This window comes from Rhododendron vialii, chromosome 9a, assembly GCF_030253575.1.
Source record: "Rhododendron vialii isolate Sample 1 chromosome 9a, ASM3025357v1".
Lineage (NCBI taxonomy): Eukaryota > Viridiplantae > Streptophyta > Magnoliopsida > Ericales > Ericaceae > Rhododendron > Rhododendron vialii.
The window spans coordinates 2,521,606-2,665,784 of record NC_080565.1 but is presented as its reverse complement, the minus strand read 5'-3'; the positions used below and the strand labels follow the sequence as shown (position 1 = coordinate 2,665,784).

The window sequence follows — 144,179 nt, the reverse complement described above, 5'->3', positions numbered from 1 at the left end:
ATGGGAAATGCGGGGCAAGCAGTGACAAGATGCCCCGGACACTCACATAACGCACACACCTCTTCGACTTTCACCTCATTCACCTGATGGACTTGCTTAAGCTTCAAGTCCTCTAATTGTTTAGCCATCTTGTCCAGCTGAGACTGGACATTGTGCTCTCGCACACTAGAAGGAAAAATGCCAGACCCACTGGGTCCCTGTGCAGCCATGGCCCTATCACCGAGGTCGGAAGGTTCCCAACTTCGGTGCTTCTCGGCCAACTCTTCGAGAAAGTCCCACGCATCGTCCGGGGACTTATCTAGAAAATCCTCCTCTTTACAGAGGTACTCCATTTGTTGGACCGTAGCAACATTCAAGCCCAAATAGAAAAATGACACCAACTGGTGTTTCATGAAACCATGATGTGGTAAGGACAACAACAAGTCCTTGAACCGCTCCCAGCACCTTAAAAACGACTCGCCCTCTTTCTGCTTATACGATTGGATTTGGCGAGTCAGGTACTTCGATTTACTTTCCGAGAAATATTTCTTGTAGAATAAATCTCGGACAGCAGCCCACGTCGTGAGAGATTGTGGCTTCTGCATCCGCAGCCACTTATCTGCATTGTCCCTGAGCGAGGCTGGGAAAAGCTTAAGGCAAGCATTCTCCCACTGAGTAGTGGTGGCCAGGGTGCGCACCAAGCCCTCGAAATGACGGACGTGCTCATACGGATCCTCATTCTCCTTCCCATGAAACAAGGGAAGGGCATTATGTGTACCAGGTTTAATGGTGAAAGCATTACGTGCTTCCACCGTCTCGGTTGGTAAAACTATTGGACTGAGAGGAGTGGTCCTCTCAGGATGCATGTGTGCACGCATCGACATCGGTGGCTCTGCTATTGGTGGCTCAATTATTAAATCAACAAAAAGAGCACCGATATCAAAAGAATCACCACTAAAAGACTCTCCCTCCACGATTACTTTCGGCTCTCTCTCAATGGCTACGAGACGCCTGGTATTGTCTCGGTAGTACTTAGGCTTTAGTGGTGATTGCTTTCCTACAATGGAGGATTGCGCACCTCTACCTATGATGGCTCAAACAAAATTAAAAAGAAAAAATAAAAATAAAAAATAAAACTAACTACCCGAATTCTTTAACACACGTTACCGTCCCCGGCAACGGCGCCAAAAATGCTTGACCGATTTCCTAGTCCTAAATTAATGGGTTGCCCCAAGCGTAGGGCGGAGATCGACGCAGCATAATATCCGGTAAGTCCGGAGTCGAATCCACAGAGACGGTGATGTGTGCTGACTAAAAATTCGGGTTGTAGAATTAAAATTAGCTCTTAGGTAGCTACCCCTTGTTGTTTTGTTTGAGATTAACTAAAACTTAAGAAAAATAACTTTTCTTTTCAAATAATTAAAAAGAGGTACAGTCGTAGGGTTCATAGCACTCGTAACCAGTCCAGATCAACCTGCTCAATTTGGTATTCTTAAAAATGTTCAATTTTGGATTGAAAAGATACCCCGCAAGATGCGAAACCTTAGGGTCGCCGTATACCCATGCGCAGCGGAGAATGGGTTTTGGACCCCCATTCCCCCGTTCACAAGGGCTCCGACAATGCCCAGATTCGTCCGCGGGAAGTATTTTTCCAATCTTAAATCATTTTTACATTGTTTGATAAAAAGAGCAGTACCCGAACTGATCACGGCGTGCTAATCACCCCGCGACCCTACCTATATCACTACTCACTAATCATTATGTGATAAACAAAAGAAACCCTAAATTGAAACATGATTCTATTACGCAAGATGAAAAATAAACAAAAAAATAACAATTAATTAAATACCAATGAATAACTTTAATAAAGAACAGAAATCAATACGAGTTACCGGTGTGCGGAGATCTAAACAAAACTTAAAAGAGAAAAACAAAGCTTCGAAGAAATCAATACTGTAAAATAAAGGTCGGAGTGTGTACTGAAAATACAGTGGGAGAAATTGCAGCCCTGTTCTTTCTTTAACCCTCGATCGCTGCTTGTGTTTTTCTCTGACAACCCTCCGTTTTCTCTTCTCGCAGCTCTCTGTCCTCCCTTTTATATTTTTTTCCGCTGACAGCCGCCCCCTTTTTTTTCAAAAGCTGCTGCCGACCGTTTTTTTTCAAAAACTGCTGCCGAGTAGTTTTTTCCAAAAGCTAAAGCTGCTTTTGACTTTTTTTTTTCAAAAGCTGCTTCCCACGTAGACGGTAGGGTAAAAAAAAGTTGTTTTTTTTACAGGCATTGAAGGGAAGAATCACATAGAGGCCCTTGGGTTTCATCTACTTCGCGCTTTGACCCAAAACTTTTGCTACCTTCCGTTTTTACCCAAAATCTTGAAAATCGAGCTCGAGCAACCTTTATACATAACAACAAATAATAACAATCAGTTAACAAAAATAAAAGACTAATAAATATAGATTGGAGGGCGAAAATATACATATTTTAGCACTTATCAGTCACCAGGTAGGAATCCTCGACAACCTTTAGTCGACAAATTTTTTTTCGTCACCTATATTATTTGTGACGAAAAACATACAATTTGCGACGATTTTCATTCGTCACCCAATGCAATTTTTCTTGTAGTGTCATTTATTTTCGATGGTGCTGATAATTTTTCTAGCCAGAGCTATCAACAAGCGGAAAGGGATAGTTACCGAAAATGATTGATTTGTGGACAGAACGAGAAATCTTCAGTGGGATTGTCATCAAGATTCGACGCACGGTTGTAGTTGATTTCGTTCTTTTATTAGTTGTGAGGAATAAAATTTTCTTTGCTGATCAAGAAAATATTTGACACACTGGCAACACTGCATTAATTGGAGCCGGCGCGGAAGTACCAAGTACGCCTGAATTTACAATATGCTATTAATATCTTATGTAGTTTTCATGCATATTGACATAGTAAGTACGATAGTATATTTTTTGTAATTTTATTAAATTTACCGTCACATTCAAACATCACACGCACCGGAGTGCGTAATCGATCCGATCACTCTGTCAAACGCTAGTTAAATTAGTAAGACTATCAAGATATTTTACGTTAGTAGTTTCATTTTAAAATTGAAAAAGAAATATATAGATAATGTGTTTGAGTTGCGTAAACAATAATAGCAAAATACTTTCATATACTTATTGTTGTACTGGACCAGAATAATAGTTAAGATCTTTTTAAAGGTGAAATATGTCTCTGACAAACTTTCTTCGAACCAAAATCCTGACTTCGCCCATAATTGAACGCTTAATTACCATGAAATTCTTAACAAGGACTATCAACGAGGAACCACTGAAGTACCACGAAATGATTAATTATATCAATGAGGAGCCACCGAAGGATGACTGGCGACAGTTGGCCGTATTAAATATTTAAATTTGGAGAATAAGTTCTGTCCGGATCAACCGGACAAGACTGTCCGGACAGCTCCCATGTGGACCCTCTTTGGGCATTTTTTTTTTGAAAAATTCAAACTGTGCATCTTGTAACGCATGCAAAATAATGTATCTACGCAAAAAATCAATTTGTCCGGACATCGATAGGTATGTAAAAAGTTTAGTTTTTATACGGAAAAATAGACTACCGTGAACAGTTTTACTTTAAAAACAGTTGACAAATCATGGTCGTCCATTTTTCCATATATAAACTCAATTTTTGACATACCTATTGATGTCCTAAAAAGCTGATTTTTTGTGAAATACATTATTTTGCCGGCCCTACAAGATGCATAGTTCGAATTTTCTAAAAAAAAACGCGCAGAGGGCTCACATGGGCTGTCCGGACAGCCTGTTGTCGAGTTGATCCGGAAAAAATTTTTCTCTTAAATTTGACTGGTTACCTTATTATTTGTTTCGGTCCCGCAAATAAGTGCCCATGGGACAATACTTTAGGTGCAATAAATATACCTAAAACTTTGAATTGTGTTTATGGATACTCACAATTTTACCACTATTTTCTAAACTATCCATAAATATTTGTAATGCTTTTTTTAATGACAAAACACTACCCTCATTTCCTTTTAAAAATTAGGTAGGTGTAAGGTTTATATTGCAAATATTTAATGACAACACTACCCTCATTTCCTTTAAAAAATTAGGTAGGTGAAAGGTTTTCATTGCAAATAAAAAGATTACGTACAAGGACGAGGGGTTTTTTTAATGACAACACTACCCTCATTTCCTTTTATAAATTAGGTTGGTGAAAGGTTTTCATTGCAAATAAAAAGATTGTGTACAAGGAAGAGGGGTTTTAATGACAACACTACCCTCATTTCCTTTTAAAAATTAGGTAGGGGAAAGGTTTTCATTGCAAATAAAAAGATTACGAACAAGGAAGAGGGGTCTTTTTAATGACAACACTACCCTCATTTCCTTTTAAAAATTAGGTAGGCGAAAGGTTTTCATTGCAAATAAAAAGATTATGTACAAGGAAGACGGTTTTTTTTTTTTTTGGGTGGCTACGAGGAGATGGATTTCTTTTTCCAGTCGGCTACAAAAAGATTACGTGCAAATAAAAATATTATGTCGGTCATAGATGCATGTGTTCTACTGTTGTTCCCGTAACTAATTAATTTATTCCTTAATATTATTTAGACAATATAAATTTTAAAAAAATTATAAAAATAAAAACAAGCTAGATTTAATTAGAGAATGGGATGGGTACTACTCGTTATATTGTTTTTTGAAATCAGATGCTTGCGTAACTCAACTAATTCCAAAGTCCTGAAGTTAATGACTAGACAATCTCTCCAGTGGAACCGAGGTTCAGAGTTTTTGGCCTCTGGCCAAATCACTTATTTGTTTTCTTATACGTACCCACTTGGTCAAATCTCTTGGGGTTGGTTCTACCCATTGTTCTCCTCCTCAACCTTACTAACAAAGAATTTTATAACCTGTAAAAATCAGTTCATTACAAATAATTACCCACCAATACATTCAATTGTAATTTACATACCCATAAAAATTTTAGTCATAAATTATTTTAACATAACCGTATAAAGCAAACATAAAACATGGAGTAGTTAATAGTTATGAATTTTTTTATAACCAAACTACATAAGTAATACAGAGATAGTAAACTTTGATACAGGGGTAGATTTAACCCTATTTGATACTACTACGAGTCTACGATCATTAATGACAGTAGGGATGGCAATTCCGGCTGCCCCGACCCAACCCGCCCCGTTCCCCGCCTCAAATGGGTAGGGATTCGGGGATTATTTGGGGATCGGGTAGGGTATGGGGATAATTTTTAAAAAAAAGTGGGAAACGGGTAGGGGGTGGATATGAGGTAGTACCCGCCCCGCCCCGCCCCGCCCCGCGCCGATCCCCGGCCCACTAGCCTACTATATATAATACATAATTATATATATATACATAAGTTAGGGACTTAGGGTTCTTGATCCCCGCCCCAGCCCCACTAGCCTACTATATATATAGATAAGTTAGGGTTTTCCCATTTTCCAGTCGCCACTCTAGAGACTTACGTCTCCAATCCCCAACCCCACTAGCCTACTCGTCTTGTTTGTTTGAAACTGTTTTTATTTCAATTTGGTTTGTAATGCACTATGGCAGCAACTATGTGACTGTTTTAATTTAAATTTGGTTTATAATGGCACTACGGCTGCAGATGTGACTGTTTTCATTTTGATTTGGTTTGTAATGGCACTATGGCAGCAACTGTGGCTATTTTCCTTGGCATTTGGTTTGTAAAGGCAGCGTAGATTATTTTTTTATTTATTTTTATTTTTGAATTTAGTTTCTTGGTTGGTATTTTATGGCAGGTGACTTTTTTTTTTTTAAAGTTTTGAGATCTTTGGATCCCCGATTCCTCATGGGGATCCCCGTTCCCCGTTTGGGGTAGGGATGGAGGGTAAAAATAAATCCCCGGTGGGGATTGGGGCGGGAATGGGGAGGGATTTGAGTTCGGGGATCGGGGACGGGGATAGTGGTATCCACCCCCGACCCTCCCCATTGCCATCCCTAAATGACAGTAATCAGAGAACTCTTAATTTATCATTGTACGTCATTAATTATTCTTTCCAGTTAGAATGGTGCATACAACCTTTGACCTCATTTAATATACTTAAAATTGTGCCCCAGGGGCACCGGTTAGAATTGGTCTATTTGTTCTTCGCATTTATTAGTTTTTCGCCAATCTTTTACGAAAAACCAAAAAAGTGAGTCCACTATGGGTCAATCTATGTGAAAAACCACACAGATTTAGAATATTTTTAAATATAAAAAGTGAGTCCACTATGGGTCACATACAAACAATTCAAGCCATTAATTAAGTGTAAAATATTTTTTCAAGTGCGCTTGCGAAAAATCAGCCCAATCCGATACCTATAGGTGCTCGATCCAATCATTTAACTTTTCATTCAGATTTTAGGAGAAGCAAAAGTTAGATGATTGGATCGAACACCTATAGATATTGGATTGAGCTGATTTTTTGCGGAGGCTCTTTAAAAAATATTTTACATTTAATGAATGGTTCAAATCATTTGTGTGAGACCCGTAGTTGGCCCCATATCATGACCTGTGTGATAAAAGTCTCGAATGCAAGGTGTAGTAAATTTTACATGCACGCTACCTTTATGAATGGCTTAATTAGTATGACTTGTGAAATCCAAATTTACTAATAACACCAACAAACTATGCTTGCATTAAAAAAAAAAAAATTCAAATCTCTCAACTGGGATTTATTACATTAAAGCTTTATGTTCCCTCTGTTAGAGGGAAAGAAAAGTCGAGGAAAACACAATCAAAGTATGATTCTTTTGACTTTCTTCTATATATACAAGTCCTATATTAAGCCAGGGAAAGAACGAAAAAAACCCCTATCATTGGGTAAAATAAATTGTTTGAATACTTTTAGTTGTTTTGTACAACGCAATTTCACGGTTATTAATCATTGGCTAATTAAAATGACAAAAGAAAGGGAGACAAATCATTGTCGATACAACTGTTAATTGATACTAAGCGTTTTTGATCGATCCCTTCATGTAATGTCAAATTGGATTCATCACGGTTTATTTTACAATACGAATCTTTCGTTTTGTTTAGTCTCCATATCTTTCAATATATATTTAAAATATTTAGTTCATGAAATATCTCATCCGTTGGAAAGGCGTGACTCGTTAATAGCTTGGAGGCTTGGAGCGGATCTTTATCTCCGGCGGAAATTCTAATCGCAAAGAAGATCTCCCGCAACTCTGGGAGATATCCACTCTCACGCCAACTTGCGTCTAAGGCCTAATCCCATTCCACTAACAACTTCTGCTTCTTTTTTTACTTTTTTGGTTTTGTCCTTATTTGAATTTTCTTTATGTTTGTTAGTTTTTTTTTCACTTTTTCCCAGGCTTGTTCCCCGGGCTCTAGGGACGGTGGTGGTAGCGGCCCGTCTCACTTCAGGTTGCTGCGGGTGGTGGTGGGTAGGGTCGAGGTTTAGACTTGCCTATGTTGTCTATGGGCTGGTCTCCGACTAGGCTTATGTTATCTATGGACTATGCCTTTTCATTTTTGGGTTAGGGTTTAGGTGTATTTGGGCTTAATTGTTATATCTGGGTTTTGGGTTTTTCGTGGGCTCTATTATTTTTTTTGGTACCCATTTAGACCCTTTTGGTGTTCTCGGCTTGGTCCACTAGGTGCTCTTTTGATTTCTTGCTAACTTGAGATTTGCATTGTAATTTTTTTCTAATCGATAAAATTTGTGCTTCGCTATTCAAGAAAAAGGACAAAATCATAACTTTTAGAAAAAGTTAAGTGGAAAACCATTGTTTCCTCAGTTTATAAATTAACTTCTGAAATCTTGTTACATAATTTCTATCTTAATGTTGCCTCAAGTATTCATTGAACTTACCATCTAGGATCTCGAATCATTGTTCCTGCAAATAACATTTTGGATTACTCCATATACTTACAAAACGTTTTATTGATTTGAATTGTTCATTTTTGTAAAGATTTGAGTTGGGACCATTTACACATACACACCAAAAAAAAAAATCAAGTTGATTTGATAGTTGAAATTCTAGTCATTCTTTATGTCCAAGACATGAAATTTGTCCAAATTGTTACACATGTCAGATGAAACTAATTTTTTTTACACTAGTGATATACACAATGCTATGCAAAATGGAAGGCTCGATTAATATAAATAAGACTGTTTTTTTTTTTTTTTTTTGCATAGGCAAAATTAATTTCATTAATCCCAAAAAATGCAAAATGAAATTAGCCTATAGTACAGTAGAAAAAGAAATGCATTGAGCAATTTTTGCTTGCGAGATGCTAGCCTACTATTTCGCCCTTCGATTTTAATAAAAATCCTGCCAGCGAGACGCAAACAAGACTCAAAGTCCAAAAACTACACCTAATATTTGAACCGAACCCCAACTCACCCCTACCCAAATCAAATTTAACCCACATGCAACCAAATTGCGCCAAGCCCATAACTATCAAAGCCCCTAATAAATCAGCCCAATTGATAAGTCCCACGGGCCGCACTAACCAGTGGAACGGTTCTTTGCCATTTGATGTAATAATGAAGTGCTTTTGTGCATAATTGTTTCCATATCTTTGCACCAAAAAAGGAAAAAAATAGTAATTAACTAGATCATTAATTTTGGTGCAAAAAAAAAAAAAGAATAAATATGCACGAAAGCACTTTGCTTTCAGAGGACACTTTTTGGAGTGAAAAAGGGTTTATTTATTTTTATTAATTTCGTATGTGTTTGACCTTATTTATGTGAGTAATAAGGATTTTATTTGCCACATCAGACCTGTATTTGAGCCTAATAATATGATATTTTTAACTCTTGAAGAAGCTCGATCTCAACTAAAGCCTAGGCTAGTTCAACTAGCTCGACCTCTGCTGCCAAATTTCATTGGGCTCGAGTTCGGTAAAAACATAACAAACAAATTGAAACATTCTAAAATTTGACTTGGCTCAAATCAACCTGTTGTAGTAATTCTCTTCAAAGAGTATCTATAGTATTATTCTCATCTTGGAATTATAATTATCAATAACTTCAACCATGGTTAACTTCGATTTCTATCTTTTATAAGCAAATCATCTCACCATTTTATAAGGTGAAATTATACAATAGTCCGGGAGTATCAATACATGGTACTCCGAGTCCAAACCATTATAAATTATCCAATCTTGTGGGTTCTACCACTAAGTGTATGAACTCCACATGAACATATGGTTGTAAAATGGTTTGAAGTACCACGTGGCGGTACTTCCGAACTATTAAATAATTAAAGTTTGGTTTTAGGTGACATGTCAGTTGGATACTTAGCTGGCTGTATAATTCCATTGATCTACGCGAAAGCTCCATGTAGAAATATTAAAACTCTTGATAGAATAGCATCAAAGTTGATCCGTCTTCTTCTCCTCCTGGAAACGTAATCGATAAAGGACTTCGAATCATGTATAACTTTGATTTTCAAACTTTTTTTTTTCCCTCAGCAAACAAAATTTTATTAAACTCTGAAAATGGAACAGATTAAAGGTAGTAAAGGCAAACAATAGCTACTCGAGATCCACAAAAAGACGTTGGCTAGATACCTAACTATGATTTTCAATCTTGAAGGTGGTTGTCTCACCATTTTATATTATTTGGATTTTAGCTAGTGATCGTGTCGATTCCGTATAAAAAAATTAATCTACAATTGGCGAGAATTAATCTACAAGTAGTTTTTGCTTAGAAAGATGAAAATCTCTCTTTGAACGGCACATATTGTCTGTCTGTTAGTGACAATCTGGCAGTCGAAAATGTCCTCCGACAGTAAAATCAGTTTCCTCTATAGGCAAACTATAGAATACAGATGTTAGTCCAAGTACTCTCAAAGTACGAATGAAATAATAGATTTCTTACCATACTCTCACTACGTGATTTTTCGATGCCTATGTTGTGTGTGTTCTTCAGCTATTTTTAGGCGCGAATTAGTATGCCGACCAACTCAGGGTTACCATCCTTTTGACCATCGTTAGGTGACAAAGATTATATATATATGAATTGAGACATTCCTGAATTGTTTAAGTCTCGGCACATTAAGAAGTTTGTTTGAGTTTGATTCGTTAAGCTAATTAACCGAAATTGAGCTTCACTTGTAGGTCGTTTAATAAATATTGCTAAAAATTTAATAAACGAACCTGAATATTCTGAAGATCGGTTCGACTCTGCTCGTTTGGAACCCTATATATTAGGTGCCATAATTATTACAATCTTTCACACGAGCTATACACGTACGCACGATCCTGACATGTTCCCATTTCATCTCGGGCACTTTTGTCAAGACTTAAAAAACTCTTCATATAATACTCCAGCAGAAAAGGTTGTTACATCTTTTTCTCCTCCTGGGAACCCTAATCAATGACTCCAACCGTCATTAAGTTTGATTATTGATTTCAATCTTCTAAGAGGTCTAGTCATTTTATATTATTTGGTTTGAGAAATACTTATTTCTGGCTGTGTTCTAAACAAGGTGTTTAGTAAACATCAGTCAATCTCAATCGTCTATTCGCACAATCAATGGCTGAGATTCGTTTTCAATTATAACTGGTCAAAATTAACTCTTCTCCGGAAAAGTTTCATTAAAATTCGGACCGTCCAGAACACTTTTGAATGGTCACGATTGAGTGCTGTATGTAAACAAGTTGTTTACAGCACAACTGGAAACAAGTTTTTCTCAGTTGGTTTTAGGTGACATGTACTGCATTATATCAATAATTATGCATGCTAGGAACATAACGCTCCATCGCAACATCAACCACAACTGCCTACGTGATACTGCATAATTAGTGGTTGCAAAGTAGTTTCAAAGTGGTTGTTCTCCAATTACCAATCGTGCATTGTCACATAGGCGATTTGGTCGATGTTGTGGTGTTATTGTATATCAGTACTGCAATAGCTTTATGTACTATACTATATACTGTAGAAATTGGCTTCACATCATCCGTTGGAACCTTACGTACGTGATGTCGTTTCTTTTTTAAGTTGTGATTCAAAAAAATATATGTCACGGCCGGTAACCCCGCTCCCTTCGTCCCTGCCTATAAATCCAGGAGTACTTTTCCCTGCTTTCTTTCCATAAATATTGTCATCTGTCCTCTTCATTTCCGTTCTTGTGAGCGCTCCACTGGCAAAAGGTTCCACCATACTTCAACAGGCTACTTTGGCTAGCTTGTAAGATTCAAAAATCTTCACCTTTTCCTTATGTACATTAATTTCAGATATATATATGTTTGTAGGATCGGTCTGAATCTTACTAGAGAAATTAATATATCTTAAAGAATAGACGTGTTGGAGAGGTTAGGAATAATCAATGAAAAGGAGATGAGATAAGTGATCTAGCTAGAAAGGGTAAAGAAGAGAGCAAGGGTGAACAGAAGGGAATAAGACAGTGGGGTCCTTTAGTCCGAAATCTTTAGGAGGAAAGAAAATAGAGCACTGAATGAGGGATAGAATTTCGTAATGAATTCAGAGGCTCCTCCTTCATGTATATAAAGTAGTCCTTCTGCTTTGTTTCGACACACCGAAATTGAAAACTCCCATCTTTTCCTTCCAATACTTCTTTTGCTCTAGAGAGAGTACACACACAGTTCGTTCGACTGGCAGTCCAGGCAGTTCTTCTGCAATTGAGCGTGACCTAGTATCCGTAAGAGACGAACGCTGACATAACCTCCAACACCTCCGGTGAGACGGTGAATTTGTCTGAAGTGCACCATGTGAAATAATACTTTTAGAAACACGGGCCTCTGTTTGAATATCTATTTCATATACAGTATATGTATGTGAGACAATTCCGGGAATTCTTAAAAAAACCTCTAAAAAAACCCCCCAACGGTCCCGATCGAATTTTGATGACCGAACTTCTCAATGTAATCAGAACGTGATTTTGAAGGTACCCGCGAGAAATCAACAAAAAAAATGACCGGGAAGGCTTTCATCCGAACAGTTTTTTGTTGAACTTTATTGAACGGTTCAATAAAAAATTGCTCAAATCAAGCCCTTCCTGGTTATTTTTTTTTTCCAATTTCTCACGGGCACCATTAAAATCACGTTTTGAATATATTGAGCTAGCGGTTCGAATCATCAAAATTTGATCGGAAACTATGAGATTAAGATTTTGAGGGGGGGGGGTTGTTTAGGTGTTCCCGGAACTGCCCCCGGTATGTTTAACTCAATTCATATTCTGTAATTTCTACTCATGTACGTTGTTAATTTCCAGAAATTCACACATTCCTTTATTGTTTTTTCACACTGTTTTTCCTACAGAACTTCAGTGGATTATAACCACAGAAACCTTTCCAAACTAGCTACATGATCTCCTTCCCATGGTTTAATGTTCTTAAACCATCTACTCAGCCAAGTTGCTATAAACATGCCCCAAATTATTACCTCGCATCCTTTTGAATCTCGTTTTTTCAATAACCATTTGTCATTTCTCATAGCTCAACAAAGTTTTTGTGCGTCTTTTAATCTTTTTCTCCTGTCCTATTTGTAGAGCTTAAATAGTATGCCTACGTCCAACAATTTATTTAACATGTGTATTTATATATTTCTTTTAATGAATATTGAACAGGGAAAAGAAATTTACGACAAGCATTTGTGGCATTTTGAATGGGAAAAGAATTTGAACTAAAGCTTCTCTGCTGCATTTGTTCGGGGTGTGAGAGAAAATTGAAGAAACAACTGCTGAAAATACAAGGCGTGGATTCAATTGACATAGACGGAGGAGGAAAGAAGGCAAAGATTTCAGGAGATGTGGTCCCACAAATAGTCATTGACGAGCTTCTAAAGCGTTGGAAAAGGGCTGAGCTTTTGTGATCGAGACAGGAGAACGCTCTGTTGGTCTAAATAGCAACCCAAGAGGGGGGTGAATTGGGTATCTCAAATATAACGCGGAATTTTTAAAAAACTAATTGCAATCTATTCAACTACAATTTCAATTTCAATGACATACTATTCTACTCATGCAATATTGATATGCAAGACGGAAAGTAAAGAGAGTAGGGAAGAGAGAATCGAACGCAAGGATTTATAGTGGTTCGGTCCGCAACTTCACGGCCTAATCCACTCCCCAAGTGTTCAACTAGGGATTTGCTGTACTATCTCCAATAGTTACAATCCTTCTAGCTTCGCGGGTGCTAGACAACCTTTACAACGAGCAATCTATTCCGAATCGCTCCAACTAATTTTGACTCCGGTGCTAGTCACACCTAACCCAATTAGTTTTGACTCTGGTGCTAGTAACACCTAACTCCAAGTGCTAGTAACACCTAACTCCAAGTGATTTTCTCTCCAAAACCACTCACAAAAAGTAATCACTCACGAGAGTATGAATAAAGGTGTATAATCCCTTTTACAATAAAGATCAAAATAAGAGCTCTCTCATACAAATGTAAAATTATCAAGTTGAAGAATAGAGTATGAAGAGATTGATGTATTCTTTGAAATATTTCTCCGAAGCTGTGTTGTAAAGCCCCGATTTTCCAAGGAATTTCGGAAGTATTAACCCAAAAATACACTAAATTTTACAAACTATTAGGCCCCTGTTTATCCTTATACAAAAATTACAATTTCAAAATAATACAAAAATCTATGTACATTTGTTTAATAAAAGCAACTCCAGAGCGACTCTAGTTTTGACACGAATTCCAAGCAACGTTGGCCCAGACTCCGTTTCAGGGGTCCCACCTGTATCAACTGCTCCACTGTGGAATCCTGCACACTCTGGCAAATTGAACGCCGAAGCAAACGATTTGCCAGGATACAAACGTATCCTGAGTGATAATTCACTAAGTAGAAATCCTAAAACCCAATACCACAATATGCAGATCAACAATATAATAATTCATAATACATCGAAGGTACAAAATAATAACACATCGTCTTTTTCTTTACTATCCATCATCTTACATGTAATCTAAGGATTCTCTCCGCGAGATCCTTTCCTCCCACATCCACTAACTACAATCGTCTCATGGGTCCACCCTTCCTCTTGCTTGTCCTGCGCCAGGATCCTAGGTGAGCGCATCTAAGTTATGTACCGAGTATGTTCTCACTTAAGACCATAACAGGAGGATTGAGTCATCCCATGACGTATCGTACATTAGGGTCGGACATCCACTACCCCACGCTAACTATAACCGTCTCATAGAACCCATTCTCTTCCTCAAAGAGAAACTTTCCATGACGTATCATACATTAACGTCTCACTAACTATAACCGTCTCATGGGACCCATTCTCTTCTTCGAAGAGAAACTTCCCATGACGTATCATACATTAGCGTCTCACTAACTATAACCGTCTCATGGGACCCATTCTCTTCCTCGAAGAGAAACTTCCCATGACGTATCATACGTTAGTGTCACAACACCGGGCCCCTCAGGTAACCCATTTCAACACAGGGCCCCATAGGTTACCCTTGCCATCACCATGGCTCAAATCACAATCCACACAATCACACTTCCAACACTTTATCAATTTCCATTTATTTAACATCGTCTACATGAGTCACTACTCGTAACCACCCAGGGAACCTATTTGTCCAATCTACAGCCATAACAAAATATCACACGGTTCAACATTTCAACTAAAAGTACTAACAACACATAACCATGCGATAAAATTAATCATGTCATAGAATTAATCATGCGAGTAACAAAATAATATTCAGTCAAACAATTAATTACTACACTTAAAATTAAATCTGTTTCTCTCGTTTAGAAATTTTATAAAACATTTTTACTATTTATACATTTTCTTTAACTCTCATATTATTCATAGATTTTACAAACTAACTTTTATTGAAAAATACTTATTGCTAAATTTAATATTTACTAACTATATTAAATATTAATATGAGATTTTTATAACAACAAAATTATGCGAGGCTATTTTAGTCAATATTTATTAGAATTAAAGATTAACTAATATGTAATTTAAAATATTTCTTGTTTACAATCTAAATAAATTTTTACTAGTAAAATACTCTTGTGAATATTTCATAAACATTTATCTACCCCAATAATTTATTAAACACGTAAACATCCACTCAAATACAAATCAATAATGCATTATCAATAATAATTTCACAATCAAACACTTGTTAAACGATCATAAATTTTCACAGGGTATAACACTAATCATTCTAGCACAACCGGACTGAATTTTAATATAAACAGGACTAAAAATAAATTAACAATTTAACAGCAGATCATCATCTTCAATAAACTTTAAATCTAAGTAACTCCATTAAAATGCAGATTAATGTTTTGAATTTCTAGAAAACTACCTCAAACGCGATTCTAAGTTCGGATAAGTGTTGTACGGAGTCCGTAGATCGCCATGGTGGTTTTGAAATATCGAGGCAGCGTCCGGCGGCACTCCGACAGGGCTCGCATCGGCGGTGTACTCACGAAACTCACGGCGTGCACACACCTACGGCCACAACTCTCTCTCTCTCTATTCTAGACTCAACAATAGAATTGGGAGTGAAATAATATACTGGTGTTCAATTTTCGGATTGTGTGGGTATGTATAATGAGAGAGAATAAGATAGTAAGAAGGTGAGAGGATAAGTGTAGAAGTGGTGGAATGAGGAAGGAAAGGGATACTGATAATGATAAAAGGATAGGAGACAAGTGCCACATTTAGGGGGGGGGGGTTTTCAATTCTAATGTATGTGGACACATGTATGTACATGATGAGAATGTATCTGGACGCTTTTATGTATAGGATGAGAAAAAGAAGTGGAAAGTTAGTTTGAATAGAGTTTTACTTAGGGTTTAGATAGGAAAGATAAGAGATGAATATGAATCACTGATTCCCTGTATATCTAAATTTTAAATACACATCTTATACAATAATGCAAATAATATCAATTGTACACATAATAATATATTTTAATTATTCAATCTAATTAATTATTGAATTAGGAATTTAACAATATAAATTTGTATTAAAAAAAAATTGGGTCAAAAATCCGGGTCGTTACAATCTATTCTCCTTAAAATAATTTCGTCCTCGAAATTGTGTGTTTAGGAATTTCAAACTAAAAAAATAATTTTTTTTTTATAACTCATTTACGTCGATAAAAGATATTTTCAAATTTTTTTTTAAAGTTTTTGAAAAAAAAAATCCATTTTAAGAATCCCTGAAAGATATATTTAGATTCCAAAAAGATATTTGTTCAAAAAGATTCAGGATGATGAGTAACTCTATGTTAAATAAAAAAATTTAATGAAAATTAATTTTGATAACAACCATAAAATTATAGTTTCCAAATTATTATTTTTTTTAATCTTAAAACCATTGGAGTCAAACGACAACATTACACTCAACAAAAAATAAAAAAATAAAAAAATAAGAAAAATAACGTATCACATAAAAGTCAAGCAAGTAAGACTTATGTTTTCTCACAGTACGCTCTCAAAGTCTAAGTTGGATGACAAACAAATAGTATTTATAGATTAGACTTAAAATACATAAGTAACAATTACGATTAACAACTCGAGTCTACGCTCTCAGAAGTGTGATCTACCCAATCTACCCAAGGCCGAGAGTTGAACCTATGTTCTGATACCATTCTGTAAAGCCCCGATTTTCCAAGGAATTTCGGAAGTATTAACCCAAAAATACACTAAATTTTACAAACTATTAGGCCCCTGTTTATCCTTATACAAAAATTACAATTTCAAAATAATACAAAAATTTATGTACATTTATTTAATAAAAGCAACTCCAGAGCGACTCTAGTTTTGACACGAATTCCAAGCAACGTTGGCCCAGACTCCGTTCCAGAGGTCCCACCTGTATCAACTGCTCCACTGTGGAATCCTGCACACTCTGTCAAATTGAACGCCGAAGCAAACGATTTGCCAGGATACAAACGTATCCTGAGTGATAATTCACTAAGTAGAAATCCTAAAATCCAATACCACAATATGCAGATCAACAATATAATAATTCATAATACACCGAAGGTACAAAATAATAACACATCGTCTTTTTCTTTACTATCCATCATCTTACATGTAATCTAAGGATTCTCTCCGCGAGATCCTTTCCTCTCACATCCACTAACTACAATCGTCTCATGGGTCCACCCTTCCTCTTGCTTGTCCTGCGCCAGGATCCTAGGTGAGCGCATCTAAGTTATGTACCGAGTATGTTCTCACTTAAGACCATAACAGGAGGATTGAGTCATCCCATGACGTATCGTACATTAGGGTCGGACATCCACTACCCCACGCTAACTATAACCGTCTCATGGGACCCATTCTCTTCCTCAAAGAGAAACTTTCCATGACGTATCATACATTAACGTCTCACTAACTATAACCGTCTCATGGGACCCATTCTCTTCTTCGAAGAGAAACTTCCCATGACGTATCATACATTAGCGTCTCACTAACTATAACCGTCTCATGGGATCCATTCTCTTCCTCGAAGAGAAACTTCCCATGACGTATCATACGTTAGTGTCACAACACCGGGCCCCTCAGGTAACCCATTTCAACACAGGGCCCCATAGGTTACCCTTGCCATCACCATGGCTCAAATCACAATCCACACAATCACACTTCCAACACTTTATCAATTTCCATTTACTTAGCATCGTCTACATGAGTCACTACTCGTAACCACCCAGAGAATCTATTTGTCCAATCTACAACCATAACAAAATATCACACGGTTCAACATTTCAACTAAAAGTACTAACAACACATAACCATGCGATAAAATTAATCATGTCATAGAATTAATCATGCGAGTAACAAAATAATATTCAGTAAACCATTAATTACTACACTTAAAATTAAGTCTGTTTCTCTCATTTAAAAATTTTATAAAACATTTTTACTATTTATACATTTTCTTTAACTTTCATATTATTCATAGATTTTACAAACTAATTTTTATTGAAAAATACTTATTGCTAAATTTAATATTTACTAACTATATTAAATATTAATATGAGATTTTTATAACAACAAAATTATGCGAGGCTATTTTAGTCAATATTTATTAGAGTTAAAGATTAACTAATATGTAATTTAAAATATTTCTTGTTTACAATCTGAATAAATTTTTACTAGTAAAATACTCTTGTGAATATTTCATAAACATTTATCTACCCCAATAATTTATTAAACACGTAAACATCCACTCAAATACAAATCAATAATGCATTATCAATAATAATTTCACAATCAAACATTTGTTAAACGATCATAAATTTTCACAGGGTATAACACTAATCATTCTAGCACAACCGGACTGAATTTTAATATAAACAGGACTAAAAATAAATTAACAATTTAACAGCAGATCATCATCTTCAATAAACTTTAAATCTAAGTAACTCCATTAAAATGCAGATTAAGGTTTTGAGTTTCTGAAAAACTACCTCAAACGCGATTCTAAGTTCGGATAAGTGTTGTACGGAGTCCGTAGATCGCCATGGTGGTTTTGAAATATCGAGGCAGCGTCCGGCGGCACTCCGACAGGGCTCGCAGCGGCGGTGTACTCACGAAACTCACGGTGTGCACACACCTACGGCCACAACTCTCTTTCTCTCTATTCTAGACTCAACAATAGAATTGGGAGTGAAATAATATACTGGTGTTCAATTTTCGGATTGTGTGGGTATGTATAATGAGAGAGAATAAGATAGTAAGAAGGTGAGAGGATAAGTGTAGAAGTGGTGGAATGAGGAAGGAGAGAGATACTGATAATGATAAAAGGATAGGAGACAAGTGCCACATTTGAGGGGGTTTTCAATTCTAATGTATGTGAACACATGTATGTACATGATGAGAATGTATCTGGACGCTTTTATGTATAGGATGAGAAAAAGAAGTGGAAAGTTAGTTTGAATAGAGTTCTACTTAGGGTTTAGATAGGAAAGATAAGAGATGAATATGAATCACTGATTCCCTGTATATCTAAAGTTTAAATACACATCTTATACAATAATGCAAATAATATCAATTGTACACATAATAATATATTTTAATTATTCAATCTAATTAATTATTGAATTAGAAATTTAACAATATAAATTTGTATTAAAAAAAAATTGGGTTAAAAATCCGGGTCGTTACATGTGTTGTGTAATCCTTACTTCCCTTTATATACTCCAAGAATGCAACCAGCACATCAATTGCTTCCATCCAAATTCCACTAGCCGTTAGGACAATTTTCTAGTCAATAAAAGTGTAGCCAGTCAATTCCTTATTTCCATATCTTTTCTGCAGTAGCCGTTAGAGAGAATTAAGCTCCTAAGTAATCTTCAATCTTTCTCATTGATTTGCATTTTGCTTTCCATAAAATCCCTTGTAGCCAATTTAAAAATAGGAGAAGATTTGTCCTTAATCTTCTTCCTTTCAATTTATCTTGACCATTGAAAATAGTGATTTAGTGTAGCAATCTTCCCATGTGCACTTCAACCAAATCCTACAAAATAAACATTAAGGTATTCAAAATATCACAATATTAATTATATTTTTTTTCCATAAAAAAATATATTTTGTTATCATCAAAATCAATAAGGTATTGCATAGAAACCTTTGGGCTAACACGCTCGCCGATTAGGGCTGCTAAACGAACCAACCTATTTGAGTTTGAACTCGTTTTCGTTTGTTAAAAGTTTGTTTAAGATTGATTTGTTACATAATCAAACCAAGCTTGAAAACATTTATTTGAAGCTCGTTAAGATTTCAAGTTAAGCTTGAACACGCTACTACTAGGCTAGCTCGTTTGGCTTATACTATGTATAAAATTTTAAACTACTTGAGATCGACTCATGTTTGACTTAATTAAAGCTTGTTTGAGATCGACTCGTCTCATAAATAAACTAAGCTTGAACATATTTTGGAAACTCGTTAAGTTATCAAACCAAACTTGATCAGCTACTTGTTTGGCTCATTTATCACTCCTACGCCCGATAGTGCTGGCTTGCAACCCGATACGTTCTTTATGAATGATTTTCTTGTTCTTATTCAAATTTTTTCGCATTGGTTTGTTTTTTGTCGTTTTTTTTTTGTGAATTATTGTTTCGTCATGATGAGAGAAATCTAAAAGTAAAAATTTAACATCGAAACCGATTTTTTTTAATAAAGATGAAAATAAGCTGCTTATTCGCTTATTTTGTTTTTATTCAAAAAAAATTTGGGTTTCAATTGTAATTTTTACTTTTTAGATTCCTCTCGTCATGATGAAGTAATAATAATCCACAAAAAATTTAAGAAAAACTAAAAATTTGAATAGGGATAAAAAATAATCCAAATTGATTATTTAACCAAAAAAAGCCCATAGTGCTCTAGGAGGAAATTTGTTGGCTTGCAAGCCTTGCATAGTGTTGTTTTAATGTCGGATTTTTAATTGGGCTGCTTAGAGGCCAGTCAGCATTAATTCCTCCTAAATTCCGCGGAAAAAAGCCTGCAATATATAAAACACTGTATCATTATTCCAAGCATACCCGGGTTTTTTTTTTTTTTTTGTGCTCGATCAGTTCTTGTTACTCCTATTGTAGCTCTAGCTACTGGTGGAATGATTAATTGACTATGCATGCGTTCCGCTAAACCTTCTTAAAAAATAAGTAGTTACTTGCAACTTTTGAACTCAAGTTAATGGAATGCTACTACCATAACGTATGTTGATTGAAGGGCTTGATGGATGCTGCTGCATGCATTCCTGTTTCTGACCAAAATCCTACTGCTGTTGTTTGGGGATTGTTACATGACTGTTTTACTCTGAGGGATATGTTGTTGAGGTTTTTAGGTGTTAGAGTTTAGTAAGGTTTGGTTGATGTAAAACTATTGATCTCTGTTTACTTTTTTTCTTTTTTTTTTTTTGAACGGCAAAGAAATTTTATTAATTTTTGAATAAGCATTACAAAGACTAAAGGGAGCAAGAAAATAAACGGCATCAAGGGAGCAAGAAAATAAACGGCATCACAACCCGTAGTGAACATCCCAACGAGGTTGGCACATATCCATTAGGACAATCATATGCCAATCCAAGACACAAGAGGCGTGAGAAAAAGAGTTGGTCAGAAACCAACCCGAAAAAGAAATGAAGTAGCACAACTAAAAACATAAATGAGTCTAAAACCCCTAACAGTATCCAATAGAAGAGAAATCCAAAATCAGCAGACGAATTCACAGAATACCTACACCAGCAGACAACACCATATGACCAAATGAGATTCCACACCCCTCAACGCCCAATAACCAAATGAATAGCCCTACCCCCACTCACCACATCGGAACTGATATCACCCCACCTGGCCTCTTGCCAATATTGTTCGTCGGGTTCTGGGTGGGCATATGACTGACTGTCAGGGAGTGTGAGTGCCAACTTAGTTAGAATGTACGCTCTTTGTTGAGATGCCATCATTCTTTGTGGGGTATCCTTTGAATCTTTGTAAATGTTTCCATAGATTACTAAAATCCTCTTCTTCGCTTTTAAAAAAAGAGAGGAAAATTTCCAACCCCTGGAAGGAGGTCTCTGGGTTCAGCCCCAATTTCTGCACTGTTTGCCATGAATGGAATTTGCGCATAAGTTGGGTTAGGCCGAAGGGCGGAAACTCGAATGACCAGAAAGTGCATTCAATTACGATTTACGGGGTGGGCAAGCATAAATTTATGAATGCAAACGACCAACGACTATACGCTTGTAACGCGTGCACTCTAAATGTCGAACGTGGTTTATGATGACTCGATTCACCTTGCAGCTGCAAGAAAAAGTGCCAAATAGACCAAAATTTCAACCTAAATTCAGATATACACTAAAATTCAACTGAGAGAAAATAACCATACTAGTAGTCACAAAAAATAGTACTAGTAATACCATGCATTAACCTCTCTGCTCATGAGAATAGTGTACAACTACGGGTGTCGATCCGCAAAGACTATAAGGCTAGGTTACGCTACTTTCAATCCAATAATGTAATTCAAAGGAACTCGAGTTTGGTTTAAGAGCACCAGTATCAACTAAAATAATTCTGTGAAACATGAGAGAGCAATCATGGATTTTGAATCCACCTCTCGCATAACCAAAGTTTGTATAGTTTCAGTTCACTATTCAGATCAAAATGACTGTTGCTAGGGTGCACCATTCCTATCAATAATCGCCAAGAAACTATATAATTGGCACAGATTATCACAAAACTCGAATCATCTTACTTGAATGGCCGGTGTCAATGCACGATTTGTCTAAATAGCACAATTCGTCTTCTCCGCATAACCGATCTCAATCACCCTAATTGCAAACACAAGAAAACCTTTTTATTACCTTTATTTAAACTTTAGAATACAAACACAAAATAGATAGAAAATGTTGAAATCGATTTCCCAGACTGCAACAGTGTTCTTGTCCCATAATCCAATCCGAATAAGAAAAGTACAACTATTTAAGCAAAGTTATTTGAGAGTGATCAGCTTCAATCTTCACCCTAGAAGGGGTGTATAGCAGCACGTGGAGGGGATCTGCAAGCTCTCGCTGATGGCAGACATGGAGATCTCTTCTTGTTGCTCTTGCCTCTCTCTAACCTTCTCACAGAAGTTCATCGGAGCGTCAAAAAATAAATTATAGTTGTGTGCTTGGAATACGAATTGGTAGGACACTAGTGCCTGGAATACGAATTCAGCGGAGCGTCAAAAAATAAATTATAGTTGTGTGCTTGTCCAGAACAGTTTCTACTTGCCCTTTTGCTCCAGATTTTAAGATTAAGAAGAATGAGTTTCCACATAGTAAGTGAAACTGATTACAAATGTTTGGTAAATAGAGAATTGAAATCGTAAATATTATTGCTGCACCTAACTCATTGCCTAACTCTTCCATTTCACCCTTGCTTCTTCGAGAAGATTGAAGATATCCTAGAGCCATCCAAAGTTGAATTAACTCATCCTTTACAATGACTTTTTCCTTTGGAAAAATAGAACAGTCATATGCAAAGGATTGTTTCAAAGATGGAGATGGTTAATGGTCAAAGCTAAGCCTCAATACTGGTAAGATTCCATTTTCATTTTCCAGTAAACCCCATGTTTCACTCTTCTCAATAGACTCCCATTCTCATTCATCCTGCTTCAAGTACAGTAAACCTCCTAATGCATTTATTGCTAATGGCACGCCCTTACACCTTGTTACCATTCTTCTACCAATATCCACTAAAGTTTGAGTTTCTCTTGGTCCTTCATTGGCAAAGGCTCTATTCCAAAATATTGTCCAACAATAATCCTCTGATAGTGTTGTCAACTTATGGGTGCAAGACTGGGATGTTCGCATTGCTAATAAGACTTCCACACTATGGGTAGTAACTAAAATTTTGCTTTCGTTAGAGCCACCTATGCCAATCAAAGACTTTTTAAGGTCTACCCATAACTCTGGATTCTTATTCCAAACGTCATCAAACACAAGCAAGTATTTTTTCCATTCAATTTTTCACTAAGTTTTCTCACTAGTCCTTCCACATTTTGTGTATCAGATTTATCTCCAGTAAGAGATTCCACCATCTCATCTCATTCAATAATTTCTACCTTGAAATTATCAAATCCACATCCTATCCTAACCAAACTTCTTCAAAACCTCTGCTTCATTGTATACTACCTGAGCAAGAGTTGTCTTGCCTACCCTAGGCATTCCTACAATGGCAATGACTCGCAAATTGCCTTCTACGTCTGAGCCAAGTAACATATCTACCACTACCTTAACATCATCATCCCTCCCCACAACTTTTGCATTACCCATAAAAGGTAGAGTCCTCCTAAATTCCCTAGGTTCAACAATAACGTCATTGATTTGCTTAGCTGGTTTAAGACCAACATCATTTGCTGCTTTACAAATTGCATGTGTCTAGCAATTTATTGATGTTACTGACCTTATAATCCATCTTGAAATGAAACGCCAATGGATTAGAGGGGGACAAAAAATTGCACACCTTGTTCCTCATCCGGTTTTGTACCTCAATCTTTCTTCGAAGATCTTCATAGGACAATTCATCCAGCACGTTCTCAACATCGCCGGTTGCAGCTTTGAGATCCTTAAGCCACACCACCATAGTTTGAGATGTTATTCTCTGGTTCTCAGCATCATGTAACAAAGCCTAAATATATTTTAACCTTTTGAGGAGGTTTTTGAGGTCTTCTTTGAAACCACATGCCAGGTTAACCTGATTGTTAGTCTGATTGGTTGCTAGGGAAAGCAACCCATTCAGGATTCCCTCGGCTGCAGCGATGAGCAAAGCCTCAGCCATGGTTTTCTTATGGAAACAAAAATGGAGACTTGAGAAGAAAATGGTTGGTGAGCAATGAGCCAGAGAATACAAGAGAAGGGGTGTTGTGATTACTTCAGAACAAAGACGATTGTGATATATATAGTAGAGAAGGATTTGGAGTCTAGCTTAGGTTTATGTTGGATGCCTTGCTCATTGTCTACTTTTTACCTTTATTCGTTTGTGGGAACATTGGGTCACACTCGAAAAAGGTTGAACAGATATATATGCCATATTTCGGCACAAAGATCCCAAACATCTCTGCACACGCATGGAATGCCTCTCTGGAGGGAATTGGGGTTGCCTGTTGAGGAACAGCACGCACCCCAAATTCCTTTGGACATACCATCTTCCATCGATGGGATTTTATGCACACCAACTGTTTGAATAAACTCGTTCCCAACTATTTTAAGTATTACTCTTATTCTTTCTTCTGATTGATGAATTAAGGTCCTAAATGTAATGAACAGTTCATATATTTACATCGTAGGTCATATCAATTGAAGGCTTACATTTGGTCTACTTTAATCCGTTATCAATCTACACTATATGCAAATACAAATGTAGTTTGCCTCTCATCCCTCCAAATCCACACCCTTTTTTTTTTTTTCTAGATTTTTTAGCAAAGAAAAATAAAAACCAATAACCCCTATGCCTCTGTGCCGAGAGGTTTTCGGCCGTTGGATTTTGTGTGTGTGTGTTTTTGTTAAGGCCCGAGATCTAACTGCAGAGAGGCATAGGGTTTTCCGGCACAGAGGATCTGGTTCCCCAATATCTAATTCGCCTCTTCTTTCCCACGTTGCCTACTATAACCGCCCACAACTCTTCCGCGTTTTATGGAAATGAAAAATCCTACTCCTAAATAACCGAACCACTAGTACAGCAATAAACTGCTTTTAATTTGGAAACACAAACTAAAATGCGCCGGCCGCTATTTTCTTTCGTTTCAGTTTCCAAACGTTCATCAAACTAACACAAGATTTCTGCTATTGAGATTTTCACGTGCTTTAAAATTTGCGGCGGTTATTGAGGCCCTAGTTATTTTCATCTGCCGGAACCATGGTGGGCCATCAACACCCCGGTTTCAGATCAATTTCAAAGTAATTTCCCTCTTCACTTTCACTATTTGACTCCGTTTTCTAGATTTTGATTTTCAGGATGTATTGTTGTTCTGTTTTTTTTTTCCTAATTGCTATGGCATTGCAATTAGAGGACAGGCATATGAAGTTCGTAGTACTGTTGTAGATGATAATGAGCATAGGATAGCTGAAATGAACACAGGATGGCATTGCTCTTTCCATGTTTAGTGAAGTTGAAGCAGCGCATAGGATAGCCGTAAATGAGCATAGGCCTATCTTGATTGACGTCACTGATTCAGTTTTGATCATTACCGGTCGCCTACATGATAAAGAGCCGAAATATTGATATTCTGGCTCTCCAGACTACAGTCGTTAGTCATTTATCTATGTTACTTTATATTATTTTGTCCTTTATTTGTGTCTATAGGGTGATCGAGCTCGTTGCTCAGACTATTGGATAAAAAGAAGATTTAATGGAAGACTGGGGCTGAAGTGTAAAGAGCTTTGAAGAAGAATTGTTGATTAGTAATTATGAAGTCCCATGTCTCTAATGTAATTAATGCTTTAATTAAACCCTATATAATGAGAAGTTAACCTACTGACTTCGGGAGTCAGCCTTGGAGGAGGAACAGAGCAGTTCGACTGGAACATAATACTGTATAAGTTGGTTGCGGTTTTCGACAATCTTTTTCTAGGGCGTAGATGAACCCCGCATTCTGAGTAACAATGTTTATATTTTGATTTAGTGTTTTATTATTCGAATCATGGTTGTATGACATAATGATTTATTTGCGATATTAATATTTCCAATCACATCTTGTGTATGAATTTCTAGATTGCACGTTCATACAACGATTCATAATTGTTTTGTGATATTGAGTAAGATGGGTTATACTCTGTAAGACGTGCCATGCTATTAGACGATCCGTGCCATAGAGATGGATCGTACTAGTAAGACGGTTTGTGCTAGGCGGCGATACTCCATGCTATTCAGTTATTCATAGAAATCTTTTGGCGATACCGTGAGGGCCTGCGAACCCTAACGTTATCTGGATTGATTCGAATAATAGACATTTATCATCGCATAAATATTGTTATAACTGGTCGAGTGGATTCCAAACCCTAGATCTTTTTTCTCATAAACTCTCTTTACTTTTTAATCGCTTTACATTAATTTAATCTGCGTAATTTTAAGAAATCAAACCATCAAATCCTTTTCTGAATTAATTTTGAAATCGATTGAAATAACTGCAACTCAACCTTCATAATCCCTGAGGACAATACTCGGAATACTTGCCGCTGTTTTTTTGGTAGTAGTAATTATTCTGTTTTATTAATTATTTTTTATACGAAAACGAAGCGATGACTACATAAGTTTTCAAGTTTAAAGCTCAGAAAAAAAGAGAGAGAATGTTTTGTTTAGACTTTTTCAAGTTAGCTTTATGACACTTGCGAAGTTGTGATTCCTTTCTCAATGGATAGGCTTAGAGCAGGACATCACTCCACTAAGGATTGATTCCACCAAATATCGTCCAGGTGAAGAGAAGAGATCGACTGTTGGTTATGAGGCCAAGTCCAAGCATGGAACCACTATTAGGAAGCCGGTAACACTCCTCAACTTTAAACAAACTCAATGGATTACTGGTTTCAAAGTCCAAAATAGAATGTCATATGAAGGCTATAGTTGTGAACATAACTTTGAATTCGTGTGCGTATCCATATTCACAAGTTAAAGAAATTTCACATTGGATGAACAATTCCTTACACGAAGTGCTGCCTACATTGCATTGCAACGGGTTAGCAAAAAAAAAAAAAAAAAGAGTTTGAAGAAAATAAAGTCTTGCTCATCTTCTATCCCTGCACGGCGATAAATTTTTAACACTTACTCCCTCCGTCCCCTTATTATAGTCCAGTATTTCATTTTGGGCTGTCCCTTAATAAGTGTCCATTTGGTAAAGTTAGTGGGTAAAAGTTGATATATTGTCTATTTTGTCCCTAAAAGTAGATTCTATTTTGAAAAGTTAGTAAGTAAAAAGTGTAATGATGATTGGTAAGTAGGGAAAGTAGAGGAAAAAGTTGATGTGAAAGGTATAATGATGATGTTTTTTTAATAAGTTGGAGTTACGAAGTAAGACATTTAAAAATGAACGGAAGGAGTACTACATATGCTGGAGTCTTTTGCACTTTTTTTTTTTGAACTTCACATACACTAGAGTTTGATCGCATTGATTACGTTCTTATTCCTTCTTGTAAAGACTGATAGATGAATTCAAGTCCTAAATGTGCAATTAACAGTAGTTCGTAGTTCACATTGGGGCGGGTCTAATTAATTTTAAGCTGTTGGTACTATTATGTTGTTTGTTTCATCTATCTATATTAATACGTGTAGAAACTTTATGTCCATCTCAAAATTAATTGGCAATGAATGGAGAGATTCCAAATGTTATTAAGTGATCACCCATTTTACTCCCAAATAATGTGGGACTCTATTTTCTTAACATTCCCCCTCACGTGCAGCCGCATTTGAGGTCTGTCACGTGTGGCCACTTTTGGATCCTATTATCGTGCAGCCTTTTTGCTGGTCTGTCATCGTGGGGTGTGGATTGTGAATTTTTATAAAATGTGGGGTGAAACGGGCCTCGTTCTGATACCATGTAGAAACTTTATATCCATCTGAAAATCAATTGACAATGAGTGGAGAGGTTCCAAATGTTATTAAGTGATCACTCATTCCACTCCCAAATGTTAAAAGTGGCCACACGCGACAGACCTCAAAACGCGGCTGCACGTGAGGGATGATGTTCAGGAAATAAATCCCACATTGCTTGAATGTGAAATGGGTGATTACTTAATAACATTTGAGACCTCTCCACTCATTGCTAACACATTGCCGCCTCACCCAAACAATAAAAAAAATTATCGCATGAGGTGGAACCATATGCATATCCGAAACTCCCCTCATGTAAGATGGCGTAAAACACAACCGTTGTATCAAAAAAAAGCTTTGAAAAAGTGAAATTTAATACTTCATTAAGACAATGTTTAGAAAGTATTGCCAACAATTACTAGTTTAAATATATATTTTGTAAAGAAAAATATTAATTGCAACCCACTGGACAAGGGTTAAGGTATCACAATATGTTAGAATGCTACATACAAAACTCTAGTGCTAATAAGATATTCAGGCCTTTGAATATGGTGAATTTAAAAGTTTGAAAAACCGGAAAAAAAAAATCATATGCCAGGCAAAAGAAGGAAAATAAAAAGGAAAGCTAGGAGAATTTCTGGAAAATTTGGGCTGATATATTGGGTGGTTTCCATACCAATATCGATTTCTTCAAGAAGCGGATCACAAGCTCACCAATTTTCCTGGAAAATTTGCATCTAATCCGCAGGAAAATATTCTCAAAACATATGAACAGAGACAAAGAACTCAAGGATAAAACAAATAAGGACAAATTTTCGTAGTCGTCCTTCTAATTTTACGGTTGTCTCAATTTCCTCCCTCTAGTTTCAGTTGTCTCAATTTCGTCTCTATAGTTTGTTTTACGTTCCAAATTGGTAAAATCTTTAACACCGTTAATGAAACTAACGGAAAAAATATGATTAAAAAATTAAGTGCTCCAATTTTCAATTTGGTTGAACCGTTGCGAAGATCTTATTTTTTTTGATCATTTTATCCTAGATGGTCGTAATGAATTTTTGGCTTTAAGGCCTTTTAACGAGCACCCGAAGACTTCTTATTTAGTTTCAAAGGCCTTAGAGCCAAAAATCCATTATGACCATTTAAAAAAAATGATCAGAAAAATAAGATTTTCGTACCGGTTCAACCAGATTGAAAATTGGAACACTTAATTTTTTAATCATATATTTTTTCGTTAGTTTCATTAACGATTTTACCAATTTGGAACGTAAAACAAACTACATGGACGAAATTGAGATAATTGAAACTAGAGGGACGAAATTGAAACAACCGTAAAACTAGAGGGACGACTACGAAAATTTGCTCAACAAATAATTGTGCAGAAAAGTCTAAACAGCATATTTATGAGCTAGCAAGACCTTTGAAAACTGAAGTCTTACCATGAATTTGTCAGACAGACTTAGCATATAGCACTGTCTCGAAGACTCGGGAATCGAAACACCTAGAACTGCTGAAAAAGGGGGTAAAAAAAGGAAAGAACCATTTCACCTTGAGCATAATTTTCAGTTTGTATTTACACTGAGATCTCTGTGAACACAAGAACAGGTTACTAAAACCGTTTCACTCACATGATTTAAATACATAAAGGAGCTAATTAGTTAAGAACTACTTTCTTCAACACGTCACAACCCCTATTCTTTTGTTGTTGGAGAGGTCTCAGAATTTGTAAGACCGAGAGAACAGAGGGGCTTATTACATTTAGAGAGTACCAAGTCTGAAAATAAGCAAACAAATGAAAATGCAGTAAATAAAAATTTCATGATTCGTAGGGGAGTTTCATGCTTCATCTGCAAGGAGAGGCTACACTTCAGCTCACTCTATTCTCCTTCCATCTGAAAGCCCAAGTATCACACCAAATAATTAGGTCAGACAAAATTTCAAATGGATTATTTCACATACGCACACGGGCAAGACACATCCATGTGTCGTAATTGGAGAGAGAGAGAGAGAGAGAGATGTGACAAGCAGAGAGAAGGAATCAATGAAACATCCAACTCGAAGAATCAGTTACCTATTTCAATGGATGGAATATGAGCAATCTTGTGCCAATCTTCGCCGCTTCCCTTTTCGCATCTTTTCCCAAGAAGGGGACACCCACGTATAGACAAAGATTCAAGATATGAAAGTTTACCCAGCCACTCTGGCAGAGATTCCAACCCATCGAAATTCCAAATTTTCAAAGTTCTCAAGGCAGGGAGGTGCTTAAGTTGATCAGGAAGAGACTTGACCTCTGACCATCCCCATAAATCTAGTTCCTCAAGGGAGTTGAAATGGATCCATGGTTGTGATGCTGCACTTGTGGAGGGCCAGGGGAAATATCTATTCTCCTCTCCGAATTTACCTATACCCAATCTTTGAAGGCTAGTGGTGCAAACCAGCCCCTTCTCCCTACAACTCCCCCAATTTGAACACGATATAATAGCCAGCACCTTGAGGGATGTGAGGGTGCGTAATGCATCTGGATTGGGTGTCTTTAACTTTGGACAGTTAAGTAGCCGTATATCTATGAGGGTTGGTTGTAGCACCCCTTCTGGCAAACACTTCAACTCCGTGAAACCAGAAATTATAAGTTCTTCAAGGGAGGTTGAGCCCTTGAACGCTGCCTCTGTTTCATCAATTGGACCCATCAGGTTATAGCAATAACATACACATTTCAAACTTCTCAAGAAACCTTGTGTTTCTAGCTTTGGCAAATAACTTAGCCCATCTATTTCCACTATTGCCACATCTCTTGTTGTTTGAAACGTAGAGGATGGAGGGATGAGTCCGAAAATTCTCTTTCGTCCCTTGTTTGGTTTGAGGAAAAAAGAAGAAAAAATGGCTAATTAGAGGATTAAGTACAATGACAATTTAATTTCTTCTATTTTCTTGTTAATTATTTTCTATTCTCATCCTTCTTTTCCACAAGGTTCCAAACAAAGCATTAGGGGTTCATTGCTTTTTCTCATTTGTGAATATTCTATTAAGGCTACATTTGTTGACAAAATACATTTTTCTCAAAAATATTTTACCAATTCTGAATATTTGGTTGCAAAAACTTGGAATAAATGATTTTTTTAAGAAATTGGTTTATATCCATGAGAGGAATTAACTTACAGAGCAAAAAACATTAAATTACGTCATTTCATCTTAAGGACGAACTAGCTTACTAATCCCATCTTATAACATTTGAGGACATCAGGCCCTTGGAAACAACGTATTCTTTAAACAACCAAATTAATCTCGTACAGTATATTAAAAACAATTTCTATTGGAACTTAATTTTATGGTGTGCAACCAAATAATGCAAAATAAATTTCATGCAATCATTTTACGGGTAAAATGTTTTGAATGAAACCAATTTTGAGCGAAAAATATTTTACCCTGACAAACGAAGCCTTAAGAGCAAAATTTTTGCAATTCACATCTTTTTGTACAAGGGATGGGCTGTACCTTGTTTCATCGACCGATCATAATTTAACGTATCGGATAGTGTGTCATACATTCCTAGCTTAATTTCTCTGCAAAGAGAGTTCTTTGATTCTCTCATATTTGTACTCATTTGATGTCTAAGTTTCTTGATTTAGTTGTTGTCACTTCTTATATCGTGATACGGAAAGTATTTGGCTGAAAGTTATGAAACAGATTGGTATATGTACAAATCCACCAGGTCACATAGTTATGAAAGATGTACGATTGACTATCCTACAGGGAGCCCATAATATTTATGGGGCCCAAGGGCCAATATAGATGTTGATCACCTGAGTGGTATGAAAGATGTACGATTGACTATCCTACGGGGAGCCCATAATATTTATGGGGCCCAAGGGTCAATATAGATGTTGATCACCTGAGTGGTGCTTGGCAAGTGTTACCGAAATGAGCTGGGTATTAGGAAACAAAGGAAAAACGTTCGGAATGATCCTACTTGATTTGTTATCCGCTTTGTAGATATTGGAAATGTATTTGTTTTGAGGATTGTAAAAATCCGGGTCGTCACATTTGTGGACAACAAACCCTTTGCAACAACTTAATCTTTAGACAACACAAAATTGGAGATGTATTTGTTTTGAGGAATGTAAAAAATTGGGTCGTCACATTTGTGGAGCTCAAACCTGGGCAACAACTTAATCTTTAGACAACACAAATCTCATGCAATATATTAAAAAAAAATCTCCATTGAAACTCAATTTTATTGTATGCAACCAAATAATGCAAAATAAATTTCATGCAATCATTTTACGGGTAAAATATTTTGAATAAAACCAATTTTGTGTGAAAATATTTTACCTCAAGACAAACATAGCTTAAAAGCAAATTTTTTGCAATCCACATCTTTTGTGTATAAGGAGGTATGGATTGTACCTTGTTTCGTGGTAATTAATGTGAATAAGATGCAATTTAAAAATATATAGATTAGTGAATAGAAAAGAACTTGGAAGGGTAAACTCCGGGCAATTATGAATCCAAAGTCGTCGAAGGGACATCAAGCTGTTGAATGCTGCTGCTATTTTGTCAATTGGATTTCGCATTTTTAACTTTGGGCACCGCTGTATATCTAGATGTATGAGGGTTGGTTGTAGCACCCATGCTGGCAAAAATGTCAACTCAATTTAGCTATTACAAATAAGTCATCCCATTTTGATAGGCGCTTAAATGTTCACATTAGCGCCTCCTAATTTATCCTTGCTAAGTCTATTTATATCATTACTTGAAGTTTAATGCTTGACTTTTGTATTGTAGGTGTTTGAAGGCTTAATACGTTAAAACCGTAAATTAAATTTACGCGGGCAGCTAAAAGGAATTGATTATGGATTGGGCCTTATTAGGAATTGAAAGTGGTAGCCCAATAACACGACAGTGATGCATGTTTGGTGGGCTATTTTGAACAAGTCTTGGACCAAGGAAAAGAATGGGGCTTTAAGCCAATTTCTCAGCAGTGGGCCACGTATGGAAAAAAGGATTTTTCAAGTGACTTTTTTTAGTCCACGCAGGAGGGAATTATTAGGTCGGCACTTCATCACATATAAAAGGGGAGAACAGGAGGCGGAAAAGAGGACGGGGGACTACAGGGTTCCAAAATTACTTTGGCAGCTTCAGATTTTTGTTCTTTCATTCAGAGATATTTTTTCGTTTAAGTTCTTAGAGTTTTGTTTAATTCCCACGCACGATGAGGCTGCCGAACGAGCTGCAACAGGATTTCTTTGTTCCGAATATTATTTAGTTTCTCTCGTGAGTTATTTTTCCATTCAAGTTTTGAAGTTTTATTTAATTCCTCACATTCCGGTAACTAGTTTTAATTTCTGCTCATTATAAAAGTTGTTCGTTGGTTCCTATTTAATTTAGATCTTTTATTTATTTTTCACGTCGCGCAATAGAAACATGTTTCAAACTAGGGTTTCTTTCATTTTTTGCTTGATAATGAGTGAGTAGTTTTCTGAGGTTTGGTCGCTGGGTAAAGGCGCGCCACGACCCAATTGGGATTTGTCTCAGAATTTTTCGCACATTAATTTAATTAAATAATTTAGTTGGTGAAAACTACGTCCGTTGGACGAATCCGATGCATTGCCAGATCTCATATGAGCGGGAACAGGGGACCAAAACTTGTTCGCCGTTGTGTACGGGACCGGCAACCTTAGGATTCACATCCTTCGGAGTTTCCAATTCTCCCTAAATTTAACCATTTTTTTAAAACCTTGAAAAGCAAGCGGATTCTGATTGGGTAGAGAGCGCCGAATTCCCTACGACCGTGCCTCTCTTTTTTATCCTTTGAGCAAGTTATCTGTTAGCATTAGTTCATTAATCAACTAAAAGATAAGGGGTGGCTACCTAAGAGCTAATTTTAATTCTACAATCCGAGGTTCCATAGCACACACTTCACCGTCCTTAGTGGATTTGACTCCGGTCTTACCGGGTATTGTGCTACATTGGTCTCAGGCCTACGCTTGGGGCAACCCATTATTTTAGGTCTAGGAATCGGTCAAGCACATTTATTTCCAGTACTATTGCCATATCTCTCTTCGTCTGAAACGTGGAAGATGGAGGGGGGAGTTCAAAAATTGTCTCGTGCCCCTTGTTCGTTTGAGGGAAAAGAGAAGAAAAAAAAAATGGCAAAATAGAGTTTTTAGTAGAATAAAAAATTTCCTTTATTTTTCCTGTAAATTATTTTCTCTCCTGTTCCCTCTTTTTCCAAAGGTTTCAAACAAGCATTAGGGGTTCATTGCTTTTACTCTTTCCCGGATCTTCTTGTCAGGACAAAATATATTGTTTGCAAACATATTATACCAATTTTGGGTGTCTGGTTGCATAAACTTGGATTAAACTATTTCTTAAGAAAAAGTTTTATAACGACAACAAGAATTAACTTACGGAGCGAAAAACATTATATTACGTCATTTTCTCTTATGGAAGAACTAACTTATTAATCCCTTCTTATAACCTCTGGCCCTTGGCAACAACTTATTGTTTAGACAACGACAATCTTGTACTTCATATTTTACACAATCTCTGTTGGAAATTTATTTTATGGTGTGCAAAGGAATAATACAAAATAAATTTCATGCAATCATTTTATAGGTATTGTTTCGAATAAAAGAAAACTTGTGCAAAAAATATCATACCTCGAGACAAACGAGTCCTTTTAGAGCAAAAGTTTTGCAATTCACATCTTCTTTTATGAGGGATGGGTTGTAGCTTAATTCGTGGTAATTATGGTGAATAAGAAGCAATTTTAAACCTAAAGGTTGAGTAGATAGAAAAGTACCTGGAAGGGTTATCCACTCCTAAATCACAAATATTTGAAGGGATGTAAAGCCGTTGAATGCTTCTTCTAATTCGTCAATTGGACTTAGTGTTTTTAACTTTGGGCATCTGCGTACGTCTATCTTTTTGACGGTTGGTTGTAGCACCCCTTTTGGCAAACACGTCAACTCAATTTAGCTATTGCAAATAAGTCGGCCTATTTATTTCCAGTACTATTGCCATCTCTCTTTGTCTGGAACGTGGAGGATGGAGGGGGGAGTTCAAAAGTTGTCTCTTGCCCCTTGTTGGTTTGAGGGAATAGAGAAGAAAAAATATGGCAAAATAGAGTACTATTAAGTACAATAAAAAATTTCCTTCATTTTTCATGTTTATTATTTTCTCTTCTCTTCCCTCTTTTTCCACAAGGTTCCAAACAAAGCATTAGGGGTTCATTGCTTTTACTCTTTCGCGGATCTTCTTGTCTGGACAGAATACATTGTTTGCAAACATATTATACCAATTTTGGGTGTATGGTTGCATAAACTTGGATTAAACTATTTCTTAAGAAAAAGTTTTATAACGACAACAAGAATTAACTTACGGAGCGAAAAACATTATATTACGTCATTTTCTCTTATGGAAGAACTAACTTATTAATCCCTTCTTACAACCTTTGTGGACCTCAGGCCCTTGGCAACAACTTATTGTTTAGATAACAAAAATCTCGTACTTCATATTTTACACAATCTCTGTTGGAAATTTATTTTATGGTGTGCAAAGGAATAATACAAAATAAATTTCATGCAATCATTTTATAGGTATTGTTTCGAATGAAAGAAAACTTGTGCAAAAAATATCATACCTCGAGACAAACGAGTCCTTTTAGAGCAAAAGTTTTGCAATTCACATCTTCTTTTATGAGGGATGGATTGTAGCTTAATTCGTTGTAATTTTGGTGAATAAGAAGAAATTTTAAAACTAAAGGTTGAGTAGACAGAAACGTACCTGGAAGGGTTATCAACTCCGGGCAATCGTAAATCACAAGTTCTTGAAGGGATGTCAAGCCATTGAATGCTGCTTCTAATTCGTCAGTTGGACTGAGCGTTTTTAACTTTGGGCATCTGCGTATATCTATCTTTTGGAGGGTTGGTTGTAGCACCCCTTCTGGCAAACACGTCAACTCACCGTAGTCGCTAATTGCAAGTTCTTGAAGGGAGTTTGAGCCCTTGAACGCTGCTTTTGTTTCGTCAATTGGACCCATCAGATTATAGCAATGATAATACTCACTTCGAACTTCTCAAGAAACCTTATGTTTTCTAGCTTTGGCAAATAACTTAGCCCATCTATTTCCACTATTGTCATATGTCTCTTCATTTGGAACATGGAGGATGGAGGGTTGAGATAGAAAATTCTCTCTCGCCCCTTGTTTGGTTCGAGGAAAATGAGAATAAAAAATGGCCAAAAAGAGGATTATGTACAATAACAAATTTTCTACTTTTTTCTTGTTAATTATTTTCTCTTTTCTTCCCTCTCTTTCCACACCAACTTAGCGTTAGGTCTTCTTTGCTTTTTATCTTTTGCAAATCTTCTATTAATGCTCCATTTCTATTGAGAAAATACATTTTTTGCAAAAATATTTTACCAATTTTTGTTATTTTGCTGTATATACTTGGAATAATTTTTTTTAAAGAGATCGGTTTATATCCACGAGAGGAATTAACTTACGGAGCAAAAAACATTAAATTACGTCATTTAACCTTAAGGATGAATTGGCTTATTAATCCCATCTCGTACGTAACATTTGTTGTAACATCCAGTCTAGCTTAATCTGCTAGAATAATCAATGAATTTCAAAGAAAATATAAACAAAAATACTATTTAATGGATTATTGACGGTAGTGGAGTTATAACCGAATGGGTGCTCTTGCCGTAATTATGACTTTTTGTATTGCCGTGTGGAGTTTCTAGTTGAAGGGAGAGAGTGTGACTCATCACTTTGAGTCTTGATCTTAATTTGTCCATCTATACGAAGAACATAGGATTTTCTTGAGGCCATTAGATTTCAGCAGGCTATTAAGAACATGAGGAAAATCAACTGATCTTTTAGCTTTTAGCAAGTGAGGTTTTTGGCTGTGGGTGCATGGCAGTGAGTTTTGGCTGAGATCTTTGTGTCACACGTTCATCGACCGATCATAACTTAACGTATCGGATAGTGTGTCATACATTCCTAGCCTAATTTCTCTGCAAAGAGTGTTCTTTGATTCTCTCATATTTGTACTCATTTGATGTCTAAGTTTCTTGATTCAGTTGTTGTCACTTCTTATATCGTGATACGGAAAGTATTTGGCTGAAAGTCATGAAACAGATTGGTATATGTACAAATCCACCAAGTCACATAGTTATGAAAGATGTACGATTGACTATCCTACGGGGAGCCCAGAATATTTATGGGGCCCAAGGGCCAATACAGATGTTGATCGATCACCTGAGTGGTGCTTGGCAAGTGTTACCGAAATGAGCTGGGTATTAGAATACAAAGGAAAAACGTTCGGAATGATCCTACTTGATTTGTTATCTGCTTGGTAGATATTGGAAATGTATTTGTTTTGAGGATTGTAAAAATCCGGGTCGTCACATTTGTGGACAACAAACCCTTTGCAACAACTTAATCTTTAGACAACACAAAATTGGAGATGTATTTGTTTTGAGGAATGTAAAAATTTGGGTCGTCACATTTGTGGAGCTGAAACCTGGACAACAACTTAATCTTTAGACAACACAAATCTCATGAAATATATGAAAAAAAATCTCCGTTGAAACTCAATTTTATTGTGTGCAACCAAATAATGCAAAATAAATTTCATGCAATCATTTTATGGGTAAAATATTTTGAATAAAACCAATTTTGTGTGAAAATATTTTACCTCAAGACAAACATAGCTTTAAGAGCAAATTTTTTTGCAATCCACATCTTTTTGTATAAGGAGGTATGGGTTGTACCTTGTTTCGTGGTAATAATTGTGAATAAGACGCAATTTAAAAATAAATAGATTAGTGAATAGAAAAGAACCTGGAAGGGTCATTTCCGGGCAATCTTGAATCAAAAGTCGTCGAACGGACGTCAAGCTGTTGAATGCTGCTGCTATTTTGTCAATTGGATTTCGCATTTTTAACTTTGCGCACCGCTGTATATCTATATCTGTGAGGGTTGGTTGTAGCACCCATGCTGGCAAAAACGTCAACTCAATTTAGCTAGCTATTGCAAATAAGTCATCCAATTTATTTGCAGTACTATTGCCATATCTCTCTTCGTTTGGAACGTGGAAGATAGAGGGGGGAGTTCAAAAATTGTCTCGTGTCCCTTGTTTGTTTGAGGGAAAAGAGAAGGAAAAAAAAATGGCAAAATAGAGTTTTTGGTACAATAAAAAATTTCCTTTATTTTTCCTGTAAATGATTTTCTTTTCTCTTCCCTCTTTTTCCATAAGGTTCGAAACAAAGCATTAGGGGTTCATTGCTTTTACTCTTTCACGGATCTTCTTGTCTGTGCAGAATGCATTGTTTGCAAACAAATTAGACCAATTTTGGGTGTTTGGTTGCATAAACTTGGATTAAACTATTTCTTAAGAAAAAGTTTTATAACGACAACAAGAATTAACTTACGGAGCGAAAAACATTATATTACGTCATTTTCTCTTATGGCAGAACTAACTTACTAATCCCTTCTTATAACCTTTGTGGACCTCTGGCCCTTGACAACAACTTATTGTTTAGATAACAAAAATCTCGTACTTCATATTTTATACAATCTCTGTTGGAAATTTATTTTATGGTGTGCAAAGGAATAATACAAAATAAATTTCATGCAATCATTTTATAGGTATTGTTTCGAATAAAAGAAAACTTGTGCAAAAAATATCATACCACGAGACAAACGAGTCCTTTTAGAGCAAAAGTTTTGCAATTCACATCTTCTTTTATGAGGGATGGGTTGTAGCTTAATTCGTGGTAATTATGGTGAATAAGAAGAAATTTTAAAACTAAAGGTTGAGTAGATAGAAAAGTACCTGGAAGGGTTATCAACTCCGGGCAATCGCAAATCACAAGTTCTTGAAGGGATGTCAAGACATTGAATGCGGCTTCTAATTCGTCAATTGGACTGAACGTTTTTTAACTTCGGGCATCTGCGTATGTCTATCTTTTGGAGGGTTGGTTGTAGCACCCCTTCTGGCAAACTCGTCAACTCACCGTAGTCGCTAATTGCAAGTTCTTGAAGGGAGTTTGAGCCCTTGAACACTGCTTTTGTTTCGTCAATAGGACCCATCAGATTATAGCAATGATAATACTCACTTCGAACTTCGAAAGAAACCTTATGTTTTCTAGCTTTGGCAAATAATTTAGCCCATCTATTTCCACTATAGTCATATGTCTTTTCATTTGGAACATGGAGGTTGGAGGGTTGAGATAGAAAATTCTCTCTCGCCCCTTGTTTGGTTCGAGGAAAATGAGAATAAAAAATGGCCAAAAAGAGGATTATGTACAATAACAATTTTCCTACTTTGTTCTTGTTAATTATTTTCTCTTTTCTTCCCTCTCTTTCCACACCAACTTAGCGTTAGGTCTTCTTTGCTTTTTATCTTTTGCAAATCTTCTATTAATGCTCCATTTCTATTGAGAAAATACATTTTTTGCAAAAATATTTTACCAATTTTTGTTATTTTGCTGTATATACTTGGAATAATTTTTTTTAAAGAGATCGGTTTATATCCACGAGAGGAATTAACTTACGGAGCAAAAAACATTAAATTACGTCATTTAATCTTAAGGATGAATTGGCTTATTAATCCCATCTCGTACGTAACATTCGTTGTAACATCCAGTCTAGCTTAATCTGCAAGAATAATCAATAAATTTCAAAGAAAATATAAACAAAAATACTATTTAATGGATTATTGACGGTAGTGGAGTTATAACCGAATGGGTGCTCTAGCCGTAATTAAGACTTTTTGTATTGCCGTGTGGAGTTTCTAGTTGAAGGGAGAGAGTGTGACTCATCACTTTGAGTCTTGATCTCAATTTGTCCATATATACGAAGAACATAGGATTTTCTTGAGGCCATTAGATTTCAGCATGCTCTTAAGAACATGAGGAAAATCAACTGATCATGTAGCTTTTAGCAAGTGAGGTTTTCGGCTGTGGGTGCATGGCAGTGAGTTTTGGCTGAGATCTTTGTGTCACGCGTTCATCGACCGACCATAACTTAACATATCGGATAGTGTGTCATACATTCCTAATCTAATTTCTCTGCAAAGAGTGTTCTTTGATTCTCTCATATTTGTCCTCATTTGATGTCTAAGTTTCTCGATTCAGTTGTTGTCACTTCTTATATCGTGATACGGAAAGTATTTGGCTGAAAGTCATGAAACAGATTGGTATATGTACAAATCCACCAGGTCACATAGTTATGAAAGATGTACGATTGACTATCCTACGGGGAGCCCATAATATTTATGGGGCCCAAGGGCCAATACAGATGTTGATCGATCACCTGAGTTGTGCTTGGCAAGTGTTACCGAAATGAGCTGGGTATCAGGATACAAAGGAAAAACGTTCGGAATGATCCTACTTGATTTGTTATCCGCTTTGTAGATATTGGAAATGTATTTGTTTTGAGGATTGTAAAAATCCGGGTCGTCACATTTGTGGACAACAAACCCTTTGCAACAACTTAATCTTTAGACAACACAAAATTGGAGATGTATTTGTTTTGAGGAATGTAAAAATTTGGGTCATCACATTTGTGGAGCTGAAACCTGGACAACAACTTAATCTTTAGACAACACAAATCTCATGAAATATATGAAAAAAAATCTCCGTTGAAACTCAATTTTATTGTGTGCAACCAAATAATGCAAAATAAATTTCATGCAATCATTTTATGGGTAAAATATTTTGAATAAAACCAATTTTGTGTGAAAATATTTTACCTCAAGACAAACATAGCTTTAAGAGCAAAATTTTTCCAATCCACATCTTTTTGTATAAGGAGGTATGGGTTGTACCTTGTTTCGTGGTAATTATTGTGAATAATACGCAATTTAAAAATAAATAGATTAGTGAATAAAAAAAAAACCTGGAAGGGTCAACTCCGGGCAATCGTAAATCCAAAGTCGTCGAAGGGACGTCAAGCTGTTGATTGCTGCTGCTATTTTGTCAAATTGGATTTCGCATTTTTAACTTTGGGCACCGCTGTATATCTATATCTGTGAGATTTGGTTGTAGCACCCATGCTGGCAAAAACGTCAACTAAATTTATTTATTGCAAATAAGTCATCCCATTTATTTGCAGTACTATTGCCATATCTCTCTTCGTTTGGAACGTGGAAGATGGAGGGGGGAGTTCAAAAATTGTCTCGTGTCCCTTGTTGGTTTGAGGGAAAAGAGAAGGAAAAAAACAAGGCAAAATAGAGTTTTTGGTACAATAAAAAATTTCCTTTATTTTTCCTGTAAATGATTTTCTCTTCTCTTCCCTCTTTTTCCATAAGGTTCCAAACAAAGCATTAGGGGTTCATTGCTTTTACTCTTTCGCGGATCTTCTTGTCTGTGCAGAATACATTGTTTGCAAACATATTATACCAATTTTGGGTGTTTGGTTGCATAAACTTGGATTAAACTATTTCTTAAGAAAAAGTTTTATAACGACAACAAGAATTAACTTACGGAGCGAAAAACATTATATTACGTCATTTTCTCTTATGAAAGAACTAACTTATTAATCCCTTCTTATAACCTTTGTGGACCTCTGGCCCTTGGCAACAACTTATTGTTTAGACAACAAAAATCTCGTACTTCATATTTTACACAATCTCTGTTGGAAATTTATTTTATGGTGTGCAAAGGAATAATACAAAATAAATTTCATGCAATCATTTTATAGGTATTGTTTCGAATAAAAGAAAACTTGTGCAAAAAATATCATAGCTCGAGACAAACGAGTCCTTTTAGAGCAAAAGTTTTGCAATTCACATCTTCTTTTATGAGGGATGGGTTGTAGCTTAATTCGTGGTAGTTATGGAGAATAAGAAGAAATTTTAAAACTAAAGGTTAAGTAGATAGAAAAGTACCTAGAAGGGTTATCAACTCCGGGCAATCGTAAATCACAAGTTCTTGAAGGGATGTCAAGCCATTGAATGCTGCTTCTAATTCGTCAATTGGACTTAGCGTTTTTAACTTTGGGCATCTGCGTATGTCTATCTTTTGGAGGGTTGGTTGTAGCACCCCTTCTGGCAAACACGTCAACTCACCGTAGTCGCTAATTGCAAGTTCTTGAAGGGAGTTTGAGCCATTGAACGCTGCTTTTGTTTCGTCAATTGGACCCATCAGATTATAGCAATGATAATACTCACTTCGAACTTCGAAAGAAACCTTATGTTTTCTAGCTTTGGCAAATAACTTAGCCCATCTATTTCCACTATTGTCATATGTCTCTTCATTTGGAACATGGAGGATGGAGGGTTGAGATAGAAAATTCTCTCTCGCCCCTTATTTGGTTCGAGGAAAATGAGAATAAAAAATGGCCAAAAAGAGGATTATGTACAATAACAATTTTCCTACTTTGTTCTTGTTAATTATTTTCTCTTTTCTTCCCTGTCTTTCCACACCAACTTAGCGTTACGTCTTCTTTGCTTTTTATCTTTTGCAAATCTTCTATTAATGCTCCATTTCTATTGAGAAAATACATTTTTTGCAAAAATATTTTACCAATTTTTGTTATTTTGCTGTATATACTTGGAATAATTTTTTTTCAAGAGATCGGTTTATATCCACGAGAGGAATTAACTTACGGAGCAAAAAACATTAAATTACGTCATTTAATCTTAAGGATGAACTAGCTTAATAATCCCATCTCGTACGTAACATTTGTTGTAACATCCAGTCTAGCTTAATCTGCTAGAATAATCAATGAATTTCAAAGATAATATAAACAAAAATACTGTATTTAATGGATTATTGACGGTAGTGGAGTTATAACCGAATGGGTGCCCTAGCCGTAATTATGACTTTTTGTATTGCCGTGTGGAGTTTCTAGTTGAAGGGAGAGAGTGTGACTCATCACTTTGAGTCTTGATCTTAATTTGTCCATATATACGAAGAACATGGGATTTTCTTGAGGCCATTAGATTTCAGCAAGCTATTAAGAACATGAGGAAAATCAACTGATCATGTAGCTTTTAGCAAGTGAGGTTTTCGGCTGTGGGTGCGTGGCAGTGAGTTTTGGCTGAGATCTTTGTGCCACACGTTCATCGACCGATCATAACTTAACGTATCGGATAGTGTGTCATACATTCCTAGCCTAATTTCTATGCAAAGAGTGTTCTTTGATTCTCTCATATTTGTACTCATTTGATGTCTAAGTTTCTTGATTCAGTTGTTGTCACTTCTTATATCGTGATACGGAAAGTATTTGGCTGAAAGTCATGAAACAGATTGGTATATGTACAAATCCACCAGGTCACATAGTTATGAAAGATGTACGATTGACTATCCTACGGGGAGCCCAGAATATTTATGGAGCCCAAGGGCCAATACAGATGTTGATCGATCACCTGAGTGGTGCTTGGCAAGTGTTACCGAAATGAGCTGGGTATTAGAATACAAAGGAAAAACGTTCGGAATGATCCTACTTGATTTGTTATCCGCTTTGTAGATATTGGAAATGTATTTGTTTTGAGGATTGTAAAAATCCGGGTCGTCACATTTGTGGACAACAAACCCTTTGCAACAACTTAATCTTTAGACAACACAAAATTGGAGAAGTATTTGTTTTGAGGAATGTAAAAATTTGGGTCGTCACATTTGTGGAGCTCAAACCTAGACAACAACTTAATCTTTAGACAACACGAATCTCATGAAATATATGAAAAAAAAATCTCCGTTGAAACTCAATTTTATTGTGTGCAACCAAATAATGCAAAATAAATTTCATGCAATCATTTTGTGGGTAAAATATTTTGAATAAAACCAATTTTGTGTGAAAATATTTTACCTCAAGACAAACATTGCTTTAAGAGCAAAATTTTTGCAATCCACATCTTTTTGTATAAGGAGGTATGGGTTGTACCTTGTTTCGTGGTAATTATTGTGAATAAGACGCAATTTAAAAATAAATAGATTAGTGAATAAAAAAGAACCTGGAAGGGTCAACTCCGGGCAATCGCAAATCCAAAGTCGTCGAAGGGACGTCAAGCTGTTGAATGCTGCTGCTATTTTGTCAATTGGATTTCGCATTTTTAACTTTGGGCACCGCTGTATATCTATAGCTGTGAGGGTTGGTTGTAGCACCCATGCTGGCAAAAACGTCAACTCAATTTAGCTATTGCAAATAAGTCATCCCATTTATTTGCAGTTCTATTGCCATATCTGTCTTCGTTTGGAACGTGGAAGATGGAGGGGGGAGTTCAAAAATTGTCTCGTGTCCCTTGTTGGTTTGAGGGAAAAGAGAAGGAAAAAAAAAAGGTAAAATAGAGTTTTTGGTACAATAAAAAATTTCCTTTATTTTTCCTGTAAATGATTTTTTCTCTTCCCTCTTTTTCGATTAGGTTCCAAACAAAGCATTAGGGGTTCATTGCTTTTACTCTTTCGCGGATCTTCTTGTATGTGCAGAATACATTGTTTGCAAACATATTATACCAATTTTGGGTGTTTGGTTGCATAAACTTGGATTAAACTATTTCTTAAGAAAAAGTTTTATAACGACAACAAGAATTAACTTACTGAGCGAAAAACATTACATTACGTCATTTTCTCTTATGGAAGAACTAACTTATTAATCCCTTCTTATAACCTTTGTGGACCTCTGGCCCTTGGCAACAACTTATTGTTTAGACAACAAAAATCTCGTACTTCATATTTTATACAATCTCTGTTGGAAATTTATTTTATGGTGTGCAAAGGAATAATACAAAATAAATTTCATGCAATCATTTTTTAGGTATTGTTTCGAATAAAAGAAAACTTGTTCAAAAAATATCATACCTCGAGACAAACGAGTCCTTTTAGAGCAAAAGTTTTGCAATTCACATCTTCTTTTATGAGGGATGGGTTGTAGCTTAATTCGTGGTAATTATGGTGAATAAGAAGAAATTTTAAAACCAAAGGTTGAGTAGATAGAAAAGTACCTGGAAGGGTTATCAACTCCGGGCAATCGTAAATCACAAGTTCTTGAAGGGATGTCAAGCCATTGAATGCTGCTTCTAATTCGTCAATTGGACTGAGCGTTTTTAACTTTGGGCATCTGCGTATGTCTATCTTTTGGAGGGTTGGTTGTAGCACCCCTTCTGGCAAACACGTCAACTCACCGTAGTCGCTAATTGCAAGTTCTTGAAGGGAGTTTGAGCCCTTGAACGCTGCTTTTGTTTCGTCAATTGGACCCATCAGATTATAGCAATGATAATACTAACTTCGAACTTCGAAAGAAACCTTATGTTTTCTAGCTTTGGCAAATAACTTAGCCCATCTATTTCCACTATTGTCATATGTCTCTTATTTGGAACATGGTGGATGGAGGGTTGAGATAGAAAATTCTCTCTCGCCCCTTGTTTGGTTCGAGGAAAATGAGAATAAAAAATGGCCAAAAAGAGGATTATGTACAATAACAATTTTTCTACTTTGTTCTTGTTAATTATTTTCTCTTTTCTTCCCTCTCTTTCCACACCAACTTAGCGTTAGGTCTTCTTTGCTTTTTATCTTTTGCAAATCTTCTATTAATGCTCCATTTCTATTGAGAAAATACATTTTTTGCAAAAATATTTTACCAATTTTTGTTATTTTGCTGTATATACTTGGAATAATTTTTTTTAAAGAGATCGGTTTATATCCACAAGAGGAATTAACTTACGGAGCAAAAAACATTAAATTAGGTCATTTACTCTTAAGGATGAACTGGCTTAATAATCCCATCTCGTACGTAACATTTGTTGTAACATCCAGTCTAGCTTAATCTGCTAGAATAATCAATGGATTTCAAAGAAAATATAAACAAAAATACTATTTAATGGATTATTGACGGTAGTGGAGTTATAACCGAATGGGTGCCCTAGCCGTAATTATGACTTTTTGTATTGCCGTGTGGAGTTTCTAGTTGAAGGGAGAGAGTGTGACTCATCACTTTGAGTCTTGATCTTAATTTGTCCATATATACGAAGAACATGGGATTTTCTTGAGGCCATTAGATTTCAGCAAGCTATTAAGAACATGAGGAAAATCAACTGATCATGTAGCTTTTAGCAAGTGAGGTTTTCGGCTGTGGGTGCGTGGCAGTGGGTTTTGGCTGAGATCTTTGTGCCACACGTTCATCGACCGATCATAACTTAACGTATCGGATAGTGTGTCATACATTCCTAGCCTAATTTCTATGCAAAGAGTGTTCTTTGATTCTCTCATATTTGTACTCATTTGATGTCTAAGTTTCTTGATTCAGTTGTTGTCACTTATTATATCGTGATACGGAAAGTATTTGGCTGAAAGTCATGAAACAGATTGGTATATGTACGAATCCACCAGGTCACATAGTTATGAAAGATGTACGATTGACTATCCTACGGGGAGCCCAGAATATTTATGGAGCCCAAGGGCCAATACAGATGTTGATCGATCACCTGAGTGGTGCTTGGCAAGTGTTACCGAAATGAGCTGGGTATTAGAATACAAAGGAAAAACGTTCGGAATGATCCTACTTGATTTGTTATCCGCTTTGTAGATATTGGAAATGTATTTGTTTTGAGGATTGTAAAAATCCGGGTCGTCACATTTGTGGACAACAAACCCTTTGCAACAACTTAATCTTTAGACAACACAAAATTGGAGAAGTATTTGTTTTGAGGAATGTAAAAATTTGGGTCGTCACATTTGTGGAGCTCAAACCTGGACAACAACTTAATCTTTAGACAACACAAATCTCATGAAATATATGAAAAAAAAATCTCCGTTGAAACTCAATTTTATTGTGTGCAACCAAATAATGCAAAATAAATTTCATGCAATCATTTTGTGGGTAAAATATTTTGAATAAAACCAATTTTGTGTGAAAATATTTTACCTCAAGACAAACATTGCTTTAAGAACAAAATTTTTGCAATCCACATCTTTTTGTATAAGGAGGTATGGGTTGTACCTTGTTTCGTGGTAATTATTGTGAATAAGACGCAATTTAAAAATAAATAGATTAGTGAATAGAAAAGAACCTGGAAGGGTCAACTCCGGGCAATCGCAAATCCAAAGTCGTCGAAGGGACGTCAAGCTGTTGAATGCTGCTGCTATTTTGTCAATTGGATTTCGCATTTTTAACTTTGGGCACCGCTGTATATCTATAGCTGTGAGGGTTGGTTGTAGCACCCATGCTGGCAAAAACGTCAACTCAATTTAGCTATTGCAAATAAGTCATCCCATTTATTTGCAGTTCTATTGCCATATCTCTCTTCGTTTGGAACGTGGAAGATGGAGGGGGGAGTTCAAAAATTGTCTCGTGTCCCTTGTTGGTTTGAGGGAAAAGAGAACGAAAAAAAAAAGGCAAAATAGAGTTTTTGGTACAATAAAAAATTTCCTTTGTTTTTCCTGTAAATGATTTTCTCTTCTCTTCCCTCTTTTTCCATAAGGTTCCAAACAAAGCATTAGGGGTTCATTGCTTTTACTCTTTCGCGGATCTTCTTGTATGTGCAGAATACATTGTTTGCAAACATATTATACCAATTTTGGGTGTTTGGTTGCATAAACTTGGATTAAACTATTTCTTAAGAAAAAGTTTTATAACGAAAACAAGAATTAACTTACGGAGCGAAAAACATTATATTACGTCATTTTCTCTTATGGAAGAACTAACTTATTAATCCCTTCTTATAACCTTTGTCGAACTCTGGCCCTTGGCAACAACTTATTGTTTAGACAACAAAAATCTCGTACTTCATATTTTATACAATCTCTATTGGAAATTTATTTTATGGTGTGCAAAGGAATAATACAAAAATAAATTTCATACAATCATTTTATAGGTATTGTTTCGAATAAAATAAAACTTGTGCAAAAAATATCATACCTCGAGACAAACGAGTCCTTTTAGAGCAAAAGTTTTGCAATTCACATCTTCTTTTATGAGGGATGGGTTGTAGCTTAATTCGTGGTAATTATGGTGAATAAGAAGAAATTTTAAAACTAAAGGTTGAGTAGATAGAAAAGTACCTGGAAGGGTTATCAACTCCGGGCAATCGTAAATCACAAGTTCTTGAAGGGATGTCAAGCCATTGAATGCAGCTTCTAATTCGTCAATTGGACTGAGCGTTTTTAACTTTGGGCATCTGCGTATGTCTATCTTTTGGAGGGTTGGTTGTAGCACCCCTTCTGGCAAACACGTCAACTCACCGTAGTCGCTAATTGAAAGTTCTTGAAGGGAGTTTGAGCCCTTGAACGCTGCTTTTGTTTCGTCAATTGGACCCATCAGATTATAGCAATGATAATACTCACTTCGAACTTCTCAAGAAACCTTATGTTTTCTAGCTTTGGCAAATAACTTAGCCCATCTATTTCCACTATTGTCATATTTCTCTTCATTTGGAACATGGTGGATGGAGGGTTGAGATAGAAAATTCTCTCTCGCCCCTTGTTTGGTTCGAGGAAAATGAGAATAAAAAATGGCCAAAAAGAGGATTATGTACAATAACAATTTTCCTACTTTGTTCTTGTTAATTATTTTCTCTTTTCTTCCCTCTCTTTCCACACCAACTTAGCGTTAGGTCTTCTTTGCTTTTTATCTTTTGCAAATCTTCTATTAATGCTCCATTTCTATTGAGAAAATACATTTTTTGCAAAAATATTTTACCAATTTTTGTTATTTTGCTGTATATACTTGGAATAATTTTTTTTAAAGAGATCGGTTTATATCCACAAGAGGAATTAACTTACGGAGCAAAAAACATTAAATTAGGTCATTTACTCTTAAGGATGAACTGGCTTAATAATCCCATCTCGTACGTAACATTTGTTGTAACATCCAGTCTAGCTTAATCTGTTAGAATAATCAATGAATTTCAAAGAAAATATAAACAAAAATACTATTTAATGGATTATTGACGGTAGTGGAGTTATAACCGAATGGGTGCCCTAGCCGTAATTATGACTTTTTGTATTGCCGTGTGGAGTTTCTAGTTGAAGGGAGAGAGTGTGACTCATCACTTTGAGTCTTGATCTTAATTTGTCCTTATATACGAAGAACATGCGATTTTCTTGAGGCCATTAGATTTCAGCAAGCTATTAAGAACATGAGGAAAATCAACTGATCATGTAGCTTTTAGCAAGTGAGGTTTTCGGCTGTGGGTGCGTGGCAGTGAGTTTTGGCTGAGATCTTTGTGTCACACGTTCATCGACCGATCATAACTTAACGTATCGGATAGTGTGTCATACATTCCTAGCCTAATTTCTCTGCAAAGAGTGTTCTTTGATTCTCTCATATTTGTACTCATTTGATGTCTAAGTTTCTTGATTCAGTTGTTGTCACTTCTTATATCGTGATACGGAAAGTATTTGGCTAAAAGTCATGAAACAGATTGGTATATGTACAAATCCACCAGGTCACATAGTTATGAAAGATGTACGATTGACTATCCTACGGGGAGCCTAGAATATTTATGGAGCCCAAGGGCCAATACAGATGTTGATCGATCACCTGAGTGGTGCTTGGCAAGTGTTACCGAAATGAGCTGGGTATCAGAATACAAAGGAAAAACGTTCGGAATGACCCTACTTGATTTGTTATCCGCTTTGTAGATATTGGAAATGTATTTGTTTTGAGGATTGTAAAAATCCGGGTCGTCACATTTGTGGACAACAAACCCTTTGCAACAACTTAATCTTTAGACAACACAAAATTGGAGAATTATTTGTTTTGAGGAATGTAAAAATTTGGGTCGTCACATTTGTGGAGCTCAAACCTGGACAACAACTTAATCTTTAGACAACACAAATCTCATGAAATATATGAAAAAAAAATCTCCGTTGAAACTCAATTTTATTGTGTGCAACTAAATAGTGCAAAATAAATTTCATGCAATCATTTTGTGGGTAAAATATTTTGAATAAAACCAATTTTGTGTGAAAATATTTTACCTCAAGACAAACATTGCTTTAAGAGCAAAATTTTTGCAATCCACATCTTTTTGTATAAGGAGGTATGGGTTGTACCTTGTTTCGTGGTAATTATTGTGAATAAGACGCAATTTAAAAATAAATAGATTAGTGAATAAAAAAGAACCTGGAAGGGTCAACTCCGGGCAATCGCAAATCCAAAGTCGTCGAAGGGACGTCAAGCTGTTGAATGCTGCTGCTATTTTGTCAATTGGATTTCGCATTTTTAACTTTGGGCACCGCTGTATATCTATAGCTGTGAGGGTTGGTTGTAGCACCCATGCTGGCAAAAACGTCAACTCAATTTAGCTATTGCAAATAAGTCATCCCATTTATTTGCAGTTCTATTGCCATATCTCTCTTCGTTTGGAACATGGAAGATGGAGGGGGGAGTTCAAAAATTGTCTCGTGTCCCTTGTTGGTTTGAGGGAAAAGAGAAGGAAAAAAAAATGGCAAAATAGTGTTTTTGGTACAATAAAAAATTTCCTTTATTTTTCCTGTAAATGATTTTTTCTCTTCCCTCTTTTTCCATAAGGTTCCAAACAAAGCATTAGGGGTTCATTGCTTTTACTCTTTCGCGGATCTTCTTGTCTGTGCAGAATACATTGTTTGCAAACATATTATACCAATTTTGGGTGTTTGGTTGCATAAACTTGGATTAAACTATTTCTTAAGAAAAAGTTTTATAACGAAAACAAGAATTAACTTACGGAGCGAAAAACATTATATTACGTCATTTTCTCTTATGGAAGAACTAACTTATTAATCCCTTCTTATAACCTTTGTGGAACTCTGGCCCTTGGCAACAACTTATTGTTTAGACAACAAAAATCTCGTACTTCATATTTTATACAATCTCTATTGGAAATTTATTTTATGGTGTGCAAAGGAATAATACAAAAATAAATTGCATACAATCATTTTATAGGTATTGTTTCGAATAAAATAAAACTTGTGCAAAAAATATCATACCTCGAGACAAACGAGTCCTTTTAGAGCAAAAGTTTTGCAATTCAGATCTTCTTTTATGAGGGATGGGTTGTAGCTTAATTCGTGGTAATTATGGTGAATAAGAAGAAATTTTAAAACTAAAGGTTGAGTAGATAGAAAAGTACCTGGAAGGGTTATCAACTCCGGGCAATCGTAAATCACAAGTTCTTGAAGGGATGTCAAGCCATTGAATGCTGCTTCTAATTCGTCAATTGGACTGAGCGTTTTTAACTTTGGGCATCTGCGTATGTCTATCTTTTGGAGGGTTGGTTGTAGCACCCCTTCTGGCAAACACGTCAACTCACCGTAGTCGCTAATTGCAAGTTCTTGAAGGGAGTTTGAGCCCTTGAACGCTGCTTTTGTTTCGTCAATTGGACCCATCAGATTATAGCAATGATAATACTCACTTCGAACTTCTCAAGAAACCTTATGTTTTCTAGCTTTGGCAAATAACTTAGCCCATCTATTTCCACTATTGTCATATGTCTCTTCATTTGGAACATGGAGGATGGAGTGTAGACATAGAAAATTCTCTCTCGCCCCTTGTTTGGTTCGAGGAAAATGAGAATAAAAAATTGCCAAAAAGAGGATTATGTACAATAACAATTTTCCTACTTTGTTCTTGTTAATTATTCTCTTTTCTTCCCTCTCTTTCCACACCAACTTAGCGTTAGGTCTTCTTTGCTTTTTATCTTTTGCAAATCTTCTATTAATGCTCCATTTCTATTGAGAAAATACATTTTTTGCAAAAATATTTTACCAATTTTTGTTATTTGGCAGTATGAACTTGGAATAATTTTTTTTAAGGAGATCGGTTTATATCCACGAGAGGAATTAACTTACGGAGCATAAAACATTAAATTACGTCATTTAATCTTAAGGATGAACTGGCTTAATAATCCCATCTCGTACGTAACATTTGTTGTAATATCCAGTCTAGCTTAATCTGCTAGAATAATCAATGAATTTCAAAGAAAATATAAACAAAAATACTATTTAATGGATTATTGACGGTAGTGGAGTTATAACCGAATGGGTGCCCTAGCCGTAATTATGACTTTTTGTATTGCCGTGTGGAGTTTCTAGTTGAAGGGAGAGAGTGTGACCCATCACTTTGAGTCTTGATCTTAATTTGTCCATATATACGAAGAACATGGGATTTTCTTGAGGCCATTAGATTTCAGCAGGCTATTAAGAACATGAGGAAAATCAACTAATCATGTAGCTTTTAGCAAGTGAGGTTTTCGGCTGTGGGTGCATGGCAATGAGTTTTGGCTGAGCTCTTTGTGTCACACGTTCATCGACCGATCATAACTTAACGTATCGGATAGTGTGTCATACATTCCTAGCCTAATTTCTCTGCAAAGAGTGTTCTTTGATTCTCTCAAATTTGTACTCATTTGATGTCTAAGTTTCTTGATTCAGTTGTTGTCACTTCTTATATCGTGATACGGAAAGTATTTGGCTGAAAGTCATGAAACAGATTGGTATATGTACAAATTCACCAAGTCACATAGTTATGAAAGATGTACGATTGACTATCCTACGGGGAGCCCATAATATATATGGGGCCCAAGGGCCAATACAGATGTTGATCGATCACCTGAGTGGTGCTTGGCAAGTGTTACCGAAATGAGCTGGGTATCAGAATACAAAGGAAAAAAGTTCGGCATGATCCTACTTGATTTGTTATCCGCTTTGTAGATATTGGAAATGTATTTGTTTTGAGGATTGTAAAAATCCGGGTCGTCACAATTGTGGACAACAAACCCTTTGCAACAACTTAATCTTTAGACAACACAAAATTGGAGATGTATTTGTTTTGAGGAATGTAAAAATTTGGGTCATCACATTTGTGGAGCTCAAACCTGGACAACAACTTAATCTTTAGACAACACAAATCTCATGAAATATATGAAAAAAAAATCTCCGTTGAAACTCAATTTTATTGTGTGCAACCAAATAATGCAAAATAAATTTCATGCAATCATTTTATGGGTAAAATATTTTGAATAAAACCAATTTTGTGTGAAAATATTTTACCTCAAGACAAACATAGCTTTAAGAGCAAAATTTTTGCAATCCACATCTTTTTGTATTAGGAGGTATGGGTTGTACCTTGTTTCGTGGTAATTATTGTGAATAAGACGCAATTTAAAAATAAATAGATTAGTGAATAGAAAAGAACCTGGAAGGGTCAACTCCGGGCAATCGTAAATCCAAAGTCGTCGAAGGGACGTCAAGCTGTTGAATGCTGCTGCTATTTTGTCAATTGGATTTCGCATTTTTAACTTTGGGCACCGCTGTATATCTATATCTGTGAGGGTTGGTTGTAGCACCCATGCTGGCAAAAACGTCAACTCAATTTAGCTATTGCAAATAAGTCATCCCATTTATTTGCAGTACTATTGCCATATCTCTCTTCGTTTGGAACGTGGAAGATGGAGGGGGGAGTTCAAAAATTGTCTCGTGTGCCTTGTTGGTTTGAGGGAAAAGAGAAGGAAAAAAAAAAGGCAAAATAGAGTTTTTGGTACAATAAAAAATTTCCTTTATTTTTCCTGTAAATGATTTTCTCTTCTCTTCCCTCTTTTTCCATAAGGTTCCAAACAAAGCATTAGGGGTTCATTGCTTTTACTCTTTCGCGGATCTTCTTGTCTGTGCAGAATACATTGTTTGCAAACATATTATACCAATTTTGGGTGTTTGGTTGCATAAACTTGGATTAAACTATTTCTTAAGAAAAAGTTTTATAACGACAACAATAATTAACTTACGGAGCGAAAAACATTATATTACGTCATTTTCTCTTATGGAAGAACTAACTTATTAATCCCTTCTTATAACCTTTGTGGACCTCTGGCCCTTGGCAACAACTTATTGTTTAGACAACAAAAATCTCGTACTTCATATTTTTTACAATCTCTCTTGGAAATTTATTTTATGGTGTGCAAAGGAATAATACAAAAATAAATTTCATGCAATCATTTTATAGGTATTGTTTCGAATAAAAGAAAACTTGTGCAAAAAATATCATACCTCGAGACAAACGAGTCCTTTTAGAGCAAAAGTTTTGCAATTCACATCTTCTTTTATGAGGGATGGGTTGTAGCTTAATTCGTGGTAATTATGGTGAATAAGAAGAAATTTTAAAACTAAAGGTTGAGTACATAGAAAAGTACCTAGAAGGGTTATCAACTCCGGGCAATTGTAAATCACAAGTTTTTGAAGGGATGTCAAGCCATTGAATGCTGCTTCTAATTCGTCAATTGGACTGAGCGTTTTTAACTTTGGGCATCTGCGTACGTCTATCGTTTGGAGGGTTGGTTGTAGCACCCCTTTTGGCAAATACGTCAACTCAATTTAGCTATTGCAAATAAGTCGGCCTATTTATTTCCAGTACCATTGCCATCTCTCTTTGTCTGGAACGTGGAGGATGGAGGGGGGAGTTCAAAAGTTGTCTCTCGCCCCTTGTTGGTTTGAGGGAACAGAGAAGAAAAAATATGGCAAAATAGAGTACTATTAAGTACAAGGAAAAATTTCCTTCATTTTTCATGTTTATTATTTTCTCTTCTCTTCCCTCTTTTTCCACAAGGTTCCAAACATAGCATTAGGGGTTCATTGCTTTTACTCTTTCGCGGATCATCTTGTCCGGACAGAAAACATTGTTTGCAAACATATTATACCAATTTTGGGTGTATGGTTGCATAAACTTGGATTAAACTATTTCTTAAGGCGGATCAAAAAAAAAAAACTATTTCTTATTAAAAAATTTTATAACGACAACAAGAATTAACTTACGGAGCGAAAAACATTATATTGCGTCATTTTCTCTTATGGGAGAACTAACTTATTAATCCCTTCTTATAACCTTTGTGGACCTCAGGCCCTTGGCAACAACTTATTGTTTAGACAACAAAAATCTCGTACTTCATATTTTACACAATCTCTGTTGGAAATTTATTTTATGGTGTGCAAAGGAATACTACAAAATAAATTTCATGCAATCATTTTATAGGTATTGTTTCGAATAAAAGAAAACTTGTGCAAAAAATATCATACCTCGAGACAAACGAGTCCTTTTAGAGCAAAAGTTTTTCAATTTATATCTTCTTTTATGAGGGATGGGTTGTGACTTATTTCGTGGTAATTATGTTGATTAAGAAGCAATTTAAAAACTAAATGTTGAGTGGATAGAAAAGTACCTGGAAGGGTTATCAACTCCGGGCAATCGTAAATCACAAGTATTTGACGGGATGCCAAGCCGTTGAATGCTGCTTCTAATTCGTCAATTGGACTGAGCGTTTTTAACTTTGGGCATTTGCGTATGTCTATCTTTTGGAGGGTTGGTTGTAGCACCCCTTCTGGCAAACACGTCAACTCACCGCAGCCGTGAATATCAAGATTTTGAAGGGAATTTGAGCCCTTGAACGCTGATTTGGTTTTGTCAATTGAACCCATCAGGTTATAACAATGACATATTCTAACTTCTCAAGAAACCCTAGGTTTTCTAGCTGGTATATATTGCAAATGACTCAGCCCATCCATTTCCACTATTGCCATATCTCTCTTTGTTTGGAACGTGTAGGATGGAGGGGGGAGCTTGAAAATTCTCTCTCGCTCCTTGTTTGGTTTGAGGGAAAAGAGAACACAAAATGGCTACGCAGAGAATTAACTTCAATGAAAATTAACCTTATTTTTGTTGTTAATTATTCTCTCTTCTATGCCCTGTTTTTTTTTTTTTTGCAAAATCTTTTATGCAGACACAACGGAGGTAGAGAAGAGCTATACCTCATTTCTTGGTAATTATGGGGAATACAACACAACACAATGGAATGACTAATTGCTGAATGGATAGGAAAATTACCTGGAATGGATATCAACTCGGGGCACGCCTCGATGTATAGCTTCTGGAGACGGGGGAATAACTTCATCTTAGGCAATGATGATTCGTTTGACCATTCTCTTAGCTGGGGCATTTCCAAAAGTCGGAGTTCCCTCAATGCTGGAAATACTTCTCTTGCTGCTGCTCCTTCACTACCGCTACAATTACAATTAATCTCTTCATATTGTCCAAAAAATTCTGGACCAATACACTTCAAGTTCTGCAAACCATCGATTGTGATTTTCACAAGATGCGAAAGGTGTCCGAGCGCAGGGACTTGCTCACAAAATCTACAATCTTTTAATATGATCTTCACCAAATTTTGAAGCAAGCATGCATCCTTACTCATCCATGACGCCAAACTTCTTCCTCCAAAATTTTTAATTTCTAATCCCTTGACATTTCGGTGAGGTTTGAGTCCTTCCAACACATCCTCATGGTTATTGTTAGACTCTCCAAAGTCATTATCCCAGTGATATTTTAACTCTTGAATGTTTGTTTTTTCCAACATTTTAGCCTTCATTGCTTCTTCCTTGTCTTTCACGTATTGTAGATTGTAAACACGTAACCCACCTCTTAGGTTGCTTAAGCTACCCAACTCTTCAATACTTTCGCCACTCTTATTGCCCACAACAAAGAAGGGTAATGTCCGCAAAGATGTCAACTGCCCTATATTCTTTGGTATCAATGCCCTATTTTCATTTGAATCCTCAACATAAAAATGTCTCAAGCTAACCAAGAAGAGGAAATCTTTTGGAAGTTCTTTTAGAGAATTTGGTAGTTTCAAAGTTTCCAAATTATAGAGCTTGGCGATACAATCTGGGATTTTCAAAATAGAAGACTCAGAGATGTCAAGAAACCTTAAATGTATGGACTCGCATATTGAACTCGGCAACTCTTCCGCACAAGATTTCTCTAAACGCAGCGCACGAATACGTTTAAACTTTTTTTTGATCTTGGGGAAACATCCTCTTAAAAACACGGTTCTCAAGTTGCCAACATTTTCTTTTGAAATGTCTAACCCTGTTTCCTCCCTAAGAACCAAAGACAGATGTTGGACATTGGGAATATTCTTCATCTCACTTGCTTCCAAAGTCAAACAATTACCCTGAGAGACATGGACTGCAAGATCATGTACAAGATCATGCATCTTGCAACTTGTGATATTGTTGTACTCATCAAATTCCACTTCATGGAATAACGAATTGCGCAGTAAAATTTTAAAATACTCATTGCCTAATTCTTCAATGTCCACCTTGCTTCTTGAAGAATGCTGAAGATATCCTAGAGCCATCCAAAGTTGAATTAGTTCATCTTTTATAATGACTTTGCCCTTTGGAAAAATAGAACAATATGCAAAGGATTTTTTCAAAGATGGTGAAGGCAAGTTGTCGAAACTAAGCCTCAATACTGGCAGAATACCATTTTTATTTTCCGGGGAATTCCATATTTCACTCTTCTCGATGGACTCCCATTCTTGCCTATCTTGTTTCGAGTATAGTAAACTTCCTAATGCATTTATTGCTAATGGTAGACGCTCACACTTTTTTACCATTCTTCTACCAATAACGTCTAGAGTTTGAATTTCACTTGGTGCTCTATTGGCAAATGCTCTTTTACTAAATATTTTCCAACAATCATCCTCCGATGGTAGATTCAACTGATGGGTGCAAGTCGGGAATGTTTGAATTGCTGATAGGACTTCCAAACTACGGGTAGTAATTACAATTTTGCTTCCCTTAGAGCCTTTTATTCCTGCCAAAGAATTTCTCAAGTCTACCCATAAATTAGGATTCGTATTCCAGATGTCATCTAACACAAGCAAGTATTTTTTCCCTTTCAATTCTTTTCCAAGCATTTTCAATACTCCTTGCCTATTTTGTACATCAAATTTCTCTCTACCAAGAGATTCCACCATCTCATTCAATAACCTATCTACCTTGAAATTATCTGACACACAAATCCACATTCTCTTATCAATCTTGTCACCCTTGTCACCCTCATCACTCTTATAACAAAAGTTCTCCATAACTTCCGCCCTATTGTAAACCATCTGAGCAAGAGTTGTCTTGCCAACCCCAGCCATTCCTACTATGGCGATGACAGGTAAATCACCTTCTATGTCAATTCCAAGTAACATATCTACCACTTTCAACACGTCACCATCCCTCCCCACAACTTGTGTCTCATCTAAAAAAGGTCCAGTCATCATGAATTCCCTAGGTTCAGCAGCAGGAGCCACGAGTTGATCAATTGGTTTAAGACCAACATCATCTGCTGCTTTACAAATTCTGTCTAACAGTTTATTGATGTTGCTGACCTTATTAGCCATCTTGAAACGAAACGCCAATGGATTAGATGGAGAGAATAAATTGCGCACCTTGTTCCTCATCCGGTTTTGTACCTCTATCTTTCTTCGAAGATCTTCATAGGCCAATTCATCCAGCACGTTCTCAGCACTGCAGATTGGAGCCTTGAGTTTCTTCAGCCACGTCACCATAGTTTGTGATGTTATTTTCTTCTTCTCAGCATCATGTAACAAGGCCTGAATCATTTCTAACCTTTCGCGGAGCTTTTCGAGGTCTTCCTTGAAATCCCAAGCCGGTTTAATCGGATTGTCAATCTGCTTGGTTACCAGGGAAAGCAAAGTCAGGATTCCATTGGCTGCAGGGACGAGCATAGCCTCGGCCATGTTTGTGTTATGAAAACAGAAATTGGGGCTTGGAGATAAAAATGCTCGGTGAACAATTGCAAGGGAAAAGAGAAAGGGGTGTTGTGAATACCGCGTCTCAAGGATGAGAATTACTTATATGGTCGAGGAGGACTTGGAGTCTAGCTTTACTTTTCATGTTCTGGTCATTGACATCAAAAGCAAAAACAAAAGTCTTGATTGCCAGCTTTTAGTTGTTGAATGTCTTTGTCATGGATTCATGGGCCCAGTTGTTTTAGCTTCTTTTTTTTTGACTTAATTTTTACGTTCTTCTTTTTTATATTCACACTTTCTTTCTTTTTTCTTTTTAGCAAATCACAAAAAATATACACTTTAAATAATAAAAAATAAAAAGGAAGTGTGAAAATAAAAAATATATAATGGGTATATCTATTCCTTTCTTTTTGCGTAGTATTTTCTTTGAGAAAGCACAACTACTAAATACTCCAGTATATGGAGAAAGCACGAACTGTGCTACACACACAGCAATTTGTGCACAGATTGTGTATAAATTTCGTTATGGGATCCATCACGGGTTCCACACGAATCATCCGAGTCGTTCTAATGAAAAGTTATATGATTGGATCGAGCACCTATAGGTATCGGATTGAAATTATTTTTTACGGGGACCATTGAAAAAATGTTTTACATTTAATGAACGACTCGGATGATTTGTGTGGGACCCGTGGTGGACCCCAGAATAAAATCTGTGCACAATCTGTGCACAGATTGTATGTGTGTGTAGACTTTCTGAGAAAGCACAGAGTATACACTAAGGCCTCGTTTGATGGAAGGCGGGTTGGTGCAGTGTCTCAAATGCGTTGCACCCTGCAGTGTTGCATCTCATTGTCCAAACGTGTTTTGAACGGTCCAGATTTTAGAAAAACTTTACTTTTCCCTGGGAATTTTTCCTAAAATTTGGACTATTGATTGTTAAGACAAACGAACATATATGCTTGACGATTTCCTAATCCTAAATTCATGGGTTGCCCCAAGCGTAGGGTGGAGACCGAAGTAGCACAATATCCGGTAAGTCCGGAGTCGAATCCACTAAGGACGGTGATGTGTGTTGAACAAAAACTCGGATTGTTACTAATTAAACTGGCTCTTAGGTTGCCACCCCTTGACTATTGATTGAGATTAACTAAAACCTAAGGAAACAATTGTTATTTTCAAATAATTAAAATGAGGTACGGTCGTAGGGTTCATAGCACTCGTAACTAGTCCGAATTAACCTGCTCCATTCGATATTCTTAAAAACGTTCAACTTTAGATTGAAAAAGATACCTCGCAAGATGCGAGACCCTATGGTCGCCGTTTACCCATGCGCAGCGGAGAATGAGTTTTGGACTCTCATTCCCCCGTTCACATGAGCTCCGACAATGCCTGAATTCGTCCGCGGGAAGTATCTTTTTCCAATCTAAAATCATCTTTTTCATTGTTTGAAAACAGAAGCAGTGCTCGAACTAGTCACAGCGTGCTAATCACCCCGCGACCTTACCTAACGACTACTCACTCAACATTAAGCAATAAACAAAACAAATCCTAAATTGAAACATGCTTCTATTACTCAATACGAAAAATAAACAAGAGATCCAAATCAAATAAAAACAAACAGACAACTTTTATTAAGAACAGAAATTAAAATGAATTATCGAATTGCGAAAAATTAAGTAAAACATAAAAATAACTTAAAGAAGAAAAAATACTCTGGACGAGCGAACTTCAATTTCAAACTGTCGTCGTCCGTTCTTTTCTTTGTTTTTTCGTCCGTAACTTTTTCTCCCAAAAGCTGCCAATCCAAAACAGTAGGGCAATAGTGTCGGTTTTATAGCGATTGAAAGCCTTAATTACATAGTGGTCCTTGGACTTTGTCTAATATCGAATTAACCATCCAAAATTTCAAAGCACTTTGCACTTTGAACCAAAACTTCTTTAAAATCTTCTTTTTATCCAAAGTCTCAGACAACGGGCTCGAGCAACCTATAAACATAAAAACACATAATAAAAAAACAGTTAACAAATATAAAAGACTAATAAATGTATATTGGATGGCCAAAATATGTATATTTTGACACTTATCAGAACACGATCAAGCACTACAACTTGCAACGCACTAAGGGGCACTGCAGGGTCCCAAGGTCCTCGTTTGATTCGCAGACTGAAAAAGATGGAATTAACAGTCCTGAGATTAAAAGGCTCTGGGCTATTTGTCCTAGATTAATTTCATCTCAAATTTCACCCAATCCCATGTTTGATTCCCATGGGATTACTTAGAATTTTTTTAAAAAAATTGAAAAACTTTTTCGAAAAAAGTTTTAAAAAAAATCGGGAAACACTTTATATTAAAAAAATGTTTTAGAACTAATTTTTTTTTAAAATAATTGTTTTAAAAATTAAAAACAATTTTTTGAAAAAAAAACTAGTCCTTGAAAATGTTATGACAAAAAAGGTTCTTTTTTTTATAAATATTTTTCAAACAAAATAGTCTCTGAAATCAATTTATGAGAAAAGAATCTTTTCAAAAACAATTTTTTTGTATTTTTGTTTACCAAAGCACTGTGCAGTGTATGTGAGATCTTTGTGCTAATTGTAGGATGCAAAATTACAACCACCAGGTCTAGAAAATATGAAGTAATTCCCACCATATCTTCTCTAAACAATGAAAATCTTATGAAAGTACATAAAACCCTTAAACCCTAAAAGTGCATAAACCCTAGTGTACGTAATATCCCGTCCCACATCTAAAGTCTACATGGATGATCTTGGACATATAACAAATCTTGTGGGCTACTACTAGTACCTTGGGCTTAAGTTTTTGGCCATGTGGTTTGGCTTGTGGATCAAAATCAAGGTATTGAGTCAATGGTCTACTTGGGGCGTTACAAGGTACCTATGAAAGTGCTTAAATACTAGAGTACCTATAAATATGCCTAAACCCCTAGAGTATCCTATGAAAGTGTCTAAACTGCTAAAACTCTATTATAGAAAAGTATAAGAATGCCTAAACCCCTAGGATATCCTATGAAAGTGCCTAAACCGCCAAAACTCTATTATAGAAAAGTATAAAAATGCCTAAACCCCTAAGATATCTTATGAAAGTGTCTAAACCGTTAAAACTCTATTATAAAAAAGTGCACCATAAATTCCAATGAAAGTGCCTAAACCTTAACTCTAGGACTCTATGAAAGTGCCTAAACCTAAATCCTAGGGTACCCTAAAACCTAGGATACCCTAAGATTTTATGGTACCTCAGGGTACTATGGTATCCACTAGTGCATCATAAAATCCTAGGGTGACACTTTTTTTATAGGCAACAAAATTTTATTAAAAACTCAACAAATGGTACATCGAGAAGAGACCAAATACAGATCACTGAGAAAGAAGTACTGTATAGGCCTGAAAGAAGAGACCAAATACAGATCACTGAGAAAGAAGTACTGTATAGGCCTGAAGGAAAAGAAAAGAAAAAACATTCAATTGAAGTGTCACCCTCCATTAATGGTAAATGTGCTTCTGTAAAAGTGGATCTAGTGGTAATTAAGTATTTCATCTCTTTTTAATAGGAACTAAGTTTCACTTTTCCGTAATTAGAGGTAAAATTCTCAAATTAACAAATACAATTTGCTAAATCTACTTTCTTTTTCGAAGAAGGCGGATGTTCTTCCCTCTTATTTTTCTTTCCAAAATTGCCCTATTCTTACCCACAAAATAACACTCGCACCCATCCAACCAAAAGCCTTGGACAGAAATGTTGGTTTGAGTAATTCATACGTAGTTCAGGAGCACTGGCACGTAGTCCTCCAAACTATTTCATAATCACACATTTATTTGTCATTAATTTTAAGAAAAAATAATTTCATTCTAGAATGTTTTTTATTAGAGACTAGGTTTTTTCCGTCGAGCAAGCACAAAAATTTCGTGCCCGTGGAAGTGCTTTATATACCACAATTTGCAATTTTAATGAAATAACACAAAATTATACTCCAATAATCTCAACAGTCACATGTAGCCCTTTAATGAATTTATCTTGTATTTAATAGTTTCTACAATTCTCCTCCATCGAGAATCTTTTTCTCCCAATAATTTCCAACCATGACACAGCGCACAATCTCCAATCACTTATCACTTTTGTGACAATTGATTTATTAACGTCTATTCAGTTTCAATTTGGCCACAAATACCCTAGGGTACCTATTGTCCAATTTCTACGTTTATGTAGTAATTCAAATTACAATAATCCAAGTAACAATCAACAGTATACAAAAGTCACAAATATAGTATCTGACATAATAATATTCTAATTTATTAAATATTAATTGACGAATAAGCCAAAATAAGCATACGGCGGTTTGAATAAAATCATTGTCTCAAGATAATGTTTTTCCTTTTTCTTTTACCAAACTGATAATATCAACTTATACAGTATTCTCAAAATCATTTATTCTATTTCTTTATTATCACAAAAATAAATATTTAGTCAAACAATTAATTACTACACTTAAAATTAAGTCTACTTCTCACATTTACAATTTATATAAAACATTTTCACTAATTTTCTATTTAAAATATTATCTTTAACTACCATATTATTATTCATAAATTTTCCAAACTAATTTTTATTCGAAAGTGCATATTACTAAATTTAGTATTTACTTAACTTTATTTTTTTTAAAACAAAATAAAATAAATGTTTAATATTAGATCTTTATAATGAGGTGATATGAGACTAATATGGCCGATAATATATTTTGAGATTAGCTTATAAGTAGTAACGATTTTTTTTTTTTTGATAAAAGAAAATATCTCCTCATTTACATTTTAAATCTAAATCCTTACGTATTTAATTATTATATAATTACTACATAAACTACGATTATTCCGATAAATTTATTAATCGCATAATTTTTTACCTACACATGAATTTCAATACCACAATCCACCATAACTTCTAATCTACGCAATAATTTATTAAGGTTTCGGGTTTCCGGAAAACTACCTCAAACGCGATTCTAAGCTCGGGGAAGTGTTGCACGGTGTTCGTATATTGCTGTGGTGTTTTTTCCAAAATCTGAATTTATATAAAATATTTTCACTAATTTTTTATTTAAAATATTATCTTTAACTACCATATTATTATTCATAGATTTTCCAAACTAATGTTTATTCGAAAGTGCATATTACTAAATTTAGTATTTACTTAACTTTATTTTTTTTTTAAACAAAATACAATAAATGAAAATATCTCCTCATTTACATTTTAAATCCAAATCCTTACGTATTTAATTATTATATAATTACTACATAAACTACGATTATTTCGATAAATTTATTAATCTCATAATTTTTTACCTACACATGAATTTCAATACCACAATCCATCATAACTTCTTATCTACGCAATAATTTATTAAGGTTTCGGATTTCCGAAAAACGATCTCAAATGCGATTCTAAGCTCGGGTAAGTGTTGCACGATGTCCGTACATTGCTGTGGTGGTTCCGAAATCTCGAGGCGGCGTCCGGCGGCACTCCGATGGGACCTGCGGCAGCGGTGTGGGTGTGGATGGTTTAATTAATGTTTAGATATTAATATTAATCATTATATTATTAGGTTAGATAGGTAAATAGGGCAAAATCAAGGGGCAAATTGGTTCAAATCGAAAAGTGTCCAAACCCTTTCAATATTCTTTTATTATTAGGTTAGATAAATATTATTTTCCGGAAAAATTAAAAAACATAATTTAAAAGTGAAAAAATGGGAAGCTGTGTATATGTAAGAAATGTATATCAGTATATGTAAATGTACAGTTCCCAATTTCCAAATACAGTTCCCATTACCCAAGAACAGTTCATCGCCACAGTTCTCCATTTCCAAAGAACCCCACCCGCAAATCCATGGCGTCTTCTTCGTCCGACGACCTCCACAACACCCTCGTCTTTTCTGTCTGCTGCCGCCAATCATCCATCTGCTGAGTTTTCCACCTGTAAGTCTCTCTCTCTGTGTCTCTCTCTCTCTCCGTCGATCATCTTCTCCATTCGGTCTCATTTTCCACAAATTTTCTTCGATCGAGTTTCTGTCACTACTCCACAACGCGTGATGGAGTTCAAAAAGCAAGGGCGAAAATGGTCATTACACAGCCCCGCATAACCAACGACAAGGGTACCCATGTCGTTAGCAAATCCGGCCGCAGGTGAATTACGAATCCAAAGTTCCCAAATCGGGGGGCAAATCTGAGTTGGTTTTTTCACAGCCAAAGACTGGATTAGAAGAGGGGAGGGAGATGTAGTCCGACCGCATAGCAAATTCGGGGCCAAATCCGACATCCAAACAGGCCATACAGAGGCGGCTCTACATATAGCCTTCCATGGTCAACTGAACACCCAAACAAATTTTTTTTGCTTAAAATATATATATATATATATATATATATATATATATATATATAAATTATGAGCTAGTGTTTTTTTGAACACCCAATTTAAATATTTATGAACTCCTAGTTTTGAACATTTGACTCAAAAAGAATTGAATACTCAACCCAAAACGAATTGAACAATCAATCATAACCCAATTACGGCTCATCAATCCACGTAATTCATATTTGAATATTAAACACATTAATTACTTCAAATAAAACTCATAATCATAATAAAGAAATTAAAAAAGAAAAAGAAAAAAGAAGAATTTATTGGTGTAAGTATGATACTCTACGTTACCTCTCCAGCTTTATTGTCGATGGTCAAAATGTGTGAATTCTACATTCATGACAACTATAACTACTGTATTCGTTTTTGTCTTAATAGCTAATAGAATTTACGGAAAAAACTTTAACTCCATTGCAAACTCCGTTAACTTGAATAATATTACTTCAAATTTCAGACTACGATAGAAAATTAAATCTCATCTTGTTATCCTAAAGAACACCCTATTTTCGAGAAGGTCAGTCTCAACATACTCGCTACAGTTTCTTTCAAAAGTGTTTCAATAGATTAATACGCCGATTAAACGTTGGCACAAAATATGAGATCTCATCTAGGACAACTGTAAAAAAAAATCCTCCTCCATTCTCAAAACAATATCTACTATGCAAGTTTCAAAAAAAATTATTTTTTTGTTGAAAAAACAAGTATATATTTTTAAGTTATCATTTTGCCTCGTAGTTAATTTTTTTAGAATAAAGGTTTTTTTTTACCGCCCTATTTATACTATTATATGACATTTTGTACTTATATTATTGGTTAAGAGATTAGCTAGTAGAATTAAATGTAATTTTTGAACACCCTATTATAAATTTTTAGAGCCGCCACTGAGGCCGTAAAAGCTAGCTATACAATTTTCAAAAATAGTAGGCCGGCAAATTCTCATTCAAAAAATTAAGCTTTCAATGCTTTTGTGCAGGAGGGTATGTAGGATCCGGGGGCTCTGCTGCCCAGAGGGGGCAGCAGCCCCAACCCACACCCTCAAAACGACGTCGTTTTGAGGGTAAACTGTTGGAGTACCGCAGCGACAGAACGACAACGTTTCGGTGGCAAAAAAATTTATTACCTTCTGTTTGCAATCTTATGAAGCAGAAACGTGATTATAAGAGCTTTAAAGACAAAATTTGATTATGTCTCTTTAGAATAATATGATCAAAATAATAAGATCTTCACACCCGTTCAAACGGATTAAAAATTGGAGTACTTAATTTTTTTAACCATATTTTTTAATATATAAACAGTCTAAAAAAATTAAGTGCTCAAATTTTCATTCCGTTTAAATCGGTGTAAAGATCTTGTTATTCTGATCATATAATTCTAAAGGATCGTAATTTAATTTTTTATTTTTATGACTCTCATATTAAGTATATGCTCTTTATTTAGGATCCTATGGGGTAGAAATGTGATTATGAGAGCACTATAGACAAAAATTAATTATGACTCTTTAGAATAATATGATCAGAATTATAAGATCTTGCACCGATTTAAACGGAGTAAAAATTTGAGCACTTAATTTTTTGAGACCGTTTAAATATTAAAAAATTAAGTGCTCAAATTTTTAATCCGTTTGAACGAGTGTGAAGATCTTATTATTTTGATCATATTATTCTAAAGAGACATAATCAAATTTGGTCTTTAAAACTCTCATAATCACGTTTCTGCTTCATAGGATTGCAAGCAGGAGGTAAGGAATTTTTTCTCCACCAAAACGTTGCCATTCTGTCCCTCTCCCGCAGTTTATCTTCAAAACGACGTCGTTTTGAGAGTGGGGGTTGGGGCTGCTGCCCCCTCTGGACAGCGGAGCCCCCGGACCGAGGGTACATAGCTTCAAAATAACCATCCCCACCACGTGGGGAAAGCAAAGTCAGTATTCCATTGGCTGCAGGGACGAGCATAGCCTCGGCCATGTTTTTGTTATGAAAAAACAGAAAATATGCTTGGTGAACAATTAGTAAGATAATAATACAAGGGAAAAGAGAAGGGGGTGTGTTGTGAATCTATCGAGGATAAGAATTACTCCCTCCGTCCCTTTTGAAGTGTCTTGCTTTGTAATTTTAATTTATTAAAAAATATTATTATTATACCGTTAACATCAATTTTTTTCTCCACTTTTTCTACTTATCTATAATCATTACACTTTTATTCACTAACTTTTCAAAATGAAATCTACTTTTAGGGACAAAATAAATAATGCACTAACTTTTATCCACTAACTTTATAAAATGAACACTTATTAAGAGACAACTCAAAATAAAATACTGAACTCTAAATAAATGATGAAGGAGTATATGGTGGAGGAGGACTTGGAGTCTAGCTAGCTTACTTTTCGTGTTCCAAGTCTTCATTCCGATCAAAAACAAAAACACAAGTCTTTGTCGTTGCCAGCCCAGCTTTTTAGCAAACTATATATATTTTTATAAATAATAATAATATGAGATATTTTCATAAACCATCCATGCAAATCTACAATCAATCGCATAACGATAAGGGCGCGACTCAAGTCCATTGATTAACTGTAAAGTTTATAATGGTCCACTTTTCTCAAGACAAAAATAAATTTTTTCGTATTTTTACATATATTCAAACCAAATCAAACCGAGTCTTATCTTATGTCGCAATCACCTGGGGTTGACTACATGAATTCATTTCCTCCATTGAGTTCTGTCCAGGGCTACTTGTTCACACAAACCTACTATACTCATATATTTGCGTACCACAGCATCTAATATCAATTTAGGTCTATCCCTCCCCATAGCATTGCTATCCAAAGCTATTATATTTGCTCTCTTAACTACTGCATCTCCTGGTTTACGGTATACATGCCCAAACCATCTTTATCCTATTTTTGCTCAACTTCTCTTCTATGGGTACTACACCTACCATCTCACGAACAGTTTCATTTCTAATTCTGTCCCGTCTAGTCTTACCACACATCCACATCAACATTCTCATTTTCGCTACACTCATCTTATTCACCTGTTGTTTCTTAATAGGCCAATATTCTGTCACGTAAAGCATCGCTGGTCTGATGACAGTTTCACAAAAAATTTCCTTCAATTTTATAGATACCCTATTGTCACACAGTATACCAGTAACGCTCCTCCACTTGAGCCATCCCACTTGGATCCTATAGGACATCATCGGCAATCTCTCCATCTCTACTAATAATTGAGTTTAAGTACCTAAAATGATCATTGTTAGGTATCTTCTGGTCTTGGATCGTAACTCTTTCTTCGTACACATTGCTAATTGATAAGTCCATAATTGTGGTTATATTCGGGCTTATCTCGCTCATTTTTGGCAAGCACGCGCGCATAATTCTATGTTTTTGAATGATATTGCGTGAAAGGTGCGTTTTTGGTGTTTACAGGTTCTTTTCGTTAATAAGGCAGATTGTACGCCATGAACTTATCCCATCGTGAATCGGGGACCCGAGAGGTCTAAATGGAGCAATAGTGGAGTCCGGAGGAGCTGTGTCGAAGCCCCGGAGAGTTTGGAGAAACCCAAAAAAAGCTGATAAAAACTGCCAGAAAAGTAAGTTCTATCGGTAGGAGATCAATGCCTACCGGTAGGAGCCCCCAGTTTTGCAGATTTCTATTTTCTTTTTCTTTTTCTTCTGTAACTTTAAAGGGGTGCTATAAATATCCATTTGCACGTTTTTAGGGTTATGTTATGTTATTTTGGGATCAGCTCTTTCTCTCTCTACCGCTTCTTCTCATCAACTCTTTTCTCTCTCATTAATGGAGCATTGATTGGAGGATTTGTAGGGTGATTGCTTTCATTAATGTTGTAAGTTCCTTCGGGATTCTTATTAATCTAGTCTTTATTTCTGTTTTCAGCATGATTTCGTGTTCTCTCATCCGAATCCTAATCCATTTCACTTCTCCTTTCATTATGTATGAGTAGTGTAGCAAGATTAGGTTATGGGATGATTAACATCCCATAACCGGGGTGTGGCTCGTTCTCCTCTCAAAAACCCCTGTTTTCTAGCTTAAACATGGCTTAGGACCGATTTTATGTATCAAAACTTTAAGGTGTTACTCTCTTTGATCAAATGTAGGCAATGGTTAAGCTTTTTGCCACATTTGATACTTAGAGCTATGTCCCTCTTTGTGTTTGTCGAAATGAATTAAAAGAGTCCTAGCCATGTTTAACACCTTTGTTGAAAAGAGAAGAGTCGAGCTTATTCTTGGGTTATGGGTGTTGATTATCCCTAACCCTAGCCTTTAATTTAATTTTCAGTCAAAAAGCCGTAGTTAGGTTAAGTAGCCAGTTAACTAAATCTTTCAAGTTGGCCGTCTAAACGCCAAAGTTTGGTTGGCGGTTCTAATGCCAAAACTCTCTACAAGCTAATCTCTGAGACAAGTTATGGATGCGCTCCCTGTGGATTCGACCCCGGACTTTCGGGTATTATTATGCTTTCAACCGACTTAACCCTACGCTTGGGGTATTCTTATTGCATCACTTTAAGGTCGCAAGCACTGATATCACTAAATTTGCACACCATATACTCAGTTTTACTCTTACTCATCCAAAAATTCTTTGACTCTAATACTTCCTTCCAAATTTCTAATTTCGTATTAACACTTCTAGCGGTTTCATCTACGAGGATAATGTCATTTGCGAATATCATACACCATGAAATATCCTCCTGAAATTGTCTAGTCAATTTATCCATAACTAAGGCAAAGAGGTACGGGCTCAAGATTGACCATTGATGTAATCCTACAGTAATTGAAAATTCACTCGTTTACCCTATTGATGATCGAATGGTAGTGACGATACCTTCATACAAGTCTCTAATCACCTCGATATACCTTTTGGTCATTCCATTTTTCTCCAGAACCTATCATATGATGTCTCTAGGCACCCTATCATAAGCCTTTTCTAAGTCTATGAAAATCATATGGAGATCTTTCTTCTTGCTCTGTGTTTTTCTACCATTCTCCTTAATAGGTAGATAGCTCACATGGTTGATCTTCAGGGCATGAACCCAAACTGTTTCTCTGACACCATAGTCACCATCCTCAAGCAATACTCAATAGCTCTTTCCCACCATTTCATCGTATGAGTCATCAATTTAATACATCTATAATTATTGCAGTTTTGAATATCCCCTTTATTCTTATAGATAGATACTACAGTACTCCTTCTCCGTTCGTCGGGTATCTTTCTAGTCATAATAATCTTGTTAAATAATTTCGTCAACCAAGTCACCTAAATTTTTCCACACTTCAATAGAGATATCATCTGGTCCGAAGGCTTTACCCAGTTTTATCCTTTTCAAAGTTTTAACCACTTCGAACTTTTATATTCCTCGATAGAAGTCATATTCTATGTTCTCGCCAGGTACATACATTCATCCCCACCCAAGTCTCATTTGTGTTTCTCATTTAACAACTTCTCGAGATACAACTTCCTTCTATCCCTGATCGAGGTCTTTTACCAATACCACCGAATCAATACCTTTTATACACTTAACTTGAGAAATATCTCTAGCTCTCCTTTCTTGCAACATTGCAAGTTTATAAATAATTTTTTCTTCATCTTTACTATCAAATCTAGTGTAGAAATTCTTATAGGCTTTCAACTTAGTATCTCTAACGGCTTCTTAGCTTCCTTGCTAGTTTACTTATAACCCTAAATTTTTTTTTCATTCCATTCCTTTTGCCACTTTTTAAAGTACTCCTTTTTGACTTTTACCATAGTTTGAATTTCGTCATTCCACCACCATGTCTCTTTAAAAATTGGATATTTTCCCTTTGACTCTCAAGAACTTCTTTCGATATTCTTCTAATACCGTCAACTATGGTATTCCATATCTTATCACTATCGCCTTTCATTCTCCACCGTACTTCTTGAGACATTTTTTCCTCGAATATCTCTAATTTCTCTCCTCTTAGGTCACATCATTTAGTCTGTGGGCATCTAGTTTTCTATCTCCTTCTAATATTCCTCTTGAGACAAATATCTAACACCAAAAGTCTATGTTGTACCACTAAATACCCTCCGGAAATAACCTTACAATCTTTACATGTCAAGTAATCTGCACCTCTAGCAAGAAAATAGTTGATTCGTAGGCCAATTCATCTAGAACATTCTCAGCATCGCAGATTGCAACCTTGAGTCTCTTAAGCCATGTCATCATAGCTTCGATCTGATGTTATTTTCCAGTTCTTAGCATCATGTAACAAACCCCGAATGATTTCTAACCTTTCATGGAGCTTTTCAAGGTCTTCCTTAAAACCCCATGTCGGGTTAATCTGATTGGTTACCCGGGGAAGCAAACCATTCAGGATTGCATTCGCTGCAGGGATATGAGCAAAGCCTTAGCCATGTTTTTCCTGTAAAAACAGAAATTGGAACTTGAAGGAAAAAAAAAATTGCCTGGTGAGAACTATTAGCTAGATAATAATACAGGGGAAAAGACAAGGGTTGAGGTGGACTTGAGTCTAGCTTAGTTTTCACGTTCGAAATCTTGGTCATTGCCAGCTTAATTTACTCGTGGGACGTCTTTGTCATGGCCGACCACTTTAGCTTCTTTTTTATATTTTTTTAGAAAGCACAACAATTATATATAGTGGAGTACAATTGTACAACTCATTCACCAGTCACCACGCACTCAGGTAAAGAAAATTCATAATCTACTTTCTATCCGAAAAAGGCAGAAGTAGTTTTCCCAACGAGGTTAAATTCTACACGGCCCCTCCGTGTAGAATGGGATGAGCGGCAAACGAATTTATAACCGACACGTCACCCTAATGCCCATTTAAAACGAGAAATTATTCGTTGCCGCAAGGGCAACAGCCAGGTGGTGCCTCCCACCTTCCACTGACACACGTTTTTTTTTCTTCGCCTATCCCACTAGACACACAGCCTTTTCTCTAAAATTAATTGTTTCAAATTTCAATTCGTTTGAATGGGTGAGAAGATTTTATTTTTTTATCATTTAATTCTAAAGGGTTATAATTAAATTTTGACTATAGGGCTCTCGTTGATTAGCCCTAAGAAAGTCGTAGAATAAAATATCTCTTAGGACTAACTAACGAGAGTCTTAGAGTCAAAATTTAATTATGACCATTTAGGATAAAATGATCAGAAAACTAAAATCTTTCTATCGGTTCAAACGGATTGAAATTTGGAGCACTTAATTTTTTAACCATATTTTTTAATATATAAACTGAAGGTTGAAAAATTAAGTGTTCCAAATTTCAATCCGTTTGAATGGGTGAGAAGATTTTATTTATCTGATCATTTAATTCTAAAGGGTCATAATTAAATTTTGACTCTAGAGCTCTCGTTGGTTAGTCCTAAGAGATATTTGATTCTACGACTTTCTTATGGCTAATCAACGAGAGCCCTATAGTCAAAATTTAATTATGACCCTTTAGAATTAAATGATCAGATAAATAAAATCTTCTCACCCATTCAAACGGATTGAAATTTGGAACACTTAATTTTTCAACCTTCAGTTTATATATTAAAAAATAAGATTAAAAAATTAAGTGCTCCAAATTTCAATCTGTTTGAACTGATAGAAAGATTTTAGTTTTCTGATCATTTTATCCTAAATGGTCATAATTAAATTTTGACTCTAGGACTCTCGTTGGTTAGCCCTAAGAGATATTTTATTCTACGACTTTCTTAGGGCTAATCAACGAGAGCCCTATAGTCAAAATTTAATTATGACCATTTAGAATTAAATGATAAAAAAAATAAAATCTTCTCACCCATTCAAACGGATTGAAATTTGAAAAACTTAATTTTAGAGAAAAGGCTGTGTGTCTAGTGGGATAGACGGAGAAAAAAAAATGCGTGTCAGTGGCAGGTGGGAGGCACCACCTGGCTGTTGCCCTTGGGGCAACGAATAATTTCTCGTTTTAAATGGGCATTAGGGTGATGTGTCAGTTATAAATTCGTTTGCCGCTCATCCCATTCTACACGGAGGGCCGTGTAGAATTTAACCTCTTTTCGAACTCTTCTAATCCAGATGTGAAAGCCTTGATTAGAAATCGTGGAGCGTCAAATATGAAAGCCTTGATTATTAGCCTAGTTGGCAAAGGTCTCCCTCCCGAACTTGAACTACTCAAGTTCGAGTTCCGCCAACTGCTCGAATTTGCATGGAAGGGCTCTTTGTCATCTACTGCCTGAGGTGGTGTTGCTGTGACGGCTGCCCTCACTGGCAGAGTCGTACATAGTTACATGTGGGCATATGGGATCACGGTCCCGTGTTGTTTTGGATTTTTTTTTTAATTGCAAAAATACACTTGTAGGGTGTGTGGCATTATCAAAAAATGGTGTGGTAAAATTACTATCCAAATTCAAATACATAAATAACACCCAATACAAAATATAATTCTTAACAAATAAAAAAATAACTAATAGTAAAATTAAAAAAAAATCCAAAACAACACGGGGCCGTGACCCCATATGTCCACAGGGTGTGACATTATCAAAAAATGATGTGGCAAAATCATTTCACTTAAATTTTTAAGAATGTGTTTGTTTTGGATTTCAAAACCCAATTTTCTCTCTCTGCTCATGGTCTCTTATCAGTTTTTTCTTCAATTATTAATCTCATTTCTCTTTTTATCTCTCTCCACTGATTATCCAAAAAAATCTCCCTCAAAATTTAAACCAAACAAACTATTAGATTTTTTAATCTAGAAATTTCAAAATCTTGTTATTCATAATTCAGCCTCCAAATCTATGAAATCCTAGCTCCGTCCCTGTTCACAGATAATAGCTATGGCTCAATCTAGACAATATAGTGCACTTCAACAGTGGCATTAGCCTTATTCAAAAAAATAGTGGCATTAGACTTTTCAAAAAGCCAAATGGAATTCATAATTGATGAGGGTTGGTTGGCGGACAAGAAGCCGGCCAACAAAAGAAAAGGGGAAAAAAGGTTGGAAAAGACAGCATAAATAGTGAATGTAATCAACTCAAATTCCTCTTGTGCTTTTCGGGCGGAGCCCAAATTTAGCGTACACCAAATGTACACATTAAATTGGGCGGAATTTATTTTAAGGTCTCAATTGTCGAAACCATTCAATTTGTTAAAGAATTCTTAGCCTTTGTAACAAACCATCTTATTCGGTTATCGGTTAAGAGTTGGTCAATTCTTTTAATTTTTGTTCCTCCACATTCAGAGACATAAATCAATCAAACCCTTACTAATACCCGAATTAATTGATTTTTAATAGAAACTCGCGATCAAAATATTTTAAACAAATTAAATGGCTCCTATTGTTAGCGTGAAACTCGAAAATAAGCCTCACACAAGTTGGTGTACACTAAATGGTGCACCCATAGTTTAGCATCAATATCCATTGTTTTCCCCCGCCCCCCGAAGGAAGCATAAGCACAACAACAGATTGGAGCCCAATTGCACATTTCTGTCAGCAGATTCGTTTAGCATCAAGCATCAATATCCTTTTTTTTTTTCCCCACCCTTAAAGAAGCATAAGCACAACAAAAGGTTGGAGCCCAATTGCACATTTCTGTCACCAGATTCGTTTAGCATCAAATCAAGCGATCAATGTATTAGAACATCCATCAATAAACCCAATGTGAAAAATATATTACAAAAAGAAAATAAAGATGTTACAACATATACAAGCATGGTTTTATTTGTGTTAAGGTTTTTTCTGGTGAGATGGCCAAATAGCCCGGAAGAGGCGAGGCTGGCCAGCCCTTTTCTACCCAAAACGCTGTTTAGCCTAATGGCACAACTAATCCTTCTTTGCAAGCACACCGGACACTTGATTGGCGGATCCATGAAAAGGACTAGGAAAAAAACGACCGGGTGATGGAGAAGAGAAATATTGTGGGATGAGTCGGATGACAGTACACCGTTCCCCAATAACTACGCATTTACCTGCAAGCATAAAACAAGAAAAGTATTTATAGGAATAATAACCACGAAAAAGAGAGAGTAATAAACAGGGAAAAAGACTCTGTCAAGGCCAGCATAATTGTTCTAGAATGGTTCTTTCAGAATGCCAAAAAGTTTCGCACACTAGTGTCATATTATCGTCGCCAGCCTTTCATATGCTACGTTCGTTTGGTGGGGGAACAAGTTATTCGTTTGGTTCCCCCTTTCATTTTCCTTTCTCATCGCAACTCCCTTTGATGTGAAGAACACATCATAAAGAGAATATACTAGCTTATGCCGAAACTAGGCCTGAATGCATTTCCAGGTTGCACATGGGCGTAAAATTTGAATAAGAAACCAAGGACACTACGGACCAAAATGAACAACATTTCAGAAAAATAAGAATCACAGTTCAAACGCCCAACTTGTACAGGGGCAAAAGGATATGGGCAGCACTACCATATGCTCTCGAAGATTCCAGAATGGAATTCAAGCCATGGCCTTTTTCTTCTCCTCTTCCTCGAGCTGTTGCAGGTCTGCCAGCTTTTCAGCCGCCCCTTACCACTGCACCATCTTATGCTCTATCATTTGAAGAACTATATATCTTCATAATCGCCTCCTGTGACTGTGCTTTCTGTTTCTTCGCTTCAACCTGTTCAAGTCAAAACCCAGTTCAAAGGAAAAGCATTACATTTGATGGATACGCATAGATTCCGTGGTCATCACATTTAGCAAATTAAGATTGAAAGAGTGCAGTACTAGCCAAAAGAAATTAACTAGTACCTGTTAGACAACCATCCCATAAAGGGAAGTCACTAAATGAACTAAAGCCTCGACATCTTTTAATTTGCTTAATGAGTCAGTCATCAAGTAGCCAACAGCAAAATGAAGTACTAGGCTCCATTATTTTTGTCGATGTGACCATATTGACACCAATAACCTGTTACCAGGAAATTCTAACACCCCATCGAATTGCGTTTTGGTACACATTTTCTAAAACATGGTACACTAACGTCCAAAACGATAGATTAAAAAGAGTAAATTTTACTTTAGTTTCCTAAAAATATGTTCTGTATGAAAAATCTGCAAGAGTAAATTTTACTTTTGTTATCAAAAGAAGCCAATCCCTAGCGTATCACAATCTTGGCACCTGGCATACCATGTTCCCGTTCCTCATACTGGTACGAACCAACGTCCTAGGTAATATAGGACCACACTTTCAGAGAAGCAATCTGTTCACGAATACAGAGCCTATGAAGGGGAAAAAACAAAACTTCATCAAAAAGACCACCAATGAGTAATTGACGTTGGCTACCAGACAGAAAATATACAGATGGAAAATAATGAAATCAATTTCAGCTCTGCTAACAGCAGGGACAATTCGCAGAGAACCACGTAGAGACAAACGCGTTTGGCCCCATTTCGGGTCCCAAAAAAATCTAGAAAAATATCTATAAATTTTTGAATATTATTTTATGGGGACCTGTAAAAAATCAGCTCCAGTGGATATCGGTAAGTATTATTTTTTGATTCGTATGGGCGAAACTGCTCAGTTCGCCCTTACGAATCAAAAAGTAATACTTACCGATATCCACTGGAGCTGATTTTTTACAGGGCCCCATAAAATAATATTCAAAAATTTATGGATATTTTTCTAGATTTTTTTGGGACTCGAAATGGGGCCAAACGCGTTTGTCTCTGCATGGTTCTCTGCGAATTGTTTCTGGTCATAGTTTTTTTGAATCAATTTCAATGACTGAAACAGTATTCTTGTCAAACAATCAAACCAAACCAAACCAAGTCTTATGTCCCAATCACTTGGGGTCGGCTACATGAATCATTTTCCTCCATTGAGCTCTGTTAAGGGCAACTTATCCACACAAACCTACTATACTCTTATCATTGCGTACCACAGCATCTAATGTCAATTTAGGTCTACCTCTTCCTGTAGCATTGCTACCCAAAACTATTTTATCCGCTCTCTTAACTACTGCATCTCCTGGTCTACGGTAGACATACCCAAACCACCTTAGCCTATTTTCCCTCAATTTCTCTTCTATAGGTGCTACATTTACCATCTCACGAACCGTTTCATTTCTAATCCTGTCTCGTCTAGTCTTACCACACATCCACCTTAACATTCTCATTTCCGCTACACTCATCTTGTTCACCTGTTGTTTCTTAATAGGCCAACATTCTGTCCTGTAAAGCACCGCTGTCTAATGGCAGTTCTATAGAATTTTCTCTTCAATTTTATGGGTACCCTCTTTTCACACAGTACACCAGTAGCGCTCCTCCACTTTAGCCACCCCACTTGGATCCTATGGGTCACATCATTGGCAATCTCTCCACCTCTACTAATAATTGAGCCTAAATACCTAAAATGATCACTCTTAGGTATCTCCTGGTCTTAGATCATCATTCTTTCTTCCTGCGCACTGCTGGTACCACTAAACTTGCAGATGATCTCTACTTCTTGTTGCTCTTGCCTCTCTATCTAGCCTTCTCTTAAAAATTCAGAATGCTAAAATTGAACTAGGATGGCCCACTTATAGCTACTGGGCCTAAAAATACATATGAGAAATCAAAACATAAAGGGAAAATGACGGCCCAGGACGTGTTTTGATAATTAATACCCGTCAAGGACATGCTGAGAACATTTGAGTACATTTGTTAATGCTGAAAATGTCCTTGGAGGGTATTAATTATCAAACACGTCCTTAGCCGTCATTTTCCCAAACATAAAACAAAACACGCGTCAAGTGTCGGGACGGGCCCGACCACTGTCCATAACAATCTTCCGATGGGCTCAGCATCAGCTTACTCAAGGGCCCAGCGGACGCCCGTGACTCCCGGCCGGAAGAAGCAAGCAATTCCGACTTTTTCATTTTTTTTAATCACTATTCGAGCCTCCAATCTCTTGGCAACACTCTAAGAGCCTTTCGGAAACTCCATTTCACATCGATCGGTCCACAGAACCTGCAAACCCGTGACACACATTAAACTCACCAAGTTATTAAATAAAAGAACCGAACAAAAGTAAATTGGAGGACTTAAATGAGTATTATCAACTAAGCAATCAAATGGACTCTAGATGAAACAGAGACAAAATGATCCTAACCAAATTCAGACTTGCTCTTTCCAAATGATTTCGAAAGAGCTATGGCTACATGAAGTCTAAAAAGACACCAATTGATTGATCAAGCACTTCATACCTACAGACTCAAGCTTATCAATTTCCGGTATATATGCAGTCGATCAGCGGGCAAACATTCTAAAAAAAAATTGAACAGAGACAGAGAACTCTAGGCTAAAGCAAATAAATGTGCAGAAAAGTGTCCACAAAATATTTATGAGCGAGGAAGATCTATGAGAAGTTGAGAACCCATGTCTTACCATAAGTTTGTCAGACAGGCTTAGCATATCGTCCCATCTCGAAGACTCGGGAATCAAAACAGTACCTAGAATTGCTGAAAAGAGGGGGTGAAAAAAGAAATTGAAATAAGTATCATAGCTAATTTGTTCGCCAATCTTACAAAACTATGCAAAGAGGTACTAGTGCATTTTAATTTGATTCTCAGCTTGTATTTACACTGAGTGCTCAGCAAACTCAAGAACAGGTTACTAAAACTGTTTCACTCACAAGATTTAAATACATAAAGGAGCTAATTAGTTAAGAACTACTTTCTTCAACACATCACAACCCCCGTTTTTATATTGTTGCAGAGGTCTCCAAATTCCTAATAGGTAAGACCGAGAGAACAGACGCACTTATTGACATCGAAAGAGTCAGCAGTCTGAAAAAAAGCAAACAAAATGAAGATGCGGAAAGTGAGAAAATACGTGATTGGCAGGCGACTAATCTGAATCCGACTCCGAATCCTATGAATCTGAAAGCCCAATAATCACACAAAAGAATTAGGTCAGATAACATTTTCCATGGATTATTTCACGCACACGCTGAGCTAGACACACATAGACACAAGACCCATGTGAGTAATCCTGGAGAGAGAGTCAATGAAACATGCAATTTGAAGAATAAGTTACTTATTCGAATGTCTGGAATATGAGCAATCTTGCACCAATCTTCGCCAATTTCCTTTTCGCATCTTTTAGCAAGAAATGGACACCTCCATATTTCCAAAGATTGAAGAGATGAAAGGCTACCCATCCACTCCGGCAGAGATTCCAACCCACTGAAATAATTAATTCCCAAAAGTCTCAAGGCAGGGAGATGCTAACGTTGATCAGGGAGAGACTTGACCTCTGGCCATCCAAATAAATCAAGAGACTCCAGGGAGGTGAAATGGCTCCATGGTTGTGATGCAACACTTGTTGAGGGCAAGAGGAAATGTCTAACTTCTTTCCAAATAAATATAGAGACTCCAGGAAGGTGAAATGGCTCCATGGTAGTGATACAACACTTGTTGAGGGCCGGAGGAAATATCTAAACTTCCTTCCAAATAAATATAGAGACTCCAGGAAGGTGAAATGGCTCAATGGTGGTGATGCAGCGCTCGTGGAGGGCCAGGGGAGAGATCTATACTCGTCTCCGAAATCGCCTATAACCAATCCTTTAAGGCTGGTGGTGCAAAACAGCCCCTCCTCCCAACAACTCCCCCAATTTGGACAGGATATAATACCCAGATCCATATTGCTTATAAAAAAATATTATGGATTAAAAGATATTGTTAGTTTTTTCATAAAGCTGGAATAGTGAAAGTTTCAAACATTATGGGACGGAGGGAGTATCAATGAGGAGCCACCGAAGGATGACTGGCGACAGTTGGCCGTATTAAATATTTAAATTTGGAGAATAAGTTCTGTCCAGATCAACCGGACAAGGCTGTCCGGACAGCCCCCATGTGGACCCTCTTTGCGCCTTTTTCTTTTTGAAAAATTCAAACTGTGCATCTTGTAACGCATGCAAAATAATGTATCTACGCAAAAAATCAGTTTGTCCGGACATCGATAGGTATGTAAAAAGTTGAGTTTTTATACGAAAAAATAGACTACCGTGAACAGTTTTACTTTAAAAACATATGACAAATCATGGTCGTCCATTTTTCCATGTATAAATTTAACTTTTGACATACCTATTGATGTCCTAAAATGCTGATTTTTTGTGTAAATATATTATTTTGCAGGCCCTATAAGATGCATAGTTCGAATTTTCTAAAAAAAAACGCGAAGAGGGCCCACATGGGCTGCCCGGACAGCCTGTTGTCCAGTTGATCCGGAAAAAACTTTATCTCTTAAATTTGACTGGTGACCTTATTATTTGTTTCGGTCCCGCAAATATGTGCCAATGGGGCAATACTTTAGGTGCAATAAATATACCTAAAACTATGAATTGTGTTTATGGATACTCACAATTTTACCACTATTTTCTAAACTATCCATAAATATTTGTAATGCTTTTTTTAATGACAAAACACTACCCTCATTTCCTTTTAAAAATCAGGTAGGTGAAAGGTTTTCATTGCAAATAAAAAGATTACATACAAGGAAGAGGGATTTTTTTAATGACAACACTACCCTCATTTCCTTTTAAAAATTAGGTAGGTGTAAGGTTTATATTGCAAATAAAAAGATAACGTACAAAGAAGAGGGGTTTTTTTTAATGACAACACTACCCTCATTTCCTTTAAAAAATTAGGTAGGTGAAAGGTTTTCATTGCAAATAAAAAGATTACGTACAAGAAAGAGGGTTTTTTTTAATGACAACACTACCCTCATTTCCTTTTATAAATTAGGTTGGTGAAAGGTTTTCATTGCAAATAAAAAGATTATGTACAACTACTGCCAGTACAAGGAAGAGGGGTTTTTTTAATGACAACACTACCCTCATTTCCTTTTTAAAATTAGGTAGGGGAAAGGTTTTCATTGCAAATAAAAAGATTACGTACAAGGAAGAGGGGTTTTTTTAATGACAACACTACCCTCATTTCCTTTTAAAAATTAGGTAGGTGAAAGGTTTTCATTGCAAATAAAAAGATTATGTACAAGGAAGACGGTTTTTTTTTTTGGGTGGCTACGAGGAGATGGATTTTTTTTTCCAGTCGGCTACAAAAAGATTACGTGCAAATAAAAAAATTATGTCGGTCATAGGTGCATGTGTTCTACTGTTGTTCCCGTAACTAATTAATTTATTCCTTAATATTATTTAGACAATATAAATTTTAAAAAAATTATAAAAATAAAAATGAGCTAGATTTAATTAGAGAATGGGATGGGTACTACTCATTATATTGTTTTTTGAAATCAAATGCTTGCGTAACTCAACTAATTCCAAAGTCCTGAAGTTAATGACTAGACAAACCCTTCAGTAGAACCGAGGTTTAGAGTTTTTGGCCTCTGGCCAAATCACTTATTTGTTTTCTTATACGTACCCACTTGGCCAAATCTCTTGGGGTTGGTTCTACCCATTGTTCTCCTCCTCAAACTTACTAACAAAGAATTTTATAACCTGTAAAAATCAGTTCATTACAAATAATTACCCACCAATACATTCAATTGTAATTTACATACCCATAAAAATTTCAGTCATAAATTATTTTAACATAACCGTATAAAGCAAACATAAAACATGGAGTAGTTAATAGTTATGAATTTTTTTATAACCAAACTACTTAAGTAATACAGAGACAGTAAACTTTGATACAGTGGTAGATTTAACCCTATTTGATACTACTACGAGTCTACGATCATTAATGACAGTAATCAGAGAACTCTTAATTTATCATTGTACGTCATTAATTATTCTTTCCAGTTAGAATGGTGCATACAACCTTTGACCTCATTTAATATACTTAAAATTGTGCCCCAGGGGCACCGGTTACAATTGGTCTATTTGTTTTTCGCGTTTATTAGTTTTTCGCCAATCTTTTACGGAAAACCAAAAAATTGAGTCCATTACGGGTCAATCTATGTGAAAAACCACACAGATTTAGAATATTTTTAAATATAAAAAGTGAGTCCACTATGGGTCACATACAAATGATTCAAGCCATTAATTAAGTGTAAAATATTTTTTCAAGGGCGCTTGCGAAAAATCAGCCCAATCCGATACCTATAGGTGCTCGATCCAATCATTTAACTTTTCATTCAGATTTTAAGAGAAGCAAAAGTTAGATGATTGGATCGAACACCTATAGATATTGGATTGAGCTGATTTTTTGCGAAGGCTCTTCAAAAAATATTTTACATTTAATGAATGGTCCAAATCATTTGTGTGAGACCCGTAATTGGCCCCATATCATGAACTGTGTGATAAAAGTCTCGAATGCAAGGTGTAGTAAATTTTACATGCACGCTACCTTTATTAATGGCTTAATTAGGGTGACTTGTGAAATCCAAATTTACTAATAACACCAACAAACTATGCTTGCATTAAAAAAAAAATTTTCAAATCTCTCAACTGGGGTTTATTACATTAAGGCTTTATGTTCCCTTTGTTAGAGGGAAAGAAAAATCAAGGAAAACACAATCAAAGTTTGGTTCTTTTGACTTTCTTCTATATATACAAGTCCCACATTAAGCCAGGGAAAGAAGGAAAAAAACCCCTATCATTGGGTAAAATAAATTGTTTGAATACTTTTAGTTGTTTTGTACAACGCAATTTCACGGTTATTAATCATTGGCTAATTAAAATGACAAAAGAAAGGGAGACAAATCATTGTCGATACAACTGTACCTTAATTGATACTAAGAGTTTTTGATCGATCCCTTCATGTGATGTCAAATTGGATTCATCGCGGTTTTTTTTACAATACGAATCTTTCGTTTTGTTTAGTCTCCATATCTTTCAATATATATTTAAAATATTTAGTTCATGAAATATCACATCCGTTGGAAAGGCGTGACTCGTTAATAGCTTGGAGGCTTGGAGCGGATCTTTATCTCCGGCGGAAATTCTAATCGCAAAGAAGATCTCCCGCAACTCTGGGAGATATCCACTCTCACGCCAACTTGCGTCTAAGGCCTAATCCCATTCCACTAACAACTTCTTCTTCTTCTTTTTTTACTTTTTTTGGTTTTGTCCTTATTTGAATTTTCTTTATGTTTGTTAGTTTTTTTTTAACTTTTTCCCAGGCTTGTTCCCCGGGCTTTAGGGACGGTGGTGGTTGCGGCCCGTCTCACTTCAGGTTGCTGCGGGTGGTGGTGGGTAGGGTTGAGGTTTAGACTTGCCCATGTTGTCTATGGGCTGGTCTCCGGCTAGGCCTATGTTATCTATGGACTATGCCTTTTCGTTTTTGGGTTAGGGTTTAGGTGTATTTGGGCTTAATTGTTATATCTGGGTTTTGGGTTTTTCGTGGGCTCTATTATTTTTTTTGGTACCCATTTAGACCCTTTTTGGTGTTCTCGGCTTGGTCCACTGGGTGCTCTTTTGATTTTTTGCTAACTTGAGATTTGCATTGTAATTTTTCTCTAATCGATAAAATTTTTGCTTCGCTATTCAAGAAAAAAGGACAAAATCATAACTTTTAGAAAAAGTTAAGTGGAACACCATTGTTTCCTCAGTTTATAAATTAACTTCTGAAATCTTGTTACATAATTTCTATCTTAATGTTGCCTCAAGTATTCATTGAACTTACCATCTAGGATCTCGAATCATTGTTCCTGCAAATAACTTTTTGGATTACTCCATATACTTACAAAACGTTTTATTGATTTGAATTGTTCATTTTTGTAAAGATTCGAGTTGGGACTATTTACACACACAAAAAAAAAAAAAAATTCAAGTTGATTTGATAGTTGAAATTCTAGTCATTCTTTATGTCCAAGACATGAAATTTGTCCAAATTGTTACACATGTCAGATGAAACTAATTTTTCTTACACTAGTGATATACACAATGCTATGCAAAATGGAAGGCTCGATTAATATAAATAAGACTGTTTTTTTTTTTTTTTTGCATAGGAAAAATTAATTTCATTAATCCCGAAAAATGCAAAATGAAATTAGCCTATAGTATAGTAGAAAAAGAAATGCATTGAGCAATTTTTTCTTGCGAGATGTTAACCTACTATTTCGCCCTTCGATTTTAATAAAAATCCTGCCAGCGAGACGCAAACAAGACTCAAAGCCCAAAAACTACACCTAATATTTGAACCGAACCCCAACTCACCCCTACCCAAATCAAATTTAAATCCAGATGCAACCAAATTGCGCCAAGCCCATATCTACCAAAGCCCCTAATAAATCAGCCCAATTGATAAGTCCCACGGGCCGCACTAACCAGTGGAACGGTTCTTTGCCATTTGATGTAATAATGAAGTGCTTTTGTGCATAATTGTTTCCATATCTTTGCACCAAAAAAGAAAAAAATAGTAATTAACTAGATCATTAATTTTGGTGCAAAAAAAAAAAGAGAATAAATATGCACGAAAGCACTTTGCTTTCAGAGGACACTTTTTGGAGTGAAAAAGGGTTTATTTATTTTTATTAATTTCGTATGTGTTTGACCTTATTTATGTGAGTAATAAGGATTTTATTTGCCACATCAGACCTGTATTTGAGCCTAATAATATGATATTTTTAACTCCTGAAGAAGCTCGATCTCAACTAAAGCCTAGGCTAGTTCACCTAGCTCGACCTCCGCTGCCAAATTTCATTGGGCTCGAGTTCGGTAAAAACATAACAAACAAATTGAAATGTTCTAAAACTTGACTTGGATCAAATCAACCTGTTTACAGCCCCCCTATTTACAAGCGTTATAGTAATTCTCTTCAGAGAGTATCTATAGTATTATTCTCGTCTTGGAATTATAATTATCAATAACTTCAACCATGGTTAACTTCGATTTCTATCTTTTATAAGCAAATCATCTCACCATTTTATAAGGTGAAATTATACAATAGTCCGGGAGTATCAGTACGTGGTACTCCGAGTCCGAACCATTATAAATTACCCAATCTTGTGGGTTCTACCACTAAGTGTATGAACTCCACATGAACATGTGGTTGTAAAATGGTTTGAAGTACCACGTGGCGGTACTCCCGAACTATTAAATAATTAAAGTTTGGTTTTAGGTGACATGTCAGTTGGATACTTAGCTGGCTGTATAATTCCATTGATCTACGCGAAAGCTCCATGTAGAAATATTAAAACTCTTGATAGAATAGCATCAAAGTTGATCCGTCTTCTTCTCCTCCTGGAAACGTAATCGATAAAGGACTTCGAATCATGCATAACTTTGATTTTCAAACCTTTTTTTTTTCCCTCAGCAAACAAAATAACAGATTAAAGGTAGTAAAGGCAAACAATAGCTACTCGAGATCCACAAAAAGACGTTGGCTAGATACCTAACTTTGATTTTCAATCTTGAAGGTGGTTGTCTCACCATTTTATATTATTTGGATTTTAGCTAGTGATCGTGTCGGTTCCGTATCAAAAAAATTAATCTACAATTGGCGAGAATTAATCTACAAGTAGTTTTGGCTTAGAAAGATGAAAATCTCTCTTTGAACGGCACATATTGTCTGTCTGTTAGTGACAATCTGGCAGTCGAAAATGTCCTCTGACAGTAATGTCAGTTTCCTCTATAGGCAAACTATAGAATATAGATGTTAGTCCAAGTACTCTCAAAGTACGAATGAAATAATAGATTTCTTACCATACTCTCACTACGTGATTTTTCGATGCCTATGTTGTGTGTGTTCTTCAGCTATTTTTAGGCGTGAATTAGTATGCCCACCAACTCAGGGTTACCATCCTTTTGACCATCGTTAGGTGACAAAGATTATATATATATGAATTGAGACGTTCCTGAATTGTTCAAGTCTCGGCACGTTAAGAAGTTTGTTCGAGCTTGATTCGTTAAGCTAACCGAAATTGAGCTTCACTTGTAAGTCGTTTAATAAATATTGCTAAAAATTTAATAAACGAACCTGAATATTCTGAAGGTCGGTTCGACTCTACTCGTTTGGAACCCTATATATTAGGTGCCATAATTATTACAATCTTTCACACGAGCTATACACGTACGCACGATCCTGACATGTTCCCAATTCATCTCGGACACTTTTGTCAAGACTTAAAAAACTCTTCATATAATAGCAGAAAAGGTTGTTACATCTTTCTCTCCTCCTGGGAACCCTAATCCAATGACTCCAACCGTCATTAAGTTTGATTATTGATTTCAATCTTCTAAGAGGTCTAGTCATTTTATATTATTTGGTTTGAGAAATACTTATTTCTGGTTGTGCTGTAAACATGGTGTTTACAGCACCAGTCAATCTCAGTCGTCTATTCGCACAATCAATAGCTGAGATTCGTTTTCAATTATAACTTGTCAAAATTAACTCTTCTCCAGAAAAGTTTCATTAAAATCCGGACCGTCCAGAACACTTTTAAACGGTCACGATTGAGTGCTGTATGTAAACAAGTTGTTTACAGCACAACTGGAAACAAGTTTTTCTCATTTGGTTTTAGGTGACATGTATTGCATTATATCAATAATTATGCATGCTAGGAACATAACGCTCCATCGTAACATCAACCACACCCGCCTACGTGATACTACATAATTAGTGGTTGCAAAATAGTTTCTAAGTGGTTGTTCTCCAATTACCAATCATGCATTGTCACGTAGGCGGATTTGATCGACGTTGTGGTGTTATTGTATATCAGTACTGCAATAGCTTTATGTACTATACTCTATAGAGTGGAAATTGGCTTCACATCATCCGTTGGAAGCTTACGTACGCGATGTCGTTTCTTTTTTAAGTTGTGATTCAAATAAATATGTCACGGCCGGTAACCCCTCTCCCTTCGTCCCTGCCTATAAATCCAGGAGTACTTTTCCCTGCTTTCTTTCCATAAATATTGTCATCTGTCCTCTTCATTTCCGTTCTTGTGAGCGCTCCACAGGCAAAAGGTTCCACCATACTTCAACAGGTTACTTTGGCTAGCTTGTAAGATTCAAAAATCTTCACCTTTTCCTTATGTACATTAATTTCAGATATATATGTTTGTAAGATCGGTCTGAATCTTACTAGAGAAATTAATATATCTTAAAGAATAGATGTGTTGGAGAGGTTAGGAATAATCAATGAAAAGGCGATGAGATAAGTGATCTAGCTAGAAAGGGTAAAGAAGAGAGCAAGGGTGAACAGAAGGGAATAAGACAGTGGAGTCCTTTAGTCCGAAATCTTTAGGAGGAAAGAAAATAGAGCATTGAATGAGGGATAGAATTTCGTAATGATTTCAGAGGCTTCTCCTTCATGTATATAAAGTAGTCCTTCTGCTTTGTTTCGACAAACTGAAATCGAAAACTCTATCTTCTCCTTCTAATACTTCTTTTGTTCTAGAGAGAGTACAAACACAGTTCGTTCGACTGGCAATCCAGGCAGTTCTTTTGCGATGAGGGTGACCCAGTAGCCCTAGGAGACGAACGCCGACATAACCTCCAGCTCCTCCGGTGAGACGGTGAATTGGTCTGGAGTGCACCGTGTGAAATAATACTTTGAGAAACACGGGCCTCTGTTTGAGTATCTATTTCATATACAGTTTATGTTTAACTCAATTCATATTCTGTAATTTCTACTCATGTTGTTAATTTCCAGAAATTTTCAAATTCGTTTATTGTTTTTTCGCACTGTTTTTCCTACAGAACTTCAGTGGATTATAACCACATAAACCTTTCCAAACTAGCTACATGATCGCCTTCCCATGGTTTAATTTAATGTTCTTAAACCATCTACTCAGCCAAGTTGCTATAAACATGCCCCAAATTGTTACCTCTCATCCTTTTGAATCTTGCTTTTTCAATAACCATTTGTCATTTCTCACACCTCAACAAAGTTTTTGTGCATCTTTTAATCTTTTTCTCCTGTCCTATTTGTTGAGCTTAAATAGTATATATGCGAACGTCCAACAATTTATTTAATATGTGTCTTTATATATTTCTTTTAATGAATGAATTAAGGGAAAAGAAATTTACGACAAGCATTTGTGGCATTTTGGATGGGAAAAGAATTTGAGCTAAAGCTTCTCTGCTGCATTTGTTCGGGGTGTGAGAGAAAATTGAAGAAACAACTGCTGAAAATACAAGGCGTGGATTCCGTTGACATAGACGGAGGAGGAAAGAAGGCAAAGATTTCAGGAGATGTGGTCCCCCAAATAGTCATTGACGAGCTTCTAAAGCGTTGGAGAAAAGCTGAGCTTTTATGAGACAGGAGAACACCCGCTGATTAGGATTGCTAAACAAATCAAACTACTTGAGTTTGAACTTGTGTTCGTTCGTTAAAAGTTTATTTAAGATTGATTTGTTACATAATCAAACCAAGTTTGAACATTTATTTGAAGCTCGTTAAGATTTCAAGTTAAGCTTGAACACGCTACTACTAGGCTAGCTCATTCGACTTACTATGTATAAAATTTTAAGCTACTTGAGATTGGCTCGTGTTTGTTTGACTTAATTAAAGTTTGTTTGAGATCAACTTGTCTCATAAACAAGCTAAGGTTGAACATATTTTTGAAACTCGTTAAGTTATCAAACCAAACTTGATCAACTACCTGTTTAGCTCATTTATCACTCTTATGCCCGATAGTGCTAGCTTGCAACACGATACGTTCTTTAGGAATGATTTTCTTATTCTTATTCAATTATTTTTTGCATTGGTTTGTTTTGTCAATTTTTATGAATTATTGTTTTGTCATGATGAGAGAAATCTAAAAGTAAAAATTTAACATCGAAACTGATTTTTTTAATAAAGACGAAAAAATAAATTGCTTATTCGCTTATTTTTGTCTTTATTCAAAAATAATTTGGGTTTCGAAAATTTTTACTTTTTAGATTCCTCTCATCAAGGCGAAGTAATAATCCACAAAAAATTTAAGAAAAATTAAAAACTGTGAAAAAAATTTGAATAGGAATAAAAAATAATCCAATAACCAAAAAAACCCGTAATGCTCTAGGAGGAAATTTGTTGGCTTGCAAGCCTTGCATAGTGTTGTTTTTATATTAGATTATTAATTGGACTTCTTAGAGAGGCCAGTCCACATTAATTCATTAATTCCTCCTAAATTCGACGCAAATAAACCTGCAATATATATAATACTGTTCTGTACCGACGGATAGCATACCCACTGGGGACCGACGGTCGCGTCGGGCTCATTTCGGCCACTGGACAGCCGATCCGAGCTGTCTAAAAATTCTAAAAAGAAAGAAAGCGTGGGGGCCCTAGCGGGAATCATCGGCATCTGCTGCGTGTAGAGTGCTCGATTCAAACACCCTATTTTTTGCATATGTAGAACGAATGCCGTCCGGTGGTTAGAATGGGCCCGACTCGGCCGTCGGTCCCGGTCGGTATGGGGACCGTGCGTGGGTGTGGATATCTTTATTGTATAATTATGGAGCGGAAGAAAATAATGGGAGTAGCCGAGACATGTGGGTGGGTGAGATTAATTTATCTGATGGCTAGGATTCTATAATAAGGAATAAAAAGGAGAAAAAAAGTACGAATGGATGTAAGACGGAAACTAAAGTTTCATCTTTCTAAGACTGATTTGTGGTTGATTCTTTTGAGTTTGGTTATAGAGAATAACTTATTCACGGAGCTCCATGAATAAATTATTTCGAAGATCAATTTCGGCCGTCTTTGTATTATTCGAATTAAAAATAATTTATTACCGTTAATAGATTGTTTTTAATTCGAATCGTGCAAAAGTCTTTTGGACGACCGAGATATATTGAACACTCTCCTGAATAACATATTCACGGCTCCTCCGTAAATCACTTATTCTCTTGGTCGTAAGTCTAATAAGGGTATTATATAGTAATTAGGAAAGAAGGGAAATATGTGTTATATAAGTAAGGTGGTAAAAATGAGTGGATGTTTCGATTTCTATTGGAACTTAAGATTACGGAGTGCACCTAAACTACGCAGATTAAAATTAATTAACACACTTGTTCACATGTAAAAAGTTTTATGTATAAAAATAATTTCAAGTAAAAAAATATTTTATGTCAACACAAATGGAGCCTAACGTAGCAATGTTTTTAGAATCCACATGTTCATGTATGAGCTCAGATGGGTCATACCTCATTTCTTACTAATTATGGTGAATACGACACACTTTAATACTAACTGATGAATGTATAACACATTATAATACCTGGAATAGTTATATACTTGGGACAACTCGAGATATCTAACTCCTGGAGACGAGGGAAGCACTCTATCATATTCGTGGCAACAGGCAATGATGAAACGTCTGACCATTCTTCTAGCCGGGGTAGATCAGAAAATTTGAATTTCCTTAAGGAAAAATTTTAAAATGGCACCTGAACTTTCACCCAAATGTCACAGAGACACCTGAACTTAAGTTTATTTCAATTAAACACCTGTACTAACAAATCTCCCAAATTTAGGCCCCTGCCGTTAGACTCCATCCACTTCTTCTCCAAAATTGCTGACGTGGCATCTCCTATCCGTTTAAGTGGCCCCATTGCACATGTTACCAATAGGGGATGATGCACCCAATCCAAACCCCATTACTTCACCACCATTCCTCAGGCCAGTTTTAGTTTCTCCAAAGAGCTTCTGTTCCAATCCTAGCCATCATCACTGGCAACTCCAAAGAGCTCTCCCTAAACCTCTCCACGTTCTTCTCCTCAGGTCCATCTCTCAAACTCGCTTAAAAGCCCAACGACTCTCTCAACCCCTTCACCCTCGTGTTCCGAACTAGAATCGGACACTACGGGTCCCCTATCAACAGTTCCATGAGCATGAGCGCCAAATTCAAACCTGATAAGGACCCAAAACCCTAGGTTCTTCACCCATTTTAAGCCCAAGTTGGGCGATTTCTCTTTCAAGAAGTCTTAGTCGTTTGACTTTGTTGTTAAGGGCGTGACACCCACATCGAAGTCGAACGGGGGTAAATTGGACGATGACATTTTGGTTGAAGCGGAGGAGGGTGACAGATGGTCGAGGAATGGGGTGAAGTAAAGGGTGGGGTTTGGATTGGGTGCATCGTCTTGTGTTTGTAACATGTGCAGTGGGTCCACTTAACGGGTAAATTATGCCATGTCAATAATTTTTGGACGAAATGAACGGAGTGTTAACGACAGGGGTTTAAATTTGGGGATTTTGTTAGTACAGATATTTAATTGAAATAAACTTAAGTTTAGGCGTCTCTGTGACATTTGGGTGAAAGTTCAGGTGCCATTTTGAAATTTTCACTTTCCTTAATGCTGGAAATATTCTTGCAATTGCTGCCTCACTACTACCGCAATTACCAACAATTCCTTCGTCTAGCCCATAAAATTTGTTACCAATACACTTCAAGTTATGCAAACCCTTCATTACGATAGTCGCAAGATGTGGAAGGTGTCATATGAGGGCTATAGTTGTGAACATAACTCTGAATTCATGTGTGTATCCATATCCACAAGTTAAAGAAATTTCACATTGGATGAACAATTCCTTACGGGAATGACTTCGGTGTCCCCGGTTATTTTGGAAATATCGTAACTTTTGGCATAACAAAATTAATATGAGCATAACCAAAACTCATTACAAGTATAACAGAATCATAAGAAGGCATAACTTATTTGTTATGCCTTGGTTGGGTTTGGTTACGCCTTGGTTGGTTTTTTGAATATTCTTTGGTTATGTCTTATTTGAGTTCTGTTATGCTTATAATGGGTTTTAGTTATGCTCATAATGGTGAAGTTATGCCAAAAATTACAGTGTTCTCAAAATGACCGGGGACACCATAGCATCATCCATTCCTTACACGAAGAGCTGCCTGCAATGCAACAGGTTAGCAAAAAAAAATAGAGTTTGAAGAAAAAAAGTCTTGCTCATCTTCCACCTTCCACGGCGATAAATTTTTAACACTTACATATGCTGGAGTCTTTTGTTCTATTTTTTTTTTCGAACTACACATACACTAGATTTTGGTCGCATTGATTACGTACTTATTCTTTCTTGTAAAGACTGATTGATGAATTCAAGTCCTAAATACAATTAACAGTTCATAGTTCACATTGGGGCGGGTCTAATTTTAAGCTGCTGGTACTATTATGTTGTTTATTTCATCTATCTATATGTCTATCTATATGAATACGTTTTGGTAATGGGTATATACGTTGGTAAGCTTATCTCAAGATGCATCGATCTCTAGAGGTCAGATTGTGATCATTCTTCGTACTGTCATAATACTTGCTCGTATTAAGATCGAGGTCAGATTGTCGAGGACCTCTACAACGGTGGGAGGCGCGGGCGCAGAAAGGATGATTCTTGAGAAACCTTGAACGGGTAACACGAATACTCTATTTTCCTACTACTTGTTACACACTTTCCAGCCCCCTAAAGACAGAGTCCTACGGCATCGCCCACTATCTTCATTGAGACCTTTTGTGCACCGATACATGTGGTTTTAGGAGCCTAGCTAACACATTGCCGCTTCACACAAACGATAAAAAAAATTCTCGCATGAGGTGGGACTATATGCATATTCGGGACTCATCTCTTGTGAGATGGCATAAAATACAACCATTGTATAAAAAAAAAACTTTGAAAAAATGGGGTTTGATACTTTATTAAGACTATGTTTGGAAAGCATTGCGGACAATTAGTAATTTACTTGTATATTTTGTAAAGGAAAATATTAATTGCAATCCACTGGGCAGGGGTTAAGGTATCACAATATGTCAGAATGCTGCATACAAAACTCTAGTGCTGATAAGATATTCAGGCCCTTGAATGTGGTGAATTTTAAAGTTTGAAAAACCGGAAAAAAAAAATTTCATATGCCAGGCAGAAGAAGGAAAATAAAAAGGAAAGCTAGGAGAATTTCTGGAAAATTTGGGCTGATATATTGGGTGGTTTCCATACCAATATCGATTTCTTCAAGAAGCGGATCACAAGCTCACCAATTTTCTGGAAAATTTGCATTCAATCAGCAGGAAAATATTCTCAAAACATATGAACAGAGACAAAGAACTCATGGCTAAAACAAATAAATGTGCAGAAAAGTGTAAACAGCATATTTATGAGCTAGCAAGACCTTTGAGAACCGAAGTCTTACCATGAATTTGTCAGACAGACTTAGCATATAGCACTGTCTCGAAGACTCGGGAATCAAAACACCTAGAACTGCTGAAAAAGGGGGTAAAAAAAGAAAAAAACCGTTTCACCTTGAGCATTTTCAGTTTGTATTTACACTGAGATCTCTGTGAACACAAGAACAGGTTACTAAAACCGTTTCACTCACATGATTTAAATACATAAAGGAGCTAATTAGTTAAGAACTACTTTCTTCAACACGTCACAACCCCTGTTCTTTTGTTGTTGGAGAGGTCTCAGAATTTGTAAGACCGAGAGAACAGAGGGGCTTATTACATTTAGAGAGTACCAAGTCTGAAAATAAGCAAACAAATGAAAATGCAGTAAATAAAAATTTCATGATTCGTAGGGGAGTTTCATGCTTCATTTGCAAGGAGAGGCTACACTTCATCTCACTCTATTCTCCTTCCATCTGAAAGCCCAAGTATCACACCAAATAATTAGGTCGGATAAAATTTCCAATGGATTATTTCACATACGCACACGCACACGGACAAGACACACCCACGTGTCGTAATCCAAGAGAGAGAGAGAGAGAGAAAGAGAGAGAGATGTGACAGCCTGACAGGCAAATATAAGGAATCAATGAAACATCCAATTTGAAGAATCAGTTACCTATTTCAATGGATGGAATATGAGCAATCTTGTGCCAATCTTCGCCGCTTCCCTTTTCGCATCTTTTCCCAAGAAGGGGACACCCACGTATAGACAAAGATTCAAGATATGAAAGTTTACCCAGCCACTCTGGCAGAGATTCCAACCCACTGAAATTCCGAATTGCCAAAGTTCTCAAGGCAGGGAGGTGCTCAAGTTGATCAGGCAGAGACTTGACCTCTGGCCATCCCCATAAATCTAGTTTCTCAAGGGAGGTGAAATGGCAACATGGTGGTGATGCAGCACTTGTGGAGGGCCAGGGGAAATATCTATACTCCTCTCCGAATTTACCTATAGCCAATCTTTGAAGGCTAGTGGTGCAAATCAGCCCCTCCTCCCAACAACTCCCCCAATTTGAACACGATATAATAACCAACACCTTGAGGGATGTGAGGGTGCGTAATGCATCTGGATTGGGTGTCCTTAACTTTGGACAGTCAAGTAGCCGTATATCTATGAGTGTTGGTTGTAGCACCCCTTCTGACAAACACTTCAACTCCGTGAAACTAGAAATTAAAAGTTCTTCAAGGGAGGTTGAGCGCTTGAACGCTGCCTCTGTTTCATCAATTGGACCCATCAGGTTATAGCAATAACATACACATTTCAAACTTCTCAAGAAGGGCCTTGTTCGTTTAGCATATTTACTTTGTTTTAACTTTATTTTTCAATCATTACCCTATATTTTTCTTCAATCATTTCTCTATTTCTTCAATTATTAATTTTATTTCTCTCTCTATCTCTCTCCACTCATTATCTCTCTCTCCAATCATTATCCTATTTCTCTCTCCACCCACTACCAAAACTAAAATATCCAAATGTGTTAAACGAACAAGGCCTGTGTTTCTAGCTTTGGCAAATAACTTAGCCCATCTATTTCCACTATTGCCATATCTCTCTTTGTTTGAAACGTAGAGGATGGAGGGATGAGTCCGAAAATTCTCTTTCGTCCCTTGTTTGGTTTGAGGAAAAAAGAAGAAAAAATGGCTAATTAGAGGATTAAGTACAATGACAATTTAATTTCCTTCAATTTTCTTGTTAATTATTTTCTATTCTCATCCTTCTTTTCCGCAAGGTTCCAAACAAAGCATTAGGGGTTCATTGCTTTTTCTCATTTGCGAATATTCTATTAAGGCTACATTTGTTGACAAAATACATTTTTCACAAAAATATTTTACCAATTTTGAATATTTGGTTGCAAAAACTTGGAATAAACGATTTTTTAAGAAATTGGTTTATATCCATGAGAGGAATTAACTTACAGAGCAAAAAACATTAAATTACGTCATTTCATCTTAAGGACGAACTAGCTTACTAATCCCATCTTATAACATTTGAGGACATCAGGCCCTTGGAAACAACGTATTCTTTAAACAACCAAATTAATCTCGTACAGTATATTAAAAACAATTTCTATTGGAACTTAATTTTATGGTGTGCAACCAAATAATGCAAAATAAATTTCATGCAATCATATTACGGGTAAAATGTTTTGAATGAAACCAATTTTGTGCGAAAAATATTTTACCCTGACAAACGAAGCCTTAAGAGCAAAATTTTTGCAATTCACATCTTTTTGTACAAGGGATGGGCTGTACCTTGTTTTGTGGTAAATTTTTTTTTTTATCGGCAACAAAATTTTATTGAACTCGACAAAGGATACATCGAGGTGGTCTATTCTAGATACAAGGAAAACTTGAATCGTGGTAATTATGGTGAATAAGACGCAACTAAAAAACTAACTGTTGAGTGAATAGAAAAGAACCTGGAAGGGTCAACTCTGGGCAATCACAAATCTGAAGTCGTCGAAGGGACGTCAAGCTGTTGAATGCTGCTACTATTTTGTCAATTGGATTGAGCATTTTTAACTTTGGGCACTGCTTTATGTCTATATCTATGAGGGTTGGTTGTAGCACCCATGCTGGCAAACATGTCAACTCAATTTAGCTATTGCAAATAAGTCGGCCTATTTATTTCAAGTACTATTGTCATCTCTCTCTTCGTTTGGAATGTGGAGGATGGAGAGGGGAGTTCAAAAGTTGTCTCTCGCCCCTTGTTGGTTTGAGGGAACGAAGAAGAAGAAAAATGGCAAACTAGAGTACTATTAAGTACAATAAAAATTTTCCTTCATTTTTCATGTTAATTATTTTCTCTTCTCTTCCCTCTTTTTCCACAAGGTTCCAAACAAAGCATTAAAGGTTCATTGCTTTTACTCTTTTGTGAATCTTCTAGTCTGGATAGAATACATTGTCCGCAAAATATTGTACCAATTTCGGGTGTTTGGTTGCACAAACTTGGATAAAACTATTTCTTAAGAAAAAGTTTTAGATTGACAACAAGAATTAACTTATGGAGCGAAAAACATTAAATTACGTCGTACTTTATATTTTACACAATCTCTATTGGAACTTTATTTTATAGTGTGCAAAGGAATAATACAAAATAAATTTTATGCCATCATTTTATGGGTATAATGTTTTGAATAAAAGAAAATTTGTGCAAAAAATATCATACCTCGAGACAAACGAGTCCTTTAGAGCAAAAATTTGCAATTCACATATTCTCTATGAGGGATGGATTGTAGCTTACTTCGTCGTAATTATGGTGAATAAGAAGCAATTTAAGAACTAAAGGTTGAGCGGATAGAAAAGGACCTGGAAAGGTTATCAACTCGGGGCAATCGTAAATCCAAAGTCGTTGAAGGGATATCAAGCCGTTGAATGCTGCTTCTGATTTGTCAATTGTATTGAGCGTTTTTAACTTTGAGCATCCTCGTATGTCTATCTCCAGGAGGGTTGGTTGTAGCACCCATGCTGGCAAACACGTCAACTCAATTTAGCTATTGCAAATAAGTCGGCCTATTTATTTCCAGTACTATTGCCATCTCTCTCTTTGTTTGGAATGTGGAGGATGGAGGGGGGAGTTCAAAAGTTGTCTCTCGCCCCTTGTTGGTTTGAGGGAACAGAGAAGAAAAAATATGGCAAAATAGAGTACTATTAAGTACAACAAAAATTTTCCTTCATTTTTCATGTTTATTATTTTCTCTCTCTTCCCTCTTTTTCCACAAGGTTCCAAACAAAGCATTAGGGGTTCATTGCTTTTAATCTTTTGCGAATCTTCTTGTCTGGACAGAATACATTGTCCGCAAAAATAATTTATCAATTTTGGGTGTTTGGTTGCATAAACTTGGATAAAACTATTTCTTAAGAAAAAGTTTTAGATTGACAACAAGAATTAACTTCTGGAGCGAAAAACATTAAATTACGTCGTTTTCTCTTAAGGAAGGACTAACTTATTTATCCCTTCTTATAACCTTTGTTGACCTCAATCCCTCGGCAACAACTTATTGTTGGGAAAATGACAGGCCGGTCCTATTTTTTTTTTAGGGTTTCATCCCAACCCTTTTTTGTCATGCTATCCTCTCAAGACCCTTTTTTAATATGCTTTTACTATTTTGCCCTAGTCACTCTTTATACCCCCAGAATTTACACACCTTTGAAGAATTCACACCCCCAAGAATTCACATCTCAATTATTTACACTCCCAGAATTCACACCCATTTGCAAGAATTCACACATTCCAAAATTCACACCCCTTTGCAGAATTCACGCCCTCAATAATTTACACCTCTCAGAATTCACATCTGTTGCAGAATTCACACCCCTTTGCAAGAATTCACACTCTCCAAAATTCACACCTCTTTGCAGAATTCACACCCCCAAGAATTCATACCTCTCAGAATTCACATCCGTTGCAGAATTCACACCCCTTTGCAAGAATTCACACCCTCCAAAATTCACACTCATTTGCAGAATTCACACCCCCAATAATTCACACCCCAACAATTCATACCTTTTAGAATTCACACCTGTTGCAGAATTTACACCACTTTGCAAGAATTCACACCCTCCAAAATTCACACCCTTTTGCAGAATTTTTATTTTGTCTTTTTCTAGAATTCTTGGAGATAGGAATTCTTAGGGTGTGAATTTTTAGTGACAATTTTAGAAATGAGAATTCTTGGGGCTGTGAATTTTTGATGTGAATTCTTGGGCATGTTGCAGAATTCATACCGCCAGAATTCACATCCCATAAAGAGTAAGAGTGAATTTGAGGGTTTCTCCTCATAAAATCATCAGATTAACAAGATATACACATTCCTTATCCCAGAATTCACACCGCGTTTCATTATTGGTGGGTGAAAATTCTTGGGACCATGAATTCTGACGGGTGTAAATTATGGGGTCTTTTCAAAATTCACTCCGAAAATCCAGTAATAAAATAAAATGAATTAGAATTCTTAATGGATTTTCCCGCAAAAGACCCTTCACCTTTCAACCAATTTATTCAAGAAACAGAGAAGTTCGGGAATTACCTTCACCAAAACTACAAACTCAAATCCATAATTGAAATTCCCTTCCAAATGACAACATCCAGGTACAGAAAGGGCAAGATGATAAATGAATTAGAATTCTAAATGGATTCCCCCGCCGCCGCCTCCCATCCTCTCCGAAGCCACTGAGAAATCAATGTTAACCTTCTTCGTCATGTTCGAATACATGATCCCATAATACGGCACCGGACCCGTTCCATTCTCCTGCCTCTCGTCACTATCAAACAGTTCGGACACATCGTAGAGGCGGAGGTTGGTGACGAACGAGGAGTTTGTCTGGTCGAGGAAGTCGAGCAAGGGTTTGATGAGGACGGCGGCGGCTGGGGGTTAGAACTCGGCGGAAGGGGGGAACGTTAAGGAAGGAGAAGGTGGTGGAGACGGTGATGTCGGTGATGCCGAGGCGGTGGAGGGCGAGGTGGACGTTCTGGATGGTGGGGAGGATGAGGTCGGAGAGGGTGGAGGGGGGTCGTTGCTGACGGAGATGCGGGCGGGGGGGAAAGGGGAGACGTGGGTGTAGAAGAAGAGGTGGGCGTTGGGTCGGTTGTGAGCGAGGAAATGAACGACTGACGGGGGAGTTGGGAGGAAGACGTTGGAATAGGGGGTATTTTGGGTATCTCGTTTAAAACGGGGCTTACATGGGTAGGGGTTGATATTGAGTGGGGTTGGATGAACAGACGGAGACAAGATGGGGCCGGCTTGGAAGAACCCCCTTATTGTTTAGATAACAAAAATCTCGTACTTCATATTTTACACAATTTCTGTTGGAAGTTTATTTTATAGTGTGCAAAGGAATAATACAAAATAAATTTCATGCAATCATTTTATAGGTATTGTTTTGAATTAAAGAAAATTTGTGCAAAAAATATCATACCTCGAGACAAACGAGTCCTTTCAGAGCAAAAGTTTTGCAATTTACATCTTCTTTCATGAGGGATAGGTCGTAGCTTATTTCGTGGTAATTATGGTGAATAAGAAGTATTTTAAAAACTAAAGGTTGAGTGGATAGAAAAGTACCTGGAAGGGTTATCAACTCCGGGCAATCGTAAATCACAAGTATTTGAAGGGATGTCAAGCCGTTGAATGCTACTTCTAATTCGTCAATTGGACTGAGCGTTTTTAACTTTGGGAATCCACGTATGTCTATCTTTTGGAGGGTTGGTTGTAGCACCCCTTCTGGCAAACACGTCAACTCCATGTAACCATTAATTTCAAGTTCTTCTAGGGAGGTAGAGCCCTTGAACGCTGCTTTTGTTTCATCAATTGGACCCATCAGGTTATAGCAATGATAATACTCACTTCAAACTTCTCAAGAAACCTTATGTTTTCTAGCTCTAGCAAATAACTTAGCCCATCTATTTTCACTATTGTCATATGTCTCTTCGTTTGGAACATGGAGAATGGAGGGTTGAGATAGAAAATTCTCTTTCGCCCCTTGTTTGGTTTGAGGAAAATGAGAATAAAAAATGACCAAAAAGAGGATTATGTACAATAACAATTTTACTTCTTTGTTCTTGTAATTATTTTCTCTTTTCTTCCCTCTCTTTCCACGCAAACATAGCGTTAGGGCTTCATTGCTTTTTATCTCTTTTCTTCCCTCTCTTTGTTCTTGTAATTATTAATCCATTTTTTTTTTAATAATATCTAATGGGAGCAAACTAAGAAAAAATGGAGAGAGAAAGAGAGAGAGAAAGAGGAAGATTTCGGGATAGAGTGAAAGGTAAGGACAGAGACGTTGGTGGGTGGATCCCTATGATCAAGCACCACAGAGTTCAAGCTAAAACTGGAGGAAGGTCTCATGAGACCTATACTTTGTTTGTGGATAACATTCCTGAAAACCAAGGTATACAGTGGCTACAACGAACTTTCAATAAGTTCGGAGTAGTTAAGGATGACTTTATACCATGGAAGAGAAGCAAGCACATAGGAAATAGATTCGGGTTTGTCAGATACGATTGCCAAGCTTCTGCTTCCATGGCAATTTCCAGGTTGAATGGAGTATGGGTGGAGGACAAAAAGTTATTTGTCAAAGGGGCTTGTTTTGGTCAGATTGAGAAGATGAAGGAACCTAGGGTCGAGGAAAGAAGGGAACAGGGCTTTAGAAACCGGGACGGGCTTAGCCAAACGGTTGGTCAAGGGGTGAAGTTGAAGGAGGGCCATTCTGGGCAGGGGTGGGTTAACAAGGATCCTGGCAGGTCTTTTGTCCAAGTGGTGAATGGAGAGTCATCCAAAACACCCAGTCCTAATGTCACGATCCAGATAAATCCTGTAGGGAATGATTGGCTGTTTCGGAGTGCGGTGGCGGTTTTGCACAGAGTGGTCCCGTTGATGACTCTGAAGGTGAGTTTTGGATTGGAAATGGATAAGGTCGCCCAATTCAGAGCTTTGGGGGGGGGGGGGGGGAGATCTGTCCTGATAACATTCCAAAGCCAAGAAGTAAGGGATGAACTCATTAAAGGCCCATGGATGAAACGGTGGTTCGGAGGTGGTGAAACCATGGAGTGGTGAACCCGCTAGCCATGAGCGGTTTGTGTGGTTGGGCTGTCAAGGTATTCTGCTTAATGCCTGGGATAGTACCACTTTCCAACGGATTGGGGAAGTATGGGGTCATCTCATTTCAGTGCATGAGGACACTCTGAGAAGTGTATCTTTTGCTCAAGGGAAACTTCTGATAGCTACTGAGGAAAGATCCAGGATCGAGAGGTGGATACAACTAGTGGTTAAGGGTGTGAAGTATGATGTGCTAGTGAAGGAGATTTCATCATTTGCCAACCCTGATGAAGCTGAAATTTCAAGTCCGGGGTTTCATGTTGACAAAATGCCACTTTCAAAACTTCAGGTGCAGGGTGGTAATGGCACTATTGCAAAAGGGATGTTGGAAGAAGATGATGACGTGGAAGTACCTTTAAAAGGTCCAACCAATGAGAAGGGAGGGGTTGGTGAGGGTGCAGGGGACTCTGACTCGGCTACTGGGAAGGAGAAAAAGGATGAGAGGGTTGGTGGCCCAAAGTTTTCAGCTGCAGGTGAGCATTTATTGCTGGACATGAGGGAAATACAGAGATACCCAGAGGATTTTGAATCTTTGATTGAGGAGTCAGTCGTCCAAAACTCGGTCGTGCAGGACTCGGTCGCCGAAGACTCAGTATTGGGCCTCTCGGCCCACTTGGAAACTTTAGTCCCCATTAAAGTCCAAGTAATAGCATGGGCTCCTTCTAATTCAATAGATGGTCCGATGGATCAGTTAGGAGATACTAATGAGGTGAACCATACCCATATGATACCCTCTCAAGTACGGTCTCAGTCTTCCCATCTGGAGTTGTCGTCTCCAGTCATGGAGTCGCCAGAGGAAAGTTTATCGAACTAGCTGGTGGTGCGATCATCTCAAGTGCCGTGTATTAATTTATTGGTGGACTTGAATAACACGGATTGCAGGAAACGAAAAAGAAGACAACTGAATAATTTGTTGACGATTCGTGAGGATTTGGACCGAGATCCCAATTCGATGGAAGCTTCTCAGTCTCTTTCAGAGGATATTAGTCAAGTCAGCCCGACGATCGTTAACGAAGTCAGAGCTACCATGGCTATCGGAGGTGAGTTGGATATCAATTTTTTACCCAATGATAATGAGACTTTAAAGAGAATGATTGAGCTAGAGATTAAGGAGTACTCTCTAGTGAAAGAGAGGGATGAGGGGAATTAGCTTTTTTGCTGTCTCAGCGGAGTGGTGCGAAAGGGATTTTGTTTTAATGCAGATTACAACATGGAATATTAAGGGTTTGGGGAGTTGTGTTAAAAAACGCTTTTTGTCAAAACTTATTAAGAAAGGGAAACCGGACATGGTTCTTGTTCAAGAAACGAAATTAGAGGCAATGGAGAGGTTTGTTATCCAGAAAATTTGGGGGAATGCCGATATGGAGTTTGTGTACTCCAATTCTGTGGGTGCTTCGGGGGGTGTGCTCATTATTTGGAATAAAGATTTCTTTTCAGCTACTAATATTGTGGTCCAAAGGTCTTCCATTTTAATGACTGGTATGCTTTACAATGAATTTCCTTGCTCGATTGTCAATGTCTACGCCCAAATGATGTATCGTCTAGGCGAGTGCTTTGGGAGGAATTATTGGAGCTTAAGAATGGTTCCCCTGTTCCTTGGTGCTTAGGGGGGGGATTTCAATGAGATAAGGGTTATCAGTGAGAGGGTGGGTTGCTCTCGAGTGGAAAGGGGCATGAAAGACTTCACTGAGTTCTGTAACAACATGGAGTTGGTTGATATCCCTATGCTTGGCAGGAAATATACCTGGACTAACTATCAGGATCATGCTGTCCATAGCCGGTTGGATAGGTTCCTGGTGTCTCAACATTGGCTAGTAAGTATAATATCCTGCAATGGGGTCTTCCGAGACCAATTTCTGATCATTGCCCTGTTATGATTAGGGATGATAGTAGGGATTGGGGCCCCAAACCTTTCAAGTTTATGCCTATTTGGCTTCCTAACCCTAAATGCATGAGTTTGGCCAAAGAAACGTGGAATGAGTTTCAGGTGGTAGGATGGGCTGGATTTATTCTAGTTCAAAAATTGAGGGCCATCAAAGAAAGGCTAAAGGTCTGGAATAAAGAGGAGTTCGGGGATGTCCATTCTGCTTTACAGGATAAAAAAGCTAAAATGCATCAGCTTGATATCATTGTTGAGAGCAAACCACTTGATCCGGATGAAAAGGCGTTGAGATGTAAAACAAAGGCAGATTATTGGAGGATTTATAAGCTCTCAGAATCGCTATGGAGATAGAAATCTCGAGTGAAGTGGCTAAAATTGGGGGACAAGAATACAAGATATTTTCAGATTATGGCCAATAATAGGTTGAAGAGGAATATGGCAGGCTCAATCAGATTTAATGGTAGACCAGTGGAGGATCCCGTCGAAATCAAGGAAGCTGTAGTTGGTCATTTTCGGAGCAACTTTATAGAGGAACGAAGGGTCAGACCAACATTGGGAGGGCATTTTCCTAGACAACTGTCCAGAGAAGTATCATTGCAGTTGGAAGGAGTGTTTGAGGAAAAGGAGATTGTGGCTGCTATAAAGGGGTGCAATAGTTTAAAGGCTCCGGGTCCGGATGGTTTCAACTTCTCGTTCATCAAGAAGGGGTGGGAGTTCGTGAAGGACCTAATAATCCAATTCTTCTCGGAATTTCATCGGAATGGAAAGCTAACAAAAGGTATTAATTCCACTTTTGTTGCTTTAATTCCTAAGGTTGATTGTCCTACTACTTTTAAGGATTTTAGGCCTATTAGCATGGTGGGGAGTATTTACAAAATCCTATCCAAAGTGCTAGATAATAGGCTTAAAGAACATCTTCCTGATATCATTGGTGAAGCACAAGCTGCTTTTGTTGAGGGAAAACAGATCTTGGATGGTGTGTTAATTGCCAATGAAGCTATTCATAGTTGGAAACACTCTGCTCAAGGTGGTTTAATTCTGAAATTGGATTTCGAGAAAGCCTATGATTGTGTTAACTGGGGTTTTCTATTGGATATGCTTAAGAAGGTAGGCTTTGGGGTTAGGTGGTGTGGTTGGATTAAAGAATATTGCTCCACAGTGTCGATGTCTGTCTTGATTAATGGGGCAGCTACGCAAGAATTCCAAACACAGAAAGGGCTAAGGCAAGGGGATCCCTTATCCCCTTTTTTGTGCAATCAAGTGGCAGAAGCACTTAATATTATGCTGGAACGAGCTCGGGCCAAAAATATCATTAAAGGTGTTAAGTTGGGGAATAATGGAGTGACTATCTCTCATCTCCAGTTCGCCGATGATACAATTCCTTTTTTCAACAATGACTTGGGGGAAATGGAGAACATCAAGCGAATTCTCAGGTGCTTCCAATTAATGTCCGGCCTGAAAATTAACTACTCTAAAAGCTCCCTTTATGGTGTAAAAGTTCAACAGCAGGATATTCAAGCACTTGCACAGGTGATGGGATGCAAAGTGGAGTCTCTACCCACTAAATACCTTGGGCTTCCGCTAGGTGCTAATCCGAGAAGGGTGAAAACGTGGGAACCAGTTCTAGAACGTACTCAAAAGAGGTTATGTGTATGGAGAACGAGAACCATGTCTACCGGGGGCAGGCTTACGTTGATCAATCACAACTCTAGCACTCTGCCGATTTATTTTATGTCCCTCTTTAAAATGCCCGTAGAAGTTGCCAAAGCGCTTGAGAAGTTACAAAAGGCAATTTTTTTGGGGTGATACACCGGACAAGAAGAAAATGCATATGGTCAATTGGGAAAGGATCACTATGAAAAAGGAGAACGGGGGTCTAGGGATCCAGAGACTATTACAACAGAATTTGGCTCTACTCGCTAAGTGGTGGTGGAGGTTCAGCAGCAACAAAAACTCTCTGTGGGTAAAAGTTATTAAAGGAAAATACAATTTGGACCAAAGGAGTTGGCTCCCATATTCGCCTGGGTCTGGGTCGATATCTAATGTTTGGAGGGACATTTGTTTGGTTGGCAATATAGGTTCGGCACTCAGATTCTCTATTCGGGAGGGGTTCAAGGTGCAGGTAAACTCCGGTCGTGATATGCTATTCTGGGAGCATACGTGGCTGGGTACTATAGCACTCAAAGATGAATTTCCCAGGTTGTATAGGCGATCAACTCAACAAAAGGAGGTTCTGAGCAGTCTCTGTGGTTTAGGGGGCAACGGTGAGTGGAATTTGCTGTTTAGAGGCACACTAAGGGTTCGGGAACACCAACAGTACGAGCTGTTGAAACAGAGATTGGCTGGTGTGACTCTAGATCCTTCAAAGCCTGATCTGTTACAGTGGATTTGGACAGCCGACAAAGTTTTTTCTGTAAAATCGGTTTATAGGCAGTGGGAAGGCCAGACATAGCCACAGAATACTTTACTCGGGTCACTGTGGAAGAATCTGAGTCCCCCAAAAGTGGAAATTTTTTCATGGATGGCCATTCAAGATAAGATTGCCACAAGGTCGGTACTTTTCGATAGGAATTTAATTTCTGAAATTCAGCTGGCAGTGTGCCCCTTATGTGATTTGCATGTGGAAACACCTCAACACTTGCTTCTTCAGTGTCGATTTTCGTGGGTGGTGTGGTCGGAAATTGTGGCTTGGTGGAACATCCAGTGGGTCTGTCCATCCTCTTTAGCAGAGTTAGCACTTTGGTGGTTTGGGAATAGGTTCCGAAATTTGGAGAAGCATATCTGGGAAGTATGTTTTTAATTTTGCGACGCTCTGGTCCATTTGGTTAATGAGGAATGGGTTTATATTCAGTGGGGCAACTACTCAGACTTCAGAAGTGGCGGATTTAGTTAAAACAAGAGTAGCTATGTGGATGAAGGCAAAGTTTAACATCAGGATCTACACAGTGGATGATTTCAAAGGTTATTTAGATGGGATTCGAAAAGTGAAGATGTAGATGTAGATTGGATTAAAGAGGTGTTTTAAAGAGGTGTTTTATCCAACTTTGGTTGGATATATCTCTTTTTTTTTGTTCTTTGTAACTTTTGCTTTCTCCTCGATGTACCCCTTCGAGATTTATAAAAGTTCCTTTTTGCCGAGCAAAAAAATAAAAAAATAAATTTCTTTTTAAAGAGATTGGTTTATAGCCACGAGAGGAATTAACTTACGGAGCAAAAAACATTAAATTACGTCATTTAATCTTAAGGATGAACTGGCTTAATAATCCCATCTCGTACGTAACATTTGTTGTAACATCCAGTCTAGCTTAATCTGCTAGAATAATCAATGAATTTCAAAGAAAATATAAACAAAAATACTATTTAATGGATTATTGACGGTAGTGGAGTTATAACCGAATGGGTGCCCTAGCCGTAATTATGACTTTTTGTATTGCCGTGTGGAGTTTCTAGGTGAAGGGAGAGAGTGTGACTCATCACTTTGAGTCTTGATCTTAATTTGTCCATATATACGAAGAACATGGGATTTTCTTGAGGCCATTAGATTTCAGCAGGCTATTAAGAACATGAGGAAAATCAGCTGATCATGTAGCTTTTAGCAAGTGAGGTTTTTGGCTGTGGGTGCATGGCAGTGAGTTTTGGCTGAGATCTTTGTGTCACACGTTCATCGACCGATCATAATTTAACGTATCGGATAGTATGCCATACATTCCTAGCTTAATTTCTCTGCAAAGAGTGTTCTTTGATTCTCTCATATTTGTACTCATTTGATGTCTAAGTTTCTTGATTCAGTTGTTGTCACTTCTTATATCGTGATACGGAAAGTATTTGGCTGAAAGCCATGAAACAGATTGGTATATGTACAAATCCACCAGGTCACATAGTTATGAAAGATGTACAATTGACTATCCTACGGGGAGCCCAGAATATTTATGGGGCCCAAGGGCCAATACAGATGTTGATCACCTGAGTGGTGCTTGGCAAGTGTTACCGAAATGAGCTGGGTATTAGGATACAAAGGAAAAACGTTCAGAATGATCGTACTTGATTTGTTATCTGCTTCGTAGATATTGGAAATGTATTTGTTTTGAGGATTGTAAAAATCCGGATCGTCACATTTGTGGACAACAAATCCTTTGCAACAACTTAATCTTTAGACAACACAAAATTGGAGATGTATTTGTTTTGAGGAATATAAAAATTTGGGTCGTCACATTTGTGGAGCTCAAACCTGGACAACAACTTAATCTTTAGACAATACAAATCTCATGAAATATATGAAAAAAAATCTCCGTTGAAACTCAATTTTATTGTGTGCAACCAAATAATGCAAAATAAATTTCATGCAATCATTTTACAGGTAAAATATTTTGAATAAAACCAATTTTGTGTGAAAATATTTTACCTCAAGACAAACAGAGCTTTAAGAGCAAAATTTTTGCAATCCACATCTTTTTGTATAAGGAGGTATGGGTTGTACCTTGTTTCGTGGTAATTATTGTGAATAAGAGTCAATTTAAAAATAAATAGATTAGTGAATAGAAAAGAACCTGGAAGGGTCAACTCTGGGCAATCATGAATCCAAAGTCGTCGAAGGGATGTCAAGCTGTTGAATGCTGCTGCTATTTTGTCAATTGGATTTCGCATTTTTAACTTTGGGCACCGCTGTATATCTATATCTATGAGGGTTGGTTGTAGCACCCATGCTGGCAAAAACGTCAACTCAATTTAGCTATTGCAAATAAGTCATCCCATTTATTTCCAATACTATTGCCATATCTCTCTTCGTTTGGAACGTGGAAGATGGAGGGGGGAGTTCAAAAATTGTCTCCTGCCCCTTGTTGGTTTGAGGGAAAAGAGAAGAAAAAAAATATGGCAAAATAGAGTTTTTAGTACAATAAAAAATTTTCTTTATTTTTCCTGTAAGTTATTTTCTCTTCTCTTCCCTCTTTTTCCTTAAGTTTCCAAACAAAGCATTAGGGGTTCATTGCTTTTACTCTTTCGCGGATCTTCTTGTCTGAACAGAATACATTGTTTGCAAACATATTATACCAATTTTGGGTGTTTGGTTGCATAAACTTGGATTAAACTATTTCTTAAGAAAAAGTTTTATAACGACAACAAGAATTAACTTACGGAGTGAAAAACATTATATTACGTCATTTTCTCTAATGGAAGAACTAACTTATTAATCCCTTTTTATAACCTTTGTGGACCTCTGGCCCTTGGCAACAACTTATTGTTTAGACAACAAAAATCTCGTACTTCATATTTTACACAATCTCTGTTGGAAATTTATTTTATGATGTGCAAATGAGTAATACAAAATAAATTTCATGCAATCATTTTATAGGTATTGTTTCGAATAAAAGAAAACTTGGGCAAAAAATATCATACCTCGAGACAAACGAGTCCTTTTAGAGCAAAAGTTTTGCAATTCACATCTTCTTTTATGAGGGATAGGTCGTAGCTTATTTCGTGGTAATTATGGTGAATAAGAAGCATTTTAAAAACTAAAGTTTGAGTAGATAGAAAAGTACCTGGAAGAGTTATCAACTCCGGGCAATCGTAAATCCGAAGTTGTTGAAGGGATGTCAAGTTGTTGAATGCTGCTTCTGATTCGTCAATTGGATTGAGCGTTTTTAATTTTGGGCACTGCCGTATGTCTATCTCTTGGAGGGTTGATTGTAGCACCCCTTCTAACAAACACGTCAACACCTTATTTAGCTTTGGCAAATAACTTAGCCCATCTACTTCCACTATTGTCATATCTCTCTTAGTTTGGAACATGGATTATAGTGGGGGGAGTTCAAAAAAATTCTCTCTGGCCCCTTGTTTGGTTTGACGAAAAACGGTAAAATAGAGTATTAAGTAAAATGAAATTTTTGCTTCATTTTTCTTGTTAATTATATTCTCTTCTCATTCCTCTTTTTCCACAAGGTACTGAACAAACGTTTGGGGAAGAAAATATATTATATCCACAATAGAAATTAACTTACAGAGCGAAAAACATTAAATTATGTCATTTCATCTTAAGGACAAACTAGATTAGTGATCCCATCATATAACGTTTGTGGACCTCAGGCCCTTGGCAACAACGTATTCTTTAGACAACACTAATCTTGTGCTTTATATTTTATGCAATCTCTGTTGGAACTTAATTTTATGGTGTGCAAAGAAATAAAACAAAATAAATAGCATGGAATCATTTTATAAGTAAATATTTTGAATAAAAGAAAATTTGGGCAAAAAATATTATACCTCATGACAAACGAATCCTTTAGAGCAAAAGTTTTTCAATTTGCATCTTGTTATATGTGGAGGGATGGGCTGTACAACATTTCGTGGTAATTATGGTGAGTAAGATGCATTTTAAAAACTAAAAGTTGAGTGGATAGAAAAGGACCTGGAAGAGTTATCAACTCTGGGCAAACGTAAATCAGAAGTTGTCGAAGGCACATCGAGCCGTTGAATGCTGCTTCTGATTTGTCAATTGGATTGAGCGTTTTTAACTTTGGGCACTGCCGTATGTCTATCTCTATGAGGGTTGGTTGTAGCACCCCTTCTGGCAAACACGTCAACTCACCGCAGTCGCTAATTGCAAGTTCTTGAAGGGAGTTTGAGCCCTTGAACGCTGCTTTGGTTTTGTCAATTGAACTCATCAGGTCATAACAATGATATATTCTAACTTCTCAAGAAACCCTAGGTTATCTAGCTGGTATATATTGCAAATAACTCAGCCCATCCATTTCCACTATTGCCATATCTCTCTTTGTTGGGAACATGTAGGATGGAGGGGGGAGCTTGAAAATTCTCTCTCGCTCCTTGTTTGGTTTGAGGGAAAAGGGAACACAAAATGGCTACACAGAAAACTAACTACAATGAAAATTAACCTTATTTTTCTTAATTATTTTCTCTTTTGTTCCCTGTTTTTTCACAAGTTCCATACAACGCATTAGGAATTCATTGCTTCTTCGTTTTTGCGAAACTTCTGTTAAGGCTTCATTTGTTTGTATAGAATACATTTTTCGCAAAAATATATTACCACTTTTGGGTGTTTGGATGGATAAAACTTGGAGTAAAATAATTTTTAGGTAAGATGTTTTATGATCTCCACATGTGGAAAATAAGTTACGAAGCAAAAAATCAATAAATTAAATTACGTCCTTCCATCTTAACGACGAACTAGCTTGCTAATTCACACAATTATTCTACAAGTAAATATTTTTCTTAAAAATAATTACTTTTTTTGAAAAATCTTTTATGCCGACACAACGGAGGTAGAGAGAAGAGCTATACCTCATTTCTTGGTAATTATGGGGAATACAACACAACACAATGGAATGAGTAATTGCTGAATGGATAAGAAAATTACCAGGAATGGATATCAACTCGGGGCACGCATAGATGTATAGCTTCTGGAGACGAGGGAATAACTTCATCTTAGGCAATGATGATTCGTTTGACCATTCTCTTAGCTGGGGCATTTTATAAAGTCGGAGTTCCCTCAATGCTGGAAATACTTCTCTTGCTGCTGCTCCTTCACTGCTACTACAATTACAATCAATCTCTTCATATTGTCCATAAAATTCGGGACCAATACACTTCAAGTTCTGCAAACCATGGATTGTGATTTTCACAAGATGCGAAAGGTGTCCGAGCGCAGGGACTTGCTCACATAATCTACAATCTCTTAATATGATCTTCACCAAATTTTGAAGCAAGCATGCATCCTTACTCATCCATGACGCCAAACCTCTTCCTCCAAAATTTTGAATTTTTAATCCCTTGACATTTTGGTGAGGTTTGAGTCCTTCCAACACATCCTCATGGTTATTTTCAGACTCTCCAAAGTCATTATCCCAGTGATATCTTAACTCTTGAATGTTTGCTTTTTCAAACATTCTAGCCTTTGTTGCTTCTTCCTTGTCTTTCACGTGTTGTAGATCGTAAACACGTAACCCACCTCTTAGGTTGCTTAAGCTACCCAACTCTTCAATCCTTTGGCCACTCTTATTGCCCACAACAAAGAAGGGTAATGTCCGCAAAGATGTCAATTGCCCTATATTCTTTGGTATCAATTCCCTATTTTCATTTGAATCCTCAATATAAAAATGTCTCAAGCTAACCAAGTTAAGGAAATCTTTCGGAAGTTCTTTTAGAGAATTTGGTAGTTTCAATGTTTCCAAATTATAGAGCTTGGTGATACAATTTGGGATTTTCAAAATAGAAGACTCAGAGATGTCAAGAAACCTTAATTGTATGGACTCGCATATTGAACTTGGCAACTCTTCCGCAGAAGATTTCACTAAACCCAGCACACGAATACGTTTAAACTTTTTTTGGATCTTGGGGAGACGTCCTCTTAAAAACACGGTTCTCAAGTTGCTAACATTTTCTTTTGAAATGTCTAACCTTGTTTCTTCCCTAAGAACCAAAGATAGATGTTGAACATCAGGAATATTCTTCATCTCACTAGCTTCCAAAGTCAAACAATTACCGTGTGAGACGTGGATTGCAAGATCATGTACAAGATCATGCATCTTGCAACTTGTGATATTGTTGTACTCATCAAATTTCACATCTTGGAATAACGAATTACGCAGTAAAATTTTAAAATTCTCATTGCCTAACTCTTCAATGTCCACCTTGCTTCTTGAAGAAGGCTGAAGATATCCTAGAGCCATCCAAAGTTGAATCAGTTCATCTTTTATAATGACTTTGCCCTTTGGAAAAATAGAACAATATGCAAAGCATTTTTTCAAAGATGGTGAAGGCAAGTTGTCGAAACTAAGCCTCAATACTGGTAGAATACCATTTTTATTTTCCAGGGAATTCCATATTTCACTCTTCTCGACGAACTCCCATTCTTGCTTATCTTGTTTCGAGTATAGTAAACTTCCTAATGCATTTATCGCTAATGGTAGACGCTCACACTTTTCAACCATTCTTCTACCAATAACATCTAGAGTTTGAATTTCACTTGGTGCTCTATTGGCAAATGCTCTTTTACTAAATATTTTCCAACAATCATCCTCCGATGGTAGATTCAACTGATAGGTGCAAGTCCGGAATATTTGAATTGCTGATAGGACTTCCAAACTACGGGTAGTAATTAACATTTTGCTTCCCTTAGAGCCTTTTATTCCTATCAAAGAATTTCTCAAGTCTACCCATAAATTAGGATTCGTATTCCAGACGTCATCTAATACAAGCAAATATTTTTTCCCATTCAATTCTTTTCCAAGAATTTTCAATACTCCTTGCCTATTTTGTACATCAGATTTCTCTCTACCAAGAGATTCCACCATCTCATTCAATAACTTATCTACCTTGAAATTATCTGACACACAAATCCACATTCTCTTATCAATCTTGTCACCCTTGTCACTCTCGTCACTCTTATAACAAAAGTTCTCCATAACTTCCGCCTTATTGTAAACCATCTGAGCAAGAGTTGTCTTGCCGACCCCAGCCATTCCTACTATGGCGATGACAGGTAAATCACCTTCTATGTCCATCCCAAGTAACATATCTACCACTTTCAACACGTCACCATCCCTCCCCAGAACTTGTGTCTCATCTAAAAAAGGTCCAGTCATCATGAATTCCCTAGGTTCAGCAGCAGGAGCCACGAGTTGATCAATTGGTTTAAGACCAACATCATCTGCTGCTTTACAAATTCTGTCTAACAGTTTATTGATGTTGCTGATCTTATTAGCCATCTTGAAACGAAACGCCAATGGATTAGAGGGGGAGAAAAGATCGCGCACCTTGTTCCTCATCCGGTTTTGTACCTCAATCTTTCTTCGAAGATCTTCATAGGCCAATTCATCCAGCACGTTCTCAGCATTGCAGATTGGAGCCTTGAGTTTCTTCAGCCACACCACCATAGTTTGTGATGTTATTTTCTTCTTCTCAGCATCATGTAACAAGGCCTGAATCATTTCTAACCTTTCGCGGAGCTTTTCGAGGTCTTCCTTGAAATCCCAAGCCGGTTTAATCGGATTGTCAATCTGCTTGGTTACCAGGGAAAGCAAAGTCAGGATTCCATTGGCTGCAGGGACGAGCATAGCCTCGGCCATGTTTTTGTTATGAAAACAGAAATTGGGGCTTGGAGATAAAAATGCTCGGTGAACAATTACAAGGGAAAAGAGAAAGGGGTGTTGTGAATACCGCGTCTCAAGGATAAGAATTATATGGTGGAGGAGGACTTGGAGTGTAGCTTTACTTTCATGTTCCAAGTCTTTCTCTGGTCATTCCGATCAACAACAAAACAAAAGTCTTGGTCATTGCCAGCTTTTAGTTGTTGAAAGTCTTTGTCATGGATTCATTGGCCCAGTTGTTTTAGCTTTTGAATTTGACAAGGGAGTGTGAATTTGACAAGGGATTCATAGATATACACTTTAAATACTAAAAAATAAAAAGCAAGTGTGAATATTAAAAAAAATTAATGGGTATATCTATTTCCTTTTTTAATTTTTCTTAGTATTTTCTTTGAGATAGCACAACTAGTACATGGAGAAAGCACAGCTAAATATATACTAAGGCCTCGTTTGATTTGAGGACTAAAAAAGATGGGTTTAACAGTCTTGAGATTAAATGTCCCTGGACTATTTGTCCTGAATTAATTTCATCCCAAATTTCACCCAATCCCATGTTTGATTCGCTTGGGATTATTTAGTATTTTTTAAAAAAAAAATTGAAAAACCTTTTTGGAAAAAGAAATTTTTTTAAATAAAATTGGGAAATTTTTGTTTTACAACTAATTTTTAAAAATTTAAAACAGATTTTTGAAAAGAAAATAAACTAGTTCTTAAAAATTTTATGACAAAAAAAAATTTTAATAAAATATTTTTCAAACAAAATAGTTTCTGAAATCATTTTTTGAGAAAAGAAACTTTTCAAAAAATATTTTTTGTATTTTTTTGCAAATACAATTGGCTAAATCTACTTTTTACTTCGAAGGAGGCAGATTTTTTTCCCACTTATTTTTCTTTCCAAAGTTACCCTATTCTTCCCCACAATAAAAACACTCGCACCCAACCAACCAAAAGCCTTAGACAGAAACGTTGGTTTGAGTAATTAATCAGTAGTCTTGGAGCACCGCCACGTGGTGCTCCGGACTACTTCACGCATTTATTTGGGATCCAATCCTGACTACTTGGATCCCAAATAAATGCGTGAAGTAGTCCAGAGAACCACGTGATGGTGATTCGGAGTCCTGACTATTGAATAATTTCACTATTTGGTTCCATTTGGTTCCTCCGTTGTTCTTCCCAAATGACCCAGACCTTCCCGTTCGCTAAATTCTTTTAATCGTGTCCTACAATATCGATCACTCTGCTATACAAATTGTGAAGGCTTGTATCTTGTGTCGTGAAGTTTACGACTTTCCTATTTTGAATATTTTGTCTTTAAAAAAACTTTTGTTTGGTAGTAATTAATCTTTTGATAATTTGATTTCTTTCTTCAAGATAAGTCAATAATTCATTAAAAAAAATTAACGCAATACTAGTAAATGCAAAAAAAAAAATAATTAAATCAAGAAAAAAAATAATCCACGAAGATTATTGAGCAAAACTAGGCCTTAATCTGCTATCTATATCTGGGGTTTATATACATATCAATTCAAATTTTCAGTGGAGAAAACCATTCTGATACAAGCCTACAAACACATCTTTTAAACACATAATCCAATGGGGAGGGGTTTCACAAACTATATTCATAATCTGAGATGTTCATCTTGTGACTTCAGCCATGTAAACCATCCATGCAAAATCTACAATCAATCGTATAACGATAAGTACTGCCTGACTCAAACCCATTGATTAACTATGAAATTTGTAATGGTCCATTTTTCTCAAGACAAAACTAAAAAAAATTGTTTTTTTACCAATATTCGGTCAACATAATTTTCTCTGCAAGTTTTTTTTTCTTATTATTTTCATTTTTAGCAATTCGTAACAATGATTTTACTAAATTTTCTCTAACTTTTATCGGTACCACTAGGAACCTGAGTTGGAACAATATATGAGTGTATCGAAGGGGGTCAACGAGGAAGATGTTGTGGTCTAGAGGATCAAACTAGACAATAACACACACAAAATATAGATATTGACGTGATTTACCAAAATGGGATACTCCACGGAGGAATTGGGGACCAATAACACCATAAACAAGCTTTACAATAAGTTCTCTCAATTCAACGCACACCCTTTGAGATTTACATTGTTGGCCTTACCAATAACCGGAGCCAAGTTCTCCTTATAGGGATCCCGAGTCCCTACAGCGCTTTAAAAGCACTGCAGCCTACTCCGAGTCCCTGTTCCTGTAGTGCTTTGAAAGGACTGCAACTTGCAGCCCCATCCAAACGGTGCCGTATTGGACCAAGATGGGATATTACTGGATTCCCTCTCTCTGTCTCTGCGCCAGACCCATTTTGTCCTCTTTCTTGTTTTCATCTCCAGGAGCTATAAAAGTATTTATGATGGAGTATTAATTCCAAAGTCCAAACTACAAATCTGTAATTTCCGATCAATTTTGGTCATCTAGCAAATTTTTTTTTTCTACTTAGACGACTTCAATTCTAAATCAGATATGGAAAAAATGCTCCTAACTAAGATCTTAATTTGAAAAGGAAACAATTTATAAAATCTAATAATTCTGGAAGAAGAGAGAGAACCAAGTAAAAACGAACAATTTATCTATGGAGTTTTGTATTCTGGTTTAGAATCTCTAGCAAACTAGAGTGAATTACAATAATAGATAGAAAAAAGGGAAAATTTTTGATAAGTCCATTATAGCATGTTTCTAACCCACCCAGTCCACTTCTAAAGTTCCTAACACCTCTAGTCCACTAAAAATTCCAATGACAAAAATAACTTATATAAAAGAAACAATGGTCTTGTTTGGCTAATACAAAAAATACATTTTTTCAATCTTATTGCAATCACATAACCACCACCACCACCATAATGACCACCACCACGTTGCCGCCACCACTCCTCCACCACCATCACGCCCCCACCACCACCTCCATCACCACCACCACCACCACCACTCCATCACCATCACCGCCACCAACACCACCACCACCACCACCACCGCCGCCACCGCCACCACCAATCCACTACCATTGCCGCTACCACCACCACCACGCCCCCTCCGCGACCCCCGCCACAACGCCGCCACCTCCACCACAATTACCACCACCTCCACCACGAAGCCACCGCTATCACTCCACCACCACGTCACCACAACCACCACCACCACCACAACGCCGCCATCTCCACCACAATTACCACCACCACCAAGCCATCACCACCGCCGCAGCTGCCATCACTCCACCACCACCACCGAAATGACAACTACCACGCTGCCACCACAACTACCACCACTCCACCATGTCGCCACCACCAACACAATGACCACCAGCACCACCGTCGCCACCACCACCGCCACCACAATGACAACCACCATGCCACCACTACCGCCACCACTACCGCCACCATTACTCCACCATCACCACCACCACCACCACCCCGTCGCCATCACTCCACCACCACCACTTCTTCTTTGGTAATTCACCTTCCTTTTGGGTCACACTTGCTTTTCTGATGTCTCATTGGCGTTAGTGTTTTAAGAAAATAATTTGCAGTCTAGAAGTGCAAATTTGCAGTTTAAATTTTCATTGGTGTTAATGATTATTTAATAATTTGCAGTCTAAATTTATGTGTAAACTATAAATTTGTACTTTTAGACAATAAAGTTTACGAAAGTGCATTTTTTTGCAGTCTAAAAGTACTATAAATTTGTAGTCTAAATTTTCTCAGGCATTGGTGTTCAATTAACAAATTTGCAGTCTAAATTCTCATTGGCGTTAGTGTTCATTTAATAATTTGCAGTCTAAATTTTTGTCTAGACTGCAAATTTGCACTTTTAGATTGCAAAGTTTACGAAAGTGCCTTTAGTTGCAGTCTAAATTTTTTTCTGGCAGTGGTGTTCATTTAACAAATTTGCAGTCTAAAAATGCAAATTTGCAGTCTAAATTCTCATTGGCGTTAGTGTTCAGTTAATAATTTGCAGTCTAACTTTTTGTATAGATTGCAAATTTATATTTTTAGACTGCAAAGTTTACGAACATGCCCTTATTTGTAGTCTAAAAGTGCGAATTTGCAGTCTAAATTCTCATTGGCCTTAGTGTTCATTTAATAATTTGCAGTCTCAATTTATGCGTAGAATGCTAATTTGCACTTTTAGACCACAAAGTTTATGAAAGGGCTTTTATTTGCTGTCTAAAAGTTCAAATTTGCAGTCTAAATTTTGTTTGGCGTTGGTGTTCATTTAACAACTTGCAGTCTAAAAGTGCAAATTTATAATCTAAATTCTCATTGGTGTTAGTATTTATTTAATAATTTGCACCCTAAAATTGTATGTAGACGCAAAGTTTGCACTTTTAGACTGCAAAGTTTACGAAAGTGCTTTTATTTGCAGTCTAAATTTTCTCTGTTGTTGGTGTTCAATTAATAAATTAGCAGTCTAAAAATTCAAATTTGCAGTCTAAATTCTCATTGGCGTTACGTTCATCTAATAATTTACAGTCTAAATTTTTGTGTAGACTTCAAATTTACACTTTTAGACTGCGAAGTTTACGAAAGTACCTTTATTTGTATTCTAAAAGTGCAAATTTGCAGTCTAAATTTTCTCTTTGCAGTCTAAAATCTCATTGGCGTTAGTGTTCATTTAATAATTTGTAGTCTAAATTTGTGTGTAGACTACAAATTTGCACTTTTAGACTGCAAAGTTTATGAAAGTGCATTTATTTGCAGTCTAAAAGTTTAAATTTACAGTCTAAATTTTCTCTGGCATTGGTGTTCAATCAACAAATTGCAGTCTAAAAGTGAAAATTTGCAGTCTAAATTCTTTTTAGCATTAGTGCTTGTTTAATAATTTGCAATCTAAATTTTTGTGTCATTAGTGTTCGTGTTCGTTTAATAATTTGCAGTCTAAATTTTTGTGTAGACTGCAAATTTGCACTTTTAGATTGCAAAGTTTACGAAAGTACCTTTATTTGCAATCTAAATTTTTTCTGGGGTTGGTGTTCATTTAACAAATTTGTAGTCTAAATTCTCATTGGCTTTAGTGTTCATATAATAATTTGCAGTCTAAATCTTTGTGTAGACTGTAAATTTACACTTTTAGACTGTAAAGTTTACGAAAGTGCCTTTATTTGCAGTCTAAAAGTGCAAATTTGCAGTCTAAATTGTCTCTGGTGTTGTTGTTTAATTAACAATTTTGTAGTCTAAAAGTGCAAATATGCAGTCTAAATTGTCATGGGCGTTAGTGTTCATTTAATAATTTGCAGTCTAAAAGTGTAAATTTGCTGTCTAAATTTATAACGAAAAGTATGTATAATGCATTTGGTCATTGTGGTGGTGGCGTGGTGGAGTGGTGGTGGTGGTCATTGTGGTGGCGGTGGTGGTAGTGGTGGAGGTGGTGGTCGGGGCGGGGTGGTGGTGGAGGTGGTGGTGGTAATTATGGTGGAGGTTGCGCCATTGTGGCGGCGACAGCGGCGGCATGATGGTTGAGGTGGTGGTGGGGGCGTGATGGTGATAGAGGTGGTAGGAGTGGTGGAGCAGTGGTGGTGGTGGAGATGGTGGTGGGGGCGTGGCGATGGTGATGGTGGCACCGTTGTGCTAGTGGTAGAGGCGGTGGAGGTGGTGGCACTGTTGTGGTGGTGGTAGCGGCGTCGTGGTGGTCGTGGTGGTGGGGGGGGGCGTGGTGGTGGGGGGGGTGGTGGCGGCATCGTCGTGGTGGGGTTGGTGGAGATGATGGTGGGGGCGGGGTTGTGGTGGAAGTGGTGGTGGTAATTATAATGGAGGTTACGGCAATGTGGTGGTGGTGGCGGCGTGCTGGTTGAGGTGGTGGTGAGGGCGTGGTGGTGGTGGTGAAATCGTGGTGGTATGGTGGTGGGATTGGGGGCATGGTGGTGGTCGAGTGGTCGTGGTTACGGCGTTGTGGTAGTGGTGGTGGTGGTGGTGTAGATGGTTGTTAGGGCGGCATTGTGGTAGGGGCAGCGGCGGCGTGTTGGTTGTGGTGGAGGTGGTGGTGGTGGAGCGGTGGTGGCGGCATCGTGGTGGAGGTGATGGTGGTGGTGGAGTGGTGGTGATAATTGTGTTGGCGGTTGCGGCATTGTGGTGGTGGTGGTGGCGGTGGCGGCGACGGCGGTGACGTAGTGGTTGAGGTGGTAGTGGCGACGGCGGTGGTAGTGGGGGCGTGGTGGTGGTGGTGGTGGGGGCAGTGTTGTGGTGATGGTGGTAGTGGTGGTGGTGGTGGTGGAGTGGTGGTGGTGGTGGTGGAGTGGTGGCAACGTGGTGGTGGTAATTGTGGTGGAGGTTGCGGCATTGTGGTGGTGGCGACGTGATGGTTGAGGTGGTCGAGGGGACGTGTTGGTGGCTGTGGTGGTGGTGGTGTGGTGGTTGTGGTGGCGTGGTGGTGGCGATGGTGGCAGCGGCGGCAGTTGTGGTGGTGATTATGTAAAGTTTAATGAAGGGACAATTTTGTCCTGTCAAAAAATGAAGTGGACCTGAGACTTTAAAAAAAGTAATGGACTGGATTAGAGATGTTTTGAAAATATGAGGTGGATTGGACATGTTACAAAATCCTAGAATGGACCTTACAACAATTCTTTATAGAAAAAACCCAATCAATTTCATCAAAGCTTTTCTCAATTGTTCTTGCTCCTCTTTGGGCATTACCATTAATTATAACTGCTCATGTATACATTTTAGAAAGGGTGAAGTGAAGAAAGAAAAATTGCAGAAGAGGATGAAGGGTGGGTTTGGATTGAAAAGTTACCTTATTTTTTTCTTTATTTGAATTTTTTTGCATTTGTTTATTTTGCTTCAAACTTTTGTAATTTATTGATTCGTCTCGACGAGAAAATCGAAAAGTAAATTTTTTTTATCAAAACTCATAATTTTTTGAATAAAGACAAAAATAAGTAAAAAGACATCTTTTATATCTTATTTTTGTCTTTTTAAAAAAAATTACTATGAGTTTCGATAAAATTTGTATACTTTTTCGATTCCTCTCGCCAATGCGAATTAATATTAAAAGTCACAAAAATCTAATGCAAACTAACAAATGTAATCTTTTTTTGAATAAAAATAAAAAATAAATTATTTTTTGGAGAGAGAGGGGGAGAGAGTATGTGCATCAGTGCATGTCTGACAAAAAGGGGATAGGTTTTGTGTTGTGTAATAGAAGTACAGTAGTAATATCCCAACTGTTGTCAAAATAGGATGATCAAATCCTCCTGTTGCAAATTAAGCCACACCAGACATGGCCCTTTACTCAAATTGTGATTGAGCACGTACAGTGTTGGTTGTCCGCTGATGGCAACCCAAGCGGGTGACGATGAGAGAGGAGTCAAGAGGATGGGAGCCACCATGGCCTCCCAAGTCAACAGAAGATACCCGGCCCTTGTGTCTAGTCTAAAGCCATGATTGATTGTTATATACGAAGAGTCAATTAACTTGCACATTCTTAGGCTCCATTTGTTTTCGATATAAAATGTTTTACAATGTAAAATATTTTTTTAGAAAATAAACTTTAAATTTTTATTTTTCAGTGTTTGGTTAGCGCTTAAAAATATTTTCAGAAATCAACAAAATAGTGCAGAGAGGGTAAGTCACTTTCATCCAATTGATGGGAAATGTATTACATGTAAAATGTTTTCTTAATTTTTTACACAACTAAATACCGAAAAATAAATAAAACATTTTACCAGAAAATATTTTACACACAAACAAACGGAGTCTTTGTTTCAAACTCTTGAATTTGAACAAACAAATCTCTATTGACATGAAGGCTAGCTCTACAATCTTCAAAAATGGCACGCCAATTCTCATTTCCTTTCCTAAAATCATCCCAATCATGTGGGGAAAGTTGGCCTTTTATATGAATGAAGGCTCAATCTTCACCATGATAGCTTTCATGACACAACTCTCGATTGGTGACACATGGGGTTTCTTTTCGTGGATATGAAACTCGACTTCTTAATATGACTGAACATTGTTTTTAGATTCATTCTAACAGACTAGTTCATTCGGATATAGGTAATTTGATTGATTCATTCAATTTTGTCCCTGCACATTCAGGGACAAAAAACGATCAATCTAGCCCTTCCTGATATTCAAATTAGCTGCTTTTTCATAGGATCTTGAAACAATATTTTAAACAAATTAAACGGCTCCGATTATTAGTGTGGCACCCCGGAATGGATCTCACACAATCTGGTGTACATTTAGTGTACACCAAATGGCGTACCCATTGCATAGTACTCTCACCAGATTCGTTTAGCCAAAAATCAACCGATCGATGAAAAATAACCAATACGTGAAAATATCTTACAAGAATAAAAGAACGTTTTTTAACACTCTCTGTTTCTTCCTTGCCTTTTATGTGTTGCAGATCGTAAATATATAATCTACCTCTTAGCTTGCTTAAACTACCCAACTCTTCAATTCTATGGCCGTTATCCTTGCCCACAACAAAGAATGGTATTGTTTGCAAAGCTGTCAACTGCCCTATTTTCATTGGCATCAAGTTTCTATTTTCACCAGTATTTTCGAGATAAAAATGTCTCAAGCTAACCAATTTGTGGAAACCTATTGGAATCTCTTTTGGAGATTGTGGCAGTTTCAATGTTTCCAAATTATAAAGCTTGGTGATACAATTTGGAATTTTCAAAATAGAAGATTCAGAGATGTCAAGAAACCTTAAGTGTATGCACTTGCATATTGAACTTGGAAACTCTTCCACACTAGATTCTACTAAACACAAGGCACGAATACGTTTAAAAATAATTTTGGTTTCGGGGAGATGTCCTATTAAAAATAGGGTTCTTAATTCGCCACCATTTTCTACTGAAATGTCTAGCCCTGTTTCTGTCCTAAGAAACAAAGACATATGTTCCACATCAGAAATATTCTTTAGCTCACTAGCTTCCAAAGTCAAACAATTATCCTGTGAGACATGGAGTGCAAGATCATGTACGAGATCATGCAACTTGCAAGTTGTGATGTTGTTTTACTCATCAAATTCCACTTCCTGGAATAACGAATTACGCCATAAAATCTTAAAATACTCATTGCCTAGCTCTTCCATTTCACCCTTGCTTCTTCGAGAAGATTGAAGATATCCTAGAGCCATCCAAAGTTGAATTAACTCATCTTTTACAATGACTTTTTCCTTTGGAAAAATAGAACAGTTATATGCAAAGGATTGTTTCAAAGATGGTGATGGTTAATGGTCAAAGCTAAGCCTCAATACTGGTAGGATTCCATTTTCATTTTCCAGTAAACCCCATGTTTCACTCTTCTCAATAGACTCCCATTCTCATTCATCCTGCTTCAAGTACAGTAAACCTCCTAACGCATTTATTGCTAATGGCACTCCCTTACACCTTGTTACCATTCTTCTACCAATATCCACTAAAGTTTGAGTTTCTCTTGGTCCTTCATTGGCAAAGGCTCTATTCCAAAATATTGTCCAACAATAATCCTCTGATAGTGTTGTCAACTTATGGGTGCAAGACTGGGATGTTCGCATTGCTAATAAGACTTCCACACTACGGGTAGTAACTAAAATTTTGCTTTCGTTAGAGCCACCTATGCCAATCAAAGACTTTTTAAGGTCTACCCATAACTCTGGATTCTTATTCCAAACGTCATCAAACACAAGCAAGTATTTTTTCCATTCAATTTTTCACTAAGCTTTCTCACTAGTCCTTCCACATTTTGTGTATCAAATTTATTTCCAGTAAGAGATTCCACCATCTCATTCAATAACCTTTCCACCTTGAAATTATCAGATTCACAAATCCACATCCTATCCTAACCAAACTTCTTCAAAACCTCTGCTTCATTGTAAACTACCTGAGCAAGAGTTGTCTTGCCTACCCCAGGCATTCCTACAATGGCAATGACTCGCAAATTGCTTTCTACGTCTGAGCCAAGTAACATATCTACCACTACCTTAACATCATTGTCCCTCCCCACAACTTTTGCATTACCCATAAAAGGTAGAGTCCTCCTAAATTCCCTAGGTTCAACAATAACGTCATTGATTTGCTCAGCTGGTTTAAGACCAACATCATTTGCTGCTTTACAAATTGTGTCTAGCAATTTATTGATGTTACTGACCTTATAATCCATCTTGAAATGAAACGCCAATGGATTAGAGGGGGACAAAAAATTGCACACCTTGTTCCTCATCCGGTTTTGTACCTCAATCTTTCTTCGAAGATCTTCATAGGACAATTCATCCAGCACGTTCTCAACATCGCAGGTTGCAGCTTTGAGATCCTTAAGCCACACCACCATAGTTTGAGATGTTATTCTCTGGTTCTCAGCATCATGTAACAAAGCCTGAATATATTTTAACCGTTTGAGGAGGTTTTTGAGGTCTTCTTTGAAACCACATGCCAGGTTAACCTGATTGTTAGTCTGATTGGTTGCTAGGGAAAGCAACCCATTCAGGATTCCCTCGGCTGCAGCGATGAGCAAAGCCTCAGCCATGGTTTTCTTATGGAAACAAAAATGGAGACTTGACAAGAAAATGGTTGGTGAGCAATGAGCAAGAGAATACAAGAGAAGGGGTGTTGTGATTACCTCAGAACAAAGACGATTGTGATATGTACAGTGGAGAAGGATTTGGAGTCTAGCTTAGGTTTATGTTGGATGCCTTGCTCATTGTCTACTTTTTACCTTTATTCGTTTGTGGGAACATTGAGTCACACTCGAAAAAGGGCAATAGATATATATGCCATATTTCGGCACAAAGATCCCAAACATCTCTGCACACGCATGGAATGCCTCTCTGGAGGGAATTGGGGTTGCCTGTTGAGGGACAGCACGCATCCCAAATTCCTCTGGACATACTCATCTTCCATCGATGGGATTTTATGCACACCAACTGTTTGAATAAACTCGTTACCAACTATTTTAAGTATTACTCATATTCTTTCTTCTGATTGATGAATTAAGGTCCTAAATGTAATGAACAGTTCATATATTTACATCGTAGGTCATATCAATTGAAGGCTTACATTTGGTCTACTTTAATCCGTTATCAATCTACACTAATGCAAATACAAATGTAGTTTGCCTCTCATCCCTCCAAATCCACACCCTTTTTTTTTTTCCAGATTTTTTAGCAAAGAAAAATAAAAACCGATAACCCCTGTGCCTCTGTGCCGAGAGGTTTTCGGCCGTTGGATTTTGTGTGCGTGTGTTTTTGTTAAGGCCCGAGATCTAACTGCAGAGAGGCATAGGGTTTTCCTGCACAGAGGATCTGGTTCCCCAATATCTTATTCGCCTCTTCTTTCCCACGTTGCCTACTATAACCGCCCACAACTCTTCCGCGTTTTATGGAAATGAAAAATCCTACTCCTAAATAACCGAACCACTAGTACAGCAATAAACTGCTTTTAATTTGGAAACACAAACTAAAATGCGCCGGCCGCTATTTTCTTTCGTTTCAGTTTCCAAACGTTCATCAAACTAACACAAGATTTCTGCTATTGAGATTTTCACGTGCTTTAAAATTTGCGGCGTTTATTGAGGCCCTAGTTATTTTCATCTGCAGGAACCATGGTGGGCCATCAACACCCCGGTTTCAGATCAATTTCAAAGTAATTTCCCTCTTCACTTTCACTATTTGACTCCGTTTTCTAGATTTTGATTTTCAGGATGTATTGTTGTTCTGTTCTTTTTTTCCTAATTGCTATGGCATTGCAATTAGAGGACAGGCATATGGAGTTCGTAGTACTGTTGTAGATGGTAATGAGCATAGGATAGCTGAAATGAACACAGGATGGCATTGCTCTTTCCATGTTTAGTGAAGTTGAAGCAGCGCATAGGATAGCCGTAAATGAGGATAGGCCTATCTTGATTGACGTCACTGATTCAGTTTTGATTATTACCGGTTGCCTACATGATAAGAGCCAAAATATTGATATTCTGGCTCTCCAAACTACAGTCGTTAGTCATTTATCTATGTTACTTTATATTATTTTGTCCTTTATTTGTGTCTGTAGGGTGATCGAGCTCGTTGCTCAGAATATTGGATAAAAAGAAGATTTAATGGAAGACTGGGGCTGAAGTGTAAAGAGCTTTGAAGAAGAATTGTTGATTAGTAATTATGAAGTCCCATGTCTCTGATGTAATTAATGCTTTAATTAAACCCTATATAATGAGAAGTTAACCTACTGACTTCGGGAGTCAGCCTTGGAGGCGGAACAGAGCAGTTCGACTGGAACATAATACTATAGAAGTTGGTTGCGGTTTTCGACAATCTTTTTCTAGGGCGTAGATGAACTCCGCATTTTGAGTAACAATGTTTATATTTTGATTTAGTGTTTTATTATTCTAATCGTGGTTGTATGACATAATGATTTATTTGCGATATTAATATTTCCAATCACATCTTGTGTATGAATTTCTAGATTGCACGTTCATACAACGATTTGTAATTGTTTTGTGATAATTGAGTAAGATGGGTACGTTATACTCTATAAGACGTGCCGTGCTATTAGACGATCCGTGTCATAGAGATGGATCATACTAGAAAGACGGTTCGTGCTAGGCGACGATACTCCATGCTATTCAGTTATTCATAGAAATCTTTTGGCGATACCGTGAGGGCCTGCGAACCCTAACATTATCTAGATTGATTCGAATAATAGACCTTTATCATCGCATAAATATTGTTATAACTAGTCGAGTGGATTCGAAACCCTAGATCTTTTCTCTCATAAACTCTCTTTACTTTTTAATCGCTTTACATTAATTTAATCTGCGCAATTTTAAGAAATCAAACCATCAAATCCTTTTTTGAATTAATTTTGAAATCGATTGAAATAACTGCAACTCAACCTTCATAATCCCTGAGGACGATACTCGGAATACTTGCCGCTATTTTTTTGGTAGTAGTAATTATTTTGTTTTATTAATTATTTTTTATACGAAAACGAAGCGATGACTACATAAGTTTTCAAGTTGGGAAGGGAAAAAAACCGAAATGGTCCCTATAGTTAAGTGTTTGTGTCAACTTGGTCTCTGTAGTTGTAATTGACTCGATTTACACTCTGTACTTTCCATTTTGTTCCAATTTGGTCCAATTGCTAACTACCGTTAGTCCGTTGTTAGTCCTTTTAAATAATGACAAAAATAAGCCAATAAGCCAATTTTTTCGTCTTTATTCAAAAAAATTAGATTTTGATGGTAATTTTTTACTTTTTAGGTTCCTCTCATCATGATGAAGCAGTAATCTCTGAAAATTGACAAAAAACTAACAAATGCGAAAAAAAAATTGAATAAGGACAAAAAAAAAAGCCACTTGGACATGGTTCTTTTGACTTTTGGACATGGTTTTTTATCATGTTATGACTTTTGGATCATATCATGTTATGATTTTTGAACATGGTTCTATATGCATTTTCAGTACTATGCAGAAAAATAAGGCATCTCAATATTTGTCCACAAGTTAAACAGGTAGACAATACCAGTGGTTATGTTGCCTCATGGTTGATCATGAAAATGCTGAATTGGAGGGCAACTTTTTGCAGAAAACTATAGCCAAATTTCTTCTCAGGTGCCTCCTTATCAATGGAAAATAGAAGAATGAGCTGTGTTTTGGTTCAGAGGTATATCAGGTAAGCCTGTGCAAAAAATCCGTCCACCCGCAGACCCGACCCGACCCGAAGAGTCTCAGGCGGGGTCGAACATGTGGTTCGGACGAGGTACGGGTTCATTTTCTGTTAAAAATCGATCATATTTCGGTTCGGGATTCGGGCTGGTATGTTTCTTACCCGAACCGACCAATTCATAAAGATTAATTCAATTTTTGGTTGGACCCGACCTGATGTAAAGAATCGGGCTCGCGGACTATTCTTACCCCTTTTCAGTTCGGTTTGCTGGCCTAAAACATTTGTTACCCGACATGTTGGGTCGTGTTCAGGGGGGGGGGGGGCGGGGGCAGCAAACCCGATCTGCGCGACCCGTGCACCCCCTAATATTAGGGCAAGAGGGGAATGAGAGAATTACTGTTTTAACCCTGAAAAAGAAGGGGCCATTTGATTTTGCTGTTAAAAGGACTAACGGCGGTTAGTAATTGGACCAAGTTGGAACAAAATGAAAACTACAGAGTGTAAATCAAGCCAATTACAACTATAGGAACTAAGTTGATACAAACACTTAACTACAGGGATCATTTCAGTTTTTTTCCCTTTCAAGTTTAAAGCTCAGAAAAAAAGAGAGAGAATGTTTTGTTTAGACTTTTTCAAGTTAGCTTTATGACACTTGCGAAGTTGTGATTCCTTTCTCAATGGATAGGCTTAGAGCAGGACATCACTCCACTAAGGATGATTCCACCAAATATCGTCCAGGTGAAGAGATCGACTGTTGGTTATGAGGCCAAGTCCAAGCATGGAACCACTATTAGGAAGCCGGTAACACTCCTCAACTTTAAACAAACTCAATGGATTACTGGTTTCACAGTCCAAAATAGAATGTCATATGAAGGCTATAGTTGTGAACATAACTCTGAATTCGTGTGCGTATCCATATCCACAAGTTAAAGAAATTTCACATTGGATGAACAATTCCTTACACGAAGTGCTGCCTACATTGCATTGCAACGGGTTAGCAAAAAAAAAAAAGAGTTTGAAGAAAATAAAGTCTTGCTCATCTTCTATCCTTGCACGGCGATAAATTTTTAACACTTGCTACATATGCTGGAGTCTTTTGTTCTTTTTTTTTTTGAACTAAACATGCACTAGAGTTTGATCGCATTGATTACGTTCTTATTCCTTCTTGTAAAGACTGATAGATGAATTCAAGTCCTAAATGCAATTAACAGTTGTTCATAGTTCACATTGGGGCGGGTCTAATTAATTTTAAGCTGTTGGTACTATTATGTTATTTGTTTCATCTATCTATATTAATACGTGTAGAAACTTTATGTTCATCTCAAAATCAATTGGCAATAAGTGTAGAGGTTCCAAATGTTATTAAGTGATCACTCATTCTACTCCCAAACAATGTGGGGACTCTATTTTCTTAACATTCCCCCTCGCGTGCAACCGCATTTGAGGTATGTCACGTGTGGCCACTTTTGGATCCTATCACCGTGCAGCCTTTTTGCTGGTCTGTCATCGTGGGATGTGAATTGTGAATTTTATAAAATATGGGGTGGAACGGGTCCCGCTTTGATACCATATAGAAACTTTATATCCATCTGAAAACCAATTGGCAATGAGTGCAGAGGTTCCAAATGTTATTAAGTGATTACTCATTCTACTCCCAAATGTTAAAAGTGGCCACACGCGACAGACCTCAAAACGCGGCTGCACGTGAGGGATGATGTTTAGGAAATAAATCCCACGTTGCTAGAGTGTGGAATGGGTGATTATTTAATAATATTTAAGACATCTCCACTCATTGCCAATTGGTTTTAAGATGGACATAAAATTTCTATATGGTATCAGGGCGGGGCCCGCTCCACCTCACATTTTAAAAATTTACAATCTACACTCCACGATGACAGACCAGCTAAAAGGCAGCACGATGATAGGACCCAAAAGTTGTCACACGTGACAGACCTCAAAACGCGGCTGCACGTGAGGGAGGATGTTCAAGAAATAAATCCCATATTGCTTGGGTGTGAAATGGGTGATTACTTAATAACATTTGAGACCTCTCTACTCATTGCCAATTAATTTTGCGATGGATATAAAGTTTCTACAATACGTTTGGGTAATGGATATATATGTTGGCAAGCTTATCTCAAGATGCATCGATCTCTAGAGGTCAGATTGTGATCATTCTTCATACTGTCATAATACGTGCTCGTATTAAGATCGAGGTCAGATTTTTGAGGACCTGTACAACCGTGGGAGGCGCGGGTGCGTAAAGGATGATTCTTGAGAAACCTTGAACGGGTAACACGAATACTCTATTTTCCTAATACTTGTTACACACTTTCCAGCCCCCTAAAGACAGAGTCCTACGGCAGCATCCACTATCTTCATTGAGACCTTTTGTGCACCGATATATGAGGTTTTAGGATCCTAGCTAACACATTGCCGCTTCACCCAAACAATAAAAAAAATTCTCGCATGAGGTGGAACCATACGCATATCCGAAACCCTCCTCATGTAAGATGGCGTAAAACACAACCTTTGTATAAAAAAAAAAGCTTTGAAAAAGTGAAATTTAATACTTCATTACGACAATGTTTAGAAAGTATTGCGAACAATTACTAGTTTACATACATATTTTGTAAAGAAAAATATTAATTGCAACCCACTGGGCAGGGGTTAAGGTATCACAATATGTTAGAATGCTACATACAAAACTCTAGTGTTGATAAGATATTCAGGCCTTTGAATATGGTGAATTTAAAAGTTTGAAAAACCAGAAAAAAAAAAAATTCATATGCCAGGCAGAAGAAGGAAAATAAAAAGGAAAGCTAGGAGAATTTCTGGAAAATTTGGGCTGATATATTGGGTGGTTTCCATACCAATATCGATTTCTTCAAGAAGCGGATCACAAGCTCACCGATTTTCCTGGAAAAATTTGCATCTAATCAGCAGGAAAATATTCTCAAAACATATGAACAGAGACAAAGAACTCAAGGCTAAAACAAATAAAGGCAAATTTTCGTAGTCGTCCCTCTAGTTTTACGGTTGTTTCAATTTCGTCCCTCTAGTTTCAGTTGTCTCAATTTCGTCCCTATAGTTTGTTTTACGTTCCAAATTGGTAAAATCTTTAACACCGTTAATGAAAATAACGGAAAAAATATGATTAAAAAATTAAGTGCTCCAATTTTCAATTTGGTTGAACCGTTGCGAAGATCTTATTTTTTTGATCATTTTATCCTAGATGGTCGTAATGAATTTTTGGCTTTAAAGACTTTCAACGAGCACCCGAAGACTCCTTATCTAGTTTCAGAGCTCTCTTAGGATGCTTATTGAAAGGCCTTAGAGCCAAAAATCCATTATGACCATTTAAAATAAAATGATCAGAAAAATAAGATCTTCGCACCGGTTCAACCAAATTGAAAATTAGAGCACTTAATTTTTTAATCATATTTTTTTTATTAGTTTCATTAACCATGTTAACGATTTTACCAATTTGGAACGTAAAATAAACTACAGGGATGAAATTGAGACAATTGAAACTAGAGGGACGAAATTAAGAAAACCGTAAAACTAAAGGGACGACTACGAAAATTTGCCTAAGAAATAATTGTGCAGAAAAGTCCAAACAGCATATTTATGAGCTAGCAGGACCTTTGAAAACTGAAGTCTTACCATGAATTTGTCAGACAGACTTGGCATATAGCACTGTCTGGAAGACTCGGGAATCGAAACTCCTAGAACTGCTGAAAAAGGGGGTAAAAAAAGAAAAGAACCATTTCACCTTGAGCATAATTTTCAGTTTGTATTTACACTGAGATCTCTGTGAACACAAGAACAGGTTACTAAAACCGTTTCACTCACATGATTTAAATACATAAAGGAGCTAATTAGTTAAGAACTACTTTCTTCAACACGTCACAACCCCTGTTCTTTTGTTGTTGGAGAGGTCTCAGAATTTGTAAGACCGAGAGAACAGAGGGGCTTATTACATTTAGAGAGTACCAAGTCTGAAAATAAGCAAACAAATGAAAATGCAGTAAATAAAAATTTCATGATTCGTAGGGGAGTTTCATGCTTCATTTGCAAGGAGAGGCTACACTTCATCTCACTCTATTCTCCTTCCATCTGAAAGCCCAAGTATCACACCAAATAATTAGGTCGGATAAAATTTCCAATGGATTATTTCACATACGCACATGGACAAGACACACCCACGTGTCGTAATCCAAGAGAGAGAGAGAGAGAAAGAGAGAGAGATGTGACAGCCTGACAGGCAAATATAAGGAATCAATGAAACATCCAATTTGAAGAATCAGTTACCTATTTCAATGGATGGAATATGAGCAATCTTGTGCCAATCTTCGCCGCTTCCCTTTTCGCATCTTTTCCCAAGAAGGGGACACCCACGTATAGACAAAGATTCAAGATATGAAAGTTTACCCAGCCACTCTGGCAGAGATTCCAACCCACTGAAATTCCGAATTGCCAAAGTTCTCAAGGCAGGGAGGTGCTCAAGTTGATCAGGCAGAGACTTGACCTCTGGCCATCCCCATAAATCTAGTTTCTCAAGGGAGGTGAAATGGCAACATGGTGGTGATGCAGCACTTGTGGAGGGCCAGGGGAAATATCTATACTCCTCTCCGAATTTACCTATAGCCAATCTTTGAAGGCTAGTGGTGCAAATCAGCCCCTCCTCCCAACAACTCCCCCAATTTGAACACGATATAATAACCAGCTCCTTGAGGAATGTGAGGGTGCGTAATGCATCTGGATTGGGTGTCTTTAACTTTGGACAGTTAAGTAGCTGTATATCTATGAGGGTTGGTTGTAGCACCCCTTCTGGCAAACACGTCAACTCCGTGCAACCATAAATTGTCAGTTCTTCTAGGGAGGTTGAGCGCTTGAACGCTGCCTCTGTTTCATCAATTGGACCCATCAGGTTATAGCAATAACATACACATTTAAAACTTCTCAAGAAACCTTATGTTTCTAGCTTTGGCAAATAACTTAGCCCATCTATTTCCACTATTGCTATATATATATATATATATATATATATATATATATATATATATATAACCTTTTCCCGTCCACACCGTCCGCACCTTCCCTTTTCAGATCGAATTTTGATAATCCGAGCCGCTCAATGTGATCAGCACGTGATTTTAAGGGTACTTTCAAGAAATCGGCCAAAAACAAATACCGGGAAGGGCTTCATCCGAACAGTTTTTGTTTGTATTTTATTGAACGGTTCAATAAAAAACTACTCAAATCAAGCCCTTCCCGGTGTTATTTTTTTTGCCGATTTCTCGCGGGTACCCTTAAAATCACGTTCTGAACACATTGAGCGGCTTGGATCATCGAAATTCTATCTGGAAAGGAAAGGTGCGGACGGTCGTGGACGGGAAGAGGTTTGGACTTGAACCGGACTCTCTCTCTCTCTCTCTCTCTCTCTCTCTCTCTCTATATATATATATATATATATATATATATATATTTGTTTGGAACAATGGAACGTGGAGGATGGAGGGGTGAGTCCAAAAATTCTCTCCCGTTCCCTGTTAGGTTTGAGGAAAAAGAGAAGAAAAATGGCTAATTAGAGGATTAAGTACAATGACAATTAATTTCCTTTCATTTTTCTTGTTAATTATTTTCTCTTCTCTTCCTTCTTTTCCACAAGGTTCCAAAAAAAGCCTTAGAGGTTCATTGACCGATCATAATTAACGTATCGAATAGTGTGTCATACATTTCTAGCTTAATTTTTTTGCAAAGAATGTTCTTTGATTCTCTTATATTTGTACGCATTTGATATTTAAGTTTCTTGATTCAATTGTTGTCACTTCTTATATCGTGACACGGAAAGTATTCGGTTGAAAGCCATGAAACAGATTGGTATATGTACAAATCCACCGGGTCACATAATTATGAAAGATGTACGATTGACTATCTTACGGGGAGCCCAGAATATTTATGGGGCCCAAGGGCCAATACAGATGTTGATCACTTGAGTGGTGCTTGGCAAGTGTTACCGAAATGAGCTGGGTATCAGGATACAAAGGAAAAACGTTCAGAATGATCCTACTTGATTTGTTATCCGCTTTGTAGATATTGGAGATGTATTTGTTTTGAGGATTGTAAAAATCCGGGTCGTCACATTTGTGGACCACAAACCCTTGGCAACCACTTAATCTTTAGACAACACAAAATTGGAGATGTATTTGTTTTGAGGAATGTAAAAATTTGGGTCGTCGCATTTGTGGAGCTCAAACCTGGACAACAACTTAATCTTTAGACAACACAAATCTCATGAAATATATGAAAAAAAATCTCCGTTGAAACTCAATTTTATTGTGTGCAACCAAATAATGCAAAATAAATTTCATGCAATCATTTTACGGGTAAAATATTTTGAATAAAACCAATTTTTTGTGAAAATATTTTACCTCAAGACAAACAGAGCTTTAAGAGCAAAATTTTTGCAATCCACATCTTTTTGTATAAGGAGGTATGGGTTGTACCTTGTTTCGTGGTAATTATTGTGAATAAGAGGCAATTTAAAAATAAATAGATTAGTGAATAGAAAAGAACCTGGAAGGGTCAACTTCGGGCAATCAAGAATCCAAAGTCGTCGAAGGGACGTCAAGCTGTTGAATGCTGCTGCTATTTTGTCAATTGGATTTCGCATTTTTAACTTTGGGCACCACTGTATATCTATATCTGTGAGAGTTGGTTGTAGCACCCATGCTGGCAAAAACGTCAACTCAATTTAGCTATTGCAAATAAGTCGTCCCATTTATTTCCAATACTATTGCCATATCTCTTCGTTTGGAACGTGGAAGATGGAGGGGGGAGTTCAAAAATTGTCTCGTGCCCCTTGTTGGTTTGAGGGAAAAGAGAAGAAAAAAAATATGGCAAAATAGAGTTTTTGGTAGAATAAAAAATTTCCTTTATTTTTCCTGTAAATTATTTTCTCTTCTCTTCCCTCTTTTTTCATAAGGTTCCAAACAAAGCATTAGGGGTTCATTGCTTTTACTCTTTCGCGGATCTTCTTGTCTGAACAGAATACATTTTTTGCAAACATATTATACCAATTTTGGGTGTTTGGTTGCATAAACTTGGATTAAACTAAAGTTTTATAACGACAACAAGAATTAACTTACGGAGCGAAACACATTAAATTACGTCATTTTCTCTTATGGAAGAACTAAATTAGTAATCCCTTCTTATAACCTTTGTGGACCTCAGGCCCTTGGCAACAACTTATTGTTTAGATAACAAAAATCTCGTACTTCATATTTTACACAATCTCTATTGGAAATTTATTTTATGGTGTGCAAAGAAATAATACAAAATAAATTTCATGCAATCATTTTATAGGTATTGTTTCGAATAAAAGAAAATTTGTGCAAAAAATATCATACCTCGAGACAAACGAGTCCTTTTAGAGCAAAAGTTTTGCAATTCACATCTTCTTTTATGAGGGATGGGTTGTAGCGTAATTCGTGGTAATTATGGTGAATAAGAAGCAATTTTAAAACTAAAGGTTGAGTAGATAGAAAAGTACCTGGAAGGGTTATCAACTCCGGGCATTTGTAAATCCGAAGTTGTTGAAGGGATGTCAAGTTGTTGAATGCTGCTTCTGATTCGTCAATTGGATTGAGCGTTTTTAACTTTGGGCATCTGCGTATGTCTATCTTTTGGAGGGTTGGTTGTAGCACCCCTTCTGGCAAACACGTCAACTCACCGAAGTAGCTAATTGCAAGTTCTTGAAGGGAGTTTGAGCCCTTGAACGCTGCTTTTGTTTCGTCAATTGGACCCATCAGATTATAGCAATGATAATACTCACTTCAAACTTCTCAAGAAACCAGAGTCTTGATTGCCAGCTTTTAGTTGTTGAATGTCTTTGTCATGGATTCATGGGCCCAGTTGTTTTAGCTTTTTTTTTTTTGACTTAATTTTTACGTTCTTCTTTTTTACATTCACACTTTCTTTCTTTCTTCTTTTTAGCAAATCACAAAAAATATACACTTTAAATAATAATAAAAAAAAAACGGAGTGTGAAAATAAAAAAAAATATAATGGGTATATCTATTCCTTTCTTTTTTCTTAGTATTTTCTTTGAGAAAGCACAACTACTAAATACTCCAGTATATGGAGAAAGCACGAACTGTGCTATACACACAGCAATTTGTGCACAGATTGTGCACAGATTTCGTTGTGGAGCCCACCACAAGTCCCACACGAATCATCCGATCCGTTCATTAAATGTAAAACATTTTTTCAGGGGTCCCCGTAAAAAATAAGCTCAATCCAATACCTATAGTCGCTTCATTCAACCATCTAACTTTCCATTCAGATTTTTGGATAATGAAAAGTTATATGATTGGATCGAGCACCTATAGATATCGGATTGAAATTATTTTTTACGGGGCCCTTGAAAAAATATTTTACATTTAATGAACGGCTCGGATGATTTGTGTGAGACCCGTAGTGGGCTCCACAACAAAATCTGTGCACAATTTGTGCACAGATTGTATGTGTATGTAGACTTTCTTAGAAAGCACAGAGTATACACTAAGGCCTCGTTTGATGGAAGGCGGGTTGGTGCAGTATCTCAAAAGCGTTGCACCCTGCAGTGTTGCATCTCACTGTCCAAACGTGTTTTGGACGGTCCAAATTTTAGAAAAACTTTACTTTTCCCTGGGAATTTTTCTTAAAATTTGGACTATTGATTGTTGAAACAAACGAACACAATCAAGCACTGCAACTTGCAACGCCCTAGGGGGCACTGCAGGGTCCCAAGGTCCTCGTTTGATTCGAGAACTGAAAAGATGGGATTAATAGTCCTGAGATTAAAAGTCTCTGGACTATTTGTCCTAGATAAATTTCATCTCAAATTTCACCCAATCCCATGTTTGATTCTCATGGGATTACTTAGAATTTTTTAAAAAAAATTGAAAAACTTTTTCGGAAAAAGTTTTAAAAAAAAATCGGGAAACACCTTATATTAAAAAAAAAATGTTTTAGAACTTTTTTTTTTAAAATTGTTTTAAAAATTAAAAACAATTTTTTGAAAAAAAACTAGTTCTTGAAAATGTTATGACAAAAAAGGTTTTTTTTTTTTAAAAAAATATTTTTCAAACAAAATAGTCTCTGAAATCAATTTTTGAGAAAAGAATCTTTTCAAAAACAATTTTTTTTGTATTTTTGTTTACCAAAGCACTGTGCAGTGTATGTGAGATCTTCGTGCTAATTGTAGGATGCAAATTTACAACCACCAGGTCCAGAAAATATGAAGTAATTCCCACCATATCTTCTCTAATTAATGAAACAATGAAAATCTTATGAAAGTACATAAAACCCTTAAACCCTGAAAGTGCATAAACCCTAGGGTATGTAATATCTCATCCCACATCTAAAGTCTACATGGATGATCTTGGACATATAACAAACCTTGTGGGCTACTACTGGTACCTTGGGCTTAAGTTTTTGGTCATGTGGTTTGGCTTGTGGATCAAAATCAAGGTATTGGGTCAATGTGCCTAAACCCTAGGGTACCCTGTAAATATGCCTAAACCCCTAAAGTATCCTATGAAAGTACCTAAACCGCTAAAACTCTATTATAGAAAAGTATAAAAATGCCTAAACCCCTAGGATATCCTATGAAAGTGTATAAACCGCCAAAACTCTATTATAGAAAAGTATAAAAATGCCTAAACCCCTAGGATATCTTATGAAAGTGCCTAAACCGCTAAAACTCTATTATAGAAAAGTGCACCATAAATTCCAATGAAAGTGTTTAAACCTTAACTCTAGGGCTATATGAAAGTGCCTAAACCTAAATCCTAGGGTACCCTAAACCCTAAAACTCTAGGGTACCCTAAAACCTAGGATACCCTAAGATTTTATGGTACCTCAGGGTACTATGGTATCCACTAGTGCATCATAAAATCTTAGGGTGACACTTTTTTTATAGGCAACAAAATTTTATTAAAAACTCAACAAATGGTATATCGAGAAGAGACCAAATACAGACCACTGAGAAAGAAGTATTGTATAGGCCTGAAGGAAAAGAAAAGAAAAAACATTCAATTTAAGTGTCACCCTCCATTAATGGTAAATGTGCTTCTGTAAAAGTGGATCTAATGGTAATTAAGTATTTCATCTCTTTTTAATAGGAACTAAGTTTCACTTTTCCGTACTTAGAGGTAAAATTCTCAAATTAATAAATACAATTTGCTAAATCTACTTTCTTTTTCGAAGAAGGCGGATGTTCTTCCCACTTATTTTTCTTTCCAAAATTGCCCTATTCTTACCGACAAAATAACACTCGCACCCATCCAACCAAATGCCTTGGACAGAAATGTTGGTTTGAGTAATTCATAAGTAGTTCAGGAGCATTGGCACGTAGTCCTCCAAACTATTTCATAATCACACATTTATTTGTCATTAATTTTAAGATAAAATAATTTCATTCTAGAATGTTTTTTATTAGAGATAAATATTATTTTCCAGAAAAATTAAAAAACGTAATTTAAAAGTGAAAAAATGGGAAGCTGTGTATATCACTACAAGAAAAAGTATGTTTAGTGACGAAAAAGTGGCGACAAAATTTAATTTCGTCGCTAATTGAGTATATTTGGCGACAAAAAAATAAATTCGTCACTATTTTGATAACTTCCTTGACGAAATTATTTTGTCACCAATTATAACTATTTAGCGACGAAAAAGATATTTTTGTCACCAAAGGCTCCTATTTGGCGACGAAATAAAATTTTCGTCGCCAAAAGAGTAAAAAAGGAGACGAAATTATTTTTTGTCGCCAAAGATAACTATTCGGTGACGGAAAAAATATTTTGTCGCCAAATGCACCAATTTGGCGACGAAAAATATTTTCGTCTTCTTTTTACGTTTTCAGTGACGAAAAATTTATCTTTTGGTGACGAAATTTATGAATTACGCTTTGTCACCAAATATATTTCGGGCATAACTCTTTGCTCAGAACTCCGATTGAGATAATTTAAATTGGGTTTGAACAATAACATAAAGAGCTAAGACTTTCATGTTTATTAAAATTGCTAATTTTAATGTTTAATAGTTCAAAATGCCGTTCAAAATATATTTTAATGTTCAATGTATGTGTTATATATTAGATATTTCAAACATATGCTGAAAAGTTTGTGTGGTGTAGTTGGTTAAAGCTTGCTTGCAAAACTTAGGAGACTCGGGTTCGAAACCCCGCAGGAGCAAGAATGTGAGATTTTTTTCACATATAAGAATGTCTTTCGCGACGAAAAATTTCGTCACCGATGGGTCACCTTTGACGAGCCAAAGGGAATAATTTGTGACGAAATTTTTTGTCATCAAAAAAGCACAATAGGTGACGAAGAAAATTTCGTCACCAAGTCATTTTTCCGTGACGAAATTTTTCGTTACCAAAAGGCACTATAGGTGACGAAAAATAGATTTCGTCACCAGGTAGGAATCCTCGACAACCTTTAGTCGACAAATTTTTTTTCGTCACCTATATTATTTGTGACGAAAAACATACAATTTTTGACGATTTTCATTCGTCACCCAATGCAATTTTTCTTGTAGTGTATGTAAGAAATGTATATCAGTATATGTAAATGTACAGTTCCCAATTTCCAAATACAGTTCCCATTACCCAAGAACAGTTCACCACCACAGTTCTCCATTTCCAAAGAACCCCACCCGCAAATCAATGGTGTCTTCTTCGTCCGACGGCCTCCACAACGCCCTCGTCTTTTCTGTTTGCCGCCGTCGATCATCCATCTACTGAGTTTTCCAGTCGTAAGTCTCTCTCTCCGTGTCTCTCTCTCTCTCCGTCGATCATCTTCTCCATTCGGTCTCATTTTCCACAAATCTTCTTCGGTCTAGTTTATGTCACTACTCCACAACGCGTGATGGAGTTCAAAAAGCAAGGGCGAAACTGGTCATTACACAGCCCCGCATAACCAACAAGGGTACCCATGTCGTTAGCAAATCTGGCCGCAGGTGGATTAAGAATCCGAAGTTCCCAAATCGGGGGGCAAATCCGGGTTGGTTTTTTCACAGCCAAAAACTAGATTAGAAGAGGGGAGGGAGATGTAGTTCGGCCGCCTAGCAATTCTGGGGACAAATCCGACATCCAAACAGGCCGTACAGAGGCGACTCTACATATAGCCTTCTATGGTCAACTGAACACCCAAACAAATTTTTTTTGCTTAAAAAAAATATATATATATATATATTATGTGCTAGTCTTTTTTTGAACACCCAATTTAAATATTTATGAACTCCTAATTTTGAACACTTGACTCAAAAAGAATTGAATACTCAAACCCAAAACGAATTGAACAATCAATCATAACCCAATTACGGCCCATCAATCCACGTAATTCATATTTGAACATTAAACACATTAATTACTTCAAATAAAACTCATAATCATAATAAAGAAATTGAAAAAGAAAAAGAAAAAGAAGAATTTATTGGTGTAAGTATGATACTCTACGTTACCTCTCCACCTTCATTGTCGATGGTCAAAATGTGTGAATTCCACGTTCATGACAACTATAACTACTTTATTCGTTTTTGTCTTAATAGCTAATAGAATTTACGGAAAAAACTTTAAAAAAAATCAACTCCATTACAAACTCCGTTAACTTGAATAATATTCCTTCAAATTTCAAACTACGATAGAAAATTAAATCTCATCTTGTTATCCTAAAGAACACCCTATTTTCGAGAAGGTCAGTCTCAACATACTCATTCCAGTTTCATTCAAAAGTGTTTCAATAGATTAATACGCCGATTAAACGTTGGCACAAAATATGAGATCTCATCTAGGACAACTGTAAAAAAAATCCTCCTCTGTCACGCCCTCGATTTTCAACATAATTAAGTAATACATTTCAATAAAAGAGAAACCTCGCATATCATATACGTTACCCCAAAGGAGTTTCCCACCAATTTAATTTACAAACAAGCCCTTAAGTTTTGATAATTACAACTTTAGTCAAAAGAAAATTCAATAGTAATTATTTACAAAACCATCTTTAACGAATTGAGATCTTCACAAAGATGATGAAATAACCAGTGATGTCAGCTTCCAAAAGTCTTTTACTGTCAAGCACACAATGCATGCAATCTATTGCCCGGCATCAGAACCTGAAAAGAAAGATTTGGTTGAGCTACACTAGCCCAGTAGAGAATTCTAAGCTCAAGCTATATGTAGTTTGAATGAATCATACACCGAGAATGAATGAGTATGGACAGATACGCCTATAGTACAAGTGGCTACCAACAAACTGCAAATTATCGCCTAAGAGTCCTAGACTTCACATCAATGTCACTAGCCGTTTACTTCTTTAACTAGTTATGTTATTAAACTCACGTCATTCCACATTTGTCTATAATCAAATCAAAACATCTTATCATTCTTCGTACGGTAGTACAATCTTTCTCGTGTCCACATTGATCTTCATCAAATCCCTTTATTACAAAACCTTTCTTTTCCTTTAATTCGGTATTTCCCATCAATAGTCACTAGGGTCACCTCGGGTCTAGTTCCCTCGAGCGCAGGGTCACCCCGAGTCTTTTCCCTCAATAATAATAATCAGGTGGGGTCACCTCGGGTCTAGTTCCCTCGAGCGTAGGGTCACCCCGAGTCTTTTCCTCCAATAATATGAATCAGTTGGGTCACCTCGGGTCTAGTTCCCTCGAGCGCAGGGTCACCCCGAGTCTTTTCCCTCAATAACGACCATTTGGGTCACCTTTCACACTTTTCTCAATTCGACATCATTTCATAATCAATTTCATCGTCCCTTCGACGGTTATACCACTGAATTTTAATTAATCATTACGTGATTCCACAAATGTACACATTTATGCCTCCTCTTTTGTTCACATACCCGCATCTTACATGACGTACTAAGCCCATACATAAAATCCTACAATACTCTGTCCACTAGTTATTCACTTTCATTCCGCTTCCCATTTCACAAACATCCATTCATTCAATTGAATCCAAAGACCATTTAATCAATCGCATGGTATTATAAGACCAACAATCTACCATATTGCATATACTCCAATACACACGTCCTCACCGTACCCCTAAGTACACCCCGTACCTTCGCACACCACATATTAACCCACGACTAGACTTTACGATGCCCGATTATCTAGTTTCTATACTCGGAGTCCATAAAAGCATGTACTAAAGGAATCTAAGAATTTTACGAGTCGAGAGAGAGAACGGATTGCAATACCACTCATCGAATCCCTAGACATGTTCACTCTAGTCCATTGGATGTCACTCTAAGTGAGAAACGAGCAATACTCACCAAAACGCTTGGAAGAATACACAACAAACTCATTAGAGTCGATGAAAAGCTTCGACATGTGACTTGAAAGATATAGGGAAGCAGCTAAAAGATACTGCAGCTGAAAGCAGCTCAAACTCCTAATCTCCTACCGGTAGGCAGGCAAGTCCTACCGGTAGAACTTTAAAACGGAAACGCAACCTACCGGTAGCCAAGCAAGTCCTACCGGTAGAACTCGAAATCAGAAAGGCCAACACCTCAATTCGCGCGTGACCTACCGGTAGGCAAACAAGTCCTACCGGTAGAACTTTAAAACACGGAAAGGCCAATACTACAAGTTCGTACTTGACCTACCGGTAGGTAAGGAATTGCTACCGGTATACCGGTAGAACTCGAAATCAGAAAGACCAACACCCCAATTCGCGCGTGACCTACCGGTAGGCAAACAAGTCCTACCGGTAGAACTTTAAAACACGGAAAGGCCAATACTACAAGTTCGTGCTTGACCTACCGGTAGGTAAGGAATTTCTACCGGTAGAAGATTGGTACGTTGAGCAGCTTTTGAGCTGCTGCTATACGTTTGAGCTGGTTGACAAAATTTCTCACTCGTTCTACCGGTAGGTGAAAAGTTCCTACCGGTAGAGAATCGATTTTCTGGTAAAGTAATAACGTTCTACCGGTAGAAAGGACGGGCCTACCGGTAGGAATCCAAGAAAAACAGACAATTTTGACAACAACTACGAATTTTCAATCCAAACTTAAATACGACATTACAAGCACGATTCATGTACCAAATCACTCACAAAACATATAAAGAGAGGTAGAATTCCCTACCTCAAGTCGAGAAGCGAAACCCACGCAAGCTGAGCAAGCCCTAGCTCTCCAAACTTCGAAATAAACTGAATACTCCTCTTCCGAGCAAGACCCACGAGATTTAAGGTTGGAGTCGCGTATAGAAGTCAAAATGGAGGTGGGTTTGTATGGATTTTGCACCAATTTGGTGGGCTTTGGTGGAGAGGTCGGGAGAGAGAGATGAGAGCCGGAGAGAGACGAGAGAATTAAAGAGAGAGACAGCCGAGAGGAAAAGAATGAGAAGGGGAAAGATGTTCCCTGAGAATAATAGAGGTGGGGGAAATAATCCCATGCCCTCACACTACACACTCACACATGCACCTCTCATCTATTTACCTTTATATCCTTCCACAAATTCGTCAATCCATATATCCACACCGTTTATCTCGACAAGCCGTACAATTATATAAAAAAAAATATAGGCCTAAAATACGGGTCTCTACACCCTACCCTCCTTAAAAAAAAATTTCGTCCTCGAAATTAGATAAGGCAAGCCTAATCATGCCAAGCATCACATCAACATACTCCAACTATAACACTATCCATTATACAACAATTCAATAACCATCAAAGTCTATGTCTAGATTCACATCAAGCAGACCACAACAAACACGCGTATATCTTTCGAACTTCGTACCCCTATTTCCACGTAACTATGCACTAACAGCATCGGCTTACCTTTCAACAATGGACTACGCAAGTCTAAGGTACGCATCGGTTTCTCATCATAGGACACTTGAACTTCTAATTCAATTTCGGACCTTTCTAACACATGCAATGGATTTATTTCATACCTCCTCAATCTCCGTATACAGAATGCGTCATATATTTTGAAAAAGTTAGGCGGCAACGTCAAACGATTCACAGTTTCTAAACTTTTCTTTATTATACAAATCCTATACACAATTGTCTATCTCACCATAGAGATCTTACCTCCTAAGTATAATCAGATAATCCATTTGACTTCCCGAGACTTCCATCTAGAATGGGCGGTGATCAAGCGCCTCTTCCAAGTGGATTTCACCGGTTGTCGCCTGGGTATCCCAAAACACGCACATCGTGTCCGACACTTAAACTATCCTTCTTACGGTGAACGCTTCCTTTCAGCCAGAACGAGACAAACCCCAACGCAACTATGCTTTACGAAATTCATGATTTCCCTTCTTCAAATAACATTGGGTGACGTCGACAGTCAACACAATCCTTTGGTCGGCCCTCCGCAGTTAGCAATCTTTGACGATCTTTACCTTTCTCTTTTCGGTCATTCTCCCTCGAGCTTCCAACTATCGTTGGCGAATCGAATTAATTGTTTTAGCGGGTCCATAACACAAGCCAATCCTTCTAAAAGTCGCACCAAATTTTCACTCTAGGTTGGGTCATTCTATATTACGAGAAGGATTTGATTTGTCATCTCAAACGAAACGAATAAGCTACAAAACTCAAGCAGCGTTAATCAAGAATTGGAAGAATGGTAACGAGGCATCTGAAATTTAGAGAGCACCTGGAATCTTTACGGCGGTTCGGCAACAAACTCGAAGTACCTATTTATGCTAACCCAAGAGATTTGAAGTGACAGGTCATAACTCTCTTATTGCTCTACAAGTCAGAGGAGTCAACGGATAACGTTTTTCAAACGAAAGATTTCGATATTAAGAATAAGTACTAGGTAATGAGACTGATCTCTCGCAAACCAATTGATCCAAAGTAGGAAATTTCCCATACTAGAAATGAGTAGAACTTTCAACAATTTGATACTAAGCATCACAAGATGAATCATGTGCCTCCAGAATCGAGGAACCACGACAGAGTAAAATACCACTGAAAGTAATTTCCACAATTGAATTTGTATTGAACGGTGTCAATGAATAGACATCAATAGCTATATCACCACAAGATTGACTCCAACAATGGAAATTCGAACCAACCGAATAGGCAAGGGCAAACAAACAGATACAAAACGGATATGAGTTCAAATCATATGACTTCTTAGTCATGGGACCAAAATGGATGATGGCCCAAGCAGGCAATAATGGGAACAAGGTCTAAATTTTGATAGTGCTAACGAATTTGTATTTCATACGGTACATAGTCAAAGGTTGGGTTCAATAGATTGATGTTTGCAAATTAAATACTCATATGGAATAACGGTTACAAGCAAACGACGAAAATGATAATCGCATCATGGAAATCTAAACTGACCAATGAAAATTTATCTCAAGCAGGATGATGTCAAATAAGACCTTGAATAGGGAACGAGAAACACTTTTCAAATTTGATAGCAACAGTGTCATAAGATACTTCGCTACAAGAATTTAAATATGTCCAAGAAAAGCTAGGAAGGGATCGCATGACAATTGACTTAAATACTGAGAATTATAACGGGTCATCCACCCACTGGATTTCACGGAAGAATAAATTACGATACAATTCTAACAATATTCAGCTTGGCCAATGAAAGATGGTAATAAAAGAAACAACTCTTCTAAAATCACATTTGAGATGTCACCAATCATCATGGATACAAACAATCCCTGTCCAAATCAAACCAAATCTCGATATAAACAATTTAAAGAGGTCAAGGACAACACTTCAATATGGAATGATTAACCTCTAATCTCGGCAAATATGATCTATCGATATTTCTCAACACACGTGGACTAAGATTTTTTTATTTCTATCCCAAACATGGACAAGAATAGGATTCTCAATGAGTGAAATGATTCCAAATCAAAAGTATTGTAGAGAATGAGTAGAACAACTAGGAATAAATGATACCTCAAACAAATGACGCTTCTAAGAGCTAGAGAATATGAGGAAGTGGTAGATTAGC

The 144,179-nt window shown here is 36.9% G+C and overlaps 1 protein-coding gene, 3 long non-coding RNA genes and 1 other non-coding gene across 9 annotated transcripts; 2 read left to right on the top strand and 3 right to left on the bottom strand.

Annotated features, from left to right (window-relative positions):
* Nucleotides 1-29,566: 29,566 nt before the first annotated feature.
* Nucleotides 29,567-112,771, bottom strand: LOC131301945 (putative disease resistance protein RGA4). Of its 5 annotated transcripts, XM_058328470.1 has the most exons (20): nt 109,833-112,771; nt 108,864-109,091; nt 107,998-108,156; nt 107,008-107,163; nt 99,046-99,273; nt 96,293-96,451; nt 95,404-95,559; nt 94,141-94,196; nt 55,160-55,337; nt 53,146-53,301; nt 51,083-51,310; nt 50,095-50,250; nt 48,030-48,257; nt 47,039-47,194; nt 44,975-45,202; nt 43,988-44,143; nt 41,921-42,148; nt 37,870-38,025; nt 30,091-30,684; nt 29,567-29,911 (listed from the first exon to the last, which is right to left on the bottom strand). In XM_058328470.1, exons 1-20 carry the CDS (start codon nt 112,540-112,542, stop codon nt 29,892-29,894), a joined length of 6,336 nt encoding a protein of 2,111 aa, XP_058184453.1. In that variant the 5' UTR covers nt 112,543-112,771; the 3' UTR covers nt 29,567-29,891. The 5 variants fall into 5 exon arrangements, with proteins under 5 accessions (XP_058184453.1, XP_058184454.1, XP_058184456.1 ...); XM_058328471.1 differs by lacking the exons at nt 37,870-38,025; nt 41,921-42,148; nt 107,998-108,156 and adding exons at nt 32,494-32,649; nt 35,805-36,032 and having other exon boundaries at nt 109,833-112,770; XM_058328473.1 differs by lacking the exons at nt 37,870-38,025; nt 41,921-42,148; nt 48,030-48,257 and adding exons at nt 32,494-32,649; nt 35,805-36,032 and having other exon boundaries at nt 109,833-112,769.
* LOC131301950 (uncharacterized) lies at nt 86,399-88,352 on the top strand. Its single transcript, XR_009191481.1, has 2 exons — nt 86,399-86,825; nt 87,839-88,352. It is a non-coding gene; the product is annotated as an uncharacterized LOC131301950 (long non-coding RNA).
* LOC131301951 (uncharacterized) lies at nt 95,566-96,923 on the top strand. Its single transcript, XR_009191482.1, has 2 exons — nt 95,566-95,815; nt 96,707-96,923. It is a non-coding gene; the product is annotated as an uncharacterized LOC131301951 (long non-coding RNA).
* On the bottom strand, nt 97,726-97,810 carry LOC131302179 (small nucleolar RNA U30). The gene has a single exon (XR_009191650.1). It is a non-coding gene; the product is annotated as a small nucleolar RNA U30 (small nucleolar RNA).
* Nucleotides 112,772-131,677: 18,906 nt separating the features above from the next.
* Nucleotides 131,678-132,749, bottom strand: LOC131301948 (uncharacterized). Its single transcript, XR_009191479.1, has 2 exons — nt 132,437-132,749; nt 131,678-132,339 (listed from the first exon to the last, which is right to left on the bottom strand). It is a non-coding gene; the product is annotated as an uncharacterized LOC131301948 (long non-coding RNA).
* Between the last annotated feature and the right edge of the window lie 11,430 nt (nt 132,750-144,179).

Bases quoted from the DNA above. Each gene is read 5' to 3' on its own strand.
- LOC131301945 (XM_058328470.1), bottom strand. From the start codon at position 112,542: ATGGCCGAGGCTATGCTCGTCCCTGCAGCCAATGGAATCCTGACTTTG. The intron at 95,560-96,292 runs GTCCTTTTCTAT...CATGTTTGCCAG, and splicing joins CGAGTTGATAACCTTTCCAG to CATGGGTGCTACAACCAACC. The intron at 45,203-47,038 runs GTTCTTTTCTAT...AAACAAAAGCAG, and splicing joins CCCGGAGTTGACCCTTCCAG to CGTTCAAGGGCTCAAACTCC.